This window comes from Camelus bactrianus, chromosome 32, assembly GCF_048773025.1.
Source record: "Camelus bactrianus isolate YW-2024 breed Bactrian camel chromosome 32, ASM4877302v1, whole genome shotgun sequence".
NCBI classification, from domain to species: domain Eukaryota; kingdom Metazoa; phylum Chordata; class Mammalia; order Artiodactyla; family Camelidae; genus Camelus; species Camelus bactrianus.
This window is the reverse complement of record NC_133570.1, coordinates 6,235,243-6,339,504: the sequence shown is the minus strand read 5'-3', so window position 1 is coordinate 6,339,504 and position 104,262 is coordinate 6,235,243. Positions and strand designations below refer to the sequence as shown.

Below are 104,262 nucleotides of genomic sequence, written 5' to 3'. Positions count from 1 at the left end.
GAGCACCTCGCGTCCTGAATCGGCGCCTTCAACTCTGAGAAGTCGGGAGCCCCACAGAAAACTTCATGATTACAGCCGCGGCCACACACCCCGGGCGGCGGACGGGCGGCCTCGCTGGCTCCCCAGGAATGCGCCCCCTCCACGGCCGGCCGGCCGCCCCGCCCTTTCCGGGGGACCCCCGGCACCTGCGGCCTCCGAGTAAGGGTCCGCGCGCACGTCCGCCCGCCCGCCTCCCCTCCGCGTGCCAGGAGCCGGCGGTCGCCGGGCGCCCCTCGCCGCCTCCCCGGGGAGCTGGGGGTGGCGGGCGCCCCCCAAGCCCGGGTGGGCGGGGAGGCTCGCGGCGCTGCCCCGCGGCGGCGGCTCCCGGAGGCCGCACTGCCGGCGGCCGCGGCGGCGCTGCTCCCCTTGCTCGGTGCAGCTGCCGCCCTGCGCTTGCGCACTGGGCCACGGGCTCGCGGCGGCACCAGGCTTTGTGTGTGTGTGTGTATGTGTGCGAGTGTGTGTGTGAGTGTCTGTGTGTGTGAGTGAGTGAGCGGGCGGGCGGGCGCGAGTGTGGCCGCCGCGGAGCGCGAGCAGGACCCGGCGGGCGCGCTCCCCCAGCCTCTCTCTCCCCGCCAGAACCATGTCGGGCAGGTCGGTTCGAGCCGAGACCAGGAGCCGGGCCAAAGATGATATCAAGAGGGTCATGGCGGCTATCGAGAAAGTGCGCAAATGGTAAGCGGAGGCGCCTGCTCGTTCGCTCGTTCGCTCGCCGGCTCCGCGCCGCGGCCGCCCCCAATCCCGACACCAGATACAAAAAGCCGGCGGGGCGCATCGCCCCGGGCCGCCCGCGGGCCCGGGAGTTGAAGAGGGAGGGCGGCGTTCGAGCCGGGTCACCTGCGCGCGGCGGGGGCCGTGGCCGCTGCCCAGGTGCGCTCCCGCCTGTCGCCCACCTGGCGCGGCGGCGGCGGCGGCAGCCCGGAGGCGGCGGGCGCCCCGGGCCGGGCGGTGGAGCGGCGGGCAGTCCCCGCCGCGGCGCTCAGCTCCCGGGAGGGGGGCTCGGGGCCGGCCCCAGAAGCCATTTCGTTTTGTGCAAGTCACATGAAAGCGGCTTCCCGCGCGCCGGGGCCGTGATGCCGGCGGCGGAGGGGAGAGCGCGAGCTCCATTGTGCAGGCACCAAGCGGGCCGCCGCCGTCTCCGTCTCCTCCCCGCGCTCCCCGGGCGGCGCAGCGCCGGCCCCCGCGCCCTTGCCCGCGCCGGGCCTCCCTCTCTCCCTCCCTCCCTCCCGGGCTGGCTCGCTCGCTTGCTCCCCGCCTCCCAGGCCCGGCGCCCTCGAGTCTGCGGAGTTTGCAGAGCGCGAGCCGTTTAAATTTAGCGCTTTGGGCTGCCTGGAGCGAGGGCTCTTGGCGAGAAAGAAAAATGGGGGCGAGCGCGAGGAGGAAACGCCGGTGGCGGCCGCGGGGCCCGGAGCTCCGGGCGCCCTCCTCCCGCCCCGCTCTGCCCGGACCCGGACGTGGGGACTCGGGCGAGCGAATGTTTGGGGCCAGACCCCGGTCCTGGGCCGCGTCTGCCTGTCCAAAACCAGGAGCTCGTGTTTGTTTTGCGGAGAGAGCCGTTGTTTTTGTTTTCTGCGCGGGGGGCAAAGGGGGATTCGGTGTCGGCCGTGCGGGTTTCTCCAGCTCTCGGTAGATTCTGACCGGCGTGGCCTTGTAATTAAGACGACTGAACGTTTCCCCGGCCTCGTCCGGGTCTGTCTCGGAATCGGCCCGAGGGCCAGGCCCGAGGCGCGAGACGATCGCCAGGTTGGGGCAGACTTGTTGAAAACTCCCAGCTACCGGATTTCAACTTTATTATTTTTTTCCCACGGCCTCACCAGGGTCAGGGAGGGAGAGGAGCCGCCACGGCGTTCGAGTGTTAGCGCCCGCGGGCTCGTCCTGACCCTTTATTTAAAGCCTGAAAACCCAGCAGGCCCCGTGGCGGGCTTCCGTTTATGTTTGGGGGTGTCATTTCTTGAGAAACGCTTCGGTCTCTTAAAACCACTGGGGGCGAGCCTCCAGTCTAGCCGAGTCACAAGTTAGCTGTCCTTTCTGAGTCAAACCCAACAAAAAAGGCAAGAGGAAAATCAATAAAGTCCACGTGCTCCCGGGCCTCCTATGGAAAGGGCTGTCTGCAGATGGCCGGATGCCCGGCGGAGGGCTGGGTTTGGCTCCAATGGGACAAAGAATTTTCAGAACCGTGAGAAGGGGAGGCCTTCCAAAGTTGCGATCCAAGTCTTGCCTGCTGTGGGAGCTCCCCTGGTGCGCAGGGCGCTCAGTGCCCGGACTGGGGCCATTTAAAAATGGCAGAAACAGCTGCAGGCCAAAACACACACAGGAAAGCAAGCCCACAACCCCCTCTCCTGCGGGATTCCCAGAGGGCAGGCTGGAGTTGTCCCCTGCCTTAGTGCCTGTGCAAAGAAAGAACTGTTGTCTGGGCCTGAGTCCCTTCTGTCACCACCCTGGAGGTGAGACAGGGGTGGGGGCAAGCTGCATTTCTGTGCTGCGGGACGTGTGCTGGGGCCTTCTGCCCCAGGCTCCCAGCCTGGCAGAGGCTCCTGCACCCTGACAGCTGCTCCTGGAGTGCCCACCCGCCAGCTGCTCTGCAGGGAGGGCAGATGGAGCTTTGGGGTTTTCCACCCCAGGGGGCCCAGAGCAGTCAGCCCGCTGTGCCTGCTGTGGGCCAGGCCTGTGTTTGCGTGGGGAGAGGGGAGAACGGGTCTCCCTCCCTTTTTGTGTTTTGGGAAACTAGGTGTCAAGTCCTCTAAAGACCTCGGGCTTTGGGATCTCATGGCTGGGCTTCCAGTTCACTTCCTTGCTGTGACCTTGGGCTAACCATGCAACTTCTTTGACCATGGCGGCTAGGGGTGTCTCTGCTGCCTTCTCTCCTCTTGGAATAATGTCATGTCTCCAGAAGCACATATGCTACACACAGGAGTGGTCATTAAATGCTGTCCTTACTGTAAGGTAGAAACTTACATTTTGCTGATTTTTTTTTCTTTTTCCTGCCTATTCTGAGCTAAAAAGACCACCCTATTTCCTGGGTTTCCTCAGCCAAGAGAAGCCAAATCTCACCCTCATTGTGCCTTTAGAATGTGTCTTCCAGTCGGTCCTTGTGGTTTGGGGTTGTTTATTAACTGCGTGGCCAGCAACCATGCAGTTCACCACTGGCTGAGACACTAGGTTGCCAGATTTAGCAAATAAAATTATAGGACACCCAGTCAAATCTGAATTGCAGATAAACAATGAAATAACATTTTATATACTTTTATAGTGTAAGTATGTCCCATGCACTATTTGGGACATACTTGTACTAAAAAATTTTTTTCGTTGTTTGTCTGCAATTCAAATTTAACTCAGCATCCTGATTTGATTTTATTTTTTTAATCCAGAACAGAGGTGCCTGGCATACCACTCAGCCTGTAAGCCTAGGTTGGTATTTCTCCTCAGCCCGAGTGACCCCTAAAAATCCCCCACTTTGACAGCCCAACACTTTCCCTGCCCCTGGAAAAAGCCAGCAGCCAGCCGTGGCCACTCTGCCCGTAGCTGCCGGCCATTTCTCCTCTCCTTTCTGTGTGGTATCCCAGCAAGGCAGGCCGACTGTGAGGCTGCCAAAACATGGCTGAAGGAAGAGCAAAATGCTGAGCCCCTTTTTGGGAAACTGGGCCAGGGTTAGGAGACCCAGTGGGTGTGTGGAGAGGAGCAGGGGAGTGGCAGTCTCTGGGCGGGAGGCAAAGGCTTGAGCCTCCAAGTAGGCTTAGGCCTGGGACCCCTGGGACCTTGGTCTGAAGGGTCCCTCAGTGGCTTGTGAAGACAGAGAGGCCTGTTCCCTGAGACTTCCCACCCGTCCCTGGGGGAGGCGGAGGTTTGACTGTGCTAGGCCCTCACCTCGGTACCTCCAGGGGTACCCTCCGGCCAGGCACAGGGCAGGTCACGTGGGCCAGGGCCTAGTTAGGCTGAGGCCTCCTATGGTATCAGGGCCTAGCCCTGGGAAGTGGGTGTGAAATGAGGGATTCAGATCCCTCTTTGAGGGAGTCAGGTGATCCCAAGATGGTCTCCCTGGCTGGCAATCCCTTGGACCTGGACCTGGGGGAATTTTAGAATTTGGCCTTGGCCTAGAGAATCTGGGTCGAGGGGTGCTTGTGGTTTATACAGGAGCCTGTGCTGGGCATTTGGGGCTCTATTCGTACAGCTGGGACCTCATTGAGTCCTTTTGTCCCAGCGCCCAAGCCTGGTGGGGAAGAGAGAGGCACCGAAGCCTGGCTGGTTACGGGGGGCCAGCCAGGCCGGAGGGCTCAGGGCAAGCCCAGGGCAGCTTCGTGGCAAGGCTGGGCTGTGGCCTGGTGGTTGTGGTGAATCCAGGCCCAGTGGCCACAGGTGGTGAGACTTGGGGGATCTGAGAGAGCCACAGGGCCCTTCTGGAGAGAGCCATTGCTCCTCAGGCCATGTGGGCCTCTTGTGGCCAGGTCGTGTTTTGGGGAATAACCAAGAAACAATTTTTATGTGGGGTCTGACTTTTTTTTTTTTTTTTTAACTCTAGCAGTTGATCCAAATTTTTAAAAGTACTGTGCTGGCTAGACAAACCATGCCTGTTGGCTGCTTGTTTGCCATCGTGAATATAAGGCGTCATAAATATTGATTAATACCTTCCTTGGGGATTGGGGGACTGTATGTTCTAGGGTGATGAGTTTGGGGACCGTGGTGGGAACTGTCAGCTGCTCCCAAGTCCAGGTGTTGTTTCCCGAGGCACTGCCAAGCCCCCGGCTCGATGGCACACCTGGTGCTCACTCTGGTGACACGCCCCTGAGCCCCGGGGCCTGGCTCTTCCCGCGGGGCTGCCGGCCGGGCGGGCGGCAGCCCTGAGTTCCGGCTCCTAACGCTCTCCCTCTGTCCCGTAGTCCCTCAGCTTCCACGGCCAGAATTGCAACTGAAGAATGGTTTCTAATCTCTGGGTTCAGTTTGGAACTTGGGCCCAGAGGTCACCCGCTGGGGCCAAGGGAGGCACCAGAACCTGGCTGTGCTCAGCTCAGAACCTGCGGGGACCTGTAACCTCTCTGGGAAGCACCTGCGACTTCACCCGTTCACCCTGGCTCACTTGCGGCCTGCAAAGCCCGGATCTGTCACACTTTCTGCCCTGGGAGGTGTCCTATGTTGTGCAAGTCAATTACTTTTTTTTTTTTTTTTAAACAATCAAGCCTTGGATTTGCTAACCTACTGGGGCCCGGGTGAGGAAGGCAGTTGAGGGCTTGTGAGCACTGAGTGCCTTTGGCCATTTGCATAGGGTTTTAGCAATTTAAACTTCTTTGTGCAGCTTCTTCCACCGATGTGCTCTGTGGAATCATTTCTTAGTTTTTCATGGGAGACAGATGACAGAAGGGCTCTGGGGTCAGAGCCTGTGTCCAGCCCTGGTTCTGCCATTGACTAGCTGTGTGACCATGAACTAGTGGTATAACTTCTCTGGGCCTCCCGTTTCCCGTCTATAGAGTGGGGTGACAATAGTCCCCCTCTCATTGGCCTGTAGGCAGTTCTTGAGAGAGAGGGCATGTCAATAAAGCGCTTGTTTGGCACAAAGTAAGCCCTCAGCACACAATGCCCATTATGATTCTTTATTGCTTTGTCACCGAGGTTGTTTCTGGGAATGTCCCTGTCCCTTCCAGACACCTTCTGATTATTCAGAATGGAGGTGGGGAAGGACTGGGGTTGTGGATCATCCATCCTGCCTCCAGGAGGTAGGAGACAGGTGGGTGGAAACTTAGGTACCTGCCTTTCTTTAACTCTTTCAGGGCTAAAAGGGGCAGGGATGGGATCAGGGGGAGGCTGCTCCAGAAAGCAGTGGAACAGGGAGGGTTTGAACACTGGCTCTGGGGAGAATGACTACACCTCCTCATGCCTCAGTTTCTTTATCTGTCAAATGAGGAAGGTGACAGTTTGTGCCACGCAAGGTCATGGGAAGATGAGAGGAAATGTGTATAGTGCTTACCAGGTAGGAGACACTGGAAATGGTCATAGTAGAGTAAATAAAAGCCAGACCCTAGCTTCCTCCAGCAGGGGACGTTTGCAACCCGAGCAGGCGTAGTTTTGGGTGTGGAAGTGCCTGTGGTTTTGGTTAGCTGGTTTTTAGTGAGCTCGGGCACCCAGAGCTCGCAGTGGTGAAGGGGTGCTGGGTGGTGGTAATGGGTCCCACCAGCTTGTGAGGGCTGCTCTCCCACGGAGGGGGGACCCAAGGCTGAGGGATGGGTAGGGAGGCTGGACAAGGTGCCTGGCAGCCCGCAAGCAGAGGTGTTCATGCCACGTGTAGTTCTCGGCTTTGGTGGAACCCTTGTCACTAAAATCACTGAGGGCTCCTGGCCACCACGCCACCTACAGCAGGTGTGCATCTGGCCCCCACATCCAATGGGTGGTCCCTTGAGTCAGCTAATTTCCTCCTCGTGACCTCTCAGTTCTCCGAGATGGCAGAGCCTGGTGCGGGAAATGTGGACTTCAGGGCCCCAGCTGCCTGGTTGGAATCCTGGCTTTCTTCCTGGGGGGGGCTCTCCCTGAGCCTCGGTGTCCTCAGGCACACGGCCTCTGGCCATCACTCCCAGTGTTAGGGACAGGAAGTGACAGGACCTGACTCGTGGACTGCGGGAGGTCAAGGACCGAACTTGGGAGGCCGGAGTGATAGTCTGGAGAAGGATGATGCTCGGAGCAGAGTGGTGGCAGGAGAGCGCGGTAATTACTGTTATTTCCCTTAGTGGGGACCAAGCACCCCCTTTCCTTCTCATGGCTTGTGATTTGCTCCTCACCATAAACCTGCCTTTGGCAGCTGAGGGGCCCTGGGCACTGTCCCGCAGGAGTTTTGGAGGCAGCTGGGGGTGAGTAGGAAGCAGCCCTGCAGACATTAGGAGCTGAGACCCTGAAGCTCATGTCTAGGCATCTCAGAACAGAGGTGTCAGGTCTGGGAGCGACCCCCCGGCCAGCTGTGCTTCCCTGTCACGGTCCCTCGGTATCAACACTTGGACCCTGTTGGGTCTGAGGCCACTGGGTGTGCAGGTTGGCCCCTGCTCTCCGTTCCCCTTGGCTGATCTAACTGGCATTTGCCCGGAAGAGCCTGGGGCGGTTACTCATGCTGTCTGCTCTTGCTTCCTTCCCACGACTTCAGGGGCATGGCGGGGAGGGCAGGGCGAGCCCTGGGGGCTCTTGGTGAGGACCTTCCCGCCCCCACCTCCACCCCCACCACTGGTGTGAAGCCCTTTCCGCTGCCCAGTTCTCTTGGGCGGCCCAGGTCACTGGCTCTGTGGGGCGAAAGCTGGAGGAACCAGGGGCCTGAGTCTCTCCATCCAGAGGAATCATCCCAGTGGCAGCCCTGCCCACCCCGAGTCTTACCAAGCATTTCCTTCCAGGCACGAGGAAGTGTCCACATGCCTTGTCTCACGTAATCCTCATGGCAGCCTGTTAACCACATGGGGAAACTGAGGCTCGGGCTCGTGAAGTGACTTGCCCAGGGGCCCCCAGCTAGCGAGTGGCAGAGCTGGGATTCCAACCCTCGTTTGTGTGATTGGAGCATGTTCTCGTAGCCCCCCCTCCCCCGGAGCAGCCCAGCAGTCACAGCTGCTCCAGGGGAGTGCGGCCGTGCCCCCCACAAGCCTTCCCCCAGAAGCCCCCTGGTAATGGGCTCTTCCTCATCCTCTGCAGGGAGAAGAAGTGGGTGACAGTGGGTGACACGTCCCTGCGAATCTACAAGTGGGTCCCTGTGACGGAGCCAAAGGTTGACGATGTGAGTATGTAGGGCTGGTCCCCTGGGGTGGGGCTGTTTATCCATGCTCCTTCCCACCACAGGGAGAGGGGGCTGTCTGCTGCCACCCACCGTGCAGAGACCCCGGGGCCAAGGCCCCTTGGACAGCAGGAGGACCCAGCTTAGGGCTGGAGAGGCCCCTCCCCCCATGGTCCAGCCCCAGAGTTTGGCCCTCTGAGAGGTGGGAAATGTCCCCTAAAATCATCTCTTGGGGGCTGAGAGCCCCACAGTTTACCAGTGGGGACACACCTTAGTGCAGAGGTGTCCCCTCCCTGAGACCCTGGGCACTATGGTTTTGGGATGGATATGGTGGTACCCCCCCAGACAGGGAGACCCTCCCCCATCATTGTAGCGCCATTCCGGGCACCTGACCATCTTCCAGGCATTACCTTGTGGAACTGAGCTCTCTATCCACTCTGTATAAGTGAGGATACAGGATCAGAGAGGTGAAGCCATTTCCCCAGAGTCACACAGCAAGTGTTGGGTCTGTCTGACTCCAAAGCACATAGTCTCTCTACTCCTGGAGAGCCTTCTGGTGGTTGGAGCTGGTGGTAATGGGTGACCCTAGAGTGAGAGTTTGGTGCAGAGAAGCATGGACCATTTAGGGGGGCGGGGGTAGGGTTTCCAGGAGGGATTGTGGCTACCACCACTAGGGGGAGCCCCAGTGGCTGTGCTTGATTTCAGGGAGGCATCCACCACAGGCAGCTGCCCCACATCAGAGATAGCTTTTCAGCTTCCCCAGGTCAGCTACTCTCATTTCCAGACAAAATCCAGAATGGTCCCACCTACAGGCCTTTGCCTGGGCTGTTCCTCCTGCCTGGAATACCTTCTCCATCCATGCAAACAGCCTTCTCATCCAGGAAGATGGCTCATGCTGACCTATGTGCCTCTAGTCGTGACCGTGGTCATGCTTGGTAGGTTTCTAGGGGCCATAAGGCGGGGCTAAGCCTCTCTCCACCGTCTCCAGTGACCTGCCCTCAAGTCTTGGGTCTCCTTGCAGGGTTGAGGCTCCATTCCTATTCCTTTGATCACACGCTGGCCGCTGGCTGGGTCGGCTTGGGCTGAGAACGCGGGTGTTTGTCGTCCCTCCTGGGCCTGGCCTGGCTCATGGAGCCACCAAGGCACTGACAGAGACCGTCACGGCCTTTGGTGCCGGCCGTTCTGGAGGGAGAGCAGGGTGCAGCCAGCCTCCTCGAAGGCAGCTCCTGGCTCTTGCCCATGCTGTGCCTTGCACATCATTAGGTGTTGTATAAACGCCGCTTGCATTTGAGAAGACGTGGTCCCTGCTCTCAAGGAATTTATAATCTTGTTGGGGGAAGATAATTATAGAATAGCATGAAACAGACATCAGGGAAGTGCCAAATGGATTGTGATCAAGGAGAAAATGCAATATATGGGCTGTCAAGAAGGACTGGGCAGCCCAGGGCTGGGCAGAGAGCTCTAGGTTTGGAGTTGGACAGACCACCCCCAATTAACCTGTGATGCCAGACAGGTGACCTCACCTGCAGGGTCTTAGTTCCCTCTTTTGTGCAGTGGAGCAGTGTTAGTCAGCTCCTGGGGTTTCTGCCCCAGAGCAGAGGCAATATATCATACGGGAAGAACTCAGCCCAGCATGGCTGTGCAGACGGTGCTCAGATGCTGACTCGCCGTCATCTCTGAGCCAAGATGTACAGGACTCCTCCCCTCCCTCTATGGCCATGGGTCCCCCTTGCCTGGCCGAGCATTTGATCCCCAGAGAGTCTTGACAAAATGCAGGTTCCTGTGCCCTACCCCCGACAGCTGAATCCAAATCTCTGACGGTTGCAGTCAGGAATCTGCACTGGGAAAGGATAGCTTTTCGTGTTTTTAAACACCCAATAACAACATGGTTACACCATTTTTTTTTCTTCGGAACGCTTGACAATTTTATTCTCTTAAGTAGGTAAAACATGTTACACAATTCACACTTTTAAATCCACACTTTTAAAGTGTGCCCGCCAGTGTTGGTGTGCTCACAGTTGTGCAACCACCACTGTAATTCCAGAACATTTTCATCACCCCAGAAAGGAAACTTATACCGCCCTCCCCCTGCCAAGATCCTAGAAACCATCAGCCTACTTTCTGTCTCTATAGGGTTGCATATTCTTCAAATGTTACCTTTTTTAATGGTCTCACCTTTTTTATAAATCTGCTTCCCATCCCTGCACACACCGCCGACCCCACCCATTGTCTTTGCTTGGAGACAATGTCACTGTTTATCCTTCTGGAGAGCGTGTGCACACAAACAAACACGTAAACACACGTTCATTTATCCTCTTCCTTACCATCAGTGGCAGCATCCTGATCACGTGTTCTGCACCTTTCTTTTATACGTCTCGGAGATACTGAAATATTTTAACACGTGGATATTTCTGCAGATCATTCCTCATTGGTACAGAAAGAGCTGCCTCTTCTCTCTGATTGCTGCTTCCCACTGCATTGAATGAATGTTCTGTAATTTATTTAACAAGTCCCTTACCGATGGACACAGCTAGATTGTTTCCAACACGATTGTATTCCATCTGTAAGAAGTGGAACCGCACACAGAAGGCATTGCCTTCACCTCCCTTCTCCTCCCTGGGGTACCCCCTCACCTGGCCTCCAGGGTCACTCTGGGTGTCAGCTGACTGCACTTTGAGGAGGGCGGTCCCAGGAGCCTGATGATGGTGGAAGCATGTGAACTGTCTTTTCCATCCCTCACTGGGCATCACGGTGCCTGCTCCGGGCAGGGTGACCGTGGCCTTGTCCCCAGAGGAAGTTCCCCCCAGCCTGGGTGTCTGTGTGCCTGCAGGGGCTGCAGCCCCAGAAGCCTCCGCTCCACTGGGCCCTGTGATTCTGAAGGAGGTGAGGCCCCTCATGGGACGTGTTCAGATGCAGGCCAAGGAGAGCCCTCCAGAGATGTGGAGGCTCCCAGCGGAATAAAACATTCATCCCATTTCCTGGGGTCTTGCTTGTTCGCGCACACACACATGGTTCAGTGACTCGGTTTCTGCACCGTTTTCTCCTCCAGAAAAACAAGAACAAGAAAAAGGGGAAAGATGAGAAGTGTGGCTCCGAGGTGACCACTCCGGAGAACAGCTCCTCCCCGGGCATGATGGACATGCACGGTGAGTGCCCTGCCGTGCCGGCCCGCCGGCCCCTCTCCTGCCAGGCCCCTGGGCCATGGTGCAGCGCTTGGTCAGTCATGTTTTTGTTTTACCAGCAGGTTGGTTCGTATTCCAGGCAAGGGGTAGGAGGGCTGGGCAGGACCGGCGGCCTCCGTGCCAAGCAGGAGGTTCAGCGGAAGAGAACCCAGCCCAGCAAGCCAAGAATCATAAAATGAGCCAGAGACATAAAACATGACCTCTTTCTCACTTAGTAACTTGTGTCACCTCACAGGAGATACTCTGTTAGTCCTGTGTGCCCAGCAGGTTTTCTAGAGTATCTGTCTTTTTCCCTCCTAGGCCCGACGTATCATATAAATGACTCTAATTTCCCATTTCCTATTTTGCTTTGGCTGCTGGGAAGCTCTCACGGGATTTCTGACTTCAAGTTAATCAATCTGGGACCCTGGGACCTTCCCTTCCACATCGACAGTTTAACTTCCTTTGCTGTCGTATTTCAAAAGCTATATCCAGTTTCCCACTGATCAAGTCTAGGCTAAGGACACGCGCTAGCCGGTCTGCAGTTGTTTTGACATTGCTGGTGACTTTTTTTCCCTTTTTTTTTTTTTTGACATACTCTGTCCCCCTGGCATTGGTTAGCATCCCCACTCTCTGGGAATCGAGGAGACCCCTGGTCTGGCTTAGTTTCAGTCAATTCATAGAATTGCAAGCGAGAACGTTTTAGAGCAGAGGGCAAGATCCCATCCAGATTCACATCTGACTCCATCACGGTGTGATTCTGGGCTCGTTGTTGTACGCGTAGCCTTGGGTTTGTCTGTTTTAAGTCTGTCAAATGGGGGTGGTAATGCCTATTTCACAAGGTCGTTGTGAGTATTAAATAAGATAATCCCTTTAAGGCCTTGGCAGTCAGTAGCTAACATTTAAGAAACTGTCACAATGTGCCAAGCATCTCGCTAAGCCCATTTCATACATCACCTCATTTAATGCCGGGGTCAAGCTCCTGTGCACAGATGAGGAAACTAAGGCTCAGGGAGGTGATGTAACTTGCCCAGAGTTAGGAAGTTGTTTATAAATGCTGGTGCTGGCATCTGAGGTCCTTTGAAGGAGGCAGAATTCAAGTTCATGGCCACTAGCCTAGACTTAACACTCCAGAAAAATCTAGAATGCTGAGCAACCCCGGTCCCCGACTCAGGAGCCACGCTCCCCTTCCATTTCAGGATGTGTGCAGCCAAGAGAGACCAGGTCTGACTGCAGGGCACGTGGGGGTGAAAGCACAGGGGACGTTGTGGGCCAGGCGAGGGTTATTTGGAAGGCGGGAGGATGGGCACAGGAGGAGACGGCTGGGAGAGGGCGCTGGCATCCAGCTGTTTAGTCTCCAGCATCCACCTGAGGTCAGCCCAGATGTCAGGGTCGCGCTGTTACTGGGTTACCAGGCTAGGCTCGGGGCAGCTGGCTTGTTAAGCATTAGCGCTTACTGCCCTTAATTAGCATAACCCCGTGTGGGGACCCACGGGTTGAGCCCCTGCCTTCTCTGTTTCCTCACACACGTACATATGTACCTTGGCACAGCGAGGAAGTTAAGACATCCTTGAAAGGTGAATCAGGAGGACGTGCATCTTTTTCTTCGTAAGCCCCAAAATTCACTTAAAATCAGGTGCAACTTACCCCGTCGGGGCTGCCTGGCTGCCTGGCACCTCCTCGCCAGGTTGAGGCAGAGGACGGGCTCGGGGTTCGGAGCTGGGCAGACCACCCTGAGCCAAGGGCTCTGCTGCTGAGCCTCAGTTTCCCCAGCTAGTAGGTTGTTGGAACTGAATGAGGTGCCGCTAAATGCTCCTGCCTGGTGCGCGGCTCGTGTCGGTGCCCTGGACGGAGGAGGTGCCTTTCCTTTCCCCTCCCCTCCTCCCCACCCACCTTCATTTTTACAAAAACGGCCTTGGTCCCGGGGGCACAGCGTGGCCCAGAAAAGCCAGGTAAGACTGGAGCAGTATTTTGAAATCACCACATGGGTATTTATAGTTTAAAATGACTCTGCCCAAGGAAGGGGGTCCAGGGCAAGGAGGTACGTGCCCTGGGGTCCCCAGCGCAGGCCCTGACGCCTTTGCCTGGTGAGCTTTCTTCTTTTTCCTTTTTACTGTAAAAGGTGTTTACAACAGAGAACAGCAGAGAGAATAGTACGCTGAACCCCAGGTGCCTCCCACTTAGGTATTCGTAACATTGGGCCACGTTTGCCTCATCTGTTAAAAGTGTTTTTTTTCATTGAAATATAGGTTACGTGTAAAAAAAATACACAGCTCTTGGGTGCAAAGTTCAGGGGATTCTGACAGTGGTGTGCAGCCCCTGCCCGCGCGCTCTGCAGCGCATTTCCTGCATCATGCCATTCAAGTCTGTTCCTAAACACTTCAGTGTGCGTCACTGACAGGTGACGTTTGTGTCTACCCACTGTACCATTATCACTCCTAGCAAAATTAATTTCTTACTTTTAAACTCCAGACTGTATTCAGATTCCCCAGTTGTCCCCAGATGTCTCTCAGAGCTGGCACACTCCAATAGCATCCAGATAAACTTCACGCTGGTGCTGAGTTCGGTCTCTCAGAGTTCCCTAATCTGTAAAATGACAGTGAGCTTTCCTGCTGCTGCTGCTTTGTTCTTAATGGTATTGACTTGTTGGCCTGGGCTGGCAGTCCCGTAGAATTGTTCCTCTCCCTTTTATTGTGTACAAGTAGGATTGGTCTAGAGCTTGATCAGATCTGATGAAACGCTTTGGCGATGTTGTCTCGTGGGAACACACTTCGGGCTTTGCATTGCTTCGGAGCCAGGCCTGCACGATGCCAGGTGTCCCCTGAAGATTTGACATGTGCCGGGCCACCGTCTGTGGGTGGCTGCCCGAGCGAGCCGGCCGGAGGAGGTCAGGCGAGCCTCCAGCCCTCAGACCCTTTGGCCTGGCCGGAGTGTGGGGCGGCCCTAGGCGGGGGGGCCAGCTCAGAGGCCTCGGGAGGGAGAGGGGTGCAGCCGCACGGGCCCGGGGAAGCTGTGGTCCCACCCACCTGTCCTCAGCCTGTGGTTCTGTGCCCCGCCCCCCGCTCCCCCACCCCATGCAGATGATAACAGCAACCAGAGCTCCATCGCAGACGCGTCCCCCATCAAACAGGAGAACAGCAGCAACTCCAGCCCCGCTCCCGAGCCCAGCGCGGCTGTGCCCGGCGACGGCGCTGACGCTAAGGTGGACGAGGCCCAGGCCGATGGGAAGGAGCTCCCCGGGGCCGAAGGTAAGTGTCCTCGGGAGCTGGGCTCAGAGGGGCCTGTCTCCAGCGGGCCTCCAGCCAGGCAGCCGGATGGGTCTTTAAGGAGGCCCTGCCAAGTGCCAGCCCTCAGGAGGTGATGGTAGGAGAAAGGTAGTGCCTGGAGCTTGTTTTCTTGTAAGGCAGTTTTAAAAAATCTAGTATTTGGAAAATAAGTGCTTTGGAGAGTTATAAAGTAAGAAAGGGGAATAGGGTGGGAAGTCTTGACGTGTTATGGGGAGGGGTTGCCATTTTAAATAGGATGGTCTGGGAAGGCGACGTTAGAGCCAATGAGGCTCAGATGAGGCGAGGGAGCGAGCCAGGTGGATACCTGGGAGAAGAGCGTCCCAGGCAGTGCAAAGGCCCTGTGGCAGGAGCGTGCTCAGTGTGGCTGGAGAAGCGGGCACGAGAAGCTCAACAAGTGAGATGAGGTCAGAGAGGAGGTGGGGCCTCCAGTGTGGGGGCCCTTCTCAGACCCTGGTTTGTATGCCGAGTGAGGCGGGAGCCGCTGGGGGTTTGAGTGCCGTGATCTGAAGGATCACTTTGGTGGCCATGCTTGAGAGCAGGCGATGGGGAGGTCGGGGTGGAGGCAGGGAGACAGTGAGGGGGCTACTGCGGTTGTCCAGGGCGGGCAGGAGGCCGCGAGGAGTGTCTGAGTGTGGAGGACGAGTGTGGGTGTGCATGTGTATGTACAGGTTTGTTTATTTTGGGGTTTCTGGATGGTCTTTAAATGAAAAATTTCCAATATACAGAAAAATGGAAAGAACAGTATAATACTCTCTTGTGTACCCACAGCCCGGACTCTCCAGTTGTTAATATTTACTGTTTTTGCGTGTTTGTTCTTTGGGCTTTTTGGGGGGAGGGAGGGTGGGTTGGTTGGTTGGTTTTGCTTTGCCTAAAAATATTTTTTTCTGGGGCCATTTGACATTAAGTTGTAGACCTTACGACATTTTGTCTCTAAGCACTTTAAGTATCTTTTAAAAATAAGGGCATTCTCTTTATGTGACACCCAAGAAAATGAACAGTAGGTCCTGGTTGTCTAATCCGGAGGTTGTCTCGAAGGCAGAGGTGAGAGTGTATTGGTGGCTGGTGCCTGGGCTGAGAGAGGGGACTCGGGGCGACTCTCGGCCCAGAGGGATGACTTTACTGTCATCTTGATGGGAGAGGCGGTGGCAGGGCGGGGCCGGCTGAGTCTGGGGTGCCTGCTGATGCCCGAGGGCAGGCTTTGGGGTTCCAGGGAGGCATCCGGGCTGATGTGCTGTTACCCGGGGGGGGGCAAGGTGGCTGGCTAGGAGTCTGGGCTTCCTGGTGCTCCGAGAGGACATGCTTCTCCTCGGGAAGAAGGCCATCCTGTGCTGCAGATTAACTCACATCTCGTTCCCTTCCCTTCTGCACACGTCCCCAGTGTCAGCCCCAAGCGAGGCTCCATGCCCGCCCCAGGCCTCAGTCACAGCTGAGTCCCACCTCCTGACCCCCAAGAACTTACAGGCCAGACAAGCATTGACACTGAGAATGACAGTCTACAGACGAGACCCAGCATGTGGTATGTGGGTGTGACCACGGAGCCCAGTGGTAGTTTCATTTTTAATTGGAACTTGATGCCAAAGTTTAAAAATTGAACAATTTCACTTAAAGTAAGATCAGTTTCTAGCTTCTCTTGTACAGTCAGAAGATCTGGCAATACTGAACCTATGTTTCCATCAGGCAGCCACCAGCTAGAGCAGAGATGGCTGCCCCTCCAGGGAAGACCGAGAGGACCTACATTCACTCGTTACCACACTCCCCACCACTCCCTCTTGTCCCTCTGACACTCAGGCCAAAGGCAGTGGCCGTGTATTACCCCGTGATCACTGTTGCTTTTCTTGTCATAGATGTAAAAGGAAAATTCCTGAACTTCCTCTACCAAGAGTAGAAAAGTAAGAGGCCAGGAGGCTGGGGGATGCACATTTATTTGTGTCTGAATTAAACAGCCTGCTTGACTCATTTATGGCACTGCCTGGCCCCAAAGGGGGCTTTTGAGTTCGTGATCAGATGCTATACAGAAAGGAGGTCTGGAGGCCTCTGGGAAGGCTCCCTGGAGGAGGTGCTTTGACTTGGGCTTGAAGGCTGAGCAGGGATAGGAGGAGACCAAGTAATCCAGGCAGAAGGAACCACAGGGCAGCACCTGGGGCCGTGCGGGCAAGGTACCCACGTGCCAGTCGGACCTCCGGGCAGGGTTGGGGATGCAGGACACGAGAAACAATCCCGAATTAGGATGCAGGCTGAAGCACCCCTCCCCAGCTCTCCAGTGTCCTCCCTTCCTCAGGGTGGACCCCTGTTGAGCCTGTTCTGTGGCCTTCCAGAGTTTCTCTGCACCTACAAGCATCTATCTGAGCTGATAACCTCTGTTTTTAGAATGCTTTCACTTAACGGTCACCATGGAGATGGTTCCATGTTAGGACACACCTGTTTGGCTTACTCTCTTCACCGGCTTTTCATTCGATGACATGAACGTGCCACGATTTACCTAAATAGTCTCCGCGTTGGTGGTCGAATGGGTTCTTTCTTTTTCCTCTGCAGAGTCTCGTCTGCGTGTCTCCACATCTCGGCTCAGGTGTGAGTGGCTGTGTAGGACCCGGCCCTGGGGGGAGGACCGTTGAGTCAGAGGGTGCAGGGGCTTAAAGCGTATGTGAGGCCTGTGGGGACTTCCTCCAGAGAGCTGGTCAGGGACCGGCTGTCCCCCAGAGCAGGCCTTTCAGCCTCTGCGCTGTCGGCACTTGGGGCCGAGCAATTCTTTGCTGTGGGGGTGTCCCGGGCATGGTGGGTACTGCGAAGCTTCCCTGTCACTGGATGCCAGTAGCATGCTCCAGCCCCAGTTGTGATGCCAGAAATGTTTCCAGATGGGGCCAGGTGTCCCCTGAGGGGGTGGGGGACAGAATCTCCCCATTGGGAACCACTGTCCCCGGGGCTTTGATGCAGCCTTCCACTGTGTACGGCACATGGGCATCTGCTCTCGTCCCCCCACGGGGCCCCCGAGCCTTCCTGGCAGAAGGTGGTGGAGCCGAGAGGCTGGGACAGGGCTGTGGACACAAGACGAGCTGTCACCTCTGGGCCGATACTTGCTAGCTGTGTGGCCTTGGGCTGGCAGTGTCACCTCCTGTGTGCCTTCCTGTTTCCTCGTTCATAAAATGAGACAGATAAAAGTGGCCTCTCTCGTCGGGTCACAGTGCAGGGCAAGCACCAGGCAGGAAAGGAAGCAGCGTGCTCGGCGGGGCTGGCGTGGGGGATGGGCTGGGAGCCATCTCCACCCACGGGGGCCAGGTGTGGGCCCCGGCTTCTACCCGTCCTCTGTGCTTTCTGGCCATGGCCTGCTCTCTCCCATGTCTGGGTCTTTTTTTGCCCTTAAAGGGCCAGTTAAAGTTCAGCTGGAGGAATTACGTCTTGGGTCATAACTGCCATGTTTGGGTCACTGCCACCCCCACCCACCTCCTTAGGTCCAGGTGGGAACACACCTGGGTCCTCTCCCGGCCACCCCAGGCCTCCAGGCCGGCACAGTTGCCCGGCTTTGCTCAGGCCAGACCACCCCATCGGCCCAGCCTACCTGCCCATTGTCCGGGGCTGCCCGGCTCCCGTGGGAACAGGGCACGAGGCTGAGCCCCAGGCCTCCCCAGGTGGGGCTCACTGCCTGTGAGACCGGGTGGCTTGGCCGCCAGCTGTTGACCTTGCTTTGAACTTGTTTACTACCGAGTGAGTTCAGGGAATGACATAATGTCCAAACTCCCTAGACTAAATTTAGGCCCCAGGAAAATAATGTCCTCTGGGTGCATTCCAGCACCGTTCGCTAAGAATCAGGCTGCCCCACCGAGGCCTTGAATGCTCCACAGGCAGCAAGGCCAGTCCCCGCTGAGCTCTCGGGCCGGGCAGGGGTCAGCATGACTCTGGGTGATCGGCCACCTTTGTGGTTTCTAAGCCTGCATCTGGGGCCCCACCTCCCTCTTCACCCTGCGAATCTCAGTATGCAGGCCGAGAGGGAACTGTGGTCAGAGATGGGGAGGATGGTAACAACTGAAAATGTCTGTAAAGGAAACACAGATATGAGATAGAATATAGCATTAGTGTGGATTTTCCCTTTTTTTTTTCTAATTGAGACGAAATTTACACAGCATCAAAGTAACCGTTTTGAAGTGAACAGTTCAGGGGCATTTAGCACATTCATATTGTCGTGCAGTCATCACTGTCTAGTTCCACGTTTCCGTCACCCCAAAGGGAGACCCCGCACCCTTGAGCTCTCACTCCCCTCTCCCCCCAGCCCTTGGCAACCCCCAGTCTGTGGTTTCAGTCTCTATGGGTTTGTCTTTTCTGGACATTTATTTCATAGAAGTGGAATCATACAGAATGTGGTCTTTTGTATCCAGCTTCTCTCAGCATCATGTCGTCAAGGTTCATCCGCGTTGTAGCCTGTGTCAGTGCTTCGCTCCTTTTATGGCCGAATCGTATTCCGCTGTGTGGCTGGAACACTTTTTGTTTATCCATTCATCTGTTAATTGACACTTGGTCCGTTTCCATCTTTCAGCCATCGTGAGTGGCGCTGCTCTGATCATTTGTGTACAAGTATCAGTTGGAAGGCCTGTTTTCAGTTCTGGGTCTGTACCTAGAAGTGGGATTGCTGGGTCGTGCAGGAATACTGTGTTTAACTTCTTGAGGAACTTGTGCTAATACGGATTTTAAAGGTAACACTAAAAACAGTGAAGAAATGTCAGGTTGTTGGGGAATTTGGTTCTCTGCCCTAGCAATCCCACACTTACTCCCATCTGGGGTCATTTCGCTGCTTGGGTACCTCTCCTGTCATTCCATTGAATCCTCACTGCACACAACAGGGTGGCTGTTGTCAACCTTGACTTGACGCAGGGTGGGGATCTGAGACTGAGAGGCTGGCTTCCGAAGGAGGCAAGTGGCAGAGGCAATATTGGTATTAGAACCCAGAAATGTCTGTCAGCCCTGTGTCCCCCGAGACACCAGCTTGTAGGCGGAGCCCAGCCCTGGTGAGGGCGGATCCCTGACCCTCCCGTGGCAGCGGGAAAACCCTGCCCACACCCTGGCGGGGCGTCAGGTCTCCTGGCACTGCCCTTGAGAGACCAGGGCTGCTGGCCTGGGGAGTAAGAGTCTGTGTCAACCTGGGATGGATGGGCTGGGAGGTCAGCATCCTTGGAAGGAGGGCTGCAGCTCCTTCCTGCCCTGGTCCCCACCCCTCTGTGCCCCTCCAGCCTCAGGCCCTGGAGCGCTGCCAGCTTTCCCGCATGCCCCAGATTTCTTGCTCACTTTAAAACTTAAGCCTGGAATTGTTTTCCCCTTGGTTACGCCTCTGCCTCAGAAACCCCAGAAAGTAAGGCATTCGTGAGTATTGTAACGCGCTTTTTAAAAACTGGGGTGACATATGTTGTTGATGTCTTGAGTGCAAGCAGAGCGGGGCCCTGGGTGGGTTGGTGCTGCCCCACCCGCTTCCCCGTGCGCTCTGCGCCCAAAATAAGCTTCAGGTGCAACCGCTGCTACCTCTTCTTCCAGAGCTGCACACAGCCTGCTAAGGTCTGCACCTTCCTTCTGCTAAAGGTGGGGGGAGCAGGGAGACTGATGCATAAGAAAGAGCCCAAATAGCCGGCGAAACAAGATTCATTAAATAAGTGATTGCTTGATAGAATGCAGCGCAGCCATCTTGCAGACTCTTGTACTTACAGAATTTTTAAGGATGTGAGAAATTCTTCCAAAATACTATGGGATCCTATTTGGGGAGAGTAGAGAACTGTATGCACGTAGGGAGAAAATATCTGGAAAAATGGGAATAAATCCTCTACAATGTTAGTGGCATGGTAGCCGTGGGTGGCATGAGATAATCAGTGATTTTATTTTTTTCTGTATTTTCTGTTTCTTGCAATGATAAGTCATTGCTCAGACAAACAGAAAAATATCCATATTACCAAGACAAATGTTTACAGAGGGGCAGTTACCTCTGGATTCCCCAGTTGGAGAAGGCAGGCTCGGGAATGGAAGAGGGAGGAGTCAGCAGCCATGATGGTTGGAGTGTGCTGTGTCCACCAGAGGGCGCCAGGTGCACGCAGCACAAAACCCACAGCATCCTTTAGATGGCCTGTGGGGCCCTGGGCAGGTAATAGGTGTGCAGGGGAAAGGGTTGGAGGCCCCAGGGCTAGTGTGTGGCCTGGCTACTTAAAACAACATCCCCCCCAAAATAAGCAAGAGGCTTCCCAAGCCCCCAGCTCCTTGCAGTCCTGACAGACCGCCTGGCCATAAAACTACCCAGTGCCAGGTATTTTTAGTAATTGGTCCATCTGGCTCCGCATCTCACGTGTCTGAAAACAGCTTCTGTCATCTTGCTTTTCCCTCAGATGCTTCTGACGAGCAGAATTCACAGTCCTCAATGGAGAACTCGGTGAACAGTTCGGAGCAAGTAGAACGGCAGCCGTCTGGGGACTCGGGTCTGGCTGCAGAGACGTCCACAATCTCTCAGGTACCTCGCTCGAGGTCTCAGAGGGGCAGCCGGATCGGCCGGGAGCCCGTTGGGGTGTTGGGGGTACGTTGAAAGGTGTTTTGTTGTTTTTTCGTTGTTTTCTCTCTGGACAACTGGAACTGTCCTGTATTCATTGAGCAGGATTCACAAGCATCCTTCTGTGTCCCAGGCTGGCCACGGGGGCCACGGTGAAGGACGAGACACAGGGGCCCGGCCCTTGGGGAGGGTCTTTTATCCCAGCCTCAGCATCGTCACTTTGTATATTTGAGTCCACAAGAGCATTGCCTGGTCTCAGTGACCCAAAGTCAACTTCCTTAGAGCTGGGAAGAGAGGTCTTTCAGAATCCTAAATGCTGGGTGCATCTCCCTCTGGAATTTTACAACTGACCAGTTTTGCAACTGAGCACACGCCCCCTGCTTGGACCCCTTTCTGGGTCGTCACTCTTTGCCAGAATCTAGTCTGACTTAGTGCAGAAGCAGGTAGCCCGGTGGACAGGACAGAGCATACCTCCCGCGTTCGAATCCCAGGTCCTTCCATTGGCATACGCTGAGCCTCAGTATCTCCAGCTGCCAGAATGGGCTAATGTACTGTCTTGGGGCCAGGGTGCAGATGAGAGGAGAACGTGGGTAACACACTTACCGTAGAGCTGGACGCAGGAGAAGCCTCAGTGCTGCCTTGGCTCCCATTCTGATTTTTTACTGTCAGCCCTCTGTGCTCATCTAAGAGGACTAGGGACACAGAGGCGTCAAAACCTCAACCAGTGAAACTGTTTCCACTTTGCTGAATATTTTCCTACCTGGGGAGAAACTGGCAACGAGTAGCAGCAGAAAGAAGGGACAGGGCTTGGTCTGTACTCTGCGGCACCTTCAAGCAGATTCCAGACTCTCAGACTAGACATCTTCATTCCCTTGGATCTGCAACTCCCTCTCATCCTACAGAACACTCCTCCGAAGGCCCAGGACACAGGCAGTGTCCATGAAAGATGTGTTTGCAGTGGTAGGAGGTCGGTCACAACCTCAGTTTGTCGAAAGGGTGAGATAAACCTGGGGTCGTGTATAAAACAGCCCGATTGGGTAAAACAGCTGTTCTAAAGAATGTGTTGACTTCCGTACAGAGAGCGAAAAAGGAAGTACTCTCACAATGTGAAATGAAAAAAGCAAGGCAGAGTCTCGAGCAGAGCATGAGCCCATTTGATTAAAAATACAACAGAGATCAAAGGCTGAGGTAGCGCTGGTCACACGAGGATGTCATCAGGGATCTCCTGGCCTCTTGAACCCAGTGGAGGAAAGACCGGCTTGGAACTTGGATCCACACCCTGAGGCTTCTAGTGCTGGAAAGTCCAGGGGGCTTCAATTCTGATGTGCCCCCAGCTCCACACCCATTTCCAGGGGACCCAGACCTGCAACGGGACCTCTTCGGCCGTTTTCTCGTGCACGCAGACCCGCCACTTGTCTCCAGAGCTGCTGGGTGTGTGAGCAAGACCAAGGGTGCGCGGCAGTGAAGCAGACAGCTTGACACTGAAGCTCAGCCTCTTCTGTTTAAAAAAGAATGTTTCCCCACCCCCTCCCTCCCCCCTCCCCCTGCTCCCTCCCTTAGGCAGAGCAGCTCAGCCTCTCGGGTTCTGCTCCCGGGCTCCCACACTGTCCCCCACCACACACGAGCTCTTCCCCTGAACGGGATCCCCATCCTCGGAAGGCACAGTGGCCCCCGTTCTCGTGTTACACTCAGACTGAGCTTTTATTGCTTTTGTGTTAAGAAAAAGGGCAAGGAAAGAGAGGCAGCTCTTCCTGCCTCCGTGCGATACTTGGTCTCAGAGTTTGCCTCAGAAACTCAGAGACATCCTGCGTCAAAGCCCAGGGGTTTCTATTTAACGTTTTTTGGGCACCCACTGTGTACCAGGCAGTCAGCCAGATACTAGGGACCCAGGGTGAGCCAGCAGACATGGTCCCTCCTGCCCTCCTGGGGCTCCTGATGGGGTTGGGGAGACAGGGACAGCGCCGGGGTGCAGCGGACACCAGCGGGTCCCAGAGCTGTGCTTCTGGCCCCAGGAGAATGGGAGCTGGTGATGCAAAGAAGCCTAATGTGGGCAGAGGCCAAGGGGAGCTGGGGGAGAGCTGGAATTTGAGGGATGAGAAATCAGGATCGCGCAGGCAGGCTTTCTAGGCATAGGGAACCGAGGTGCACAGGCCTGGAGGCAGGAGCCACCCTGAGTAACGGAAGGGGAGGCCAGGGAGCTGGAGCCTGGCGGACAAGGAGGAGCGCGGCAAGACGAGGGGAGAGGGCTTCTCGGCCTGTCGGGCAGCTGGGGTTTTGTCCTCAGGTCAGTGGGACCGTGCCCACGGGTTTTCGTCTGTGTTCAATTTCTCTTTTGAGAAGATCGCTCGGGCTACGCTGAAGGCAGGGTAGGGCGGCTCAGGTGCGGATGGGGCGGCGACAGAGGGGAGAGTGGGTGGGCCAAGGGTTTCTGGAGATGGAGCTGAGGGAACTTACTGTTAGGCTGGGCATCAGAGAAGGGAGGACCCCAGGGTACCGCGCAGCTGCATCCCAGGCAAAGGGCAGCGGGAGCGCCGGTTAGGATGGGCAAAGTCAGGAACTGGAGTCAGTGATGGGTTAGATTGGAGATGCCAGAGGTGGTACAGTGAGAAAGTCGAGGGAGCGGCGGATGAGTGAGTGTTGAACCTTTTTAAATTTCGAGTCATGGGACTTCTTGGGGATCTGGTGGCAACTGCGGACCCTTCCCCCAGAATAACTTACTTGTGTACATTTCACAAATGCTGGGTGTCTGCCTCAGGCCAGGCTCCTGTGCTGAGCCCTGGGTGAGCAGTTGTCAACACGGCCAGATTGGTCTAGCCTGTGAGCTTGGAGAGGTAAACCTGAAACCCTGCGTAGATAATTACCCTGTAGTTACAGAGATTGGGAGACTGGTCATGGGGAAACGGGTGGGTGTGGCGAGCAGGGAGAGTTTAGAGGCACAAGGGGCGGAGTGATGGGTGACCTGGGCTCAGTGGACACAGGAGGAGTTTGGGTTTGAGGCGCCCCGTGGATCTGCGAACCTTTTCAAGTCCACACAAAGGCCACAGAGTTAGAACCACGGGTCAGAACCACAGACGCCCACCCTCCGTGCCTTCCTGGGCTGACCTGCCACCTCCTGCTGACTTGAGTCACTCTCCTGGGGTGTCAACCTGTGTTTCTCTTTTCTTCCTCTTCCCCCAAGGATTTGGAAGGAGTGCCACCCTCCAAAAAGATGAAACTGGAGGTTTCGCAACAAAACTCTGAGGAGATGTAGACGCCGAGCTCAGCCCTCTGTCCCCGTCTCACAGGAGGCGTGTCAGCAGGCTTAACTCTAAAACAACATCACCCGAGCGGATCCCTGTCGGGTGCGAAGGGAACTACTAACTTTTCAAGTTTACCAAGTGCGAATCCAAGAAAACCTAGAGCGGCGTAACTTCTCAGACACTGAAGAACTCTCTGCTGTGAAGTGAAACACTCGAATCTTGAAGTGACTGTCCTGGGGAAAGCGGGGTGACAGCTCAGGAGCGTCTGCACACTGTCTCTGAAGCCAAGATTACATTTGTGTTGCTGCTGTATTTTTTTTTTCCCCACTTCTCTATTTAACGATATAAGCTATTTGAGGGTGGTACCAATCAGGAATTCACTTTTTCGTCGGGGCTTTTCACTGTTCAACTGATTTCTTCCGCTTTCTTTTTTTGTGCCTTGTGCCCTTGAGGTGACCTCTGGCATGTTTTCCTGGTTGTTTTGCATCTCCCCTTGCAAAGTGCCCTCTTGGTTCAGTTCGGGCAGCCATTGCCCCGGTCCTTGCATCTCTCTCCTCCCTGTCCCAGGACTTCAGCATCAGGAGCGGACCAGGCAGGGAGAAGGAGAGCTCGAGGCTGCAGAAGAGCAGGACCTCCCCAGCCACCTGATTTCTAGGTTCAGGGGTCTCAGGGGCACGCCCAGAGCCCCAGGAAGGGGCAGCACCAGCCTCCAGGGTCTGAGGAGTCACCGGTGTCAGGGCGACTGTCCCCAAGAGCTTCCTCGGGGCGTCTGAGGTTGAGGTTTCCAAGCCCACAGCGGCCCAGCGGACACACACAGACCTTCTATTGTTCTGGCACTTCCACCCTCTGCCCCCATCACACCACTTCTCCCACCTCTCCTGAGACAGACGGAATGGCTTCTGTGGCTGACTGCAGGGTTGTCTCTGTTAGAGGCGGAGGAGGCAGGGAGCAGATGGCAGGAATGGCTGGTGCTGAACTTTCTCTCATAGGACGTCGCTTGGATTTCAAATCCACAGTTACCTGCTGCCCTTGCCTCCCCCCTCCACCCGGCCCCACCCGCAGGGGAGGCAAGATTGTGGTCGGCCAGAATCCAAAATCTGCTTGCTTCTGCATAACGTTCCCCACTCCCAGAGCCGACAGTTGAATCGCATCTCATTCCCAGGGTGGGGAACGGGCGTCGAAGACCAGAAACAAGGCACCAAGGAACTGGAGAGCTTTGCACTTCTCCAGAAAGGGGCCATCGGGTCCCTCCCCGCCGCCTCCATCCCCCACCTGCACTGGGACAGCTTCCTCTCACTGAAACAGAGATGCCCCCCCTTGGACAAACTGCCTACGTGCTTGGTTCTGAGGCCTCTTAATTCCTATACAGACTCCTCAGACCTTAACCCTTCTCCTGAGCTTTCTTTACTGCACTGGAGTTCCAACTCCCTTCGAGTTGTACGGGGGGGAGGGAGGGTTCCGGGTTTTGTTGTTTGTTTGTTTGTTTGTTTGTTTGTTTTTCCTGCTCGTTCGTTCGTGTTTGTTTTTGTTCCGGCTAACTGGTGCATATTCGGGTGCCGCCTTTCACGTGTGGGTCCCTCCTGACCACCATGGGAAGTGTCTGCCAGATTCCGTTTTCTAAGAGTTTCCGAGGGTGAGGCTCTGATTTTTTTTTTTTAAGGGAGCCAATCTATTTCCTGCACTTCAAGAAGAATCAAAATGTTCCTGAATTTCAAATACCTCATGCAAAAATGTCTCCTGAAATAAGGGAAGGAAAAAAAAACACAAACTTTGAAAATCTTAATGTTGACGTTAGTGATACCGAAAGGTTTCTGTCTTAAAAAAAAAAAATCCTTATGAATTTTGCCCCTCAGGCGGTCAGTTCTGTGGAGAACTGTGTTCTGCGTTACCTCTTAGCTCTCAAGGCGGCTTTACCTCCAGATCCTGTAGAGTTAGAGTTAACTTTTTTCTTTGCAGCAGAACTCCATTTTGATGAAAGATGAATTTGGATATTAATTTCCTCTTCTTTTTGGGAAACGAGGGGTTACAACCAAGACAGCTGAAGGAGAATCTCACACACACGCACCCACGGAAACAGCAGGGTCCTCTCTCGACAGGCAGGGGGAGCCGACGTGGCTGAGGACGACTGAGGACGACATCGGCGATGCTGAGGCTGTCATTTGTTTTTCTCTGAAGTGCCTGAAGGTAGGAATGGGCCAGGGGTCGGGGCCGACCGGGCCCCGCCACGGCCACGGCCACGGCCACGCCAGGCAGACTGCCCGCGGCCCTGCTCTCCATCCACGCTGGCCAGGAAGGCCCTCCACGCGGGATGACGAGACTGCAAAAATCCAGACGTGCTTCCTTCCCCGCCGCGGCCGCCCCCCGGAGCCGCTGCTCCCCACCCCGTCCTCCCACCACAGAACCTAAAACCTTTCAGCGGCCGAGCCAGGGCCGGGGGTCCTAAGCGAATGCCTTCCGTGGACACCGAGGCCCCGCGGCCTAAAGGGCTCCCAGGGCAAACTTATTCCCCCAAAAACTTGAATTTGGGGATGCTGCAGCTACACATTCCACAAAGTGCTGGCACTTACACCCATAACCCGAAGGCAGTAGACCGACGTGTAGGGTGGTGACCTCCCATTACGAACGACGTCATGGTTTGGAATGTTCGTTATCAGCAAGGACCTGGTTGGAGGTATAAAGACCTTTTTTTCACCGTTACCTAATTTTTTTTTTCTTACGACTTTTTTTTTTTTGTGTGTGTGTTGTACAGCAGTATAATTTTTCACTTATTTATTCCATCAGTAGATATGGTTTGTACAATGTACAATGGTTCCATTTCAGAAAATAAAAAAAAAATTTCAAATCATGAACACCATGTGATTTTGTAGCATTACAATAAAAGCAAAACCCGGTGGATGGTGAGAAGGTCCCCCACTGCAGCTCTGGCCCCTCCTGCACCGCCATGTGGCCCTGACTTTGTGCAGGACTTGCTCACAGGGATGGTTGCCTCCCATGGTCATGAGAGCTGCATTCATTAAGCACCAGCTGGATACTGTGGGCGGGTGGTGTTGGCCTGGGTCCTGGCTGAGGACGCCAGTTTGCCGCGTCCCTGACTTTGGGAGGCTCTGGCCCGTGGCAGAGACTCTGAGGGGTCAGCCCACAGGTGAATTGCAACTTTGTCTTGACTTGTCTTAGCTCGTGGTCAGGCTGGAGCCAGAACCATCTGGGGCCCTTTCCCCCCAGCAACTTGGGCAGTTCCCTCCGTCTCAGATCAGACTCCCTCCCCGAGTGGAGTTTTTTCTTTTTTCCCTGTCCAGTCTCACTTCCTCCTCTCCTCTTGTACCTTAAACTCGGCCCTGGGTGAGCCGCTGACGGGGGCAGTGGGTGTGGGATGATTGTTCTAGCGAAGCCTGTACCAAACCTCACCCCACTGACCGACCTGGAGGCAAACGTTCTCTCCTTTTTGTTTCGTCTGACTCTCCTCCCCACTCTGTTCCTTTTTAACGTGTTTCACGGTTTTTACCAGGATTAGTTGCTCAGCGAAATAAAATTCCTGATATGGAGAGAACAAATCATTAAGGTCTTGTTTGCTTAACAGCAACAGCAAAAGCCTGAGTGGGCAGGCTCACTCTCTCCTGTGCACTCTGTGGTCTGTCCCCAGGTCTCAGTCTCTGGGTGAAGGTCCCTTCCTTCCAGACCTGTCTCTGGATCTCTCCCTTACTCTCCCACTCTTGTCTCCACCCCCTGGATCTCTGTCTCAGGCATTCTGTTTTATCTGCTCTGTCTCTTCCAGGGGACTGTCTGTCTGCGGAGCTGTGAGAGCTGCTTCATCAAGGAGCAGTCATGCCCAAGGATGGGAAATGTCGGCTTTACTGGCAGTCACTGGGCACCACCTGTGTGCTGGGCCCTGCGCGGCAGTGACTCAAACTTGACCCTTTCCCTCCAGGCAGATAAGCAGGTGCACTAGGATGCCAACACAGTTCGGAGTTAGGGGAGAGATGTGTTTTGATGGTAGGGGTCAAGGAGGCTTCTAGGATGGTGGAGGAAGCCGGAGCATGGGACTGAGAGGCTCACTTTTCCTTTTTGGTGCTAAGGAGTGGCTGGAGGTTTCTGAGCCAGGACTGTGCTGGACTGGGGGGCAGTGTTGCCAGTGAATGGCATGGGTTGGAAAAAGCCAGACTGGAGGTGGGGGCAGGGCCACTATGGAACTGGACATTAGGTCAAGCGGGAGGCCAGGAGTTGGCAAGAGGGCCCGTGTGCCCTCAGGTAATGTGAAGGTAACCAGTACTGCAGCCAGGTGGAATGGGGACAGGTTGGGGCGAGGAAGGCAGGCAGAGAAAGCTCTGGTTCAGGTCCAAGTCTGGACCAAGGCAACAAGTGTCATGGAAGTCCATGGTTTGGCTGAGGAGGGATTGCAGATCCTAAAAGCCAAGTTTACCCCCCACCTGCCTGGTGATGCACTGCATATTTCCCTCCAGGGGCTCACAGTAGCTGCTGGCTGCCTTTGCCAGTTGTATCCCCTCTCTTTCCATTAGGGGTCTCCCTCACCCACTCTCAGTCCCAAGGGTGGCCATGTGACCCAGGTCCCTCCCCCTGGCAACAGAAATTGGTATAGGAATCATCACATGACCCAAAGTGACCCAATAAGAGTCGGCCCTGGGATTTTTGTGGGAACTGTTGGGAAAGAGTTCTGCTAGAGTGCTGGCTGGAGTTGTTAAATGGAGCTGCTGGGGCCACCTTCACTCCAAGGTGGGGAGAAGCCTGCCTGAGAATGAAGCCAGCTGAAAGACGGTGAGTGTGAGCTTCCTGGGACAGCGTCTGAGCACATGGTCCCAGCTAGCCCTGAAACCAGCTTTTCAGTTTCATGAGCCAATGAAAGTCCGTGATCGTTTAGGTCAGGTTTCCCTGGGTCTTTCCCCACCTGAGCCCCTACCCCTCCATCCAAGGGCTTGGAGCGCCCCCTGGACAAATCCAGAAGGAGGGCTGTTGGCCAGTAGAGTAGCTCTGGCTCCTGACAGGGTATCCTTCTCTTGGAAGGAGTGTGTCTTTCCTCCAAACTTTGCCTTTTCAGTGCTCTCATGTGACAAACTTGGACATTTTGCAGCTGAGGACAAGGAAATAAGCAGAAACTAACATGAACCTGTTTTGGACTTCCGAAGCAGCCTCTTCTAAAATCCTCAGAGTTCCAGCACTCCAGAGCTGTGTGACCTCAGGTAAATATCTTAACCTCTCTGGGCCCTGGCTTCCCCATCTGTAAAATGGGAAAAATAATAGTGCCCACTTAAGTTGCCGTGAGGATGAACACATGTGAATTAATCTGTGTTGAGTACTCAGGACAAGCCCTGGCACATGGCAAATATCAATAAACGTTAGCCACTATTGTTAATACTACTGTAGTTGTTACCCCAAGCACACCTAGACTCCATCTGGACTCCAGCCGCTAGAAAACGCAGCACAGGGAAAGGCAGAATCGCCCACCCTCAGCTGCTTTGGGCTTGCTCTCTGAGTTAGGCGTTGCTCTCTGAAGACTCATCTCTTTCCCAAACGCTGGAGTTACCCACCCAGCTTGCCCCAGATGATCCATGGCCTGAGTCGTGCCTCGGGGGATGAGGACAAGCCCACCAGGAAGCAGGCAGAGGGGACGACTTGCCCGGCCAAGGGAAGGGCTTGAGCAAAGGGCTGGAAGCTTGACGGCACATCCTTGCCGCAGGCACTGGCTGCTCAGGAAAGCAGGCCCAAGCAGGGAGCCTCAGGGCCGGAGCCTCACAGGAATAGTTCGCTGGGGACTCATTCTTCCAGCCTCTCTGCATCATTGCTCTCCCTCCACAGGCTCTTGGGGGAAAGGCCTCCGAGAGGCAAGGACCAGGATGTGGTGCCAGGCCTGTGGGTTTTGTCTCCTGGGATTCCCCTGGGATCCTGGTGCCCTAGGATGCACTGGGTGACTTGGAGTCAGCGGCTTTCTCGCTTGAAACTTGGGCGGAAATAACAATCTGCAAACAAACAAAAAGCAAAATAACAAATTGCTTTTCATCAGAGAATCTGAGGAGACTCTTAAACCCCGCTCTTTTCTCCCTTAGGGCTCCCTCAGTTATGAGCTCATTTGACCTCCTTGCCACCATGAATGGTAGTTTACAGCAGGGGCCAACCCTCCCCCCATTATACAGACTGGAAAACTGAGGCCAGGGATGTGACTGCAGGACCCAGCCTGTCTTGCACTAGACCAGGAGTCAGCAGATCCAGCCTGTTAGCTGTTTTTGTAAATAAAGTTTTATTAGCACACAGCCACACTCATTCTCTTAGATACTGTCCCTGACTGCTTTCATGATACAACAGCGGAATTGGGTAGTTGCATCAGAGACTGTATGGCTTGCAAAGTCGAAAATATTTACCATTTGGCCGTTTACAGAAAAAGTTTGCCAACCCCTGCAAGTAACCGCTAATTTCCCGCTGAAAAACTGAAATTAAAAGAATATGATAGTATTAATGGTAATAATACCTATTACGTGCCAGGCACCATGCAAGACTTCTCTGAAGTTTTTCATTGGAAGGGTGTAGCTCAATGAATTTTCACTGAATACACCTGCAAAACCAGCACCTGGGTCAAGAAACAGAATCTTATCAGCCCCCCAGGAGCCCCTCTCCTGTCCCTTCCAGTCACTACCCCTTGGAAGGTAACTGGTACCTGATGTCTCTCTGCACAGACGTCTTCTAAACATTAAAGTTTCCTGAACTTTTTTCAAAATGTAGACTAGATAAACAAGATTATATGGTATAGCACAGGGAAATATATACAAGATCTTATGGTAGCTCACAGCGAAAATAAAAACATGACAATGAATATATGTATGTTCATGTATAACTGAAAAGTTGTACACTGGAATTTGACACAACACTGTAAAATGACTATAACTCAATAAAAAGATGTTAAAAGTTTTCTGAACTTTACATTCATGGACTCGTACAGAATGTGTTCTTCTGTGTCTGTTTCTTTCACTCAGTGTGATGTTTGTGAGATTCCTACATATTGCTGTGTGTCATTGGAGTCTGATCTCAGTGCTGGAGGATAGTCCATGCTGGGGGGACATGGCATTCTGCTGCTGGGCGCTCGGTCTGTTTCCAGTCACCATGGAGTATTACGAACATGCAGGATATTGGACTGAGTTTACCCCGGCTTCAACCCTGAGAGGGGGACCAGTTAGCCTCATTGTATGGATATGAAGACAGGTTAGAAACCACGGTGCCGTGAGGAGACAGGGCAGGCGGGGAAAGCCCTCCGCACGGGTGTCCTTGCTCTCCTGGCTTTCTGGCTTCCCTGTTAAGATTCTGGGTTAAAATCCCGCTGTGACTGTATGATCCCACTTATATGAAATTTCTAGAAAAGCAAAACTGGAGACAAGGTCGAAATCTGAGGCTGGGAGCAAGGATTAACTGCAAGAAGGCACGAACGAGGGAATGATTTGCGGTGACCTGATTGTGGGGATAATTACACAACTGTATGAACTTACAAAGCCCATTGAATTGTACACTTGAAATTGGTGAATTTTATGGGTGAATTTTATGGGATGTAAATTATACCTCAATAAAGCTAAAAAAAAAATAATAATTCCAAAGAGGGGAGGGTACAGCTCAGTGGTAGAGTGCATGCTTAGCATGCATGCAGTCCTGGGTTCAATCCCAGTAGCTCCATTAAAAGATACGTAAATAAATAAGCCTAATTGCCTCCCCCCAAAATAAAGAATAAAAAAAAAATCCCAAACTGCCAGACGTCTATTTCTTCACCCTCTGTGCTTGGATTTCCCTTACAGGTGTAAGGCTGGCTGTGCAAACTGTCCCAGGCTGTTCAGCACGGAACGCTTCCAGCTCCCCACCAGCACGGCCTCTCCCTGTAAAGGCAGGGGGATCTCCCTGGCCAGAGGTGACATCTGAAGCAATCGGGATCCTGTTTGGCTTTGCTGTATCGGACCTGCCGCCCGATGGGGGCCAGAGAGCCACGCGCAGCGGATGCACCAGCCCTAAACTGTTTCTTCAAGTAGTCCCCAGAGATGGCCGCTGCCTTTCAGTCTCTGCACTTGTTTATTTTCAAAGGGATGTTGCCAGACCGCTCGGCCACCCCTGCCCTTTCATGGTTTGTTTTATGCAAGGGAGTTCAGGAAGAAAGAGAGGAGGTAAAGTGACCTGAAAACAATTATTCTGACAGCAAAGGATGGCAACAGGCCCCAGCTGTTAGGTTTGAGGGATGTGTAGGGCCAGGGTGCCCCCTTGCTGCCCCCAGCCCCCAGAACACCAGGAATCCTAATTGTGTTAATAATCATTGCAAATATTCAACAATTGACATGGGAATAGTTGGGCGTCCACGTGCAAAAGGAATGAACCTCGGCCCATACCTTACATCTTATTGCAAAATTCACTCAAAATGGATCATAGACCAAAATGTCACTCTAAAAATGCTAGAGGAAAACACAGGAGAAGATCTTTGTGACCTGGGATTAGGCAAAGCTTTTTGAGACATGACATCAAAGCGCTAACTATAAAAGAAGAAGAACTGATGAATTGGACTTCATCAAAATTAAAAATTTCTGCTAAAGACACTGTTAAGAGAATGAAAAGACAAATCACGAGCTGGCAGACAATCTTTGCAAAACCCTTATCTGATAAAGGACTTGTGTCTAGAATATATAAAGAACTCTCAAAACTCAATAATAAGAAAGCAAAACCCCCTGCCCCCCGCCTCTGGAAAAAAAAAAAAACCTAGCAAAATATTTACAAAGACATTTCATCAAAGAAAACATATGGAAGGCAAATAAGCACACGAAAGATGCTGAACACCATGAATTATTAGAGCAATGCAAATTAAAACTACAATAAGATGTCACTATAGACCAGTAGAAGGGCTAGAAAGACCAGAATACCAACTACTGGTGAAGATGCAGAGCAACTGGAAGTCTCCTCCGTTGCTGGTGGGAGGGTGAAATGGTACAGCCATTTGGAAAATTACTTGGCAGATCCCTAGAGAGTTAAGCCTAAACCTCTCGTACAACCTGGCCATCCCACTCCTAGCTATTCACTTAAGAGAAATTAAAATGTACAAAAGCCTGCTGTGAATGTTTCTAGTGGCCCCGTTCGTAATCACCAGAAACTGGAAACAACCAGAATGGCCTTCTAGTGATGAGTGGATAAACAAACTGTGGTACAGTCATAAAATGAAGTCAGCAATAAAAAGGAATGAACTACAGATACCCTCGGCAAGAGGGAAGCATCTCAGAGGTGTGATGCTGAGTGAAAGAAGCCAGACTCAAGGCTGCTTCCTGAATGATTCCACTTATGTGACATCTGGTAAGGGTAAAACAACAGGGACAAGAAGCAGATCCGGGGTGGACAGGGGCTGGGGGGGAGAGGGGTTGACTGCCAAGGGGCAAGAAGGAGTTTGTGTGAGAGAGGGTTGGAACTAGTCCACATCTTGACCGTGGTGGTGATTACATGACTGTATATGTTTGTCAAAAGCGGTGAAATTGTATACCATAAAGAGAAAAACTTTATGTACATGACACCCCCAGCAAAACAAAAAGAAACAAAATGATAATAAACCACACAGCACCACATGCACTTTTTGAAGCACTTTACATGCATGAACTCAATCCCCACAACGACCCAAAGAAGCAGGTATTAATTATCCCCAAATTGTGAAAGTTTCATCCCCAGAGCTCTCTCACCTTCTTAATTTCCTCCCCCTGTGGTCTGATCCCTCGTGCCCTCTGCCTTCTGTAAATGTCAACTTCTCCCATGGCTGTCTTCTCTCTCCCACAGCCACAGCAGGAAAAGCTTCCCCCAACTTCCTCCACTGAGGGGCACACAGCTAATAATAAGGTTTAGCAGAGATTTCAAACTCAAATGCCTACAGGAACCAGACAGGTAATGTAAATTAGCAAAACACAGTGGGTCAATAGGGAGTGGTGCGGACTGTGGAAAACTGGAGAGCCGTGCTGTGTCTAAGGAGATAGTCACTCCTTAGCTCTAGCTTCTACCATGTGGAAATAATAAGGGCCCAGTGTTGTCAGATCTTCTGATAGTTTAAGAAAATCCTAACACTTGCGTTTATGTGAAATGTCATGATTTTTAAACTGTTAGCCAAGAAGTCAAATTTTATTTAGATATTAGTTTTTACTATTGTGAAGGCATGTTAACCCCCTTTCTTTTCCTCTGAAATCACCCACAAACACAAGAAGGTAAGATGCAGAAGTAGAAAATCCGTATTTTGTAAAATAAGGCAATATCTGGAGCCCCAAACCACAATATTCAAAAGTGGACAGGAGGCTGGGGGAATGGAAATGAACTCTGCAAGGTGGAGGAAGTTCAGACTCCAGCGCCCCAGAAGCAGGCCAGTCCTCGCCCGGAACCCCTGGAAGTCTCGGGATTCGGAGGCATTAGGTGCTGCAGAAAGCAGAGGACTGAAAATGGAGTTTGGTTGAAAGTCTGTATGTGAAATAATCAGGCCTCTACCCCAGCTGACTGCCCCTCTGTCCCTTCCACCACAGACAGGATGTTTAGCATCTGGAGAAATTAAATCAGAGAAGCTCCAGAATCAGGGGCAGAAGGCACAGAGGAGCGCAGGGAGTGAGATGCTGCCTGGGAGCTCAGCGGCAGTGAGCAGAGGGAACAGCGGGACTGCTGCTCCTTCCCTGGCCTTGCTCCAGGGATCCAGCCGCAGGCTTACACCCTCCCAGAAGGCAACTGGAGGTCATCTGTGCAGTCGGAACCACCAGAGAGAAAACCTCCAGATTCTGACAGGTAGGAGCCCCCAGCCTAAAAGCTGCCTGGCCACCCACTGACTCACCAGTTGATGACCATGTTCCTGCCATGCTTGCTGATCCTAGCAGTCATCCTAAAGGACATCCAGACCTTTGGGAAAGCGTCCCACGTGAAGAGAGAGCTCAAAACAAACTAATGGAATAGAAGGAGGAAGAGGAGGAGGGGAAGGAGACGAGGAAAGAGAAAAACAACGTGGGCAGCAGCAAACGATAACTTCAAATAAACTCAAAATAATATTCTTGGAGCAATGAGACTATCACATCCATGAAATTAGATGAGATGCTCTCTATATGAAGAAGTAAGACTCATAAAATAAAGACTTCTGAGGAAAAAAAAATTTAATGTGGTATAAGTTTTAAGTTTGGTAAAATGTCCCTAAAAGTAGGTCAAAGAGACAAAGATTGGAAAAAAAAAATTAGAGGGTTGACTCAGCAAGTCCATCATCTAATAGAAGTTCCAGACAGAAAGAACAGGAAAAAAAAATGAAAGGGAGGAAATAATCAATTAGATGATAGAACAAAATGTCCCTCATATGAGGACGTGAACCTCCAGGTTTAAAGAGTTAGCAGAGTACCCAATCTCACCAATTTTAAGAGAATTCCCACAAAGGCACATAATCATAGAATTCAGAACACCAATAATAAAAGCTCCCAGAGAGGAAAACAGGTCACAGAGAAAGGATCCAGTATAAGAACGACTTTGGATGCTTCCAAAGCAATGTCAGAAGCTACAGGAGAGTGGGAACAATACCTTTCAAATTCAAAGGGGAAATGATTTCCAACCTATATATTTCTCTACCTAGCCAAACTATCAAACAAGTGTGCAAGTGAAATAAAATTGCTTTGAGATGTGCAAAGTCTCAAAAAATTCTGTCTCATGACCTTTCTGCAGATGCTACTGGAGGATGTGCTCCTATGAAACAAGGAAGTACACTAAGAAAGACAAAGACAAGGGATCAAGGAAACAGTTTTATATTTGACACAAGAGAAATGAAGCAAATTTCCAAGATGATAAAGAGAGGTCCCAGGACAAGAGCTATGCCTTGAACCTAGACAACAATCAGTTCAGATTGTTAGGGCAAAGACTTTCAGTGCGAAAAATTGAGGCTGATAAGCCCTGACAGGGTTGACCCTATGAAAATTATATTGAGAGAGATTTAACAAAACTATTGGATGGTATGGGAAAACAAACCATAGGTTCAAAGAAAGCTAAGTGGGAGAAAAGTAAGGCAATTGTTAACTCCAGGAGAAACAAAAGTTTGAACAATAAAGGAAAAGAAATCATAGTGCGCAGCTTGGCTTGGGAGCACACAAAGTTTTTGTGGCCAAAATAAGAAAAACATTGAGTATGAATTTAACAAAATCAGATTTAACTACATTGGTAGAATGGTGGAGGAAAGAGGTGCATGAGAAAATAAAGTAAAATCATTCTAACATTATAAGTCAATATCTGAAACTGATGAGTCTAGAATATATATACATATATATGAGTATTTTTTAAGATTTGGAGATAAATACTAAGAATAATAACTTAAAAAATTGAAAGTGGTTACCTCTGGGGAGGAATTGGGTAGGGCTGTAAAACCAGTTCTGGTCAGTAAATAAGGGATGTGGGTGTATATGGTCCAGGTAGGGGACTGCTATTTTTAATAAGCCTCCTAACATGATTTAATTTTTTAAACTCTATAGATTATTTTGATTAAAAAAATTTTAAAAATCATAATTTTACAAATTCAGTTTTAAGTTTTATTTTATTTTTTGCTTGACACTGTTTCTTGTGTCCCATATCTTTCTCTTACTTGAATTTATTTTTTGTTTTGCTGGAGAACAACCTCCAGTCATTCTTTCAAACATGGTCTAATGAGTGAAGTGGCCATTTAGCCTTTTATTCTCCAAGATTTATGGAGGTATTATTTACATATAGTAGAATTTACCCTTTTTAGGTATACATTTTTATGAATTTTGAGATACTTAACAGTCATATAATCACCACCACCATAATCCAGAGAGTATTTTTATCACCCCAAATTGTTCCCTTGTTCCTCTTTGTGGTTAGTCCTCTCCCGTCCAGCTCCTGGCAACCACCGACCTAGTTTCTTTTCCTATCATTTTGCCTTTTCTAGATGTCATACAAATAAAAACAAACAATATATGGCTTTTTAAATCTGGTTTCTTTTACTTAGCATAATGGTTTTGAGAGTCATTTACGGGAATCTTTGAAATCCAGAGATATAGTCATCATCGGTCATCAGTGCTACTCACCAAATATTTCTAGCTGACTGTTTTCCAGTCATATGATGGGATTGTACTTCCCAGCTTCCTTGTACTTGGGTGGGGCCATGTGATTAGTTCTGGCCCCTGAGTTGTGAGTCCATGTCACTTCTGGGTCAGACCATTTAATTGACCCCATTTAGCCCTCTCTTCCTCCTGCCACAGTGATGGGCAGCATTTGCCATGGTGGCTGTTCTGTCAGCCTGAATCTGGGAGTGACTCTGACCAGCAGAGCCCACTCCCAACCTGTAACAGACAATCGCCAATAGACAGGTTGCTTGAACCAGAAGCACACCTTTGTGGTTTTAAGCCATCGAGATGTGGGTGTGGTTTGTTACCACAGCACAATCAGCTTATGTTGACCCACATAGAAGGTTTGCTTTTTTGCACCAGGAAATTTTCTTTTATTGCTACTTTAATTACTTACTCTCTCCAATTTTCCCTCTCTCCTTTACTTTCTTCTTCTTTTCTGGAACTGTTAGGCAGGTGCTGGAACTTTTGGAAGAATCCTCCATGTCACTTAAGTTCCCTTTGTCCTTTTGGCAGTTTTCTGGGAGAAAGTCTCAGATTCATCTTTTAGTTGACAACTGTGTTTTCTAGGCTTATTTATTTAGCTGTTCAACTCAGCTTTTTAAAAAATCATTATTTTATATTTATATTTATTTTCCAGGGCTCTGTTTATTTTCCATAGTGAGTTGTTGCTTAATGTGTGCAGAATCTTCCATATTCTTTCTAGGCTATTAATTATTTTTACAGTCTTCTCTTTTTTCTGTTAACTTTTCCCCCTCACTTGTTCTTAGGCAGCTTTCTTCCAGAGTGCTGCCTTCCTTAATTGTTTGCTGAATTTTGCTGATCTGTAATACTTTGTATTTGGGAACTGCTATTTGCCTGGTTGCTCATTTGATTACCATGGGGCGCTGCTTCTGATTTTTGGAGAGCAGATGGTTAGCCTATGAGAGTCTGTGTTCTTGTGGTTTGTTGGATGTGGAAGCTCTTTGTCTCTCATGGGAGTTGTTGGCCCTCCTGGGGCAGTGTCCTCCATGTCCCTCTGTGCACTACTCAGTAGGAATGAAGATGGTGGGGACAGCAGGTCGTCAGCCTCTGCAAGCATTTCCAAGCATTTTCCTCCTTCTAGCCATTGATTGTGAGCTTGGAGCAACTTCCAGATCTCATCCTTGGTGGTCCTCTGCTTCCTGCACTTGTAACTGTGCTTTTTCTCAAGTCTTGTTTCTCCCTTAATACAATCTTTAGGAACTTAGGTGAGGATTAAATAAAGCTTGTTGGTGGACAGCTGCATGTAAATCAATGAAATCAGAACACCCCCTCACACCATATACAAAAATAAACTCCAAATGGCTTAAAGACTTAAATATAAGACACGACAACATAAAACTCCTAGAAGAGACCATAGACAAAACATTCTCTGATATAAATCCTAGGAACGTTTTCTTTAGGCCAGTCTCCCAAGGCAACAGAAATAAAAGAAAAAATAAACAAATGGGACCTAATCAAACTTATAAGATTTGCTCAGCAAAGGAAACCATAAACAAAATGAAAAAACCCATGGACTGGGAGAAAATATTTGCAAACAATGTGACCGACAAGGGATTAATTTCCAAAACATACAAATAGCTCATACAATTCAATAATGAAAAAACCCAAACAACGCAATCAAAAAATGGGGAGAAGACCTAAATAGACATTTCCCAAAGAAGACATACAGATGACCAATAGGCTCATGAAAAGATGCTCAACATCGCTAATTACTAGAGAAATGCAAATCAAAACAACGAGATAGCACCACACATGAGTCAGAATGGCTACCATTAAAAAGTCTACAACTAACAAATGCTGCAGAGGGTGTGGAGAAAAGGGAACCCTCCTACACTGTTGGTGGCAATGTAAATTGGTGCAGCCACTATGGAAAACAGTATGAAAGTCCCTTAAAAAACTAAAACTAGACTTACCATATGATCCAGTAATCCCACTCCTGGGCATATATCTGGAAAAGATGAAAATGCTAATTCAAAAAGACACATGCACCCCAGTGTTCATAGCAGCACCATTTATAATAGCCAAGACATGAAGCCATAGAAGCAACTTAAATGTCCATCAACAGATGAATGGATAAAGAAGTTGTGTATATAAATACAATGGAATACTACTCAGCCATAAAAAAAGAAAACGCGATTTGCAGCAACATAGATGGAACTAGAAGTTATCATACTAAGTGAAATAAGTCAGATAGAGAAAGACAAATATATGATATCACTTTTATGTGGAATCTTAAAAAATAATACAAAGGAACTTATTTACAAAACAGAAGTAGATTCACAAACATAGAAAGCAAATGTATGGTACCAAAGGGGAAGGAGTGGGGATAAATTAAGAGTTTGGGATTAGCAGATACAAACTACTATATATAAAGTAGATAACCAACAAGGTCCTGCTGTATAGCACAGGGACCTATGTTCAATATTTTGCAACAAGCTACAATGGAAAAGAATATGAAAAAGAATATATATGTCTACGTACAACTGAGTCACTTGCTCTACACCAGAAACTAACAAAACACTATAAATCAACAATACTTCAACAAAGAATAAAATAATAAAATAAAAAACAAAGCATGTCTGTATGGCTTAGAGGTTGCCAGTTTGCAACACCAGCCTTAAGAGTTTATCTCCTCCCAGGAAATTACTGTTTATTTTTTTAATTAAAAAAAAAGTATACATTCTTCCACATAGATGTCTTTTATGTGAAGAAACCAAAGAGAAATAAAGAATACACTTCAAAAAATATACATATACAAATAATAGTCTCTTTTGGAAATTAGAAAATACAGGTAAGCATAAAGAAGAAAAAATTCACCCACCCAGAGATAAGCAGTGCTAACATTATGGTCCACTTCCTGACATACACACATAAATATATGAGTTTTTTAAGAAATTGTTATCAAACTACTGAGAATTTTTAGAAGTTGTTTTTTCACCCAACACCATCTCATGGACATCTTTCCATGTCAGTAAACATGCATTTCCATCATTTAATACATAGTGTTCCATTATATTCGGGACTAAAATATATTCAATGAATTCCCTCTTGTTAGACATTACGTTGTTTCTAATGTTCACTCTTTATAAATGATGTTGTAATCATCATCCTTGTACACATAGCCTCAGGATAAAATTATAGAAATAGAATTGCTGTGTGAAATGTGTCCAGGCATTTAAGAGTTTACTAAGGACAACAGTCTTCAGACAAAGGAAGGCAACTCAAAGGGTGGACTTTCAGACACTTGCAACCAGATTTGAGAGCAGTGGTTTGGGCCAGGGAGGAGATCTCAAACTCACTCCAGCTGCCATTCCATCTGGCCTTTACCTCCTTAGAGACATCTAGGGAAGGAGTTAGCGCAGACACTTTAGTAAAAGCCCTTTGTCCCTTTCACTCCCTACATGCTCCCCTTCAGGAGGCCCTTATCAGGAGGAAGGTAGGGTAGGGCGCTGAGCCCGCACCCAAATCCGGAAGTGAAACTGTCTTCAAAGCCGAGCACAGGAGCAGCTGTGGAGGACCCTGGAGGCCCTGCTGAGACTAGGGTGGGAGCTGCACTTAGGGGCCTCACTGGCCCTCTTGGTGCCCAGCCACCACCCCAGTTCCCCACATGGCCCCCACCCTAGGCTGGCTTTGAGTCCCCGACACTTTGACAGCTTTCTGTAAGTGTCAACTATTACATTGAACCATAGGAAATTGCTGTTTCCATAGGTCAAAAATGGTTGCGTATGGGGCAATTTCTAGGTGTCTCTGGTCTGGCTGATTCAATTCCTTCAGTCTGTAGTACATTTATTTAGTGCTCATTCTTTGCTAGGCACTGTGCTAAGCAGTTCGCAGTCTTTTTGTAATTGTCACAATTCGTTCCCCACTTGACAGAGAAGAAGACTATGGCTCAGCATTTGCCCTTTTGGAATTGTTCAGGGGCTAGCTCGCCCTCCTTACGATCTTAACAATAATGACAATATTTTGAGTCGTAGTTAAAGGAGCTGGTGGCTGGCTCTGCTACTTACTAGTGTGATCTCCTTAATAAGCTTAACTAAAGTGTCAGTTTCCACCTCTGTGGATGTGACAAGTGTTCGTGATCTTGCTTTCGCGTTAGAAAAATCCCTTTACTATTCAGCGACTCAGTCTTCTCACCAATAAAATGGGGACTAAACCCACAGCGCCCAGCAACATCTGGGAAGAGCTGTTAGAACACATTTCCGGGCCCAGCAGGAGAAAGCCGGGCCTGGGAAGGGGGAAGAAGCGCCACCCCCACCCACCACGTGGAGGGCCCGCCTGGCCTGCAGCAAGGCTGCAGAGCGATTCCCCGGAGCGCGGGGCGGGGTGGGGTCGGCACAGCCCGCTCGGCCAACGCCTCTCCTAGGCCGAGACACTAGCGAGCGGCACCACCTGGCCACCAAGTCCCGCATCACCCTGGAGGGAAGGGGGCGGCGGGGGCGAACGGGGGGCGGGGCCTGGGCGGGGCCTCCGACTACCCCTCCCCCCTTTTTTTGTCCGCCCAGCTATGGAAAGGATCCCCTGCGCCTTTAAGAGGCCGACGCGGGCACCCGATTGGTCGAGACGCGCGGGTGACGTCACGCTGGGGCTGGCGCCGAGGCGGCCCCGTCGGTCCGCGCCCTCCCCCTCCCGCCCCGCCGCGAGCTCGCGGACAGTCGGCGCGCGGGCCGGGCCGGGCCGGCGCCTAGTCAGCGTAGCTCCTCGCGTCGCCCTGAGCTCCGGGGGATGCCCCCGGCGGGGCCCCCCCATGGCCGCCGACGTCTTTATGTGCTCCCCGCGCCGGCCCCGCAGCCGGGGCCGCGCGGTGCTGCTGAAGCCCCAGGTGCCGGAGGACGACGACGACTCGGACACGGATGAGCCGTCTCCGCCGCCCGCCTCCGGCGCGGCCACCCCGGCCCGGGGCCACGCGAGCGCCGCGCCACAGCCGCCCCGGGCCGGGTCGGGCCGCGAGGAGCCTCCGCGCCGCCAGCAGATCATCCACAGCGGCCACTTCATGGTGTCGTCGCCGCACCGCGAGCACCCGCCCAAGAAGGGCTACGATTTCGACACGGTCAACAAGCAGACGTGCCAGACCTACAGCTTCGGCAAGACGAGCTCCTGCCACCTGTCCATCGACGCTTCGCTCACCAAGCTCTTCGAGTGCATGACCCTGGCCTACAGGTAGGGACCGGGCCGGCCCCACCTCTCGAGTGGGGCTCTCTTGGACAAAACAGGCGTGGAGGGCTGGGCCGCCTGGGCACCTCTTGGCTTCACGCGTTACCGCTGGGTCTTCCCCCTTCGGGTCTTACCCTTTCGGGAAGGTTTATGGGTCTGGGGTCCCCAGTGGAGGTGAGAGGGGAGGGGGCCCTGGCCTCTTCCCTGTCAGCAGAGCTTGGGTTCTTCCGGCTTCACGTTCCCCATCCAGGCCCTCCCCTCCAATGTTCCGAGGCCACCGATTTCGATCAAGAAAAAGGTGTAAATACAGGCTGCACCTTGTGTTTCTCGCCTTTACCTACTTCTTTCCCCCAAACGCTTTGTGTGTTTTCAGCAATAGCGCCTGGTGGTTAGGACCACCTGTCCAGGGGTGGCTTAAAGCACTGGTTTCCGTATTTAATGGTTGTGGAAAATCTTGGAGTCTGTTTCTTCCTTTATAAAGAGAGGATGACAGTAGTATCTGCCTCCACTGGCTGCTGTGGGGATGGAACGAGGTAGATTAAGTGCTTATTCCAGTGCCTGGCACATAATTAGTTGCTCCATACATTTTAGCTGCTTTTCTTATTGCCCCAGCAGAGGAAGGCTGGGTCCCCTCACATCCCCTTTATTGGGAAGCCCTCCCCCTACTTGGGAGGGGCCCTAGGTGCCTCCTAGGAAGACTTGGAGCCACAGCTGTTGGAGGCACAGTCGGTCCTCCTGGCAAGTTGGAGGATTCTCAGGCTGGCCCTGAAACACTATATGGAGATGTCAGTGTTCAGGGCAGGCATCCCAGACACCATCCTGACCTGTGGATTCAGCTCTAGGCTGAGATCTCTTTTTTTCTAAGTCACAGAAATGCCTGATCCTAACACGTTAAAATGTGTTTCCACTCTGCCTTTCTCAGTGTGTTTGTTGGGTCTTTGCCTCAGATAACTTCTCCCTCAGCAACAGAACTTCTTTGGACTAGCTGCGATGCAGAGCAGCCCAGCTCTGCACAAAGCTCATGATAGGATCACCGAAGAAGAGTGCAGGTTGTTGCATTAGTAACTGGGCTGGCTGGGGCCCTCTTAGGTCTACTCAGCAGGCAGCCCAGGGAAAGTTTCCTAGGAGACTCCAGAAACAGTGTAAAGCAGAGTAGGAACTCCCCCTCCCCCCACACACACACCCCTTTTTTTTTGGAGAGCAGTGAGCCCCAAATATATCCAGGTTAAAACGTTACACATTTACCTGAAGTTGAAACACTAAATATACGTGGCTCCGGGTGGCATTTTCCCCCTCTGGAATAAGTGATCAGTCAACTTGTTCCTTTGTTATGTTCCCGAAACGCACCCCTACTTCCCCTCCTCTGCCCCCATTTCCTCTCTTATGGTTTGTTTGCCACATGGCTGCAGTACAGTACCCAGAGCTCCCCTCCCACTCCCCTTGCCTGGCACATTGGTTAGGCTCTGCTCTGATTCTCTGGTCTTGCCAGTTTGAGCTGGCACTGAGCGTGTGAAGTTTTTGGGTTTTTTTTGTTTTTTTTTTTCAGAAAACCAAATGGTCTTGAGATTGCAGCCCTCTGCCCTCTTTTAGCCCTGCTTACTCAGTCTCACATTTGAGCACTTCATTGAAATCAGTCAAGTAGGTTGCAGCATATGCTACAGTGTGAGAAAGCCCTTTCAAACAAAATAGAGGTGAAAGACGGGAATGTGTTTTATTAAGAGAACTTAATCCTCGTCTTTATTTTAATATAAACTTCTCCATGTACAGGGAATGGATAATTGAGTAGCAGGAGGCATGGGCTAGAAAGTTCTCACCTAAGCTCTGCTAAAGGAAACTAAACCAGTCTCCCCTTTGCCCTCAGTATGGATAACCTAAAGGCTTATTATTAAATAACACCAAAGAATTTGATTAATGGTACTTTTTTTCACTTCTTTCAAGAATATTTTGGCAACAGGCCATTGCTCATTTAACTTTCTTGATTGCAAAATGCGTTAGTTTGGTTTGGGGCTCACCTTGCTCTTCAAGACCTTCAGTCCCACTGGCTCTCCTGCTTTGCTGTTGTTTCCTGTACCCAAGTGCTATGACTGCAGGTCCCGGATGTGTGTCCACCTAGTAGTTTCTCACAAAGATGCTCTTTGTCTGTGTGAGGCTGATTCGGATGATCTGGGAGTTTAGTTGGCGGTGTGGAACTTTGGTACAGATTGGCAGAGGAATGACTCAAAACCAGTTGCCTGTGGCCCAGAAAGCAGCATGGGAAGAGGAGTGAGTTCCTTATCTCAGCTGTCCTGTTGTGACTGCTAGCTGGCTTTCAGAGAAGTAGGGTTGGAATATGGGGAGCAGGGAGGGGAGAAGACTTAATCCTCAAAGGTGACCTAACTTCCTTTTCAGTGGGGTGTGAGCCTTCACTGCTGTTTTCCAGCTTTTCTCCTCCTCCCAGGGCTGAGAGGAAGGCCAGCGGGGCCTCCTCTTCTGGGTGACTGTTTCTGGCCTAGGCTCTTTCTAACTCCAACTTCCTGTCTGTCCCCTGGCCTCTTCGTTCTAGCCGCCTAACTCTCCCTGGTACACTCTGTGCCTTTTTTTTTTTTTTTTTTGGTTTGGTTTCCTGTTAACTGCTGCCTCCCAGCTGTTTCCAGATGAGGTTCAACAGCTCTTTGGGGGAGGAACTAAGTGCAGGGGAAGTTGTGGTTGTTTTTCCCCGGTCGTGTGAAGTGGTCTAAGGATTCTGAATATGTGATCTGTTCCTGAACTTGCAGAATCTTGAACTCCTGAAGGTCTCTGGCAAGACTGACTTTGGGTGGGGGGGCAGGGTCCTTGAGGAATCTGGACTAGGTGTGAGTGTGCCCCACGGCCCACCTGGGTAAGTGGCATTGCAGATGGGATTCCAGCTGCATGCAGCTGGCCTTAAGTCCGTGTCCTCCCTGCTCTGTGAGGCTACGAAGCCCTCTAGTGAACTGTCTTGATTTGGTCTTGCAACGGGTGCTCCATGACTGGGACGTTTGGGGAAGAAGTGACCTTTCCCTGGGGCAGCACTGAGGGGATAGAAGACCGCAAAGAGGTTCCCGGCCTTTACCGAAGCTTCCTGTCTGCCGCTGTGGAATGGGGAGGGTGGAACGCCTCTGCAGGGTGGACGTGAGGGTAACAGACGGTATTTGTGAATGTCTGGTACCTGGCAGATAGGAGGCAAGAGGAGCTTTAACAGACGGAAGCCAGGCCTGCGTCTTCACTCAGCTGACTTTTGTGAGGAGCCTGAGGTTCCCGTCTGCAAACTGAAGGAAATAATGTGTCTGACTGGGGTCTTTAATGTAGCTTTTTGATACCAGCTTGACAAGTGCTAAGTGGACGCGTTCTTGGTTTGCCCAGACTCTCTAAGGCCCCACAATGGAGCTATGTGCTCCAGAATGTAGTTCATGGTTCTTGCCCTGTTAACGTTTTAAGGAATGTCACACATGTAAATCACCCACACAGATTCTGAACACATCCAGGAGATGGCTTTTTGTGTTTAGTTTTGGTTTCACTTCTCTACCTTTGTATGTAACTCTTTATTGGGGAGTCTTGGTGTGAATGTCTAGGGGTGGGCAAGAGATGGTCTTTTTTTGTATTTAGAGATAAGCAATAGCTTTCTGGACAGTGGGTTTCTGCTTAAGTAGATCTTTGAGGGGACCTTTTAATTTGGACCTGTAAGACAGCCTTGGGATACAAGTTTCTAGAATGTAGCTGTGTAGACATATGTACAGTAACCCTCTGTTCCTGACCCAGGGTGGGGGTCTCTGCCAGACTTAAGGGATAGTATGGATTAAAAGTTTGGAGCACCTTGTCCTCCAAATTTTAAGTTTCCAGTAGAGGAACTTTCTAATTCTAGGCATGGTAACTAATTGCAAATGGGAACCATTCACACAAATGACTAGAGTGGGAGGGTATGGCTCAAGTGGTAGAGTGCTTACCTAGCATGCATGAGGTCCTGGGTTCAATCCCCAGTACCTCCTCTGAAAATAAATAAACTTAATTACCTCCCCTTGCTTAAAAAAAAAAGAAGGATCACACATAAATGGCTCAGTTGGTTTTATCCCTCTGCAGCCATGCCGAGGAGAAGCAGCCTCTTCTCTTGTACTTTCTTTAGTCTTTAATCATTGTACAGTGTTGGTGCTCCGAGACGGGAGTGAGGGTGGCAGAGATGAGAAAGACGGCCTCTGTCCCCCAGGAGCTCGCCAACTTGAGTGGGGGGCAGATAAACAGACATCTGTAGGACACCCAGGAAGGGCTGCGATAGGCAGCATGAACCAGGTGTAACGGCAGGACTGGCAGGACCGGCAGGACCAGGGGGCACCCGAGCCAGATGCCTGCGTGTTCACATGGTCCGTGTCAATGTGGACGGCTTCCCCGAACATCAGGCCTTCATACTTCTCTCCCTTTCCCCATGTTGCTGTCAAAAAGTACGGATTCCGTTCCCCAGCAGGAAGCCCCAGAGTCCCTCTCACCTGTCTTCTCCCCCCTAGTAGTCCACGACCAGATTTCCTTTTGATGTAGAGGCTGATTGGCTGGTTGCCATATTGATGGCAGGCTGAAGAAGGGTGATCAAATTGGGAGGAGCCCTTGGGCAAGAGGAGAGAAAAGAACTCACACTAACTGAGCAACTGCTACGTCCTGGATTCTCTCTACATTATCTTAAGTCACAGGAACCCCCCACCCCCCCACCAGGGGATGGTGGAATTTTTATTTTTCAAATTTAAAAAAAAAAGAAAGGAAAGAAAACCTGAGGGTAGAAGTTAATTTGTCTTGTTGCTGAGAGGTGAGGCAGTTTGTCCAAGGTGGAGTCTCTGGAGCTGAAAAGTCACCTCCCTTATTTGCTCACAGAAGCCGGCGGTTCTGTAAGAGGAGGTGGATGTGCTGGTTCCTCCAGGAACCATGGTGGGAAAATGGAAGCCTTTAGGCTGCTCCATGGCTCTCCTCGCACTGCCCTTCCCCGCTGGTGAAACCCCACCGTTCCTCCAGGACTCAACTCAAGAGCCCGTTGCCCTGTGGCCCTTCCCAGAGGCAGTGAACACCACGGCCCTCTGCAGGCCCATGACCCTCACTGCCTCTGCCTGGTGTCCTTACGTAGCCCTGACCTACCGGAATTCCTGCTGCCTTCACCTTGGACTTGCCCACGGAATCTAACAGTGCCTGGCAAATCCTGGGTGATTAGGAAATACACATGGGATTGAAAAGGGCATCTCAGGGACCTAGAAGCCGCACCATAACCTTGCCTCTGGAGAGCCGTGTTTCTCTTCAGCTGTGAAGACAAAGACAACCTCCGGGGATCGGTGCTTCAGGGGTGCCGGAGCGGAGGGGGACAGGAGGCTGAGCGCTCTTGCTGGGTGGTGTTTGTGTGGTGGCCCACACGGATTGGTGCAATAGGCGGATGAACGGCCCCGCGCAGTGTCCACGCCCTACTCCCCAGAACCTGTGACTACGTTAGGTTACATGGCAGAGAGAGGAATTATGGTTGCCGATCAGCTGCTTTTAAAACAGGGAGGCTATTTTGGATTATCTAGGTGGGCTCGGTGTAATCACCAGGGTCCTTAAAAGTAGAAGAGGAACCGGAGAGGGACAGCAGGAGAAGACGTGGCCTGATGCTGCTGGCTGTGGACATGGAGGAAGGGGCCGTGAGGGAGGGAGGGTGGCTGCCTCCGAAAGCGGGAAGAGGCGAGGAAACAGCCTCTCCCCTGGAGTCCTCAGAGGGAACCCAGCCCTGCTGACATCTTGATTTTAGCCCCGAGAGACCCACTTCAGACTTCTGACCTCCAGAGCTGTGAGATAGTAAATGTGTGTTGTTTTAAGCTACTAATTTTGCGGCCATATGTTACAGCAGCAGTAGGAAACTAATACAGGTTGGTTTCAAGTTTCCTAAGGTAATGTTTTTGAGCACACAACTCAGGTACAGAAGTCTTTCTTAACGCATCTTCCCCAACAGGAGTGCACAGCAGCCCGCCCTGAGTGTATCAGGCACCACTTCAGGGGATCAGTGACAGGAGGGCCCTCATTATAGAGGAAAATCTGTAAGGTGGGTCTTACCCTGGTTCCCTAGTACAATTCCTAGAACAGGGTGGAGTAGAAAGTTAATAGTACTTGTCTTTAAGTAAAGATTCATATATGGCTGATGAAGAATTCAGAGTGTGAGCGCCCCTTCCCCAGAGCTGAGTTACTTCTTGAGTATAACATCCACAGTTCAGACAGCAAATGTCTTATGTGGTGTTTTCCATCTTGTTGGAATTCTGTGTGTGGTTAGAATTCCAGACCACAGGCCTGGAGTTTTAGGCAGAGCCCATGTGTCTGTGTGGATCAGCGACCCTCTCGTGCTGGCCCAGGTAATGGGTTTGTTGCAAGGACCAGGAGGGGTGCTGGGACTCCCCTGAAGCCCCAGGATTCCCAGCACCGCCGGAGTCCAGAGGAGACTGGAGCTGGGGTCCAGCCGCTCGGGCCGCAGGGGGAGCTTGCCTTGCCTTCAGGTCCCCGCCGTCAGGTGACTCAGCTCCTCTCCCAGGCTCTGCTTTTCTTTGGGATCTTACTTCTCCTGCTGCCTACTCGTCTCCGCTTCAAAGCTTCTGCTCCTGGGAGCGTCTGCATCTGCCTGGCTGGAGCTTGCCCGTGGCTTTCACACACGGACCTGCTTCGAGCTGCCTGTTACCATCAGTGCTCTTTGCCAACTGTCTAATTAAATTAGCCCCGTAGCCTCCAATTCAAATATCTGAGAAGGAGAGCAGCAGGCTCCTCCCTCTCTGAGCAGAACCCCGGGGACCCCAGAGCATGAGTCTAGCCGTGGTCTTTGGACTAGATGCCCTTTCCTTCCAGAAGCATTCGTCAGGCCTCTGTTGTGTGCCAGGCACTGTTGTAGCCCTTGGGGACACAGTAGTAAACAAGGCAGATTTGTTATCTCCCTTCATGGCATTTATATTCTTTTTTTTTCCGTTCAGTTTTATTGAGCTGTAAGTGACGTTTAAGGCCTAAAGCACAATGACTTGACTTACAAGTGCTGTAAAGTCACGTGTTTATAGTCAGTGGGGAATCGGTAGGCACATCCGATTTGTGTGGTTAGTGCCGTGGAGAACGTCAGACACAGTGGAAGATGGAAGGTGATGGGGGTGAGGGAGGGTGGGCAGAGAAGTCTTCCGAGGAGGTGACATTTCAGGGTGAACTGAAACCGGAGTGGTGAGTGGGAGCCAGACTTGGATCATTATTCCAGGCGGTGGAAGAGCCTGAGGCAGAGGCCCAAGATGGAGTGGCTTTGGCACACTCTTGGGCCAGGAAGAGCCACCTGGCCAGAACGCAGAGGGCAGGCTAAGTGGTAGGAATGGTAGGAGTGAGGGGGAGCCGGCTTCTTTGGGTGACTGAGGGGATGCTCCAGCCTCAAGGTTGCCAGGTGGGGACCCGTCGATAGGAGGGCATCAGGAGAAGCGGGGGAACCACTGGGAGGCGGTGGCGCCCTTCTCGACCGAGGATGGGAGCGGTGGAGGTGATGAGAAGTGGACGGATGCAAGGTGGGTTTGGGGTTGGGGCTTGCTGATGGATTGGACAGGGGACATGTAAGAAAGAGAAGAATCAACAATGACCTGGGGCTTTGGCCTGAGCTGTGGGGCCGGGACCGAATCAAGGATGCTGAGGCCAGGTCAGTGGCGTGGCTGGCACGTGTTGCGCTGGGGACACTGCTGTGTTGTGCTGTGCGCAAAATTTGGGTGTGGTGGCTGTAGGAGGGCGGCCTCCCCAGGAACGGGCCGACAGGGGCCGGGAGTGCCCAGGGAGCAGTTCTCCACTTGGCCCTGGCCATCCAGGCACCCGGGGTTCTCTCGTCCCTGCTGCTCCATCGCGCCTGGCTGGCTGCTGTTGTGTGTGGGATGGGGGTTTCTGGCGTTTTGAGCTTGTATTTGGGATGTAGTGGTTTTTTCTGTGAAATAAATGCCATCCTATCCTGAGTGACATTTTTACTCACGTGGGTCTGGTTGTGGCTGAGGACTGCTGCCTGGTCTTGAATGCCCTAAGAGGAACCTTCTCTGTATCTAGTGTGCTTAATGTGTTCGGGGTTAGGCTGCACCATCCGAAGAACCTTTTAGAAGGAGGCCGTGTAGAAGGACTTACTCGGTAGCTCCAAAAGGGCATCCAGGATCAAAAATAATTCCAGAAGCAGAATTCCTTGTCGTCAGCTTTTGAGTTTCAGAAGTGGAAGGAAGAGGGAGTGAGGCCAAAGGGTAAAGGCTCATCGAGGGACAGCGGAGAGAGCCAGGCTGCTGGTGGGAGCAGAGATTTGGGGGGGTTAGTTGCACTGGAGAGGGGAACCCTGGGGATTTTGGTAGCACGGCTTCACTGTTGAGGAATATTCTGCGCTTAGGAGGATCTGTTTTGAAAGCTGGTTGCTACTCCTTTCTTCTGTGGCTTGTGGGCATGGGCAGGAAGGTGGCCTCTTTGGGTCTGCCACCATGGGATAAACAGTCATCAAAACAAAAAGTAGCTTCTTATGTTGAAAGTAGGAGAATTAACCTAGTTTCCGGATCGTCACCCAGTATTCTGGCTTTTTAAAAAACAATGTAAGAAACCCCTTCATATGCTCAGGTGGTAACTGGCCCATTTGCAAGTGGAATACCTACCTGCCCAGAGAGCTTGCTACTAAGCTTTCTAGAGAGTTAATTTATAAGTCCTTCTTTTTTTTTTTTTATTAAAATGAAACACTTTCAACGAATTCTTAAAACAGTAGATGATTGTATTAGCTTGCTGTTTTAAACAGCTATTTTCCAGCTGAACAGTAGCGTCTTGTAAATTGCCTTCTTTGTTCTTTAAAGTATGAAGCGAATCTTCTTCCGCCTTGGAGCAAGACTCTTTCTTCCACTCATACAGACAAGTTGTCGTTGTTAACAGCTTTATCAAGGTATACTTTATGTACCATCAGATGCGTCATTGTAAGTGTACAGTTCGTTGATTTTCGTTGTTGTGCAATCATGATCACAGTCCAGTTTGAGAACATTCTGTCACCCCACTAAGATCCCTCGCACCCTTTTATGTTTAATCCCAGTTCCCACCTTAGCCCCAGACAACTGTTAATCTGCTTTCTGTGTCTATAATCTGCTAGTCTGTGCCTTTCCTGGACATTTTATATAAATGGAATCATATTGTACGTGGCCTTTTGTGTCTGGCTTTTCTCACTTGGCATAATGTTTGCAAGATTCATCCATGTTGTAGTACATACTCACATTTTGTTCCTTTTTATTTCTGGTCGGTATTCTGTTGCCACAATATACCACATTTTGTTTATTTGTTCATTGGCAGGCAGGTTTCTGAGGGACGGCTAATACCTTCATTATTTGAATGTTGACTTTCCATTTTCTGTAATCAAGTTCTCTTGTAGGTTCAGGTGGGAATTCTCTTTCAAAGTGAGAACAGAAAATGGCAGTGGAAGTGGTGGAAAGACGATGGACTAGGCGCCACTGGGCAGCGGGGCCACTGGTTGGCAGCATTTCCTTAGCCCCCCGTAAGTTGGAGTGTCTTTGTAAAAAAAAAAAAATTGAGGGGGTGGCTTAGATTAGAATCAGATTTGATTACCAACCTTATTTTTCCTCCATGGACTTTTTGTTTTTGAGAAATACAGCCTTAAAAACAAGTTTCATTGAGCAATAAAGAAGAACAAACTACTGCTATATGCAGCAACGTGGATGAATCTCAGAAACATTACTCCTAGTGAAATGAGTGTTATCCAAAAGGTTACATACCGATTCCACTTACATGAAGTTCTAGCACAGACGAAGCTAATCTATGGTGGAAGAAAATCAGATCAGCTCTTGCCTATGAGGGTGGTTGAAGAGAAGGCTGACTGGGGAGACGCGCAAGAGAACCTCCTAGGAGGATGGTCTTGTTTTATAACAAGAGGGGATTGTGTATACATTTGTCAGAATTCGCTGAATGGCACACTTGAGATGTGTGCATTTTATCATTTGTAAATCTCACCAAAAAAAGAGCCATTAACAGATACTGAACTCAGGGACGAAGTGTCTTGGTGTTGGCATCTTAACTTTGAAATGCTTTAAAGCGGTGGCTCTCAAGCTTTTGGTCTCAGAACGCCTTTGCACTCTTAAATATTGAGAACCCCAAAGAGGTTTTGTTTCTGTGAGTTATATTGATGTTTACTATTAGAAATGAAAACTGAGAAAAATTAAAAATATTCATTAAAGCGCTTTAAAAGATAAAACACCCCATATGATATCACTAATATGTGGAATCTAAAAAAAAAAAAGACAAATGAACTTATTTATAAAACAGAAACAATTGGGAGTTCGAGATTTGTAGCTACTGACTGGGATATATAAAATAGATACACAAGTTTATACTACATCACACAGGGAACTATATTTGATATCTTGTGGTAGCCTACAGTGAAAAAGAATATGAAAATATGTGTTTTCACGTATGACTGAAGCATTGTGCTGTACACCAGAAATTGACACAACATTGTAAACTAGCTATACTTCAATTAATAAATAAATAAATACACAGAAGTAAACAAAAAAATTAATGATTGCTTTTGCATAATTCTAAAAAAATACACCCCATTACATATTAACATAAATAATTTTTTTAATAAAATAACAGTTTTCAAAGACAATGATAAGAGTGACATTGTTTTACACATTTGCATGTCTCTTAGTTAATGCTTAGAAGACGCTGGATGCTCATGTCTGCTTTTGCATTTATCTGTGTCCATATCCCAGGGAAGCCTCACCATACAGTGCTGAGAGAATGAAGTCAAAAGGCAAATAACCTCTTAGTATTGTTTAGAAAATAGCTTTGATATCCTGGACCCAGAAAGGGTCTCAGCGTCCTCAGGGGTCTTTAGATCACACTTTGAGAACCACAGCTTAAACAAAATAAGATGGGTTGATGGCTGGATGGATAGATCAGTAATACAGTAACACCTCAGAGTGTTAGCTGGAGCGTTCAGATGGTAGGGGCATGGGTCTCCTCTGCGCATTTCTTTCAGTTTTTCTGTATTTTTGAAATTGTTCATAATGTTGGAAAAATGAGAAAAAAAATTGCATCATTTAGAGTGGCCACCTGGCTTTATCATGAACAAATACATATGTTTAAAAATATTAGAAACAGCTTTTGGAATGAGGTGCTGACATGTGCTACAACACAGATGAACCTTGGAAACGTTTTGCTAAATGAAAGAAGCCAGTCACAAAGCACCATGTATTGTGATTCTGTTTATATGAAATGTCCAGATTAGGCAAACCCATCAAATAGAAAGTAGAGGAGTGGTTACTGGGGGAGGAGGAGTGGAGAGCCACGGCTGATGGGTCGGGGTATTTTGAGGGGGTGATTATCTTTTTAGATTACCATAAAATGGTTGCACAGTATTGTGAATGTACTGGACACCGATGAACACTTTTAAAAGGTGAATATCATGGTGTGTAAGTTATGTCTCAATAAAGGTGTTTTTTTTTTTTTTTTAAGTCCAGGTGTTCAGCATTATCTGTGGGGACTCTTACTTGGAAAGCACTGGATGATATGATCGTAAAGATCCTAAATATGTTAGTGTCTAGAAATTCCGTGATTCTGTGTCTTCCATCTCTTTGGTGTGCAGTAAATGAGAGAATGATTGGTAAAGTGACCTTCCCTGAGCATTTCCCCTAGATTAAAATTGACTTAGGAAAATTGTCTCTCCAGCTCACCTAATAGCTTGCCAAACCACTCTAAGGTTATCCTGGCAAGACCTTTTTTTCTTTTAACATTGTCTGGGTCGGGGGTCATAAACTCAGATGCCTGCAAGGGCCAGGAAGTAAAGTGGGTCATCGGTAAGGCACAGAGGACATTTGCTATCTTTTGTTTTCTGATTTTTCTTGTTGTTGTTTTGTTTTCTTATCTGATTTTTGATAAAGTCATGGTTACAGAGAAACGTTTCTTTATTATGGAAACCATGCAAACATAAACTGCAATTGACTCGGCCTCCAGGATGGAGAGGCAACAGGGAGTGGTGGGGTCTGTGGTGAACCGGACAGCATTTGCCTGATCTAAACGGGGCAGCCATCACTCAGCTCCAGGTTACTCTTGCTATTTGGAAATGTGAGCCCAGTGTTACAAGATCTGGTATATTTGAAAACTGGAAGAAATCTGAATTTGTCTGTGAGCTCTGCCTTTGCATTTTAGTTCAATTTCTACATAATGTCTGAGTACAGGTGTTAGGAATTCTGGGGGAATGAGTTTAATCTAGGTTGCATCTAGTCTAGAAGTGAGTCTTGGCCCAAGAGGGGAAGGAGTGTGTTGTGCTGTCTGCCATGGGTCAGGCCTGGCACGAGAGAAATCTCGTTAGGTGTTCTCACCTGTAGGTGTACCTTTGTGCTCTGTTTAACGTCACAGGAACATAGTCTTCTGAATGTAAAGTCTAAGGTTGTCTGCCTGGTAAATCCCAGAGGTATGCATGCTCCTCACGGACAGTTACTCTGAGTTGTGAGAAACTAGGGCAATTATTTTAAATAATCTTGACGTGGCGGTGGAGGGTTGAGTCTCCGTTTTGTGGAGTTCTTAGTCTGTAGGCTCTGACTGTTGGCCTTTATTCACCACCATACTTGACTGAGGTGGGCTGTTTTCACGGGGTGGTTCAGGGGTGGAGGAAAGGAATAATTATTTGACTTAACTCCAGACAGTTGACTTGGTTGTAGTTGAAACAAAATTATAACTTTAAGGTAGGCTGAGGAGGCCTCTCTCTTGGCCCTTGTTAAAATTTCTAACCTACACATTTGACATTACAGTATGTGCCTCTGGCTTTGCTTCCCCAGTTGAGTGTGTGTGTGTGTATTTGAAATGGTTGGGAAAGGAGTGGGCTTGCTCACTTTGGAACCCTCCCTCCAACACACACTCACACACCCTCGTACAGCCACCTTGCAGACATTCTTAGAGTTTCCAGCTCTTGGATTTTCTGCCCGTATTTGATCTGATCTATAACAGTGTTGGCAAATAGCATTATGGTTCTTAAATGCCATGACTTTGCTTCTAAGCCAGACTGAAATAGGACTTGTACTTCTCAGGGGTGCAGTGCTTCCTCTGCTGAGCACGCTCCCTGAAAAGTTGAGGAATTATTCTTCTAAGCTTAGGACCTTACTTTTGGGAATTTGACTGTATTTCCAGGCCTCCTTCCAGGAAAAAAAAAATCCCAGCACGAGAGATAACCACGGCCAATTCCCTGATGTTTATCCTTCCAGACCTTGAGGGGTTTTTTGTTTTTCTTTTCTTTTCCTTTTTATTTTTTTTATTTTTGGCATAGTGAATGTATTTTGTTTTTCTGTTTAATAGATTATGAACACCTTTCCAAGCCCCAAATTCTCATCTGCAGTATTTTCTAGTGGCTGAGTAGTATTTCATTAAGTGGATGTACTATTATTTATTGAGTCCCTCTCTGTTGATTGTTGGGAATATTTCACGATATTTTGGTGTAACCCCTAAGGTGTTTCTGGGCCCCTGTTGCATTTATCTGTTACCATGGCCCTGTTTTCTCTGAGAATGTCCCTCTGCCTACTCCTCGTCTCTGACAGGAAGAACCCTTCAGAGCAGGACTCTTGAAAACAGGCAGCCACACTAGGCACCCCACCAGGCTTGTCACACCTCCCACCTGCACCTATACGGTGTGTCCGGAGGATGGTGGTGAGCGGGTGTGCAGCCCGAGTTCTGTGCCTCAGGCTGCAGACAGGCAGGTCAGCTGCGTTGCAGCGTGCCCGAGGCCCGAGCTTGCCGGTCCAGACCCCAAGGCCAGGGCTCCGCACGGGTGCCAGCAGGTGGCTGCTGTAGCTTGGCTTTTTGTGTTCCAAGGGCAGGGAGAGCATCGGGCTCTGTGCAAGGCTGTGTCTGCCGAGCTCACGTGCGACGTGGTGCCGCAGGAACGCGTGTTCCTGCGAGTTCCCAAACAGAACCCTGCTGTGACTTGGTACATGGAAGGAAGAGCTGACTCACCTCTCTAGAAAACAGTTTAAATACTTTGTCCACATCGAGCCTGGAGATCTGATCTCTGGCTTCTTGGCAGCCTCGCTCGTCATTGTGATTAGTTGTGGGGTTTCTGTGGTTCCATCTCTCTGACCACCCACACTGGTGACAGAGTGTGTGCCGGAGGGGCTGACTGAAGACAGGAGGACTTTGGTAATGTTTTAAATGCTGGCTCAGGTCGCTGTGACTCCGCAGGCCCAGTGGAGAGGGTAGGCCGCCCCCTGTGGCATCCGTGCCCACCAGCTCCATTCTCGCCCAGAACTCCTTCCTGTGGCCTCCATCTCCCAGCCCAGCGGCGCTGACCCCAGCCTCCTAGGTCTCTCCAAGGCTGGTCCCTTATTTATTGCACCAGTTTCTATTTCCCTTTAGCTTCAAAATTCATGATCTTTTCCCCCCATGGGAAGCCTTGGCCGAGGACTCTGTTCCATAGGAAAAAAGCCTTCTCAGGAAACCAAAGAGCCCAGTTAATCAGCTCAGCCTCTGGCTTGTCCTTGGTGGTGTCCTTGCCAGCACCTGAGAGCCAGCAGGCAGGTGGTGCTGGGGAAACTCACCTGTGGTGGGCGCAGCCTCTTCCAGATGCTTCTCAGAGCAGCCTGCCGGAAATCTACTGATTACAGTGGAGCTGGCTTGGCCTGTGTGTAGCAGCTGCTTTTTGCCCAGTAACTTTGTTTGCTTATCTGTTTCTGTGCTGATTGCTGGCTCCTTGGAGGTGGGTGTGTTTGTGCAGTGCTTGAGGTGGCTGCCACCGATCGGTAAAGTGTGGGTGAAGTCAGCAGGGCAGGGTGTGGTGTGAAAAATATGGTCATCTTCTGCTCTCTCCCACTCCCAGCTCTTCCCTGAGGGGAGAATTTCTGACTCCTGCCCTCGAGGGCCCAGGGTAGCAGCTTTCAGGCTCCTGTAAAGCTGAGAGCAGCCCCCTCAGCTTGGGAGCTCTCACTGAGGTCCTGGGTGTGCTGCCTTCCCTAACTGACTGGATCAGCAACCCAGTAGCATGTAGAACAACTTGACAACAGCCCTGTGTTCTTTGTTGGCTGGGGTCACTGGAAATACATCAGTAAGTGAGACTTAAATGTGTGCTGGGAGCCCCGGCTCCCAGGTGGGAGATCCATGGCTGCAAAGCTGCCAGCTCCACTGATGTGTCACCATTGAGTGGCAGCTGGCCTGCCTCTGTTGCGTCACATGAGTTGGCTGATGTGGGTTTGTGTGTGTAACTTTTTTTCCCCTCTTTCTAGCATGGTGTCTCCGAGTCATGGATCCCAGGGGTGGGAGTGAGGAGAGGAGTGCAGGGTTTGTTGGGCTGCCGCAGTCTCTGGACAAAGCCATCATTGTTCAGAATGAAGCACCAGTTGGTTTGGTTTGAATCACTCCATCACTCCGGTGCTCAGAAACTGACTGTTTTTTTCCCACAACAGCAGTGATCCTGGGGGAGGTGGGACAAGGACGGCTGCCCCAGAGAGGAACCTGCTTTGCTTTGCCCTCTCTGCTCATAGCACCTTACGCAGTTAGTTAACCATCCAGAGCAGTCATCTCCTGATCAGAGGGCACCCCAGGCCTCTCTGACCCCAGCTGGGTCTGGCCTGCTGTGGCCTCCTGGAATGGAGCTTTTAGGAGTCAGGCTGCTTGCTTGCGGCCTCGGTCTCCCTTGGCACCCGCCTGTCCCGTGTGGAAGACCACCTCCCCTACCTGCTGTGCTGCTGCGCAGCTGGCCTCCCCGCTGGCCTCTAGCCCGCCGTCCATCCCCCTGGTGTATGATGCTTCAGGCCGCGGAGTTAATCTGAAGAGCGAGTAATTCCTCTGGCTGGACTCCCAAGCACAGTCCCTCAAGACTGACCTTCAGTGTTTGGGTTCTTTCTGATGCTGCTTAGGTCACGTTGTCTTACTCTGCCCCTCGTTCAGTTTCATATTTGTGTGGTCAGAGTAGTCATATCCAGCTGTCTTGGTGGAGAGCCCAGCCTCTCGGGTGAGGACAGCAGGAACTCATGTGGGGCCGAGGTGGCTCACACAGTGGTGAGAAGACTGAGACTCTATAGGAGGAACGCAGAGTAGGAAAACCAGTTTTTTCTTTGTTGTTGTTTTTTTTTTTTTTTTCTTTAATGACCCTGGCCCCAGATAGCCAGGTTAAAGGGCTTTTTCTCAAAGATGGAGCTGCAAAGGCAAGAGGAAATTCTACATAGTGGACAGAGCTGGATGGATGGGAGGGTGGTGATGTAAAATGACCTTATCCACGGGGTTAGTTCTTCCTCAGAGATAGTCGTCGGGACCCCCTCCTTGGCGTGGTTGGAGCACAGAGGAATCTATCAATGGATCTAAATTACTTCTTTAGTTCAGTCCTTTGAATTTTGTGGCATTAAAGTTGGGTGGGTTGCTATTAAAGTATGTTGGCAAAAGTGACTCATTTATCTGCCCTTCTCTTACGGACTAGAGCTTCCTTTGGTATAAGCCAGTTTTCCAGATCACCGTTGTTTATTTTGTTAATCATCTCTTTTGTAAAATTAGCCACTTTTAATGGGAAATGGAAATCCCTCCCCAAAGCGTAATAATCTTCACTGCTTTCTTGCACATGTTGAGTCTAACATAACTTGGTTATTTAGAAACCTATTTCTGAATGTTGTTTATTGTATTATTAGCACCATGATAACTTCCTGATGTTCTTACACTGATGAGGTATGTTAGCTTCCCTACTCAGCCATCTCAGGAGCTCGTGTGAGTTCAGTTTTCAAATCTTTAATGATTGTTTCCTGCAGGCTGTTGGCTGCCACTTGCTCTGCAGTGAGTTCGCCGTTTAAGCTCCCTTTTTGTCTGGTGCCTCCCGTTTTCTATTGGTTTGCATAACTTGCTAAATTGAGTGTAAAATGAGAGTAATTAACTTAGTGCGGGTTTAGAGACTCTCCTCTGAGTCAAGTGCGCAGACCTTTATTACCCATCTTGAATTACTTTTACTTACTTCGGCATAACTAAATCAAGCTCCAGATAGTTGTGAGATAATGCTATGCACATAAACTTCCTTTACAGAATAATTTTAAGCCATGATTATCCAGTTATATCACTGAAATTTGTTGACCAGATTGATTTGTTTGTATGAAAGAAATTATGTGGAAATCTTAAGAAAATTAAGCTCTTGAGAAAATTACATTGTATTCTCATTTCTGAAATGTGGCAGATTAAAAAAAAAAACCTCCAAATCAACATGGAAAATAAACTGTGTCCCCTGGCTAATTAAATATAACTTTCGATTAATTATCAGAAGGAAATTCACATTTTCCCCTTTTCAAAATGGAAATAGTTTTATGGAGGTTCCTCTCCAGTCCTCCTTCTTGTATAGAAGTGCATACTCATTGTCAAGTGGAGAATTCAGACATTTCAGAAAGATGGAAAGAAAAGAGAGTCCTCTGAAACATTCTTCATGGATTTATTTACTCTGTTTTGTCACTGTGCCCTTTTTGCTTTTTTTTCTGTGCCCATGTAGGTAAAAATAAACCTGTACCATCATTTTCAGTTGTCTTTTGAAGACAATAAATTCCAATAGATTCTTTAATAAATAAATTCTTTAATAGTTTATGCTTTTTGTGTCCTATAAATTCTTTAGTAAATATAATAAATTCTTTAATAGTTTATGCTTTGTGTGTCCTATTTAATAATCTTGCCAAACTCAAGGCCTCTGAGATTTTTTTCCTATATTTTCTTCAAGAAGTTTTATAATTTTAGCTCTTACATTTAGGACTATGCTCCATTTTGAGTTAATTTTTGCATATGGTGTGAGGTAAGGGTTGTGATTCGGTTTAAGTAGTACTTTGATGAATGTTCTTATTTATAGCTCTTCTCATTCCACTTTCTTAATTATTTTCTAAAGATAAACTCTTAAAAGAAAATTGCAAGATCAAAGAGCATTCACACTGAAATCTTTAGTGTATGTTGCCAGACTGGTTTTCAGAAGTTGTAGAAAAGACACCCTCCAGAATGGGAGTAAATATTTTCAAATCATGTATCTAATAAGGGTTGTGTATCTAGAACATATAAAGAACTCTAAAATTCAAAAATAGAGACAACCCAATTAACAACAGGCAAAGGACTTGAATAGACTTCTCTCCAAAGATACACAGAGGACCAAGAAACATATGAAAAGATGTTCAACACCGTTGATCATTAGTGACACGAAAATCAAAGCCACACTCAGACGCTGCTTCACACCCACTGGGATGTGATAAATGTTGGCAAGGAAGTGGAGAGATTGGAACCTTCTGCAGTGCTGGTGGGAGTGTGAAAATAGTGCAGCCGCTGTGGAAAACAGCCTAGTATTTCCTAAAAAAATTAACCATAGAGGTACCATTTGCCCCAGCAATCACACTCCTAGGTACGTACCCAAGATAAATGAGAGCACATGTCCATACAAAAACTTGTGCACAAATGTTCTTAGCATCATTATTCTTGGTAACCAAAAGGTGGGAACAACTCAAATGCCCATCAATTAATGAATAGACAAAATATCTATATAATGGAATATTAGCCATGAAATGGAATGAAATATTGCTCCAACATGGAAGAACCTTGAAAACATGCCAAGTGGGAGAAGCCAGTCACAGAGAACCACACAGTATATGATTCCAGTCACATGAGTTGCCCAGAAGGAGCACATATATAGAAACAGAAAGTGGATTAGCAGTTGTTTAGTTTTGGGAGGCGATGACTCAGGGTTACGGCATGTTTTTTGAGGTAGTGAAAATGTTCTAAATTTGTGGTGATAAGTTGCACAACTGTGCAAGTATACAAAACCCATTGAATTGTACACTTTAAATGAGTGAACTGTTATGGTGAACTGTATAATGTGAATTATATTCCAATAAAGCTGTTACCTCTCAAAAAAGAAAAAATTGTACCAACTAATATTGCCACCAGTAGTGTATAAGAGAGCCTGTTCCCCCACGTCCTCTGCGGTTCTGGGTTGTCCTGACTGTAATTTTAAAATTTAAATCAGTTCTATTGAGGTTTAATATGTAAACAATAAAATTCACGCTTTAAAATGTACAATTATATAGTTTTGATAAATGTGTACACATGTGTAACCACTATAGTCCAGATACAGGACACTTCCATCCCCCAAGAGGTGCCCTGCACCCCTCCCAGGCGTTCCTCCCCATTGCCCTCTCACTGTAGATTAAATTTGTCTTGTGTCCTGTTTAAATGGAACCATATAGTATATACTTTTTGCCTGACTTATTATGTTCGGCATGTTTGGGGGACTCATCCATGTTGCTGCATGTGTCAGTATTAGTATTCTGTTGCATGGATATACCACACCTTGTTTTATCCATTCACCTGTTGACAGACGTTTGCCTTGTCTTCATTTCATTGTTTTCAGCTTTATTATGAATAAAGCTGCTATGAATTTTTATGTATAAGCCTTGATGTGGACGTATGTTTTCATTTCTCTCGGTTAAATGCTGGGTTGTATGTAAGTGTATGTTTAACTTTGTAAGAAACTGCCAAACTGTTTCCCAAAGTGGATGTACCATTACAAAACTTTTTGTACCGTTATTACTGTACATTCAAAAATCTTTGTTAATCCTGATAGCCAAAAAAAAAAAAAGGCATCTCTGGTGCTTTAATTTACATTTCTTTGATCTCTAGTGTTTTTCGTTTCCTGAATTTGACTACTTATTTTATATTTGTGAATTTTCTTTTAGTTCTTCTGATTTGTTCTTTCTTTTTTAAGTTGGGATGTGATCTTTTTCCAATTTTTTCTGCCAACTTTTTATTATAAAGAATTGTAATAAATATAATAAATTTATTTTTTAATTAAAAAAATTTAAATTAATTTTTTTAAATTTAAAAATTACTTATTATAAAGAATTTATTATAAAGAATTGAAATGATAGTGCAGTCATCACCTCTCTAACCACCACCTATACCGCCCACATTTGTTACCTTTTGCCATATTTGCTTTATGTATCTGTCTCTCTTCCTTTCAGATGGTTCAGGAAAAAAATGTTCGAGACATCATGCCATTTTATTCCCAGAAATAAAGGCATTCCCTTTCGTAACCATTATGTCATTTTCATACCAAAGAAAATATTAATTCATATAATATACAGTCTATATTAAAATTTCTCCAGTTTTCCTCAAAATGTCCTGTGGTTTTTATGAATCAGAACTCAGTCGAGGCTTATACTTCGCATTTGGTTTTCATCTCTTTAAGTCTCTTCTGATCTAGAAAAATCGTTCTGCCTTTTCCCTCTTGGCACTGGCTTTTGAAAGTGATCAGTCCAGTTGTCTTGAAAAGTGTCCCACATTCTGTCCTTGTTTTTTGTTGTTTAACATGTTCCCCTGGGCCCTGCATTTCCTGTGAACCACTTGTAGGCCCAGAAGGCCTGATTACATGGAGGGTCAGCCTTTTTGGTGAATGAGCTTCCCACTCAAAGACACACAATGTTAGCAGTGCTAAATCTGATCAGAGCTGCCGGATCTCTTCCTTGTAAATTATGTTTTTCTCTCTGCAATTATCAAGTGATTTGGGGAGCTTAACTGATTTTATAGAACTCCTAGGGCAGTAACTTTTTTTCAGTCTCTCCCTCAGTTTGTCACTTATCTTCTAACTTTGCTTGTTGATTTTTTTTATTTAGAAGAGATTTTTCACTTTTATGTGTTTAAACGACCAATAAGGGATATCTTTCCAAAACTTCTCTTTTCTAAGCCCTATTCTCTCCTCCTTCTCTTCTTCCCTCTCTTTCTCTCCCCTCTTTCTTGTTCTGCTTTACTTCAAAAACTAGTATGACAAGCTAGCCCTTCCTCCTGTTCTGTCATCTTTTTGGACTATAGATTCAGAAAATTCCACCGAACCCAGTTGTGAGATACGGACACACTGACTTTCCCATAGCTCTGTCTTCTTTCCCCAGGAATATAAGTGCTGTGGCAGATCCCAGCCCGCTGGTGGGGGTGGGGGGCAGCAACAAGCTTGAGGCTGGTCCTTAAGGCTGCAAACAATCAGTGCTCTTATCTTAACTCCTGTCACCAAAGCTAAGGATGGAAGAGGGAGGGGACCAGAAACCAAAATGTCTGATATTTTGAGAAAGACCTCTTTATTCATCCTGCTTGAAACCCTTTTCTCTACATTTCCTTTCCCTGGTTAACTTCTCCCCATCCTGGAGACTCGGCTCTGGCATCCTACTTGAGGAACCCATCCTGGACCCACTGATGCCGTTGAGCGCGCCACCATGTGCTTCCATACACTTCACACATGTCCTCGCTCCCTCGAAGGAAGGCATTTCTGTCCTCCCTGTTAGCTTGTGAGGTCTGGTCCAAGGGCAAGAGCCCAGGACCGGCTTTGTCTCCCGGTCCTCCTTGCAGAGAGCCTGACACATCGCAGGCTCTTGGTAAACATTGCCGGGAGGCTTCACTTCCTGGCCCGCAGATGACTCCCTCCACACAGTCAGGGATGCACTTGCTTCCTGGTCGTGAAAGCAAGGTGGGCTCGCAGGCTCTTTTTTATTGAAACACGTTCCTGTCTGTACCTTAGAAAGAGCTGAGGAGTTACAGCTCTGGCCTTTTCCTTCTTAATTGTTCCAACTGCCTTCTCATCATTTCTCACTTGGTGTCTTTCATTATTCTTTATTTTTCTAGAGTCATAGAATTGTGGGCTTTGAACTGAAAGAGTCTTGGCCGTCAGTGGCATTACCAAATATATGAGCCCACAGGCCTGTCCGCTTTCCCCCGGAGCACCTGCAGGGTTAGAACTGCACCCTTGGCCTTCCTCTCCCCCTTCCGCCCTCTCCCAGGTACCCCCTTGCTAGCCTGGCTGCATGGTGCTCGGCCAAGGCCACTGCTGTGAAGGGCGCCTAAGGGCTGAGGTCGGAGGTGAGTAACCAGCCCCTGGAGGCATTTTCTCGTTGAGGAGGCCGGGAGTGCAGGGGATGGGAGGCTTCAGTTTTGTTGAAGAGCTGTTCGGCTTTTCTGCCTGCTGCCACTAGTTCATGGTGGAGAGTGAAATGGTGCTGATAAAAAGAGAAGGACACTGTATCTGTGCCGTCCATATGCTGGGATTCGGTCGCGTTTTCATTGAAGAACCATGTATCTGATCTCTACCTGGTAGCTTTCTCTTGCTCTCCAGGACCTTTGCTCATCACCCAGCCTTCACAGTCATTCTCTCTCTGTCCCCTGAGGTGAGTCATGGGAGGGTTCACTGCTGTAGCCTTTAATTGTGCTTTGTCACAGCCCAGGGTCAGAACAGCTCTGAACACCATGGGGAATGTCCGCTGGAAGCGTGAGTCCATTTATTGAGAACCTTGTGTCCCAGACCCTGTTAGTTCGTTCTAAGTACCTTCTTTATTTGATTCTTATCACAGCTCTGTGAAATGGGTTGTTTTTCTTTTTCCCAAAGAAAGTGAAGTTCACCAAAGGCCAGATGTGTGCCCAAGGCTGTGTAACTGGCAGGTGGGGACACCAGGAACAGGTAACAGAGTGTTTAGGGGAGCATCTTTCTGAGTAAAAGCTTCTGCTGTGCTTCAGAGTCAGCCTTCTCGGGAGCACATGGTGAAGCACCGTGAAGGTGGCCTGGCCTGAGATTCTGTTGAAAGACGAATTTTTATGACATCAGGACAGACACAGAAGACAGGATCAGATTTCCTCAGTGAAATCCAGAATTTTGACTTCAGAGGAATCAGATGTTATCCTTCTTTCTTATGCCAAAAAAGTTTGTAGGAGGCCCTTGTAGGAATAAGATTCTGAAACTTTACAGTTAAAAAATCACTTTAAATGGTTGGCATCAAGTCCATTCATAAGTACCTCTCCCCTATCCCGCCCCACCCCCAAAGCACACTGGTCCCCGAAGATCCGTGGAATAAGGAGCACAAAGCTCTCTGCCTGTCGTACCACAGGCTCCTGCCCACCCACTTGTTGACTTTGTGAACATGGAGGGAAAATCTCAGCCTTCCACAGACTTCAGTTTTGAGAAAATAAAATATTCATCACTTTCTGTGTTGACTTTTTCCCCTGCTCTGTGTTTGTTTAATTATTTGCGCCTGAGATATTCTCCTTTTATTTTTGCCTGTTTTCCCGGGAGGCCTGGAAGCTGGGGTAAATGAAAGAGATAAGTTACCCTGACCTTGATTTTTATAGCACTGTGGTAACTAAAGGTGTGTTTACCCTCTCATGGAGCCATAAAAAACATACTTCTCTTTTTCAGCGTTTGCAGCAGCAGTTCAGATGGGAAATAACTGTGTGGCAGGGTTCATAATATATACAAGTCTGAGGTTAGAATTGGGATATGGTAATAAATAGAAACTTCTTTTTCCCTTCCACCAGTGTGTTTAAGTTTGGTTTTATGAGGAATGAGTTGTTGCTTCTGACAGAAAGGGCATAGTGAAAATGAGTGTATTGGAAAGAAAAAATGCAGGTGTTTTGAATGCGATAAAGATGTGAAATGTGCATAAGCATAGGAGACGGTCAGCAGAGGAGCCGCGCGTCTCGGCGGGGTCGTGTGGAGGCGCACAGCGTGTTTAAAACAGAGACGGACCTGCCTGTTACCTCCCTTGTCGCCCGCTCTCCTGCTCACCCACGAAGCCTCTGCCACGCGGAATGTTAACAGCTCGCATGGGAGGAAGATAGAGGTTTGGGGTGGCAGCTGATTCTCAGCAGCGGATGGGAAGGAAATTCTCTGTAGCAGGCAAAGAAAAAACAGATCTTACTTTGGAATTTCGATTATGTGCGGAGGGTTGTTCAAAGTTTTTTTTATTTGTCTATATGCTTTTTAAAATCCTCCTCCTCAGAGATAAGCCAGAAGTCTGTGGTCACGGTGAGGTGTTATAGATCTTTCTAGTCGCTCTTTTGCTTAATGGTAGCCGGTGTTACCCCAGCACCCCCCTACTACGGGTGCCTCTCCGTTGTACTCTTTAGGGCCAGCCTCTCCCTTTCTGGGACAGAAGGGAGATAGTTTTCACGCTGGCGTTCACTCAGCACGTGCTGTGTGGTGGCACTGTGCCGGGCTCTGGCGGACAAATCAGATGGGGTTCTTCCCTCCTCGTGGAAGATGCAGTCTGGTTGTGGAGACCCCCAGACCCACACGCAGTGGTGGCAGATCGTGGTGGGTGCAGGGTGTGGTGAGGTCAGAGCGGACTCACTTCCACCGAGTGCTGTCCCGGGGAGACAGAGGAAGATGAATGGGGAGAACCCATTCGGGGGGCGAATTCTCTTCAACAAGACACGTGTTATCCGGGTGGTTCTGCCCTGCCAGGTCGGGGAAGGCCAGAGGGGGAGCCCAGAGAGGACGGCTGGAGGGACCTTGGCTGCCGGCCCTGTGTAGATGGCGCCCCGTCCACCTTGCTTCTGTCGCAGCCACCACGGACTCCCGACCCAGCACGCGTGTGGTCGTGTGCCTGCCCTTCATTCCCTGGAGAACCTGAACTGCATGAGCACAGGGACCTGGTTTTGTTCGCTGCTATGTCCGTGCACCTAGAACAGGGCTAAGTAACCAGGATAGTGTCATGAAGAAAGCAGCGCGTCAGCCACGTTAATCTGGCGACAGCATTCATGCTGTGCGTGGCCCACGTGCAGCCTGAGGAGGGTCCAGTTCTTATCATCAACCATTTTACACAGGACGTTATGGTAGGTGCTACCTAGCATTTACTACTGGCTCCAGCTTCTGGCCCCAGAAAGGTTAGAATTTGATACATGTACCCATACCAACTTCAGTTAATTTGCCAGGAAGTCACTGTGACCCTAGTTGTATTGTCAAAGTTACTGTCAAAGGTTTGGGGTTTCAAATACAACAGAGAACAGATTCCATGGGTTTTCTGTTTTCTTTTTTCCCCAACTATATCAGCAACCATTTTTTTTTAATTTCTTTTTTTCCTTTTTCAGTTTTATTAGGTAGAATTATTACAGTTCGACTGCACATACATATTATATTGCATATAAATACTTATATACAGTGTAATGCATTTTTTTTAGTTTACATATATGTACTGATTATTGCTTCTAAGAACAGAATAGAGCTTTAGCTTTTTAAACTTACATAGTTATCAAAGAAATAAAGCCAACTGTAAAATAAGAATCAACAGAATGTGGTAATCCAATCATAAAGGACAGTCAAATGTGCTGACACATATTCAGGAAATCAATCATCTTAGTTATAAATAATAAGTAGTTCATTTGTTCTTGCTATTATTTTTTAGATTCCTCATAAAAATGATGTCATATGGCATTTTTCTTTCTCTTTCCGGCCCACTTCACTTAGAATGACAATCTTCAGGTCCCTCCATATTGCTGCAAATGGCATTATTTTTATTATTTTTTATGGCTGAGTAGTGTTCCATTGTATATATGTATCACATCTTCTTTATCCGGTCATCTGTTGGTGGACATTTGGGTTGTTTCCATGTCTTGGCTATTGTAAATGGTGCTGCTATGAACATTGGTGTGCATGTGTCTCTTTGAATTTTATTTTTCTCCATGGGCTTTATTTAATAGTCAAAGTTGACTTTTAGAAAAGGAGCCGGTGCTTTTTAAAGCCTATTTATAGGTCTTGGCTACCTGGAGAGTTACCTTATCCTTTGAAATGCATCAGACAGTTTCAGATTTCTCTGCCTTTTAAGTAGGTTATGTAGCTGGCAGTGCCTTGAAAATGGCTAATAATGGTGATAATAACAAACTTATTTCTCACCAGTCTTCATAGGAACCCAGGAACATTAGCAGGCATGATCTATTCCTATTACATCTCTGACGGCCAGTTTCTTGACTCCAGGTGTGTGCTTTGGCCAGAGACCTCTGTTAATTTACTTCCTCTTTGCACCAGGTGTCTGCAGTGGGGTGGAGTTTTTTATTCTTTATATAAAAATCGTAACCTTAGTGAATACTTGAACCTACTAATTACCTTTTCCCATAGGTGGATAAAAGTACGAGGGAAAGGCTGTATTCTTTGAGGGTAGTCAGTTATTCCTGGTACTGAATATAATGCAAACGTCTCACTTACATCTGTGGCTTGGCTACGCTGATCAGGGTGAGGGTGGCAGTTACCATATCAGCTAGGTGGGGCTGTACTGAGTACAATAAAATGTGAATAGTGCTTGTGTTTGGGTGTGTAACTATGTGATTTTGTTTTGTTTTGCTTTTTAAGTATTTTGATTAGAAATGTGAGGGGCATATAGAATAGCAGACCAGACAGCTTCAGATTTCTTTTTAAATAGGTTAAGTTGCTTGAATAAGTAGAGAAACATTCACCTATCTAGGATGGAGATGACCCTACCCACAGTAACATATTTATTAAGTGCAACTCCAGTCAAATAGCAAAATTGTTTTCTTTTGAGATTTGACAATGTGATTGTAAGGTTGGAACATGGAGGAATAAATAGGCAAGGATTCTAAAATTTGTTTTAAAAAATGATGGGAACCATTGCTACCTAGATGTAAAGTGTGTATCGCAAATTTGTAACTGTTAAATCACTGTAATACTAGCACAGGATTCGACATGAATCCGTGGTATGAGGCCCCAGTATGTTATAATTTAATCTACGTTAATAGAAGTGTCATAAATTAGTGAGGGAAGATGTGATAATCAGATAGTGAGCTGGATTTATTTTGGTGAGCAGCGTAAAAAACTAAGTTGATTTTTTTCCCTGGATGAATCCGAGTTACATGTAAAAAGTGCAACCATTTAAAACATATGTGCAAAACACCAAAAGAACCAGGGTATTCAGAAGTGGTCCCAAGTCTTACATATGAGAATGTGGTGTATGATGAAGATGGTATTTTAGTCTAACAGGGGAAAGATGGATTGTTGAGTAAATAGGTGGGAACTGCTGACTGAGCAGGATCCCAGTATCTTCATAACACCATAACAACTTCCAGATGGAGCGAAGAACTGAATGTAAAACATGAAGCTGTGAAAGAACTAGAAGAAAACATAGATAAGTGTTTTCAAAGTCTTAGGGGTGGAAAAACTCTTTTCAGTATGACACGAAAGACGGAAATGCAGAAGACAGGACTTTGAGAAGGGAAGGGTGTCACCCAGTGATGGAGCACATGCATAACACACAGGAGGTCCTGGGTTCAATCCCCAGTACCTCCAATAAAAAATAAGTAAACAAATAAGTAAGTAAACCTAACTACCTACCCCTCCCCAATTTTTTTTAAAAAAGGAGAAAGGACCTTAAAATCTTGATTGCATTAATAAAAATTCCAACTACAATAGTAATAACAAAAACCCACTATACGTTAAAAAGTTAAGTAGAGTGAAAAAGCAAAACAAAAGCCCTTGTAAATAGTCAAGGCAAAGATGATAGCCCGCTCGGGCACACTGACTCTGCTGTGTGTGTTGCAGACATTCCCACCAAATTAAGAGCTCTCTGACAACAGAAAAAGAGCAGAAGACATGCAGACAATTAGCATAAAAAATCCAGTGGCTAATGAACATAAAAAGATACTAAACTAAAAAGTTAGTGAACGAAAATTTTGCTTGTAAGATTAGCAAACATTAATAATAACTAATATGAGTAATGGTTTGGGGAAATAGGCACTGTTCACTGCCATTAAGAATGTAAAGTAGTATAAGCTATGAAAGATTCTTTGACTGTAACAGAATTATAAGTGTACACATACCCTCTGGTTCAGCTTTCCAGTTTCTAGGCATTTATCTCACAGAAACACTCATGCAGCTACACAGACATGGAAGTAGCGTATGTTTATCGCCGCATTGTTTATAACAGTGAAAAACAGAAATAGCCTGTGTCCTTTAACATAAACAAATGCCTATTATGGAGAAGTAGTTAAGTGGATTGTGATAAATATATATAATGGAATATTCTGTAACCAGTAAAGGTGCTATACAACTGTATTTATTGGCATCATGAATGCCTGTGACATGTCAGTGGAAAATGGGTTATAGAACAAAGTAACAATCCCATGTATTTAAATACTAGTTTTATTCATGTTTTTATCTGAGTATATATACACATGTATACATAGGTACTTAATCAGATAAATACATATTTCAAGGGCTTAGGGCCACCTGCAGGGTTCGAGGGAACAGTCCGGAAGATTTCTGTCACTTCTAACACCATCTGCAGGTTCCCAGAGCCATCCCCAGGTTCTGTAGTCGCTAGGACTCACAGAACTCACTGAAAGCTGTTACACTTTTCCCTGCTTTTCTCAAGGACATGATTCAAATTAAATCAGCCAAGGGAAGAGACGCATAGGACAGAGTCCAGGAAGGGTCCCGGCGTGGTCGTCCTCTCCCAGTGGACAGTGTTCGCTCCCTCTGGCCACAGTGTGTGACAGTGCCCAGGGAGCTGACAGTGCCCAGGGAGCACTGCCCGCCAGGGGCGCCCACCTGAGTCTCAGGTGTTCAGAGTCTCTGTGGGGCTGGATCACTTACTGCCCGTGTGGCTGACCTCTAGTCTCCAGCTCCTCCCAGAGGTGGCTGATTGCTTTAGCCATCGGTCCCTCTGGAGATTGAAACTGATGCCCCTTGGTCCAGAGCCCCCTTCGTAAATCACACTGTGAGGCTGTCCTGGGGCCAAAGCTCCAGGCAAATGGAGATACTCCTGTCAGACGGGACATTCCAGGGGCCTAGAGGTCACCCCCCAGAAGCTGAGGGCAAAGGCGAGGGTAAAGTTGGAGAAGGTTATTTCTTTACTGCACGGTGCTATCACCAGCATGTGAACGGCGGTTATTCCTAGGTGGTGGAATTGCAAGTGACTTTGCTTTTGTTCTTTGTACTGTTCTGTATTGTTTGAATTTTCTTTCGGTGTGGGTATGTAATGTATTTAAAAATCAGTAAGACTAAAAGAAGCTTAAAAAGAGATTAAAATGAAAAGTAACTTAATCTCTGGATGGGGTGGGTGGGCAGGCAGGGAAGCGATAAAAGAAACTCTAAAGACGAGTAGATATGGCTACACAAAAAGATAACCTACTGATTCAAAGACATGCTATAGAAAGAAGTAAAAGCCAAAAACCCCAGGGGAAACGTTTGCAGAAATATCACAGAGTGTTAATATCTTTAGAATTATAGTATTACCAATGTAAAATTATAAAAAAAACAACAACTAACATTTCAACTAGATCTGTCGTCTAGGCACCAGCAGTGTTCTAGAGCTGGCTTCCTGGTGTTGAGATTGTGCCGCAGCTGGGAAGGCTGGGCTGAGGGCACATGTGCCTCTGTACTATTTTTGTGACTTCTTGTGAGTCTATAATTATTTCAAAATAAAAAGTTTTTTAAAAGACAAAAGACACGAAAAGACAGCTCATAAAGTAAGAGAGATACATGGCTAATGCACAGATTTTTTTTTAATTATTAACAAGTGGAGCGAATTGAAGTGAGACACCGCTTTTTCCTGTTGTAAGTCTGGTCCCGTCCTCAGTCTGGAGGAGTCGGGAACAGCCTGGGTTCTGGATTTAAGTTGACTCTGCTGGCAAATAAACACATGATTATGGCTTTGACTGGTGCCCTGCCCCAGTATCCATGCTCCTGCCTGGATGTCTGGTTATGGCTAGAATCTGACAGGGAACTCCAGGCTTTAAAACTCAGCAGCACACCCAAGGTCAGCTTCAGTGTTAGGCTCGGTGCCCTGGAGTCCCTCCATGCCAGGCCCAGTGCTGTCACACCTATTCTGGCTCTGCTGGGTGTAATGTGGACATTGTCACCATTCTCTCGAATGTGGGCTCAAACAGCTCCATCACCCATGCAGAAGTGGAAACCATTGCTTGAAAGTGGTGTAAGCGTGGTGGTGTCTGTCCCCGGTGGGAGGCCAGGACACAGCCACTGTCCTCCACCGTCGGGGAGTGGAGTCTGCACACCCCTGGCCCAATCTAGCCGGGTTTCAGCTCCGTCACGGTGTTCTCAATTTTGATGGTCATGGAAATGATCAATCCCTGCTTCTTACACGGAACGGATCAGTCCTCACAAACGTGGTCACACTCCTCAGCAGACACATACCTAGACCCACTAGCACACCCACACCCGCAAGAGTGCTCTCTCACACACATAGCCCATGAGTACCATGCACACTGCAGCCAGCCCATACACCGCACACACCGCACACGCCACACACCGGTCATGCGTGCACACATGTCTGCTCACCTTGTCAGGAGGACGGACCTGGAATGAGGACCTCGGGAGCCTGTACCCTGCCTTGCTGCCATCGCCCTCCCAGCCTGCTTCTCCAATAGGACTTTCTTTGAATGTATTTCAAAAAAAAAAAAAAAAAAAAAAGATCCCAGGTGCCCAGGAGGAGTATGAGTTTGGGTGCAGGAGAGAGGACCTACGCCTGGGCGCAGGAGCAGGGCATGAAAACCTCCCAGGCTTTCTCTGGGCGGAGGCCCTGCCTGGGCAGGTGGCCCGGGGTGGAGGGCCCATGGCTCCAGGGCGATTCTGCTAAATGCGGCGCCCTCCTCCTGCCATGCCTCTCGCAGGGGCTGCTCCCCACGCCTTGGCTCCTCAATGAACCTTTGTCTGTCTGGAGCCTGTTAGTTTTGGCTCCTAGCAGCCTGTGGAACCAGGCCCAGCTCCCAGGAAAAGCCAATAGAGACCGCTCTTTTGAAGAAAAAGAACTGGAGTCCTGGAAGAGAGACCAGTCTGAACATTATTCATCCACTCACTCATTACAGAAACCACTTAATAACCATTGTCCTCATATTTGGATCTGGTGCACAAAAATGACTTGTGCACAGATTTTATATCTGCTCATGTGATTAATTGTCTTCCCTCAATTAACTAGACACCCTATAAGGTCTTGGACTGTACCTGGTCTTTTTCGCTTTCTTATTTTGAAAAACTAATACATTCCTTTGTTATATTTAAACAGTATAAAATGGTAAATAGTGAAAACAAACTCTCCAGCTGAGCCCCCTTGATTCTCCGATTCAGCTCTCCGAAGGGAAATCACTGTTACCGGTGTCTTGTGTATCTTTCATGAGATTGACTGGTTGTCTCCCTCCCTGCCCCTCCCTCCCTTCCCGTGTGTGTGTCTGTGTGCAAATCTCCCTGTTGGAAACACAAATGGTGGGCATCCCGTGCACGGTGCACCTTGTTTTTTCTCACTTAATATGTCTTGCCGATCTTGCCTGCACATCAGCACGTGTAAACGTGGTGGTTTCCTTTGATGAGCATCCAGGTTGTTTCCAGCCTTTTGCTGTCGCAAACAGCGCTGCAGTTTGATGTCTTTGTGCCCATGTGCAAATGGGTCTGTAGAATCAGCTCCTAACAGTGGAACCGAGAGTCAGAGGGATGTGCCTTTGAAATGTTGATAGACAGCTGTCTGCTTGCCCTGCAACAAAGTTCACGGTTGTTTCTGCCCATCGTTCTGTCCCCAGTGCCAGCGGAGTGACCAGACCTCTCCCCCTCACCTGGGAAATAGAACAGGAGTCGGTTCACAGCAGCACTATTCACGATGGCTCAAAAGTAAACAACCCAAGTGTCCTCAGCAGATGAAACAACAAACAAAATGTGGCCTTTCCAGCCAATGGAATATGACTCAGCCAGAAAAAGGAGTGAGGCACTGATACAGGCTGCTGTGTGGGTGACCCCTGAAGCGGCTGTGCTGAGTGAAAGGAGCCAGACATAAAAGGCCACGTATTTTATCATTCTGTTTATACAAAATGTCTAGAAGAAACCAGTCCATAGAGACAGAAAGTAGATTAGTGGTTGCCAGAGGCCAGGGGAGGAAGCAATGGGGAGTGACTTCTACTGGGCACAGGGCTTGCTTTTGGGGTGATGAGAACGGAACTGCAGGTAGGTGGCAGGGATGGTCGTGCAGCGTTGTGAGTGTACTCTGTGCCTGCAGTGGACACTGGAAAATGGTCAAAATGGTAACTTCTATGTTATATGGATTTTACTACAATAAAAAGGATTCCGCAGATGCTGACTGAAGTATTTCCTTTATTGTAGATCAAGCTGAGGATGTGGCTTGTAAGGGAACCCCAGATTGTCATTCCAGGCAGCTCCAGGTAGCCGCGGACTAGGAGAGTCCTCCCCAACCCCGAGCTCTCTCTGTGGGAGCAGAACAGGGGCGGTGTGGGCCCCCAAGAGGAAAGGAGAGGGCCTGGACCCCGCAGCCCCACGCCAGTCTGTGGCCCACCCACTCCACCTGGCTGGGAGGGAGAAACGGGAGGGTAGGAATGTTTTGCTCGTAGGTTTCCAGGAAGCACCAGGAATAGCCAAGAAACAAGCAAATACAGTTGCATGCCCAGATGAATGGACTCCACCCCCATCTGGGCCCCACCGTGTTAGAACCCAGAGCCCTCGCCTTTCTTAGAATGGTTTGACTGGGAGTTAGGAGCTAACCCTACCTGGGACCCACAGAACCCCAAACCCCCGCCCCAATCCCACCCTACCCTCTTTTTAATTCCAGCTCCTGTCTGTGCAGGGCTCACACTTTAATTTCCACTCCAAGGCAGTCTCTTGCCAGACCTCAAAAGAATTCGGTTTGCAAGTTGAGTCCAGCAGCAGTTTTGAGAGAGACCTTTGTTGTGCTGTAGACTTCCTGCTTCGTGTCACGAACTTGTCTTCTAGGAAGGGCGCCTGTGGCAGGGTGTGTGATGGGTTTTCTTTATGGAAAAGTTTAGCACTCACTTAGTAATTCCGTATTTAAACACACCTCCCACTTGCCAGGCACCGTGCTGGGATGAGTCAGACCCAGACCCTGGCCTTCTCAGAGTCAGGCTGGGAGAGTGGGGGGTGTGGATCGGGTCATTGTTCTGCTGGGGAAGCCCAGAGGGCCTTAGGAGCATGTTGGAGGTGGGTGTCGGGGTGAGGCCAGAGGAGGGCTTTTCATTTGTTGGGAAGCCGGTAGTCTCAGAAATTTTGGCAGTGTGTTTCTGGTTCTACTTTAAAGAAGGAATATGGTGTCCCCCTGATTCAGACTAAGAAGCTCCCCAGTCAGCCACGTGTCGGGGGCGAGTTGCGTTGGGCAGGTGGAAGGGAGAGGAGATGCTGTGCTGGGGACACTGCTCTGGGGAGCTCCGCCACCCGCTGCAAGTTCCCACTTAGAACTTCTTAGTTCTAACCTTCCCAGTATGTTCCATGGGAAGCTAGACTTCAGGTACCTCCACAGAGAGTTGTCGGCGGATGTCTGCACAGGGAAGGCCTCCGCTTCTCCTCACTGCGGCCTGACAGTGACATCAGCACATCAGAGGCTCCGAGAAGCGCACCAGTAAGGAAACTGGAACGTGCCCCGCACTTTCCTAACAGCTGTGTGTGCCGTCCTTTCTTCCCTGGAATCCCCGGGTACCAGAGGGCTGTGTGTGCTGCCTTTTCAGACCTTGTCTCCACGCTTCTGTGAGGAAGGGGCAGTCCAGCGCCCCAGAGAGTCTCCGACTCCCTCCTTTCACCCCCTCCCCTCCTGCGGGCTGTTTAGGTTTTGGTTTTGGTTTCGGACCTGCTTCTTTGTGTTGGTTGAGCGCCGCCTGTTGGCTGTATCACAGAAGCCTGGGATGCCGGGTGACAGCTGGACATGAACGTCAAGCAAGAGGGAAGCAGCCCAGCAGCTGAGGAGGAGGAAGACGAGACCCCAGCCCATACCCTGTCAGATCTGGTTCCGAGCCCCCGGGTCTCCTCTCTCTCCACATCCCCCCCCCCCCGGCATGGTGGGTAATCATGCTGTTGCTGTCACCTGGAAGGCGGTCTTGTGGTCACACTGGCCGCTTTGTGTTCAGTGTCGAGCAGTAGTGAGGGTGGGTTTATATCTAAACCAGTGGTTGGTTCCTAACGGGACGTGGCAGCACCAATGGCTCTCCTCCCAGGAGTCGTCATTTGCCGTCCCATCCCTCCTCCTGCTCTGTCCTCCGCAGCCCTCTCTGCAGGTAGAGAAGCCGGGGCAGGATTCTGGTCCTGCTGTGCAGACAGAGAAGGGGCTGTTTGAATCCTGGCCTTCCACCTGAGGAAGCTGTCAGTTACACCTTAAGGGCATAAAAAGATGGGGACAGTTTTCTGTTTTGTTTTTTCCTGGAACCCCCCACCTGGCCAGACATGGGGTTGCTGGAAGATGTGGCGGAGGAGGGGAAAGAGGGTCGGTTTTGCCCAGAGGTGGGACCTGACGTTCTCTGGTGAAGCTCTGCTCTCCAGCCTGGCCTGGAAGCACGTCCCCGCTCCCCTCGCCGCCTCCCCCACCTCCCCGGTCTCCAGCCGTACCGGGTGCTTTCCCTGCCTTCGCTCGGCCTGTTTTGCCAGCATAGGCCTCTCCTTCTCTCCTTGGTGTCGATAAAATTTCCTTATTCTCTAGACCTTAGCTTAGACGTCACCTCCTCCAGAAAGGCTCTCATGACTCCTCAGACGGGGTTGGTCATGGTGGCCGTGTTCCCACAGCCCTTTGCTCTTGTTTGAGACACTCAGCACATAGGCAGGACTGACACGCTGTACGAGGGCCAGAACCTCATCCGCCTCGTCCGTCCCTTTCCTTCGCTTCCAGTGGGGGTACAACACACAGTAGGCACTTCACGTTTGTTGAATGAGTAATGGACCCAGGCCCTGCCTTCCCAGCATTGAAGCAGGGGCTGCATGGGGTCAGGGCTGCCCTTTGCCCAGGTCTGTGTTTGCTGATACCGTGAGCGGGCACCTGGGTGTCAGCTTTTCCTCCTGGGGAGGAGGAGGAGCCCATGGCAGTGGTGCAAACACAGAAGCAGACGCTGCAGGTCAGGGGGTGTTGACCCGGGCCTTTCGGTAATAACTTAAATCCGGATCATTGAGGTGTTTATTAGTATCTTATGTGTATGTTTTACTTTAGGGTTTGCGTGTCCTGTATGTCTAAGAATGTGTGTACCTTTAGTCCTTATTAAGATACCCTGGAGGCGGTGGTGGTACCGTGATTCCACACAGGAAACTGGCATGTCCGAGCAGTTGGGTGACCATAAACGCCCACAGGCAGTGTGCGACCGGGCTGCAGCGGCTCCGGGACACCGGGCCACGGGCCGGGGGGGCGGAGGGAGAACGGAGGGAGAACGGAGGGAGAGGTGCCTTTGGACTGGGGAGAGGAGGGGGAAGAGGGTGTGGGGCTGGCTCAACAGCCCTGACCCTTTGAGCTGAGGCGGCTGCTGTCTGTCTGTCCCTCAAGGGCTTAGGGGATTTGCTGTGACATTTTCTCTGTGGGGGTCATGGCCTTCTGGCCTATAATCCAGAGCCTGGCCCGGTGCTGACTTGGGCTGGGGGAGGCATGAGGTTTGCCAGGTGCGCAGCCAGGGGCTTCTGCTTTATACACCAGGTGTTCAAGTTCAGGTAATGTTTATCACTCGGGCGCTGTCTTCGAAGACCCCGGCTGTTGTGAGACTGCTGGCACGTCTCTGCTTGTCCCGTGGGATTTCCGAGTGGGTTTGGAGAAGCGCGGGGCTGTGGCCTGCGGTGATGTAGAGCCCACAGAACCCTTTGGTGTGGACCAGAAATAGTGCCTCGCCCATCTCAAGCCAGCTGCTCAGAGGTGGCTCCTGGCACAACCCTTGGGAAGCTCAGCTGTCTGAGAAGGCTGTGCCCCACGCAACAGGCCTTGCCTGCTGTTAGCTTTGTTTGTAAGAGCCCTTCAACTCATTCCATGAAGAATTACTCCGGGAGCCCCTGCTCTGTGCCAAGCTCTGTGCTGGGTGCTTAGGGAGAGGATGGCTGAGGGGCCCTCCCCTAGAGAGGCTGCGGTCTAACGGCGGGAGGTGTAGGTCTGGGCATGGCTGCTCAGGGTGTGGATGAGCGCTGTCCTCGAGGTTTGAACAGTGCTCAGGGGTCCTGAGGGCATTGGCGGCAGCCTGGGAGAGGCGGTGCTGGCTCAGAGGAGGTGGTGTTGGAGTATCATTTTGAAGGATGAGCAGGTGGCCAGGGGCAGAGGGAGCTCCGTGAAGAGTAAGGACCAGGAGTCAGGAGCGGGTCCCGCAGGTTCTAAGGCCACTGGGACACTTGTGTGCCTGGACTGTAAGTGCCTTGTGGGGACTGGTGACAAAAGAGGTGGCCGAGACCAAGTTCAAGGAATTCAGTGGTCAGCAGACTTCTTTCTCTCCCTCCAACTTTATTGAGATCAAGTTGACATATAACGTGTAAGTTTAAGATGTACAACATAATGATTTACTACACGTATGTAATGCAAAATCAACAGATTTGTTTACTTTTAGTTATGGAAAATTTAAAAAATACTCAAAAGTAGAAACAGACTAGGATGGTGAACCCCTGTATCATCACCTGGCTTCGACAGTTACCAACCCAGTCCTGTTTCCTCCGTTCCCGCCCCGGCGCCCTGCCGCCGCCTCCGACCCCATATCACTGGAGAAATCCCAGAGTGCCTTGTGTGTTCTCTCCGTCCTAGCGTGTAGCTTGCAGTGAATTAACCCAGAATTTTGAGTCCTGGGTTCAGGTGGCACTTTTAGATTCCATTTCTTCTTAGGGAAACCACTGAGTGTCCCCTCTTCATTTTACCTTTCAGTGGGAAGTTGGTGTCTCCAAAGTGGAAGAATTTCAAGGGCCTGAAGCTCCAGTGGAGAGACAAGATCCGGCTCAACAACGCCATCTGGCGGGCGTGGTACATGCAGTGTAAGTGCCGCGGGGCTGGGGCCAGAGACCCTCCCTTCTGCCACCCGGAGGCTGTTGCACGTTGGGGCCTGGAGCCCGCAGCCCGCTCCTGGGATGGTGTGGTCAGACAGAAGCCTCTCTCGTGCAGTCTGCAGAGAGGAAAACCAAGACAAATCCGGGTGAACTGGACGCTTACTGCCATCAGCAGCATGTGGGCCCAGCCAGGCATCTGTCGTGAAGGTGCCCATGGTCTGCAGGGGGCGATAGCCGGTTGCTCCCACCCTCCTAAAATGATAAAAGGCCCAGTGACGTAAAGGCAGAGGAGATGGGAGGGCTTAGGTCTTCGCCAGGGAGTCAGGACGGGTGTCTAGCCGAGAGGTGACACGTGGAGAACCAGGGAACAGTTCCCATTTTCTGCAGGTCTAGGAGGATGCAGGCCCAGCCCTTGTTCTGTGTCCAGCTGGCCTGGGTGCTGCTGGACCCAGTGACATCTGCAGGAGATGAGTGGGCTGGGGGTCCCTTGGCTCAGGCTGGTGTTTCTCTTGATCAGCCAGACTCTCTTTCTCGCCCACGTGTCACCAACAGTCTTTCCTTTGACCTGGACCCCTTTACTTCTCTGAAATCTTGTTTTCCAAGGGAAGGAGAAGAAAAGGTCACCTGGAAGGGCCCCACCTGAAGGAGGGGATGTGAGCAGAAGGGGTGGGGTTCCCGCAGGGGTCCCCATCACAGCGATGGCGTCTCATGCTCTCCCCACCCAGATTTGGAGAAGCGCAAGAACCCCGTGTGCCACTTTGTCACTCCGCTAGATGGCTCCGTGGAGGTGGACGAGCACCGCCGGCCAGAGGTACCTGGCACAAGACCCGCCCTCTCTCAGGAGTGACTCCCGAGGGCTGGGACCAAGAGCTGGGCTCCGCAGAGGGAGGCTGCAGGGCAGAGTGCGGGGCTGCACTGTCCTGGCAGCCGTGTGACCCCAAGAAGCGGCGGGCATGTGGGGGGCAGGTGGCCTCTGACACCCCGCAGAGGTTCCCCCCTTCTCAGACCAGACTGACCCAAGGACTGAGGGGTTCTCCAACCGGGACCTACCCTCTGCTTTAACATTGGTGTTTCTCTGGAAGTCAGCAGGGAAGGATATTGACTCCTTACAAGGCATCTGTAACAAAGAATAACCTCAAGAGCTTTATGTACCAAGAGGGAGAGGTTAAAGGAATAGTAAATGAAAAGAAAAGCGAGTTACACAACAGTGTTTTAGGTTAATTTTTTAAAGGGTGTATCTATGTGATCATACCTGCCTAGGAGATGTCTCAGAGGATATACGATAGCTTTTCCCTCGTGGGTACCTCTGGGGGTAGGATTAGGGCGAAGAGGAGCATCTTCACTTTCTGCCCTTCTGCATTGTTTTGGTTTTCTCCAAGCATGTCTTACTGTTACGATGAAAGGGGAAAACCTGGAAAGCAACCTAATGAAAGGCAGTTTGGAGCCGTGGGACTTGCTCTGGTTGTGATGGTATTCAGAGGCATCCCTTTTTTAGGTCTGGTAATAATATTGCATTGTTCACTGTGAGGATTCTTCACTGTCAGAGACACACAGTGAAGTATTTACAGGAAGAGTTATATGGCATTTATGATATCATATCTGGAACTTGCTTTAATATACCCCAGCCATAAAAAAAAAAAAAATAAAGGAATCCGAAAGCAAGGTGGGCTCTCTGAGGCCGTCGTGAATCCCTGGTCACCAGAATTCTTCAAGGACATCATGGAAGGACCCCTGCCTTGCACGGTGGGAAGGTTGAGCGAAATCTTGGAGATCACTTTCCACCCGAGACTTCTGTGACTGGCTGTTCCATTTTGCCCTTTGAAAACACAGCAGAGGCTCGGGGCATTGGAGAGCCTGCTGGTCTCTGTAGGTTCCTCCAGCGCCAGGAGGGAGGGCTCTCTGCTTCTCCCCTGCTGAGCACTGTCTGACCCCTGCTCCAGCCCAGACTCCAGGACCTGGGTCCCCAAAGCCCCCTGGGTTATCGCAGGCCGTGAAATGAAGGCACAGGAGAGGTGGGACTCACACTGAATGAAGCTGTAGGCCCAAGGCAGGGTTCTCGGAGCGGGTGGCCCTGGCCTGCCTGCTGGAGCCAGACGCTTGTGTGTTCACGGGGTGCGTTCTGCTGATGAAGCCCGCCATGCCTGCACTCTGACCCGCCTCTCTCCCACAGGCCATCACCACGGAAGGGAAGTACTGGAAGAGCCGCATCGAGATCGTGATCCGGGAGTATCACAAGTGGAGAACCTACTTCAAGAAAAGGGTACCCGGCCCGGGCCCCAGGGAGAGCACGCTCGGGAAGCCCTGTAGGGGAGGGGACGCGCGCTGCATTCAGAGCGCTGGCCCTGAGGCTGTGGCCCGGAGCTGTCCCCCATGGAGCCCAGCGTTCTGGCCCAGCCCAAGTGGTGGCCTGCTTTGGTTGTGTGACCTTTGCTCTCAGTTTCTCCACCTGTGTTGTGAGCCGTGCTGTTCTAAAATGCTGGTTGGGAATTGCCTCTGGACCGTGCATCGCCCTTGGGATAGCAGGGGCAGGATCTCTTTCCCCTCCCGCCTCCCACAGAGAGAAGGCCTGGATGCTTCTGGAGGTCACCCACTTCCACGTGGGAGAGTCTGAGGGCCTCGTCCCATCCCGGGGCCCTGAGTGACCACCTTGTCCCTCTCTCCTTTTCTGCACAGCTCCAGCAGCACAAGGATGAGGATCTCTCCAGCCTGGCCCAGGTGAGCGAGCATGGCCCTGAGGACCCTCATGGGACACTCCCACCCTCCTTTGACAAGAAACAGCAATGACTTGGGTGGCCCACAGAGCAGTGGAAAGTGATGGAGACACGGACACTCCCTATGGCTAGAGGACGGACCACCCCCTTCTCATGTGAAGGGTGTGAAGGAAAATAACCAGCTCCCTCTGCAGCAGGCTGGAGGGGGTTGCTCCCTGCATTTCGCCACCCCCTCGCCCCATCTGTTACCCGGCAGCCCCTGCTGCTCTGGGGATTGGGGTCACATAGTTCCCTGGTGTGACATGGTTGGAAGCTCAAAGTCACTGTCGCCCCTTTGACCTTTCCTTCCCCCTCTGTTGATGGTAGGACGATGACATGCTTTACTGGCACAAACACAGGGACGGATGGAAGACTCCGGTCCCCATGGAGGAGGACACACTGCTGGACACAGACATGCTCATGTCAGAATTTGCCGACACCCTCTTCTCCACGCTTTCTTCACACCCGCCAGTGGCCTGGCCCAACCCACGCGAAATAGGTAACCTGCCCTCAGACCCTGGATTTGAAACGTTTCCTTCTTGGCCAGGCCCAGGGGCCAGCTTCGCCTCAGGGCCATCTCTGAGGTGCTACGATCACTAGTTTAGGGTGAGCGGTGAAGAGAAGGATTGGCCAACCTCCTTGATACGTGAAGGCCCCATACACTGAGCCTCCCTGGGCCCCCATCAGGCCCGTGGTACCACTGCCAAAAAACAGAAGACAGTGGGGGGTTTGGTCTGAACCAGTTCCACATTTCTGATACTGTCCCCTCAGCAGTGCCTGGCGGAATGACAGGGCCTGTAACTCGTGCTCGAGGAAATCAGATGGGTTCTTGGGATGGCGCCTCACCTGGCAGTGAGCAGCCGTCTGGTTAACCCCTCAGAGAGGGGCCCACAGACTGAAAATTTGAACGGGATAGGGGAGGTCTCTGCTGTTCCCCGATGCTCAATTTACTTTTCCTGTGAAAACTCTCTTTCCTGCCTTCTGAGGGTGGAGAAGGCCCACGAGCCAACAAGAAACCCCAGCCAGCTGCCTGCGCTTCTCCTTGGAAGAATCTAGAATGTGAGCAGGGCCAGGAAGATGCTTTCCAGGCCCTCTGCATGTTCCTGCAGCACAGTCTGAGAAGGCAAAATAACTCTTGTCTCCTTTCTGATTCTTACAGCACATCTGGGAAATGCAGACATGATTCAGCCGGGGCTGATTCCTTTGCAGCCCAACCTGGACTTCATGGACACTTTTGAGCCTTTCCAGGGTGAGGACAGGGGGCAGGCAGAGAGCATGGCTGCCTGCGTCTCACTTTGCTCAGGACAGAGTGGAGGCGCTTCCCCAACCTAGAGGGAACTGTTAGAATGGGCCAGGGGGAGGACTTAGAATTTTCCCAGACCTGCTTTCGTTTGTCTGTTAGTTTTTGGTGGTAATTGCAGAGTCTGGGAAGTGTTTCTGGGCCATTGTTCTCTCTCAAGGAAGAGAGCGTCTCATTCTGTCTCAGAGCCTCAGGTGTGGCCCTGACCGTAAGCAGTTCTCCCTCTGGGCAGCAGAGGGCGCTGACGACACAGCTGCCTCCTGGCAGTTCCCTGCAGTTAGAACTGGTCCTAGAGCTCCCGCCATTGTAAGGACAGGTGCCACCCAGGCCTGGGAGTGTTTCAGTGCCCACACTGGTTGCCAGCATGTGCAGCTCCAATCAGAGGGCCTCTTTCTGCAGAGTTACCTCAGTGGGAATGCCCTCTGGCGTGGCATTCCTCGGGCTAAAGTAGGGTTCAAAGCCCGATTTGTTTGTATCTTGATTCCAAGAAGTGTTGGGCACACAGAACTCACCGGCCCCCAACGTTGTCTTTCAGACCTCTTCTCTTCCAGCCGCTCCATTTTTGGCCCCGTGCCGCCTACACCCGCCTCAGCACCTGCAGCAGATCCCAACAGCCCGCCTGCGCAGGTAGGGAGAGTGCGGGGGAAGGAGCCCTGGGCTGGTCAGCAGACCTTCACAGCCATAATCAAAGTCAGAAGTGGAGTGCTGAGGGTCGCTAGATCTAGTGCTGACCTCACGTGTGACGCGCAGGGAAAGGATTCTGGCCCTCCTTGAGGGTGTCCTTAGGTACCCACGAGGCGGGAGACTGTCAGTAAACGTATGCTTCCACCCGAGTCCCCAGATTACCCATGTGCAGCAACCTCTGTTTGCACCAGTCAAGACAGGATTAGTGAGACAGCAAAGGAAAACATGAATCGCCAATAAAAAGTTCATGTATTTCTTTTGCTTTTTACTCAGCACTCAACGCAAGTTGGTTACCAGGTACTGGAGCCACAGATGGCTCTTTGCCCTTAAGAGACTCTCATGCTGGTGCCCAGATCCAGTCACTCACCCACCCGTGACCTGGCCCCCTCTCCCTCCATCAGACTCCGGGAAGACTTTCTTCTATAGAGACTGAGATCGGAACAATGGATTCCTTACAGGGTTTCCCTTTTAGGAAGAGGTGACCCCTGTCTAGAAGTTGATATGTGAAACTGTCCTGGCGGAGCCTGGTGAGCAGCTGCAATCCAGGCTGCCCCTGGTGTGTAACAGAAGATGGCAGGGGCTTTGGGGGGACCCCACTGGACTCCAGAAACAAGATATTCCCAGGCCGAGAGCCAAGTGTGTGCAGAGAGCCCCGGTGTCTGAGCCCTGTGTTATCACTGAGTTCCCAGGGGAAACAAGACCCGGGGAGACGCAGATCCATCTCCCCCAGATTAGCAGTCCCAGGGACGGGAGCTGTCACCTCTGTCCTTTTGCCCAGGGCGCCATCCCAGATGCCCAGCGTACAACGTTGGACTTTGTGGTGTGCAGCGCTAGGGCGCGTCGCGAGCTGGGTGACTCCAGCATTTGTTCCTCACTTCTTCTCTTCCTTTCCCAGGAGGCCATCCTGCCAACCCCGGCTCTCCCCAGCGTGAGCCTCCCTGATGGCTTCATCGCCGCCCCTGTGGCCACTGCCCTGGACCCCATGAGCGGGCAGGGCTGTGAACCCACCTCCCAGCCCGGAGACCCCTTTATCCAGCCCACAGACTTGGGTCCCTCCGCGCCGCCGCTGAGTGTCCCCCAGCCTTACCTCCCTGTGTTCACCGTGCCCTTGCTGCCTCCCAGCCCCGCCCCAGCACCTCTTTCCCCCGCCTTGCCACTAGGCCCTCCTCCTGCCTCTGCCCTGAACTCCCCAACTGCACCTGCCTTCCTGCAGCCACAGAAGTTTGCTGGAGTCAGCAAGCCACCCTCCGTCATCACCCACACGGCCTCTGCCACCCTCACCCACGATGCCTCTGCCACCACCTTCAGCCAGAGCCCGGGCCTTATCATCACAACCCGCTATCCCGCCCCCTCCACGTCGCCCTGTGGCCTGGCGCTGTCGCCAGTCACCCGGCCTCCGACGGTTGGTCCTCCCCAACCCCGTCTAACTTTTGTGCACCCCAAGCCCGTATCCTTGCCTGTAGGGAGGCCCAAGCAGCCCCCCAAAATAGTGCCTGCTCCCAAGCCAGAGCCTCTGCCCGTGGTGTTGAAGAATGCTTGCATTGCCCCAGGTGAGTCAGGTGGAGGGTGGCCAGGGCGGGACAGTCCCCCGCACCCCCTTCCCCAGGGTATTTCCCATCCCTGGGGCTTGTAGATTCATGATGCACACACACTGATGTGAAGCAGAAGGGTCATGGAATGCTGCATGCATATGCTCTATTTTCTATTCTGTGTTCTTTTAAAGTTAGTCTCAATCCAGTTTGAAAAAACATGGTCCTGGTCATCTTCCTGATAATAATCTGTCCCCTCCACGGAGAAGCTGCAAAAATGTAGCTTTGTCCCTCTGGCCCAGCAGTGAGGGGGCGATGTCTCAGTGGGAGCCCCCCATACAGCCTGGGTGGGCCCAGGTTTGGTGTGGGCATCAGGAGCAGTCCTGCAGCTGGGGCCTCCACCCTCACCGCCCCCTGTTCTGGCAGCTCCCTTTCCAGGACAGCCGCAGGCGGTGATTATGACATCAGGTCCTCTGAAGAGAGAAGGGATATTGGCTTCTACCGGGTCGCAGTCCAACGTGGTCATCACGCCTGCTGCCATCGCCAGGGTGAGGAGGCCCCGGACAGACCCTGAGCATCCTTATAACCCAGCGTGCCCTCACCCACGTAACCGTGGCCGGGGGTGACCCCTCTCTCCTATGTCACCTCAGGCTCCTGGAGTCACAGAGTTCCACAGCGGCATCCTGGTGACAGACCTCGGCCACGGCTCGGGCAGCCAGCCCGCCCCCGTCTCGCGGCTCTTCTCTCCCAGTGCAGTGCAGGACTCCCTGGTGAAGGGCGAGCAGGTCCCACTGCACGGGGGCGTTCCTCAGGTCCCTGCCGCCGCCTCCAGTGAGTGTCCCCCCGGGTGGAACAGTTGGGACTCCGTAAGTGGAGTGAGTGGGCCCGCTCCTGGACTGGGGGTGCTGCCGTGGGTACCCGGGGTGGAGCCTGGGCTGCCAGGCCAGGCAGTGAGGTCTCATAAGCTGCTGGCGGCCCGGGCTAGGGACACGCTCAGCAAGGGGCAGGACAAACCTGCTGTGGAAAAACAGCAGGCGTGTGGCGGTGCAGGCAGCTCAGCCGCCAGCTCTGATCCAGAGAAGGGATGGAGGAGTCCTTGTCTCCAGTTTACGTGAGCCTAGGGTCGTAGCCACAGGAGCCCCGGCCCTGTCCAGCACCAGCACTGTTGTCCCCTGCCCGGTGCCGGTGCTGCGCCTCTGGGGCCCGTCCCTTCTTGCTTGGTCTCACGCCGGTGACACACGTCGGGGTAGGACCCATTTTTCCAGTGACATCTGAAGAGCCAAGAGGTCAGGGATGGAAGGTTTTTCCGAGGCTGGGGGTGGGGGTGGAGCCAGATGCCACATCAGGAAGGGGGACCAAAGTGCCATCTTGTCCCTGGTGAAACCACGACGGCTGATCCCAGAGCTCTTTGCAGCACTGGCCTCCCTCTGCCTCGGGGACACCCAGGAGGGGATCTCTACTTACAGGGGCCAGACAGAGGGACTTGTCCCAGGACAGATTTCGAGGAATAAGGCCCCTCGTCTGGAAAGATGAAGACACAGATTAGCTGTGAGCCAGGCCCTGAAATACCGTCGAGGGGCTCGGGTGAACGCCGCCTTGCCCACAGAGGTGTGGGACCCAGAAAGTTAGGGCATCCCAGGGGGCTTGCGAGCAGCGTGAGGCGAAGGGTCAAGCAGAGAGGGCCGGGGTCGAGGCCTCTGTGCCGTGCAGTGGGACCTGGTGGCATCTCCTGAGACTGAGGGCCTGGATTGCGCTGGCCTGGGCCCCTGGTTTTCTCTGTTGTGTTCTTGGGGGTAAAAGAGTGTTTTTTTTTTTTTAATAAAAAAAAATGTTGGGTGGGTAAGATTGAAAAAATGTAGAATTTAAAGAACAACAAAAACAGAACAGACACCTGTGTCCTCAGCACCAGGGTGAGGAACTGGAGCCTTGCAGACACCAAGGAGCCCCTGGCTCCTCCAGGCTGCTTTGTGGGAGGCAGCCGGGAGGCAGGTCTCTACTCGGCGCTCCCCCGCGACCTGTGACAGGCAGAGCTCAGGCAATGATTCCACTCCACACCCAGCCAACCTTTGTCAGGCCTTGCCCGGGCCTAACACACCCATGCCCATCCCGCACCCCCCACCCCTCACCCCTGCCAGATGTTGGCAGGATGTCTCTAGTTTTTGCTCTGGGGCCATTATGGGAGGTTCAGGGTGGGTGTCTGTGTCTTGGGACCTGCTGGGATGAGTTCTCTGCGAGGCTGGTGCAGCCCTGCCGAGCTCACACCTCCGGCCTGTCCCTAAGGTGGGGGGTCTCTGCTCTTCTCAGGTCGAGACTGCCCGAACTCAGGGCAGGCCTCTCCGTGTGCTTCAGAACACAGCCCCAGTCCTCAGTCTCCCCAGAACAACTGCTCAGGGAAATCTGCAGACCCCAAAAATGTGGCTGCTTTGAAGGTATCACTCGAGTCTTAATTCCCTTGGAAGGATGGGGAGACAAGAATACCAGGGGACCTCTGGGACAGCTGCATCCCTTACCAGAGACACGGGAAAGACCCACGGGCTCCACGGGTGTCTCACCAGGCTGGGGCAGCGTCAGAAACAGATGTTTGCTGCTTTAACTTTGAGCTTGTAGGCTCCTCCCACTCCCCACCCACCACATAGCCCTGTGGTGACCGTGGGTCCTGAGCCCAAGAGACAGCACTGAGTCCTGTGGAGCCGGGGAGGGGAGGCAGCTGACCTGGGTCTGCAGAGGAGAGCTGTGAGGGCGGCGGGGAAGGGCCGATCGGCTGTGATCGGTCCTTGCTGTGCTCTGTTCTGCAGGGGTGGTTTTCTTGAGCCCTGTCCTGTCCCTCTCCTGGCTCCTGCTGGAGCCTTTTAGCTTTCTGTCACCCCACCTTCCACCTAGCTCTCTATGGCCACAGGGTCCTATTCTGGGCACCAGTTTGGGACGGGTAGGGAGAAGGGAGGGGGCCCTGTGTTGCAGTAACAGTCAGTTCCCCAGCAGAACCGGCAGATGAAGCACATTTCAGCTGAGCAGAAAAGGCGCTTCAACATCAAGATGGGCTTCGACACCCTGAACAGCTTGATCTCTAATAATACCAAGCTGGTAAGTGGCCTGGGGGGGGTCGTGCGGGCAGGGGAGCCCACAGGACCGGCAGACGCACAGGGTCACCGTGGCTACCCTGACCCGGCCGCCCCTTTCAGACCAGCCACGCCATTACGCTGCAGAAGACCGTGGAGTACATCACCAAGCTGCAGCAGGAGCGCAGCCAGATGCAGGAGGAGGCCCGGCGGCTGCGGGAGGAAATCGAGGAGCTGAACGCCACCATCATGTGAGTCTTGGGCCTGGGGCTCCGCTCCAGGGGCCGGTCCCCTCCCTTGCCTGTCCCTGAGACGTGGCCGGGTCCTGTAGTTGCCTCCTTGCTCAGCCCGGCAGCTTTATGCCCTCCTACGCCCCAAGACCTGCCCGCTTGGCACCCAAGCTCCCCCAGCTCTTCTGTCATTTCAGCTCCTGCCAGCAGCTGCTCCCTGCCACAGGCGTCCCCGTCACCCGGCGCCAGTGTGATCACATGAGAGACATGTTTGATGAATATGTGAAAAGCCGGACCCTGCAGAATTGGAAGTTCTGGATTGTATCTTTGGGTTTTCTTTACTTGTCCCCCACCTCCCAACCAGTGCACTGGAACAGCGGGCGCTGACCCTCTGGTTCCTTTGGGAAGATTCTCTCTCAGTGGTTGTCATTAAGTTTGCCAAGACAGGTAGTGCTGGTTTCTACCTCAGGAGGGAGGGGCCTGGTGAGGCCCATAGGGTGAAGCAGGCTGTCCCTGGTGACCGACTGTTCAGGCCTGGGGCTCCCTGGGGACGCAGAGCAGGCCAGCTTTGTGCTCTGGGTCCTTGGAAGTAAAGACAGTGCCGGAGCTGCTTGCAGGAGCAACAGCGTGTGCGGTAGGATCTGGTCTAACGTGTCCTGGCACCAGCTCTGTCCCCGCAGCAGCAGGGAGTGTGGTGCCCCCACAAACCAGGACCCACAAAACAAATACAGAGCCTGGATTTGAAGGCAGATCCCTCCAGGCTGTTCTCTGCATTTATGCCACATGGCCTTGACTGCTGTAACAAGATGTGTATGCCTCCCTGCACTTGGCCTTCCGGGTGGCAGCAGGGCCCTTAGGGGGACAGCTCTGGCCTTGTCACTCCCCACCCAGCCTCCGCTGTGCCTCCGAACAGACACTCTGCACACGGGCAGGGTCGGCTACCACACCCCAGCCTTGGGTCTGCTGGGCTGAGGGGGGGGTCACACGGGAGGAGCGACTCCAGCATCGGCTCTGGCAGGGCAGGTGGTCTCTGTGTGCACTAAGGGGCGGGTTTTGAAAGAAGAGATGACAGACAGCAGCCCAGTTCCCCTGCTTTGCTCTGGTCCCGATTCCAGAGCGGTGGCAGGGAGGAGTCAGGACCTCTGATGGCAGGTTCCTTGTCAGCAGGCTGAGGCTGGGGGACCGTGGTCGCAGGCTGAGGCTGGGGGACCGTGGTCACAGCCTGAGCTCAGGAACAGTTAGGAGCTTTTAGGGGAATGGAAGGACACATGCCTGCGTCTCTGTCTGTCTGTGCAGTTACTTGCCAGTCCCCAGGGGAGCCAGTCACAGGCAGGCCTGTGACTGGACTTCACTCTCTCCGCGCTGGGTCTGTGTCTCCGGCCCCGTCCTCGCTCACCCTTTCTTTAACCCGAGTGCCGTGCAGTTCAGCGTCATCATCAAGCCGCTGTTTGAGTCTTTCAAGGGTGTGGTGTCCACCAGCAGCCTGGAGGAGCTGCACCGGACGGCACTGTCCTGGCTGGACGAGCACTGCTCCCTGCCCATCCTCAGGCCAAGTGAGTGAGGGGCTGCATGGGGGCCATGGGGCGGCGGGGGCTTGGCCAACCCCTTCACACTAGTCCTGGAGCGAGGAGGGCCCTCAGCCGCAGGTAGTGCTGCAGAAAAACCCAGGCTCTGCGGACAGCCACGCAGCAGCCCAGGCAGGAGGGTGAGGCTGAGCCCCAGGCACCCCCCGAGGGCGGGGGCGCATCTCCCAGCGCCTGTCCTTGGCCCCCTCCCGGCAGATTTACTGAGAATCTACTGTTCGCCAGGCCCTGTACTGAGATGAGCCCCTGTGATAACTAACAGCTGTGCCCGTTTACTAAGGTCGTCAACACGTGATACTAGAACAGGGGGACAGGCAGGACCAGCCTGGGAGGCTCTGCCGGCCTGCAGGGTGGGGGACAGGGTTCCAGAGTTGTCCCAAAGGCCAAGGCGTAAGTGTGCAGACCTCAGTGGAGGGACTCCTGGTGTTAGGGCCTCCCCTGCCTCAGCGGGCGTGGGAATCACTGCACGGTGTCCGTGTGAAACCGTACGTTCTGTCCCTTGGGAGGCGGTGGCTGGCGTGCGTGCCGGGTCTGCAGGCCGACCCCCTCCTGTCTTGCAGCCGTGCTGAGCAGCCTGCGGCACCTGAGCACCACCACGTCCGTGCTGACGGACCCGTCCCAGCTGCCGCGGCAGGCGGCGGAGGCCGTCGCCAGGACTGGCAAGAGGTCCGGGGAGTCATAGCGAAGCTAGCGGGCACGTGGCTGCGCGTGACGCTGTGGAGCCCCTGCCTGCCTGCGGGGAGGGGCCTGCGCCCCAGGCCTCTCCTGACGCAGAGCTTCAGGGCCTCTCTCCAACAGGGCCGCTCAGGACGCCGCGCTCAGGTCTGAGGCAGGTTCGGGTCCTGCCGCCAGCAATAGCCCAGCTTTGGGAACCCCTTGCTGTGAACTCTGACTCAGCGACCTCAGTCACCAACCTCCGTGCACTCGGGGCAGCCCAGCCCGAGGGGAGTGCCGTTCCTGTCCTGTCCTGTCCTGCTGCCGGGATGTCGGGGCTGCTGCGCCAGCGCCAAGGGCAGAAGGGGCAGGAGGAGGCAGCGCCTGCTCCCGCGAGTTAGGAGACGTGAGGGCCCTTCCCGGCTCCTGTCTTGAGACTTACAGACGTTCCTCCTGTCACATCTTGGGCACTCGCTCACCCTGCCCGTGGGGCGGTTGGAAGGCAACCTTCCTCCCCCGACGCTGACCTTATAGCTAGATTGGGTGTCTGCTTAGGCTTTGCACGGGCGACTGCCTTCTCCCACTGCACGGGCTGCCAGGGAAACCCCGCAACACAGTGTGCAACGCAGTGGGTGTGCATGCACGCGGAGGAGAGCAGAAGCACACGGCGGAGCTGCTGCAGGCTTGGAGAGCCCCTCGGGCGGTGCTTCCATCTCTTACGACTGCGTTCCACTTGGTGTCACAGCTGTGCTGACGTGAGCGTCGCCTGGCGGGGGCTCGGTGTGGTCCCTTCTCCCTCGTTCTCCACCTGCGTCCCAGCCGCAGTCGGGCCAGCGGCAGTTTTGATGGATGCTGCTCACCCTTCGGGTGCAGCGAGCGTTTGAAAGCCCAGGCTCTGTGGTGCTGCTGTCGGCCTGGTCGCCTTGTCCGGATTGCTTAGCCGGGAGCCCCAGACCGTGACAGTTCTCAGACCAAAGACGCCACCACGCCCAGCGTCTGCCCTGCCTTGTGTTTGGAGGCAGAAATTGAATGTTGCCAGCAGAAGTCCTCGGGGCTGTCTCTGGGCATCTCCCAGGTCAGACAGTAAAGAATTCCACCAGATTCAATCAGGTCGGGGGCAGCGGGCTGTTTCCCAACGTGGGAATTGCGCTTGGAAGGGTTCGGGGGTCGTGGCAGGAGGGGCAGTTCTGCAAGGGCAGCTCCAGGTGGAAGGACGCTCTCTAACACTCAGGAAGCCCAGCCAAGGGTACCTTCTCGTTGCAAATGTGCTTTTCACATCCTGCTGTGAAGTTCAGAGGCCAGCAGGCTTCCCGTTCAACCCCTGTCCTCTCCACCCAGGCAGCACTGGGCAGGCCAGGGGTCCTGCTGGGCTATGCAGAGCACAAGAGCCACATGAAGGGGTACCATGGGCCACCTGCGGAAGTTCGGATCCCTTCCAAGGCTCCCACTAGTTCCTGGGGGCCTGTGGAAGGCGCCCCTGGGGGCAGCTAGCCCCACCTCAGCCTCGACTGACGAAGGATGGAGGCGGGTCCTCTCCCTGTCCAGGCCATGCCACCACGTCTGCCACAGGTCACAACCGGTCACCCGCTCTCTCGTCTGTGCTCCAGCCCCTCTGCCTCCCCAGAAAACGTGTTTACAGGCCTCCTGGATCACTCTCCTGGGGGCGAGCACAAGATGCGGCTGAGCCAGCCCTTAATTTCCACTGGGAAGTGGGGCGAGAACTCGGCCTTCCCCCAGGATGCACACAAAGTCACCCTTCAGAAGGGGAAGACCAGTGTGGTAAGAACTCCGCGAGGCTCGAAAGGGAAAAAGGAAAACCAGAGGCGATCCCAGCTGTGAGGGCTCGTGGAGGGCCCAGCGTTCGGCCCGCCCCAGTTCCTGTGCCTTCGCCACCTGCGCAGGTGGCCGCAGAGCTCGGCCCTGTCACGACCTCTCCAAAATCAGTAGCTTTCTCCCCACCCCTTGCTGGGAGTCTTTTTCTAAAAAACTCCTTGGGATATAAAATTGGCCTCTTGCTTTGGCCTACCTCTCCCTCTCTCCCTTTTGCTGACTTAACGTTTGTGATTCTGTTTTGTGAAATATTTAAGGCTGTTAGGACGTGTGAGGCTTTGACGGGTGTGTGCGTGCGTGCGTGTGTCCCAGCAGACAGTTAAGATGGATGTCTTGTTTAGAGATACTTACTTAAATCCATTTCTCTCGGTGCTCACCATTATCACGGCTCTAGGGCCATAAAGCTATATCTCTTCCTACAGACACAATTGTTTCTTGCCCAGGAAGTTTTCTTGTTTTGGAATCTTGCCTGATAAGATGGGAGCCCAGCTTTGTCCTGTGTCCCGGGGTCGCAGGCCGGGACGTGGGGACCCGGGCGCTCTGCCAGCCGCCTGCAAGGGTGGTTTACTGATGTTCACTTTCCCCCTCCTGTCCCTGCTCCCGTAAAAGAAACTTCAAAATGCTGACACTTTGGAGGATAAGAAAACCAACCTGAAAAGAAAAGGGGAAAAAAAAAAAGCCTGCGTGGCACATACGTCTCTGAAAGTGTTTCTGTGAAATCTTTCTGTGGCATCAGCTCCCTTCCCACTGCCGGTCGCTCTTTGACGATTAGTGGGAAATGCAGGGAGACCGGGGCTTTCTCAAGTTGGCTGGCCCATCCCTCCTCAGTCTCAGGCGGGTTACACACCAGCTGTCATCCACCAGGGGCCCTCGTCGGGCTGGCGCTTTCCGGCGGGTTTTCACAACGCGGGAAGCAGGCCCTGCTTCAGAAGCCACTGTTGCTGTGAGCATCGGGTCTCATGCAGGAGGGACTGGACGAAGTCCCTGCTGTGGTGTCCCTGGGGCCTGCGCCGGAGGAGGGCTGCCCCATGGCCCCCCACGTGTCCTCATGCACCTGGCTCCCTCTGCTTCCTGTCCTGGTGACCTGACCCCACCTCCCCTTCCTAGATAGAGGTCAGCCTTCAGGAGCTTTTTGCCCTGGCCGATAGAAATAGAAACTCAGAAACTTAGGGAACGTGGCGCTCCAAAGTGGTGCCCACCCCAGCCCCCTCTCAGCCTGGGTCTCTGCTCCTTGTGCCGGCTTTCAGCCTGTGTTGTGAGTCCCGAGGCTGCAGGCTTGTTGTCTTCAAGGTCACAGGTCTCACTGTGTCAGAGTGGAGCTGGGGCTGTCCCGGGGCCCATCTGTGCGCAGCCTGCACACTTGCTCAGGGCGGATCAGCCCGGCGCTGGATGACCTGCCCCACATCTGTTCTTTTATCCCACCCGGACTCCCGGGGGGCAGACCTGGAACATCGTCCCCACACCCCTCCCCTCCTGTGCGCACCTCGCTCCACCACGGTCTTCGTCCCACTGCCTGAGGCCCCCTAACAGCTGGGGTACGCCATGGCTCTTCTGTCTGGGGGCAAGAGTCGCCTTTCCCTAGAGACACCCCGCTTCCACCCAGTGCTTTGCCACGGGTGAACCCTGCCCGCCGCTTGTCGGAGCAGCTCTGCAAAGTGCTTCCTTTGGTGGTCTCGCCGAGGAAGAGAGCCGGGGAGCCCCGATGTGGGCGTGTGGGCAGCAGTGGGCTATGGGTTTTGGCTTGGTGCCCCGATGCCTCAAATATTAGAGGATTTTCACCACATCTGAGCACAGAGGACAGGAGAGCAAGGCTGGTGGGTACCATTCAGTGGTTGCCATGGCGGCGACCCGCTTGGTAGGCAGGTTTGGGGGACCTGAGGGGCTCCAGGCGCAGAGAGAAGCCACAGGACCCCAGGTGTGTCCGTGAGCATCACCTGCCCTTTTCCTTTTCCTTCTGAAGGCTTGGCTTCCCCAGCTCACCACACGGGAACTTTTCCTGTTGAATGTTGGCTTTGACTGGTGTGTGTGTGTGTGTGTGTGTGTGTGTGTGTGTGTGTGTGTGTTTACCTAATGGGATTTTTATTTTTGTGGAATTGGTTTTTAATTATGTAGCAGAATTCACCTCCAACTCCCAGTCAGACTTTTGGTTCCAGAGTCAACCCTGGGCATTGCTAATTTGGAGAATTCTCCACTGGGTTTCTGAACAGAGATGTATCGCTCTCAAGAGTTGAGGTTGTGGAGAGGGTTGGAAGAAACTGAAGTTTGAGACGATTCTGTAGAGTTTTACCTCCTGCAGTTAAAGGTCAGAAGGGCTCGGCCAGGGAGGCTTGACCCCTGGGCAGTGTTTCTGGCAAGGGAGCCGGAGGCAGCCTCTCCCCGCCACACCTGCTGCTGCTTCGTCCCCATCTGCTCACGCCGCTCCTCGTGCTGATTTTGTAATGCCACAGCCGAAACAGCACGTTCTTTTCCTTTTGGGGGTTTCGTTTTTTCTGTCGTGAGCTTCGGTGACTGTGTCAGGGCTCCTGAGGGAGACAGTCACCCCTCTTGGGCAGAAAAGCAAACCCCAAGAAGAGTCTTGCTCATCGGGGGCTCCCTCAGGCCTGCGCCGGCCCTTCATGCTCCACCTCGAGAAGCACGTTTCCACCAGCTGTGTTCAACACTACAATGCAGTTTAAAAACTATATTTGCATCCAAGACAATAAAAAGCCGTATTTTTTTGAAAAGCCTGTGATGTGTGGTCTCTGCCACCCTGTCGAGCTGTGGAATTGCTGATAAAATGAGATCAGAGCAAAGTGATGCCCACGACTGACAGGCTTATCCCCGCCTTGGGGCGGGGGTGAGGAGAGAGGCCCGAGCGCCAGGCGCTCCGGAGCTGTGTCCCAGAAGACGGCGGTCCTGAAGGGAGGCCTCCGCTGAAAGGCCAGTGTGACAGACCCTGCCCGCGAACTCACCAGGGCCTGAGGCCTCAGGCCTTTCCTGGTGGACAGAGTTCAGTGGTGCTGATGCAAACTGCCTGTGTCCACACGTGGAACTTGGGTAACCTGCAGCCTTTACAGGGTGGTCTTGAGGTTCTCTTGAAGTTAGTACCTCAGGTGCTCGGTAACCCGCGAGGCACCGCATTTAAGAAAGCCAGGTTATTACCAGCGTGGCCATGCCCACCCCAGCGCAGGGCCGGGCCTAGGTCGCGGTGGTGCCCTGAGGGGCGGTGGGCTCTCTGCTGACTCTGGACCCAGCACCGTAGACCGAAGGTGCTGGTGCGCTGTCCAGCAGGGGTGTCGCTTTGTTGTGCTGAGACCTGGATGATCTCTGTTTAATCTCAAAGCTTCTCTTTGTCCTGCCGCCTACCTGTGCCTACTCAGTTCCTCCCTGCTCCCTGGGCCTGGGTAGGGTGACCCTGTAGGCCACCGGCCCCTGTACAGAGCTGCTGGCTTGTTTTCACTGCACAACTGCCCAGATCCGTATCTCTCGACTAAAATGCAGTGGGGCTGAGGCACGCTCTTGTCTGATCAAACCCCCACGCCTTCCCCAAGGGAAAAGTTTTCATGACACAAAGCAAGATTTGGGGCCTTGAGAACCAGGGGGCCTAGAGAGAGGTGAGTGGTTCATGGACTCCTTTGGGCTAAGGACCTCGGTTTCTGTTGAGATAATCAGTGGGAGTCAGGGTGGTTCTAACTTTCTGAGCCAGCCCCATGGTACATGTGGACTCGAGAGAGCTACGTGGGGCATAGTTGGAGAGGAAGGTAGAGGCTGGATGCTGGGAAGGGGGGAGCCGTGTGTCCAGAGGGAGAGGCCAGAGCACTGACCATTCCTCAGTGTCAGGCCCTGGGCCACCTCAGGTTCTGGGCAACTCCCAGGGCAGTGCTATGGTGGTTCTATTTTACAGAGGAAGAAGTCAAAGTCATTTCCAAGGTGGCGAGGCTACATGGGTGAGAGTGAGAAGGCTAAACATTCCTTTATCTTGTAAACGGCCTCTCCATCCACCAGAGCCAGAGGCAGGTCCATCAGTTCCCCTCTCCCTTCCCCCAGCACCAAGTCCTGTCAAGTTTTCTCCATCCCCTTTGGCATCATCGCCCAAGTCCAGGCTGCCATCCTCTCTCAAGTTCACGTGACAGCGTCCTCCATCCCTTCTCTGTCTGTAGCCTCTTACGGTCAGCATGAGCTGGAGGAAGCCACAGTCCAGCCACCGGACTCCTCGACTCAGACCTTCAAGGGCTTTCCAGCTGAAGGTCAGTCCACCCTGCCCTGTTTTGCCATCCTGTCCTACTACCTTGCCTTCCCAACTTCATTTTTGCTCTTCTCAGTTCCTTGAACATACCACGCTTTGTTTTGCTGTTTCACTCCAGGTTTTCCCAAGGCCTCTTTCCTCTGCCCTAGCCTTTCCCCGTCTGCACCCCTTTTCCTGGCTAGTCTCTCTTCTTCCTTGCAATCTTAATCTTTAAACGTCAGTTCTCCAGAGACCAGCCCCTTGTCCTCCCCCACGCACAGGCACATGTGTACACACACCCCTGCGCGTGCGTGCATGCACATGAGGGGTCAGGCCCCAGGGAACCGTGAGTTTCCTCCGGACGCCGGCCGTGTTTGTCATCACCATTTATCTTCCCTACCAGGGCGAGGTGCCCTTAGCCACTGCCGTGCCCAGCACAGAACTCACAGCAGGTGCCCAGGGGACCCACCTGCTCAGTGAGCCCTCAGTGTGCCGGTCCACAGCCCAGTGGCAGAGGGTGTGGGGAGCCTGATGAGATGGGCATGGAGGTGAGGGGACAGCTTGAAGGTCCAGACATCAAGCTAAGTAGGTGTCGTGCAAGGTGAGTGCCTATTTAATATAAAACATCGACTTCAGTCATTCGGGTTGTAGATACGAGAACAATCTCCAAAAGACATTTGAAAGCATTTCATTTTGGACATGGACTTGATCCTATAGAACATGCTTTGCCTTCTTTAGTGGTTCTTTTTTGTACGTCACGCTCTGAATTCAGCCTCGTGTAGGGGGTTTGATTCCACTCAGTATGTGCTTTCACCTTTTTATTTCGGAAACTCCAGCATACACAGAAGTACGGAGAACAGTACAGTGAACCCCCACTTACCCATCACCCACTTTAACAACGACCGACTCGGGGCCAGCTTTGTTTGATGTGTACCTCACCACCCCCGCCATTCCTCTGAAGCTAATCCCAGATACGCCGTCCGGATTTCATCTGTTAGTGCTAAATGTGCTTCTGAGTACCATTTCCAGAATTGCATCTGTGCCTGCAGGGTTGGTCGTCTGAAGGCTCCCAGAGGCTTTGTGAAAAGTTACAAAGTCACAGTTAATGAGAAAGCTGGGGAATGGGGAGTTCTGATTGATCAGATTTTCTGTTTCACTGAATCATTAGCTAGAAAACCCTTGTTGTTTAGAGAGGGGAAAGCTTTCTAAGATAAGAGTCTGCTTTCCTGCCTCAATGGGCATGCACAGCAAACAATCTAATCTCTTGATCTCGTCTGACTGATTTTCGCTCCTGGGGGATGTGACTGAACAGGGCTGGTTGGTACCATTACAGGTTTGGGGTGCGGGTGGGGCCTTCCCACCTGCCCCGTCACCTGTCCCCCAGCCGAGTCCCCAGTGCCCCCATCGGCGTGACTGCACCACCTCCCCACTCCCCAGCTTCTGTGAAGCATCTTCGGTTCTGTGTCTCCTCCCCCAGCAGCCGCCTCAAGCTCACCCAGCCTCCCCCTCTCTCCTCCAGTCTTTGGTTGACACGCGTCTGCTGAAGGCCACATCGGAACTCGGGGGACACAACAGTGCTTTTATTGGAGACACGACCAAATCTATCTTGCTACCGAGGGATGGGGGAGGTGCGGGGGGGCCTAAGGAGTCGGGGAACATCCCCGAGTAGGTGGCCCCCGAGCCAGGACCCAGCAGGACCACAGACCACAGGCCCAGGGGGCAAGACCCGCAGGGCAGAGCATGTTTCCAGGGAGGAAACCGCATCCAATCCGACACCTTTCGACCTCCCCTCCCTCCGCCGGGGTTTTCATGGTCCGTTACGTCTTCAGTCTCATGCAGTTTTCTTCTTTACTAACTGGCTTTCTTCTCTCCCAATGACTTCTCAAGTCTCTTCCTTGTCCAGGCTTGAGCCTTCAGTCTCCCCCGCCAGTCACGTGTTCATCCCCAGATACTCTGCACCGTGATACGGGGCATTGCCATCCACCCAGTGGCTCCAGCCAGAAATCCAGGCGTCACCCTGAGTTCTTCCTTCCCTTCCCTCCTTTGATCCAACAGTAAGACCCCTCAGTGGTTTCCCCAAAACAATCGCAAATCCAGCCACCTCTCTCCATCCCCACCGCCATTACCATCTGAACCCTGTCACCTCGCTGGACAAGCAGCTTTCCCAGGTCCCCCCTCACTGCTCTTGCACTGGTCCTCCACAGAGCCAGAAAGGTCTTTTTAAACACACCTGCCATACACTGTGTCTGCTTAAATGTCCAGGGGCTTCCTGTTCATTTAGAAAAAAACCCGAACTCCTCACCATCTGGCTCCTGACTGCCTTGGGCGAGTGATAACCTTTCTAGGTCCGGAAATCTTCACCTATAAAATGTAGGTGATAATTACACCAACCCCCACCCCGATGGCTGCGAGGGTAAATGCACCAGTTTAGTTAGAGTCAGCACCACTGATGTCAGCTCCTTCTGCTCCTCTCCGCCTGTCTCCACTTCCCCACCGCCTTCCAAAGTTCCCTGTGTTTATTAACACGACGCTAAGACCCTCCTCCTTTTTAATACCCTGGAATCATTCTGGTTCTCCTTTCCCCATGGCATCTTGCCTGCCCTGTCATTCATCAGACCCTGTGCTCTGAATTCTTTCTCCAGAATGTGGGCCCAAGCCAGGCGTGGACATAGCGGGAACAGGTCAGGTTCCTTCTCAACGAATCTTCCCAGCTCTGGCCTGCAAAGGTCAGGAGAGAGCTTGCAGCTTCCTTCCACTGTCCCTTTTTCAAAACTCAGCCCCTCCCAGCACTTGAGAACTTAACTGCTTTTCTAGGAAAAAAAGCCCCCACGCGTAGCCTGGTGCTCAGCTCAGCACTGATGTCTCCCATTGCTCCCCGTTCCGGGTTCCAGGCAGAGTGGACTCCCTGTGGTTTTGTGGCCTCGCGCCTCATTTCTTCCCTCTCTGCCTTCGCCCACATTCCCTCCGCCTGGAAGGCCTGGTGCTTCCTCCTCTCTGTCGCCTGCCCGGCCCGGCCCGGCCCGCCCTACTGCGGACTCTGAACTCCTAGTGGTGCTCTATTTCCGCCACTTCCATCACACACCACCTTTTGCTTGGCGCTGTAAATGTCAGCGCTGCATTCATGAAATCACCTCTTCCTAAGGGCAGGACCCACATCTCATTTTATCAGTCATCTACCCTAGCACGAAGCTTCAGTGTCCTGGGCTGGTGATCGAAATCATATCTACCACTACCTGCCACGGGATGATGCAACCACCCAATGAAATAGGCACTACTATTGTACCCAGTGGAGAGATAAGGAAGCTGAGGCTTAGAGTCACAGAACTTGCCCACTGGCACCATCGCCAAGTGCGAATCTGAGCTACAGACCCAGATGTGTCTGACTGTAGAGCCTCCGCAAGTGATAACAGCTGAGGCGCCAGCACCCCCCCCCCGCCTTAGACATTTTTACATTACCCACTGTCATCCTCAAAAGACCCCATTGGTGGAGACTATTATCCTCATTTTACAAAGAAGAAAACTAAGGCTTACCTTCCACAGTAAGAGCACTCAAGGAACTGGCAGTAGAAGGAAGTTCCTCAACCTGATAAAGGCATCCACGGAAACCCCAGAGCGAGCATGTTTAATGGTGAAAGACAACGCTTTCCATCTAATCTAAAACAGGAACAAGGCGAGGATGTCCACTCTCACCCGGACTGTGCACCCCTGTCCTGGAGGTTCCAGTCAGGGCAGACGGGCAAGACACAGAAACGCAAGACGTGCCGCTAGGAAAGGAAAGAGTAAACTCTCTCTCTCTGCAGATGACATGATGCTTCTTATAGAAAACCCTAAGGGTTATGTGCACATGCAGGCGCGTGTGCGCGCACCCACATGAGAGCTGGTAAACAAGTGCATCCAGATCACAGGACACAAGATCAATATACAAGAGTCAGCTGCATTTCTGGATGTCCGCAACGGACAACCCAAAAATGAAATTAAGAAAACAATTCCCTGCACAATAGCATCAAAGGGGGTAAAATACTTAGGAATAAATTCAATCAGGAAAGTGTGAGACTTTGACACTGGAAACTGCAAAACGTCATTGAAGAATATTATTCAGCCATAAAAAGGAGCACAGGTTACAACATGGATGAACCTCAAAAACATGATGCTATGTGAAAGGAAACAGACACTAAAGGCCACATAGTGTATGATGCCATACATATGAAATATCCAGAATAGGTAAACCCATAGAGCCAAAAAGCAGATTGGTGTTGGCAGTGGGGAGGGAAAGTCAGAGTGTACTTAATGGGTCAGGGGCCTCTTGTTGGGGGTGATGACAGAGTTTGGGAACTTTATATGCATGGTACTTGCAGGGGATTGTGAAGGCACTAAATGCCTCTCAGCTGTACACTTAAGATGATTAATTTCATGTTATGTCAATTTCACCTCAGTTTTTTTATGTTGAAGAAAAATAAAGACCTAAATAAATGGAAAGACAGCCTATGTTCATGGATTGGGAGACAAAATCGCCAAGACAGTAATACTCCCCAAAGTGAGCTGCAGATTCAGTGCAACCCCTGTCAAAATTACAATTACCCTTTTGGCAGAAACGAACAAGTTGGTTCTAAAATTCGTATGGAAATTCAGGGAACCCAGAATAGCCAAAACAATCTTGAGAAGAAGTACAGAGTTGGAGGGCTCACACTTTCCAATTCAAAAACTTACTGCAAAGCCACAGTGATGAAGACAGAGTGATACTGGCATCAAGATAGATGTGTAGATCAGTGGAATTCTATTCCATTGAGAGTCCAAAAATAAACCTGTAAATCTGTTGTCAGATGATTTTTGACAGGGAAGCCAAGACTCGGAAAGAATAATCTTTTCAGAAAATGATGTTGGACTTAGAAGAAAACAGGTGTAAATCTTCATGACCTTAGACTGGTCAACAGTTTCTTAGACTTCACATCAAAAGCACAAACAACCAAGGGGAAAATAGAATACATGTCATCAAAAATAAAAAACTGTGTGTGTGTCAAAGGACACTATCAAGAAAGTGAAAAGACAAGCCATAGAATGGGAAAAAGTTGTAAATCATATAAAAGACAAGGGGCTGGTATCCAGAACGTAAAAAAGAAAGCTCTTACAACTCAACAACAAAAAGACAACCCAATATATACAAGGTCTTGTGGTAGCTCACAGCAAAAAAAAAAAAAAAAAAAAGTGACGATGAATATATATATGTTCATGTATAACTGAAAAATGTGCTCTACGCTGGAATTTGACATAACATTGTAAAATGACTATAACTCAATAAAAAAAATGTTTAAAAAAAAAGACAACCCAACTTAAAAACAGATGAAGGATTTGAATCAATCTTTCTCCAGAGAAGATACACAAATGGCCAATAATCACAAGAAAAGACGCTCAACTTCATGAGTCAGTTATTAGGGAGATGCATATTAAAGACCATCATGAGATGCCACGTCACACCTACTAAGGGGGCAATAACAAAAACAAACACACAAAAAATAACAAATGGAAAATAAGTGTTGTTGAGAACATGGAGATACTGGAACCTTTGCACGTGGCCGGTGGGAGTGTAACATGGGGCGGTGGCTGTGGAAGAGTTTGGAAGTTCCTCCAAAAGTTAAACAGAGTTTGTAGGTGGCCCAGCAATTCCATTCAGGGACTTAGACAGTTGTGTGCAAGGATTCAGAGCAGCATTATTATAGCCAAATGTGGAAACAACCCAAATGTCCTTGAATTGATGAACGAAGTGCTGACTAAGCATGATTGAATGTGGAAAACCGTAGGCCAAGTGAAAGAAATCAGACCAAAAAAGGCCACATATGGTATGATTCCATTGAAATGAAGGGGAGGTCCAGAATAAACAAATCCATGGAGGCAGGAAATAGAGCGTTGGTTTCCAGGGGCCGAAGGAGAGGAAGAACGGGACATTACTGCCTAGGGTTTCTTCCGGGGGGTGATGAAAATGTTCTGGCATTGGATTGCAGTGATGGTTGCACAACCCTGTGAATGTACAAAACTACGCATACACATATCTGGAGGCACACTCAGACTACTAAACTGCATACTGTAGAGAGCTGAAGTAATTTGTCTAAGGTTACATCACACATAGTAAGTGGGGGACCAGAAACTGGAACCCAAGAATATCTCCTTCTACACCAGTGCTGTTGGGGGAAGAATGCTTCTAGGGCCCTTGAATAAGTAAACGAATAAAGTCTGGGATCTCAAAGAGCCTCAGAATTGTCATTTTGAATATTCCTTCTCATTATGAAATACTGTCCGTAAAACGGCTGAGGCAAGCAATATTGGTCACTCTGAGAAATCAGTTACACTGTGTAAGGAGTAATCTGCCCTGATGCCTACTTTCGTTGTGCCATTCAGTGAGAAGTCTGAGGAGCAGATGAAGAGCTGTGAACAGTGGACTCCGGTCTAATTTCCGAGATCAGTGAGAAGAAACAACAAACCTTACAAACCTGCTACTCCGGTGGAGAGCCTTGGGGTGGCCAAAGAATTTTGCCACTACCAATACATATAAAACCCTCCATTTTTCACCCACGTTTCTCTGATGGCTAATTCTTTCAAAATTTGACGTTGTGTTCATTTTACTGATTACTAAAATTATATATACCGATTTTATAAAATTTGGAAAATACATAAAAATATAAAGAAAATTACCTTTGTCCCCAAAGATGCATTCTTCCAGTCTTGCTTTCTGTCCATATACAATTATATATGCACTCCCTTAAAAAACTCAGTGGGGAATCATCATAATACAGTTTAGTATCCTGCTTTTATAAACATCATATTTGGAGCACTGTACCATACTATTAAATTTGAGGAAATGATTTTGAATGGCCAAATGATGCCTTCTTATAGAGACACCAGGGTTTTTGTTTTGTTTTGGTGTCTTAGCTGTCCCCTTATCTTTAGTCATTTGGGCACATGGCAGCTGTGAAAATGTGTTTCTCAGATCTCTACTTTGGGAAGCGTAATGGACTGAGGGTCCCAGCTGCTGTGTTCTGAAATCCATCAGCCCATCAAGCAGACTCCCAGCACCCCCACGGGCCTCTCCCAGCCAATGTCAGGGTGGCAGGGACCCCAAGGCTGGCTCACCCCTGAGAGGCACGAGGTTCCTCTGACAAGTGACTTGGAGGATTTCCTGGCAGCATCGCCGATCTCTCTTAGAAAGGCTCTTCAGAGTGCAATGCTGCCCCCACCCCTCCTTGCTTCCCTGTTTCCTTCAGCAGGGACCAGACCCGCCTCTCCCTCCGAGCTCAACCACACCGACCACTTCCCCTCCAGGCCTGTCTGCGGATAGACCTTCATTCGTGGCAAATCCCATCTTGCTATCCCCGCCGCCTCGGCTGGCCTGGACTGACACAGGCTGCTTCCTCTCCTGTTTCCTTGTGTTTGAAGTTATCTTGATTGCTATTGTGTGTCCGTCCTATCCTAGTCACGACCATCTCCTTAGGAAATTGCATCAGGATAGAACACCGAGGCGGGGAGGGGGTCCCCGGGGGGATCTTGTACAAGGCGGATACTTGTTTCCGGAAGTGGCTGAGTAGGCCTTTCACAGCCTCATCATCAAGCCTGATCTCTTGTAAAATCTCTGCTGTTTGGATGGGCAGGAAAAACACTTTCTGTTTATTTGCTTTCTCGGTTACTTGGTGAGGTGCAGCTTGGTTTCACATTTACCCGCTGTTTGATTTCTTATTTTCACATTTAA

At 51.0% G+C, this 104,262-nt stretch overlaps 2 protein-coding genes across 8 annotated transcripts; both read left to right on the top strand.

Annotated features, from left to right (window-relative positions):
- The first annotated feature begins 260 nt into the window (after positions 1–260).
- On the top strand, positions 261–33,325 carry BCL7A (BAF chromatin remodeling complex subunit BCL7A). 5 transcript variants are annotated; one of them, XR_012503716.1, is made up of 8 exons: positions 261–714; positions 7,690–7,771; positions 10,818–10,914; positions 14,010–14,177; positions 20,567–20,688; positions 27,736–27,900; positions 29,047–29,155; positions 31,748–33,325. XR_012503716.1 is itself a non-coding variant. In XM_074356754.1 (7 exons), exons 1-7 carry the CDS (start codon positions 623–625, stop codon positions 29,062–29,064), a joined length of 744 nt encoding a protein of 247 aa, XP_074212855.1. In that variant the 5' UTR covers positions 261–622; the 3' UTR covers positions 29,065–30,882. The 5 variants fall into 5 exon arrangements, 3 of the variants coding, with proteins under 3 accessions (XP_074212855.1, XP_074212856.1, XP_074212857.1); XR_012503717.1 differs by lacking the exon at positions 31,748–33,325 and adding an exon at positions 29,772–30,869; XM_074356754.1 differs by lacking the exon at positions 31,748–33,325 and having other exon boundaries at positions 29,047–30,882.
- An 8,369-nt stretch (positions 33,326–41,694) lies between these two features.
- Positions 41,695–95,049, top strand: MLXIP (MLX interacting protein). 3 transcript variants are annotated; one of them, XM_074356486.1, is made up of 18 exons: positions 41,695–42,229; positions 78,589–78,695; positions 79,433–79,518; positions 80,878–80,967; positions 81,381–81,422; positions 81,785–81,956; positions 82,617–82,706; positions 83,293–83,384; positions 84,337–84,991; positions 85,397–85,518; positions 85,621–85,801; positions 87,275–87,399; positions 87,947–88,051; positions 88,150–88,277; positions 88,454–88,577; positions 89,680–89,809; positions 90,400–90,505; positions 90,638–95,049. In XM_074356486.1, the coding sequence occupies exons 1-18, from the start codon at positions 41,817–41,819 to the stop codon at positions 90,729–90,731; spliced, it is 2,862 nt and encodes a 953-aa protein (XP_074212587.1). In that variant the 5' UTR covers positions 41,695–41,816; the 3' UTR covers positions 90,732–95,049. The 3 variants fall into 3 exon arrangements, with proteins under 3 accessions (XP_074212587.1, XP_045362282.2, XP_074212588.1); XM_045506326.2 differs by having other exon boundaries at positions 41,696–42,229; positions 87,950–88,051; XM_074356487.1 differs by having other exon boundaries at positions 41,696–42,229; positions 87,950–88,051; positions 90,400–95,049.
- The last annotated feature ends 9,213 nt before the right edge of the window (positions 95,050–104,262 follow it).

Bases quoted from the DNA above. Each gene is read 5' to 3' on its own strand.
- BCL7A (XM_074356754.1), top strand. From the start codon at position 623: ATGTCGGGCAGGTCGGTTCGAGCCGAGACCAGGAGCCGGGCCAAAGAT. The intron at 7,772-10,817 runs GTGAGTATGTAG...TTTCTCCTCCAG, and splicing joins CGGAGCCAAAGGTTGACGAT to AAAAACAAGAACAAGAAAAA. The intron at 10,915-14,009 runs GTGAGTGCCCTG...CACCCCATGCAG, and splicing joins GGGCATGATGGACATGCACG to ATGATAACAGCAACCAGAGC.
- MLXIP (XM_074356486.1), top strand. From the start codon at position 41,817: ATGGCCGCCGACGTCTTTATGTGCTCCCCGCGCCGGCCCCGCAGCCGG. The intron at 81,957-82,616 runs GTAACCTGCCCT...TGATTCTTACAG, and splicing joins GCCCAACCCACGCGAAATAG to CACATCTGGGAAATGCAGAC. The intron at 88,052-88,149 runs GTAAGTGGCCTG...CGCCCCTTTCAG, and splicing joins TCTCTAATAATACCAAGCTG to ACCAGCCACGCCATTACGCT.